Source organism: Staurois parvus, unplaced genomic scaffold (genome assembly GCF_062004578.1).
Source record: "Staurois parvus isolate SC_StPar_1 unplaced genomic scaffold, SC_StPar_1.0 ptg000818l, whole genome shotgun sequence".
NCBI lineage: Eukaryota > Metazoa > Chordata > Amphibia > Anura > Ranidae > Staurois > Staurois parvus.
The window spans coordinates 5660182-5804360 of record NW_028318614.1 but is presented as its reverse complement, the minus strand read 5'-3'; the positions used below and the strand labels follow the sequence as shown (position 1 = coordinate 5804360).

The window sequence follows — 144179 nt, the reverse complement described above, 5'->3', positions numbered from 1 at the left end:
CCTGACACATATCTTGAAACATTGTCCTAAGGACTCAATATTACACACTGTGCAAACATAGCAAACTTCTCAATTGTTGAGCAAAACTGAGCTAAAAAAAACACCAAAAATCAGACATGTTCAATATTTGAACTTTGGAGCTTTTAGATATTGCTTTACAGGTTTGGAAACAATCCGTATAATGGAGCCTCCACAATCCTGTCATGTGCATCATAAAAATATGATGTTTTCAAATACATCTAGTGTAAAAACTGAATCTGTATTTATTTATTTATTTTTAATCCCCTACACAGCTGTTCTCTGAGAAAAAGAGGCAGTATTCTGTCCTAAGGCTTGGTTCACACTGCTGAAACCTGATTGCTATGCAATTTCCAGTGCGACTATGCAGTGCGACTTGCTTGCAAATTTCATGCGACTTGAGGAGTCTATAGCATTCAAGCTTCAAGAAAGTTGCATCAAAGTGGTGCAGAAACCTTTTTAAAAATCGTTGCAACTTGAGTGGCTTTGATTGGAATGGCTGCATATGAAATTAATGTGTTTTCAATTGTTCTGTGACTTTATGTGTCGCAAGTTACGTGCAAAGTCACAGCAGTGTGAACTGGGGCTAAATATACTTCCTAGAACCCAGTCAATAAAGGCAGTATGTAAACTTGTTGACTCAGCAAGATCACTAGAATGCAATGTAGTTTAACCCAGCCTAGCACATCACAGGGGAAATTTCCTTGTTTTCTGAAAAGACATTCCTATCTCAAAGCCTCTTCACTCAGTAAATGTGAAAAAAATAGTTTTTAAAGACAGAAGGTTTCTTACCTTTCTTACCTTCTCTGTGCAGCATCCTCCCCAGCCCCCCAAACACTCGCCTAAGCCCCCTCTTGATCCAGTGATGTGCACTGGAGTCTTGACTATCTCGGGACTCCCTCTCCTCATTGGCTGAGAGAGCAGCGGGAGTCATTGGCTCCCGCTTCTGTCAATCACAGCCAGTGAACCAATGAGAAGAGAGAGGAGGCGGGTCCGAGCTGTGGCTCCGTGTGTGAATGGACAATGGTCACTTTATTTGTGCATGACATAAAGAAAGTTGTTAAAGAACAATAGTCATTTTATCAGTGCATGACATAGTTACATGGTTACATAGTCTGGCGGAAAAAAGACAAAAGTCCTTCCAGTTCAAACAATAAAAAAAAAAGTTATAATCCTATACCCACAGTTGATCCAGAGGAAGGCAAAAAAAAAACCCAGCAAAGAATGATCCAACTTGTCCTGCAGTGGAAAAAAAATCCTTTCTGATCCCCCAAGAGGCAATCAGATATTTCCTGGATCAACTTTACCTATAAATAGTAAACAGTTATATTCTGTGTATCCAAGAAAGAATCCAGGCCTTTTTTAAAGCAATCCACTGAGCTGGCCAGAACCAACTCTTGAGGGAGTCTATTCCACATTTTCACAGCTCTTACTGTGAAGAAACCTTTCTGTGTTTGGAGATTAAATTTCTTTTCCTCCAGACGTAAAGAGTGCCCCCTTGTCCTCTGTGATGACCTCAGGGTGAATAGCTCTAAAACATGGTCAGTGCAATTTGGGGGATTGGGGCTTCACCTTCCTCAGGGTTTTAGTAGGGTTAGATCTGTTGGTCTTGGAAACTGCAGTCTGTGTCCTAATATGATAAAGGTGATCCAGAGAGTCCACCATGCATGTAGTGTTTTGTTTTGCCACTACAGACACTTCAGAACATTATTATCAACAATGAACTGCATGCGTTCTGGTTACAGCAGTCATTCAAATTAAAATCCAAATAGACTTCAAACATACAGTATTCTTCCCTACAACCCTGTTCCACCCTTGGTAACTAGTCAAATGTCACAGACCTTCTGGTGAGGTCCTGGGATGCTCAGCATTTCCAGTATCTTGCTGAAAGACCTAGGACATCCTTGCCAAACCATAGAAAGAACACAGTATGTAAGATAAGTATATATTTTGAGATTTTCTCCTAATGTACATTTTTTGCATGCAACATTTTTAAATAGGGGGTAGCAGGGTGTGACTAATAAGCAGACCTTGCTTTTTGAAACATAAATCATAAAAGATCTATTTTAAACTCTCTCGATCAATATTAACTATTTTTAATCCTTATGCTGCTAGCCTTGGTAAATGGATGGGAAGCTATTATATTTTCTGGCTTTAACTTTTTTCTTTTTTACTTCTGTTGCTTCCTTATTTCTGGTCTGGGCCAAAATGATATCATACATCCCAGGAGACTTCATGGGTATTCTTTTTTGTTCACCTGGAGAAGGGGCTTTCTCAGCTAAGCATATCCTCTGCATGCATGCTTGAGCTAAGGGCAGATGGATTCCAGGAAGTAACCACCACAATTAATTATCTGCCTTTACTAAAGATGGCCACAGATATAAATGCTACAGGGGTGTTTTTCAAGAGGAGACATGAATGGATGGGTGAGTTTGCTTTAAATATTAAAAATGAATTATTATTATTATAAAGGATTTATATCGCGCCAACAGTTTGTGCAGCGCTTTACAAAATAAGTAAGACAGTACAATTACAATATATTTCAGTACAAAAGGAATAGGAGGGCCCTGCTCTTTTTCAGTTTGTGGTGCTGAGATACAATTTAGTTCTGCTTCAAGAGACAATAAAACTCTTGTGTTACCCGAGAGGACATTACAGCCTAAGGCCCCTTCGTATGAAGAGTCTGATTCAGGCAGACCTGATTCACCCCTATGGACTGGCAGTGTAAACACCTGCCTACCTCTAATCAGGCCTGCTAAAAAAAAATGGAAGGAGGTCCATCCTCCTCTATTTAGGAAGATTGGATTTGAGGGCTGTTGGGTTTAAATGGATAGCAGAGTCCATTTACACCTGCCGGTCCATAGATCAGTGTCCAGGTCCGCTCTGCATAAATTGAGCAGACATGGGTCTGTCATTCGCCTGCTCTGCTCCGTTCAGCAGGGGATCAGCGGACAGATCCCTTGCTGATCATAACGGACTCCGCAGCGTGTGAAAGGGGCCTTAGCCATAGCCATCAATGCAAATGTGTACCTAGCGTGTAGTTACTGTATCTTGATACTTTTGGCTTAAAAAGAGCATGTTATGAACTATCTTCCTCTTGCATATAGGATACGAGATGAACAAACTCTGTGTCCTTCCCATGTACTGTGACCCCTGAAATCATATCCTTGTTTGTGCCGCTGCCTTTTGGCTAGGAAGCAGAGAGAAAACACATCTGCTAAACGTTTGAGTCCCTCATGACTGTTATTCTGTTTGTGTGCTGTCACTGCCATCCAAATCAAATAAAGGTAAAGTGCAAGAAGGCAAAGGGAACTAATAACTCCCTGAGACATAATATAATGTGCTACCTGAGAAAATATGCTTCATCATGACAGATACTAGCATCCCTCTAACCAGATGGTGAAGGTGATTTCCAGCAAAAAATATAGTTTGTGTTAAAATCATATTATGAATCGAAAAAAAAACAACAAAATGTCTTTCATTGGACATGTCTGAAATGTAAATTGGGCAATCTCAGTGGTAGCTGTAGCCTACTATTTGTAATAATGGGCTTTTATATTAGGATTTCTGATTAAAGAATTGTCTCAGTCTGTACTGAACATTGCAAATAATAGAATATTAATATCATTACCTCAAGTTCTGTATAGAAGAACAAAACCATTAAACTAGTTAGTTGCTATGGACATCTAAAGAAAACATGTTTTCTCAGACATTTTGTTATAGGAGGTTTAAAGAAGAATTTTAGGTATGGAATTGTTACATAGTTACATTGGTCCATCTTCGACCAATGTAACTACACATATACCATACTTGTGGGATCCTTCTAGTAGCTGGAAATCACTGTAGTAAACACAGCTACTCCAGTGATCTCTACTAGAATCTCGAAGCATGCAAAGTGTTCTCTGATTGGATAAGATGGAGAGGTGGTAATGTCACACTTTCCACCTCATCCACTCACAGAACACTTTGCTTTCATTGAGAAAGTGCAAAGCATTCACTGAATACCATCCGTGCCGAGCGGCCAAAATCCTGTGTTCAGAATACAGCAGGGCAGTTGCTCGGTATAGACCCCAGTAGCTGTTGGAGATCGCTGGGGTAGTGTTGCCTACTACAGGGTTTCCAGCTTCTAGAGCAGCATTTTTCAACATTTCCAACACAGAGGAATCCTTGAAATAACTATCAAATCTCATGGAATCCCTGAAATTTTTTTTTATATCTATAACTCATGATACATTAGTGTGATGGTCAGTGGGAAGAATGCTTCTTACACTTGTAGTCATTGGGAAGAATTCCCTCTTTACAGATTGCTAATAGGATCAATGGTGTCAGTAGGAACATATCTGAGAGGCAGAAATTGCTGAATGCTCATGGAACCCTTAGCCACCTTTGGAGGAACCCTGGTTGAGAAACCCTGTTCTAGAGGGATCCCATGGGTATGGTTTATGTATAGTACCATTGGTCCAAGTTGGACCAAAGTAGCTATGTATAAAATGCCACACCTGGAATTCTTCTTTGAGATTGCAACTTGGTGCATACTCTTTAGCCCTGGTTCACACCAGTGCAGCTTTGAAATTGTGCTACTTCAGTGTGATTCTTCTTCTGATTTCACTGCGGCTTGTGACCTTATTTAACAGAAGTCAATGCAACTCGCAATGAGATCAGATAAAATGAGTGCAGGAGCGTTTTTTAAAGTCACTGCGACGTGACTCCCGGCAATTTGAACGGTTCCATTGCCAGCCATGGGAGGCGACTTGTCATGCAATTTGGAACTGTCAAATCGCATGACAAACTGCATCGGTGTGAACCAGGGCTTAGACCAGTTTCTGTGCAACACAGAGGGACTTATTGATAAAAAACTGAAACAAAAGCAGTCTTTTCCCATGGTCATTAGCAATTACATCGGTCACTCACTGCTATAGGCAACAGCTCAGTCTTTGCTCCTACTTTATGCTTAGGTTTTCATGAATCATCATGCTCTGGTTTTCATGAATCATCATGCTCTGGTTTTCATGAATACAGCCTTTCTATTAGCATAAGATGTATTAGGCTCTAAAAGAATAAGTGAGAAATTCCACATGGAGCAGTTAATATACAAATCTCAATTGATGCTATTAAACTATCAATCTCTAAACCATTAATCCAAATAGGAGAACAGGAGATTAACAGCATCTATGAAGTTCTGCTAAATATGGGTTTATTGGCTGATATATTCAGGACTGGATTAACCATTAGGGAACATAAGCATGTGCTTAGGACACCAAGGGAAGGGGACCCCACAGAGTCGTCGTCCCCCCCCCCCAGCTATCAGGGTTTTAGAGGATAAATGCACTTTAAACCAAAGTGCACATACTTTTTCTCATTTGCCCTTAGCTTACCGATCCCATCCTTCCCCCACAGATGTATACTTACTGAGATCCAACTGCCATGCCCCCCATTTTTTAAACCCTTTATCCCATCAGAACTGTGCGACAAAGCGGGCTGGACGCTATCACTCTGCTATGTATAGAAGATTTGTTATGCCAAATTAGTTTGAAGGATTTGATCAATTAATAAAATATAGAAGAAACTCTTCAAAGTTTAATTACATCTTAAGGTATAAGTAAATATTAAACTTACAAGGTTTTCAAAGTTCAAAATGAAAAATTTCTCACATCAAAGTGGGATTTCTTTTTATAAAATGGTTTTGAATTAATTTTTCATCTTTGTTAACATCAAAGTATGAATTTGTGAACAGCAAAGTGAAGATTGAAGGGTGAAGGGTGAAAACAAATATACAGTAAAAATAACACTGTTCAACAGGTAAAAAGTTTTGGGCATAAAATTAGCTAATCTTACATAATTTTGGGGTGCTGAAAACGAAAATGACCCTAAAAAATGTTGATTGGCTCTAGTTTCCATGATATATTCACCCATCTAATGACGTAAGCCATTCAAAATTATGATGCAACTTCAGCTGCATATTGTGCAATTGATACTGGTGACCAATAGAAAATTGCATGTATACTGAGATGATGCAATATTAGCCTTTAATTGCATCACTTCACTGCATAAAAGCTGCAGTATCTGTAGCTGATTGTAGTTCGACAGCGTCTTTACATTTCGTTTTATGCTTATATAGGCTACTCAGTAATGCCTCGAACTTGTGTGAGTAAAGCAGATAATTTCTGCTATATCTGCGGTGAAATAACTTTTATCTCACAAAAAAGGAGGATAACAGGAATGATTAAGAAAGCCTACAACTTGTATTTTGGCTGCAAGATAGGAGACCAGGACAAGAGCTGGGCACCACATATATGCTGCAATTCTTGTGGGACGGCACTGGAGCAATGGTTGAATGGAAAAAAGGCATCTATGCCTTTCGCTGTGCCAATGATTTGGAGAGAGCCAACAGATCATGTTAGTAATTGTTACTTTTGTATGGTGCCTCCAATTGTAAAAGGGCTAAATAAGAAGAAAAAGTTATCTGTGCATTATCCAAATATTCCATCGGCAATACGTCCAGTTCCTCATGGAGAGGGGCTACCAATTCCTAAAGCACCAGAATCCTTCGTGGTTGAGTCAAGTGAGGAAGAACCTGAAGCGTGTAGTCACGTGCAGTTGTAAGAGATAGCCCTTTCCTCGAATACAAGAGAAAAGCCAAGAGAAGCAAAACCGACACAAACTGAAGACAAAACTAGTGAGAATCCTAAGTATTAAAATGATTCAACTTAGCTTATGGCTATAATTTTTCTTGGTAATCCTATGCAATATATTATGCCATTTAGGCTTTGTTATGTAGTCAATATCACTTGCTTTATATTTGTGGAAAGACTTCTATCTATATAATTATTGTGCATTATGTAGTCATTACGCCTATAGTAGAAAACTTTCCGTTTACAGAAAAACTAGAGCCAGTTGACAAATTTCATTGTTATATTTGAACTCAGAATGTGAAATTCATTAAGAAATGGATCCTTTTGTTTCCAAAACTGGCAAAAAATAAAAATTTGTTGAACAGTGTAATTAATTTTAAAGGCGAAGTATGTGATTTTTAAAAAACAACACACATACTCACCTCCCTGCTGCAGTAATGATGTGATGCTGCAGCTGTGCTCCTCTGGCTCTAAAGCCTGGTACACAGGGGCCAAATATTGGATGGTATCGGCCAGTTCAACAGAAATCGGCCAACATTTGGTCCGTGTGTACAGCAGCTTGTGTGACAGAAGCTGGACGAACGTCTGGCTTCTGTAGATCGTGCATGCTGGAAAAACATCTGCTGATCATCATCGGATCAGCGCTGGGAGGGGCAGTCCCCCTGTCAGAACACAGCAGCTCAGCAGGGAGAGCACTGTACTAACATCACATAGTTAGTACAGGGACCTCCTTGCTAGCTCCTAAGCAGGCTGAACGAAAAAAAAAAAAAAACAGGCATAAGCCTGAGATCTGAGCAATCACTTCTGTCTGCTCTGCTCCTCCAGCACCCCCCCACCCCCTTGTGATATCATCACCCTATTTAAGAACTGACTTTGTGATGCAGCTGTCAGATGGCGGGAGCCAGCGTCAAGGGCGGAGCGGATTTCTTTTTTTGGGTCAGCTGTGGCGGCAGGCATCGTGATTGACAGGGGACATTTTTTACATTTTTATTTTTAATAAAGGACTTGTCAGTGATTGTTTCCTGTCTTTATTACACTATACTTTTTTTTTCGTGAATGGGTAACAGTACCATATACCGCATACTCATTCACATGGGGGGGCTGGGATCTGGGAGCCCCCTTGTTAAAGGGGGTTTCCAGATTCCGATAAGCCCCCCTGCCCGCATCCACCGGCCAGGGTTGCGGGGAAGAGGCCCTTGTCCCCATCAACATGGGGAAAATGTACTTTGGGGGGGAGCCCCCTTGCCTCAAAATACCCTCCCATGTTGAGGGTATGTGGCCTGGTATGGTTCAGGAGGGGGGGGGGTGCTCACTTGTCTCCCCCCTTTCCTGACCTGCTGGACTGCATGCTCGGATAAGGGTCTGGTATGGTTTTTGGGGGGACCCCCACGCCATTTTTGAAAAAAGTTTGGCTTGGGGGTTTCCCTCAAAATCCATACCAGGCCCGAATGGCTTGGTATGGATGGGAGGGAGGACCCTATGCTGTTTTTAAAAAAAAATGTTTAATTGTCAGGCAATGCCAACAATTCTTTTGACATTCAGCTGTCAGCTGTAACATGAATGAATGTTTCACTAGTAAAATACCGTATGACTTAATAATATATCTTGCGCTGTATTTTAGTAACTTAGTGGTATCTTACGCCATACTCATATGCGGTAAGATACTGCTCAGTAAATTGTCCCTGCTCGACGTTCCTGGTCGAACCTTTGGTAGTATGTTCGACCGCAAACAGAACATGGGGGTGTTCAGCCCATCACTGCTCTCAAGAGGCTGAGCCAGCTGCCAGTCAGGCATCTGGGTCAAAGGCGTAACTAAAACCTTCAGGGTTTCAATGCAAGAAACCAGAAACGGCCCCCCTGACCCGTGGATGGGGCCCTTCCCTCTGAGCTTTGTGGCGGAACACCAGGATCTGGTCGCAAGTATGACCTTTGCCACATTGTAGTTCCGCCACTTGTGTCATTAGCTTTTTATTTTTGTTATTTTATTTTTTTATTATATTTTGTCATTTTATTTTTTTTTTTACAATTACTTTTACGATTTTTTTGGAACCCTGTTAGAGACTTTGGTGAAATATCAGAGGTCTAAACAGACTGATATTCCACCTTTAAGACAAAGAAAGGAGATTTAGCACACAGCCATCAATATCTTTCTCTGCAGCCTCAGCCACACAAAATGATTGGACAGGAGGAGCTCTGTACAGAGCTTCACGTTCATTCACAAGCTGAAGCATAGTAAACCCAGTTTACTATGCTTTAGTTATGAATGAATATAGTCAATGATAGGTACTGTATCAGTATCATATTCATTTAGACAAGGAAGGGGACGGCAAATGGCAAATTTAATGGCCCTTTTCCCCCTCTCCAACATGACACATCCTCCACAGCAGCTGGTGGAAGTGCTGCATGGAGGGGGGAATGAGGGGATCCCACAGGGGCCCAGGGCAGCAGAAAAAAAGTGGATGCTGGATAGGAAGGGTGGCATAAAGAAGAACGATCCCCTCCATTTTCTTCCTGCAGCCACAGAATGCCTGCAGGAGAGAGAGGAGGAGAAGTGGGCTTTCAGTAGCTGCAGGAGGAAAATGGAGGGGGGGTTTATATGCTGCCCTGTGCCCCCCTATCCAGAAGCATAGGGCTGGGTTGCAATTGGGACTCCTGTGACCCCTGCAGTTATGCCCCTGATCTGGGTGGATCCTTCTAGAGCCTGGACCAGCTTTGTAAAGTCAGCTGATAATGGGCTTCAGCCTGCTGTTGGATGATTCCGGGTCACAGGGGAGCACAAGTAAATGCACTCCTGTGACCCAAAAGAGAAGTATGGCCAAAAGGGGTGCATGCATGCTTAGCATATCACAGAACAGGGTTCAACAGATGAGAGAAGATTGAGAAGATGCAGTATACATGTGTAATGTGCAGTGAAGCTACTTAGAGGAGGCTATCTTACCATTTTCAAGGACTACAGTACTCCTGTCGAGTGCATAAGCAGCCAGCTAGTTGGGAAGCAGGTGATGGAGGGCCCTGGTAGTAAAGGAGCTTGTGTGTTTAGGCACCCTCTCTAGCGATCATTACCCCAATATGGGACCAACATCGTGGCACAAGACATCCTAGGGACCCAGCCTGTGTGTCACAGGTGGTGTGAGGCCTCGGAGGAGAAAAAGCATGGGTTGTGTTCAAGTCAAGCTTCCAAGTATACAAGTGAGACATGCCGTACAAATCAGTGTCACTGGGAGTGGAATGACAGGTGACTGGGCTGATGGAGTCCATTACAGGCTCAGTGGTACCAGCTCAGAAATACCCTGCGATACAGTAAGAAGAGTTATGTAGGTATTGAGTAACTATTATCCATAGTGTACAGAATGTAATGTGTTAAAGAACTGTACAAAGACTACAAGGAGTTAATTATGTCTGATTGAGAAGCATCGCTTTTCAGTTAGAAGTCTTCCTTAATCCCAGTTTTGTGTTAAATAGCAGCCTCAGCCTACCTCTGGGGACACGGTAAGTACCACCTATAGGCAGCCTTATATAAAGTTTGTTAGTAATGTTGCTAATGTTTCTACAAATGTAAAATTTCAGAAAGGATGACATGCCAATATAAATCCTGGAATTTAGCATGTGCGTACAGTAACTTAGTAGCATCCCTAGAGACAAAGATCACTCTATGCTGAAAAGTATGATGTTTGCAGTTTTTGTGCTTATGCAAATTTAAAGGGTCAGTACACACTAAATGGAAATATTCGATTTTGGTAGATGGTGACAAGAGGTAATATCTGCTTGAATCCATGAGAGTCATAGAAGTCATGAGAAGCCTGCTTTAACCACTTGAACCAAATGAAATATCATTTTGAGCTAAACGGACCTTTTAAAAATAGAGCTACTTTTGGAACAAATGTGAATTTATTGTGGCAATTTTTGACAACTCTGATAAGTTTCTAAATGCAAGAACTTCCTGCGCTAGAAATGGGGCCCTATTTACCAAGCTGCTGACACGAAACTCCTTACCAACACGAGTGAATGAATAAATAAATATAAAGTGCAGCGCTATCCCTAAATAAACTCAATATACAGTTGCAAGAAAAAGTATGTGAACCCCCTGGGATTACGTGGAGTTTTTCATGAATTGGGCATAAAATGTGCTCTGAACGTCATCTAAGTCACAACAATAGAAGAACACAGTCTGCTGAACATAATACTACACAAACATTAGATGTTGCCATGGTTTAATTGCACATAACATGTAAACATTCACAGTGCAGGGAGGAAAAAGTATGTGAGGCCCTAGCTTAATGACTTCTCCCAGAGCTAATTGGAGCCAGGAGTGAGCCAACCTTGACTCCAATCAGTGTGATGATATTGGATGTGTTGCTGACAGCTGTCCTGCCCTTAAAAAACACACACCTGTGTTGGGTTTACTGGTTTCAAGAAGCACTGTCTGATGTGAACCATGCCTCGCAGAAAAGAGCTCTCAGAAGACCTATGATCAAGAATTGTTGACTTGCATGAAGCTGGAAAGGGTTACAAAAGTATCTCCAAAACCTTGATGTTCATGTGTCCATGGTAAGACAGACTGTCTACAAATGGAGAAAGTTTAGCACTGTTGCTACTCTCCCTAGGCGTGGTCGTCCTGTAAAAATGACTGCAAGAGCACAGCGCAGAATGCTGCATGAGGTAAAGAAGAATCCCAGAGTGTCAGCTAAAGACCCACTGAAATCTCTGGCACATGCTAACATTTTTATTGACACATCTACAATAAGGAAAACATTAAACAAGAATGGAGTACATGGGAGGACACCACGGAGGAAGCCATTGCTGTCCAAAAAAGAATATTGCAGCACGTTTGAAGTTTGCAAAAGAGCACCTGGATGTTCCACAGCACTACTGGCAAAATATACTGTGGACAGATGAAACCAAGATTGAGTTGTTTGGGAAGAACACACAACACTATGTGTGGAGAAAAAAAGGCACAGCACACCAACATCAAAACCTCATCCCCACTGTAAAACATGGCGGAGGGAGCATCATGGTTTGGGGCTGCTTTGCTGCCTCAGGGCCTGGACGGATTGTTGTCATTGATGGGAAAATGAATTCCAGAGTTTATCAAGACATTTTGCAGGAAAACGTACGACCATCTGTCTGCCAACTGAAGCTCCGCAGAGGATGGGTGATGCAACAGGACAATGACCCAAAGCATGCAAGTAATTCAACAAAACAATGGCTGCAACAGCACAGAATACGCCTTCTGGAGTGGCCCAGTCAGAGTCCTGACCTCAACCCAATTGAAATGCTGTGGCATGACCTTAAGAGAGCGATTCACACCAGACATCCCAAGAATATTGCTACACAGAAACAGTTTTGTGAAGAGGAGTGGTCCAAAATTACTCCAGATCGTTGTGCAGGTCTGATCTGCAACTACAGGAAACGTTTGGTTGAGGTTATTGCTGCCAAAGGAGGGTCAACCAGTTATTAAGTCCAAAGGTTCACATACTTTTTGCTCCCTGCACTGTGAATGTTTACATGTTATGTGCAATTAAACCATGGCAACATCTAATGTTTGTGTAGTATTATGTTCAGTAGACTGTGTTCTTCTATTGTTGTGACTTAGATGACGTTCAGAGCACATTTTATGTCCAATTCATGCAAAACTCCACGTAATCCCAAGGGGTTCACATACTTTTTCTTGCAACTGTACATATAAATATAAAGTGCACACTGACTATTCAAAGTGCTCTAAATAATACCATAAGGTATTAAACTTATGTGCAAAATAGTGCATATACAAAAATTGTGCAACCCGTGTATTAAAATTGAGAATAAAGTGCAATTTGTGACAATCAAAATCACTACAACCATCTATTATACATAATAATAAGTCCAAAAAAGAATTAAAGTGTCCAAATGCAACAAGCAAGCCTTTAATCTTCATGCATGTGTCACACGTGTCCACACTGTGTGAATCCATACTTTAGCCGTAATGGCCCCTCACCTCCTTGCCAAGACCCCACAGGGTCAGCTCGCCTTAAAACAGGACACCACTTTGATAGCTCACCAGGACCTCCCCCGCCTCTTATACTCTATCAGCAGTCTCCTCCACGATTCATATACAAGCAAAAAAGACTCACATAGTGTAATCCTGTTTATTTTGTAAAATAATTATAGAATAAAATTGCCCACTCACATTTGGGTTCATCTCCTCACAAGCCTTCAATACCCCATGCTATGAATCTCCTGCATGGGTATTTAGATAGAGGGATTTCAAATATGGTCGCCACGCCGGAAATGACGTCACCGCGCTCCCAGAATCCTCCTCGCGTTCCTGTTGTCACGAATTGCACTTTATTCTCAATTTTAATACACGGGGTTGCACAATTTTTGTATATGCACTATTTTGCACATAAGTTTAGTACCTTATGGTATTATTTAGAGCACTTTGAATAGTCAGTGTGCACTTTATATTTATATGTATATTGAGTTTATTTAGGGATAGCGCTGCACTTTATATTTATTAACTCTGATAAGTTTATGTGCTTTAGTAATGATTTTTTGTATGGATGAAGTGATAGGACCTCTGTTTTGAGCTAGCTCAACCTCAGAAGTAATACACAAGAATAACTCAAATTCGTCTCCTATGGTTATTTATCTACTGTCTTTGGTCATTTTCTAAACAGTGAAAATGTTTTTTTTTTTCAGTTAGTTATTAATTTTGAGGTATCTGAGTGTAGCCCCTCCTAGAAAGGTTGCTAGAAACGTCAGGTAAATTTAGTTTTTTTGGGGCTCAGTCAGTGGAGCATTGTGTGATTATTTTGGGCTGTTCTAGGTTTTACTGGCTGCATGCCAACCTGCTTCCCCCTGCCATCTAGTGGATTCTAAAATGTAGTGGGCTAGAGGAGGAAGACCCACAGCCTGAATATTTATGTGGTTCTGGTCAATTCCTGAGGGAGGATGCCCAGTAGATGGCTGGGGAGTGCTTAAATAGTCTGAGGCCTGGAGCAGGGTTCGTGTCCAGAAGGATAAGTTCCCATCCTGAAGGGCTACTGCCCTTCTGGGCAGTAGAGCTGAAGTTTCATTAAGGTCCCAGCTCAGCCAGAGCTGGGGGGCTGTTCTAGTGATCATCAGGGTCCCAGCTGAGTTACAGCTGGGCGGCCTGTTCTACTGGACCTTGCTGGAACTGATTGAGGGTTTATACACTGAAGACCTTAGTGTAGGGTGTAGGATCCTAGTGACTGTGTGCTGCTACTATCCTTTATTCATCAGTGCTAGAGCTTGCTTAAAATGGGACATTTCCTATGGTGTCTCTGTGTCACTCTGTCCTTTAGCTGTTGCTGGAGGAACTGTACAAAGAAGTTTTGAGAAAGTGAGAATTGTCCTTGTGTGTTTTTCATAGTGTTACTGGAGTATCCCACAGACTCTCTGCATCCTATCCAAGTTCAACCTACAATAAAGCTTCAAAAAGATACATCTAGACCAGTGGTTCTTAACCTGGGTTCGATCGAACCCCAGGGGTTCGGTGAGTCAGTCTCGGGGGTTCGGCGGAGGTGACCCACACCCGACTCATATGATTTGTGATGACATGCCCCGCTTGTCCATCATTGGCTGCAGGTGGTCACGCAACATCGCTTAGCCCAGTGGTCGGCAAGCCGCGGCTCTTGTGTGCCGGGCGCCCGCTCCCCTCCCTCCTCTCGGGCGGCAGGGACTCAAATGCAATGATTGGCCAGTCTCGCTGCCACTCACATCCTGATAGCCAGTGATTGGCTGTCAGGATGTGTGTAGGCGGGGCAGCGTGACGAACGTGAGAGGAGCTAGGCTCCTCTCACAGTCCGCCCTGAAGACCGGAACGGCGCGGGAATACAGCGAGAGGAACGCGCGGAGCAAAGGTAAGTGAATTGACACAGGGGGGACTTGGGGACTTAATATGGGGGATGAATTAATATGGGGAATGAATTACTATAGGGGGGATGAATTACTATATGGGGGATGAATTACTATATGGGGGATGAATTATTATATGGGGGATGAATTACTATATGGGGGATGTATTACTATATGGGGGATGTATTACTATATGGGGGATGAATTACTATATGGGGGATGAATTACTATATGGGGGATGTATTACTATGGGGGATGAATTACTATACGGGGGATGAATTATTATATGGGGGATGAATTACTATATGGGGGATGTATTACTATATGGGGGATGTATTACTATATGGGGAAGGAATTACTATAGGGGGGATGAATTACTATATGGGGGATGAATTACTATATGGGGGGATGAATTACTATGGGGGATGAATTACTATATGGGGGATGAATTACTATATGGGGGATGAATTACTATGAGGGATGAATTACTATGGGGGATGAATTACTATATGGAGGATGAATTACTATATGGGGGATGAATTACTATATGAGGGATGAATTACTATGGGGGATGAATTACTATATGGGGGATGAATTACTATATGGGGGATGAATTACTATGGGGGATGAATTACTATATGGGGGATGAATTACTATATGGGGGATGAATTACTATGGGGGATGAATTTTCATACTGTTTGTTACAACATATCTTTGCGAGCAATCCTTTTCGAGGATGATGGACATAAAGACGAAGAAAAGGAACAGACTTTGTTGCGAAAATGACATGAGAGTGGCACTTGCCAAGGTAATGCCGCGCATTTCTGAACTGGCCTCTGAAAGACAACAGCAGAAGTCACACTGATTTGCGGTAAATATTCATTATTTTGTTTTTGTGTGAAAATCATGTTTTAATGGTTTTGTTCTTTGTTCTTAATGGTTTTGTTCATTTTGTGCACCTATGTATAAATATATACCTATGTTTTGAATTTTAAAAATCATATTTTATTTTTCCAATTAAGAAGGGTTCGGTGAATGCGCATATGAAACTGGTGGGGTTCAGTACCTCCAAAAAGGTTAAGAACCACTGATCTAGACTGTTCATTGAGCCAGATGCATGACAGTTACTGTGTGCCTGGCTGCTACTACATTAGTGTGGGAAAAGAACCTGGGACAACATCAGCAGGCCCTTTTGGGGGTGAGCACTACACGAGTCTTCTGAGCAAACCATAAGTGAAGCTGCCGTGGCCCCTGCCATTAACCCATCCAGAACCAAAGTATATGCAGAGTATGTATGTAATAAATAAACAGGAGCTGTACAGCCAACACACTCATTAGGTTACTGTTGGTTCTTCCTTAATAGGGCCCAAAGAAGGCTTTTGTTGAAGATAGGGATCTTACACCTGTGTACCCTTGTCTCCACACCTCATAATGACCCTGTGGGGATATACCAATTTTGCTAAATACTCTTTTACACTTCTGTATTTCTGCACAGTCTGTTATTTTCTTCTGCCAAATGCTGTTGCGTGTTCTCCAGCACCCTGTGTATAGAGGGTTAACAACCTGCATTAAGAATGTTTAACAACCCAGCTAATCATCTTGGCTCTTAGAACTAGAGGTGTGTGGTGAGAAGGTAAGAAATGTTTGGGACACTCCCTACTATTTAGTTGAGTCTCCTGGGCTTAGGCCCTAGGAGGATGGTGCTGTGAGTTGTTTCTCTTACCTGGGCTCAGACCAGCAGAAGAGAGGTGGTGGGAGACTTGCTGAGTCACAAGTCCAAAATTGAACTGTTTCAGCTCTTCGACTTTGGAAAAACTATGATGAAGACCCTACTAGAACCTCAGTTTCAAAGGGACCCAAGCTTTGTGTGTGTATTCCAGCCAGCTTATCCTGTAAGGACATGGAGACAAGATAGACTATCTCTTTGTGAACCTGAAAGAAGTCAAAGATAAGGCCTGCATTGCAGCTGACTCTCTTACTAAGCCTGTATACAACCACCTATTCCCCCAGGAACCAGAGTTTTAAAGTAGAATTCCAGGCTAAACCTAACTATTCTTAAAACTGCCCTCTCCTAAGGATTGATTCACACCTATGCATTTTTTTTTGGTCTTTTTTGCAGAAATGCACCACAGTCCACTTAACATGATTTCCTATGGGACACTTTCAAATCTATGTTTTCTTACAGTTGCTGTGTTTTTGTAAAGGGTCAGGAACTTTTTTAAATGCAAAAAGGTGCATTTTTTTTTTTGTTCAAAATACTTCAATGGATATGCTGCATAAAAGCTTGCAGTGCATTTTGATGCATTTTTGAATCTACCCAACAACAAATAGACCAAAAAAGCATAATAAAATGCATCAAACGTGCAAAAAGCGTCAAAATTACTTGTGCAAAAAAATACTGCAGAAATGCAAACTGCATAAGTGTGAACCAAGCCTTACACCTATGCTGACTAACCTGTGTGAGAAATCTGTATATACTTATTTTCAACCCGCTCTGGTTCGGTCATGTGATCTTCTGTGCCAGGCAGTGGCTGCTGCAGGGGAGAAGATAGAGCACTTAACAATGGCCAGGAATGCCTGGAACGGTGACATCACCTACTGGATCCTATGGCCCATCTGTTGTTGGTGCTCCATCCTCTCCTCTGCAGCTGCTGCCTGACACATGGGAGTCGATCACGTAGCTGGACTGGAGCATGCTGAAAATAGGCAAGTATGTACATCTTTCTTACACAGGTTAGTCAGCATAGGTGTTGGGAGGGAGGATAGAGCATTTAAACATTAGTTGGGTTTTTTCCCAGAATTCCAGTTTAAACTAAGCCTTCATGTGCCTTCATTCACAGAATGATCTCCCCCTGGAGCAATGTTACAAATGATTTGTTACTGAGCTAACAATATTGCATTCTCACACTGATGCATTGTTTTATTTTCACTTACTGGCAATGCAGAGTTCCCGGATTGTTATTTTCTACATTCCTAACATTTCCACTGCTCATACCATGAGATAAATAACATTGTTTTTTTCTTTATTGCTGAACTGACTTTAAAGTCATATTAAACCCTCAGCTTTTTAAGCACTTTCAGCTGCTGACTTGGAGTCGGTTTACATATATGCGGATTGGATGCGGTTTGAACCACATCTAATCCATATGACATGTGAAATAACATTGCTTCCTATGGTGCCTGTTCACATACAAAGAGAGTATTAGGGAGCGCTACCTCCAAAAATAGCTGCTGGAACAAAGGTAACCAAAATAACCTTCCAATACAAACAACAGAAAAGGGGGGCTACAGCATCCAGACATCACGCCACCACTGGTGGCCATCCTGAACATTTATAGTCAGTGCTTTTACTTTTCATACTACCTATTTTCTGGAGAAATAAAGTCATCTCTTATGCAGTATCACACTATGTGGTGTCCTTCATTGGGCTCTCCTTGTGAGCGCCGTCATTTGCAGAGCCCACTTTAGAGATGACCCAACGCGATGATACATACTAACGGACCCCAGAGAATCTTACACAGACGTGACCAGACGCTGTGACACCTGCCTAAGGACCCTTAAGGTGTATTGGAACCTGGCCGAACCTGGGAGCAGAAGACCTGATTATACCTGATGAGACAGGATAAGATCTCAAATGTGTGTTTTTTGCGCACTTCTGGTGAGTGCGCATTTTGCTTATTCAGTCACTTCATCTGGCACCCCTGGATCAGTTACCTATACACGTTGATTGTGATCTTGAAGAGATCCTCACGTCATTATTTTGAGACAATATATCACCATTTATTATCACCTTGTTGTGATATACCTTACACATTACTATTATTTATTTGATTATTTAGTCAAGTGGTTATGATTTAAATATTGGGGATCACTCTGCACTTTATTATGCATATTATCTTGTTTTAGTGCTGCACCTTTTTTCTGTTGCCTGTTCACATACATCCAGTGCACTGGCAGTACAGATCGAAAAAGAGTCCTGTACGATTTCTGAGCAGTCCGGTTCAGATGTGGATTACAGGTTCACTGACTTCTATGGGAACCGCTTCTGAATCGCACATATCATGAGTTTGTGAACATGATTTCAGTCCGGTTTTCTCTCCTGATTCTGATGCAAATGTGGCCTGATCCTGATCTAAGCCTGACCTGAACCGCTGAACACCTACTGTGTCAATTTGCTGTGAAAACAGAGCTTCAATTCTCACCGCACATGTGTGAATCCACAGTTAGGCTTAGTTCAGGGAGTGATTTACTAAAGGCAAATAGACTGTGCACTTTGCAAGCGCAGTTGCTCCAGAGTTTAGTAAATGAGGGGAAGTTCTGCTGACTTTCATCATCCAATCATGGGCAATCAAAATGCTGTTTTTCTTTAATCTTTTCTTTGCATGTGATTGGGTATTATTTCTAAAATGAAGCTTCATCACATTTGCTAGACTCTGGAGCAACTGCATTTGAAAAGTACACAGCTATTTGCCTTTAGTTAATCATATACTTAGAATTGCATCTAAATTGCCATACCTCTGAAAAGCAATCTGCCTTTGGATTCCTTTTTAGAACCACTGTGTGGGTTGGGATTGCACATGATTCCTGACTGGAACTAGTGTTAACCTAGCCTTGCTGAGTTGGAAGCTTCCTCCTCCTTTAATACATGCCTATGTTCTTGATTTGATGAGGGACTCATGTATAGGGGGCTCTGATGTGATGACTCCGTCCTGGGGGGGACTCTAATGTGATGGGGGAGGGTGGGGGACTCTGGTGTAAGGGTGGACTCTAATGTAAAGAGGAAATCTGATGTAAAGGGTGGACTCTGATTTAAAGGGGGGGCCTCTGATGTAAAATGGGAGCTTTGATGTAAAGGGGCGACTCCTGATGTACACATGTTTGATTCGTTTCATTCCAAGTCAAAATTCTGTCAATTTTCGTTATTTGGATGTATCTGAATTTCCAATATACAATAGTAACACATTTTAAACGAATCCGAACCCCCGTGTTCGCTTTGCAGACAAACATTCGAACCCAATGAAAGTTTGACCACGAACTTCGACTATGGGACTTGAACTTGTAAATTCAAGTGCCCATTCTGAAGGCTTATATGCAAGGTATTGGCCATAAAAGGGGTATGGGGACTCGGGTACTGCCCTGAGGGACATGAATCAGTGACAAAAAAAATGTCAAAGTACTGTTTTTAAAGGGGTCGTCTTCCAAAATTTGAATTAAAAAAAAAAAAAAAAAAATAGCATAGATATAAAAGAATGGAATACAAAAGAATATAGCTGTCTTTTGAAATTTGAAAACAATAGAACAGAATAGAAATGAGTAGAAAATAAATAGAATAGAAGGAAATAGAATAGCATATAAAAAATAGAATAGATGTTAACAGAAGAGAATAAAATAGAATATAGCCATCTTCCAAAATTGGAAAAGAACAAAATAGAATAAAAGAATAGAAACAAATAGATTTTAATATAGAATACAAAAGTCTTCCGACATTTGAAAAAATTAGAGAAAAACAGAACATAGAATAGAAAATAAGAAAATGGAATAGGAAATAAAGGAATAGAAAAGAATTGCAGAGTAAAACAGATCAGAAAAGACTAAAAAACAGAATAGAAAATAAAAGAATAGATTTGATTAGAATTGAAACAATGTAGCCATCTTCCAAAATTTGAAAAGAATCGAATCGATTTGAATAGAATTGAAAATGAAAGTCTAAAATAGAATAGAAAATGAATGGAAAAGAATAGAAAAGAAAAAAAGACAATATAACTGTCTTTTGAAATTCATATTTCCAGTAGAATAGAAGCAGCTATTTTAGATCAATTTGATTCGAATGGGGGGGGCGCTGTTGATCAGCCGAGTGTGATGGCCACTCCCTAGCCAGGCTCTTCACCTTTCAGGCACACTTCAGCCTTTATCCTGGCCAGAGACGAGCCCAATCACTGAGGTCCTCCTCCCTATACCATCTAGAAGCCTCTGGAACCGGCTGGATTGAGCGGGGAGCAGTGAGTACGGAGCTACCCGCTTCAATTCCTGAAGGAGCCGCGCCATCCTGGTCCCATAGAGAAGCAGCTGCTGCCATCATCCTGTGGACAGCGTCCGCCCCTCAACCTGGAGCTCAGCCGAACACACTGGCCCCAACATCCTGCCTCACTGGATTTTGACCCTTGCTGCTGCCCACTGCAATCGGCTGGATCCCCACGGATGGCCCCTGTTCCACCAGCCGGATGTATGCCCTGCTCAAGCTCCACAGCAACCAGAGCCTGTACAGAATGAAGAACCTACAGATGCGGCACTCCGTGACTCAGCTCTACTTGAAAAATTCAAACTCTTGCTTCAAAAGGAACTGAACACAGCCACGGAACAACTTGGCACCAAGATAACATGTGAAATCAGGGACATAGGCTCCCAAATTGATCATCTCAAACACAAAATGGATGATGCCATCCTTGTAATTGACAACCATGAACAAGATCTTGATACGATGAAACTAGACCTCTCCTCCGCTTTGCAAAAACCTGAAGATTTAGAGAATCGCAATGGAAGAGGCAATTTTTTAATCAGAGGCCTCCCGGAATCCATAGAGGACTTAAACTCTACAGTTACGGCGCTGCTGCAGGAACTCATCCAACTGAATGATTAGAATTTGGTAGGATCCACAGAGCCCTGGGCCCTAAAAATAAAAAAAAACCTGAGGGTCCTCCCCTGAAATATCATTATCAAACCCACATTGTAAAAAACTAAGGCTGTTATGCAAGCTGCCTAGTCTAAGAGACTTGACTTGACTTTTCAATCCCACAAATACCAAATATACTCTGCAAAAGCTTCAGAGGCGCAGAGATTTGAAGCCCTTTGTTCAGGTTCTACAAAATCAACGCATCAAATACCGATGGAGCTTCCCATTCAAATTAACTTTCTCCTTCCAAGGTTGTCCCTACGCCTTTTCCTCGCCTGTCCAGGATGTCCTCACCAACCTACAACTTATGCTCTCAATTGCTACTGGTCCACAGGCTTCGCAGACCTCGCCCCGCAAGTCTCCTCGCCTTACTCCTCTCTGGCAGCCACTTCCTCGCAGAAGACAACCGGCACCTAGGCAGTCCAAGCAGGCTCTTCGACCAGAGATCCTGGAAGAGGACTGCTCCCTCCCAGGAGCATCTCAAGCTCGAGAAGTCTTGTTAGACCAAGAACCAAAACATCCCTAGTAGGAATGTTTCCAACCGAACCTCTGAACTCAAACATACTAATTTTTTCGATTGCCTCTTAGGACCTCTTATTCCTTCTTCCCTCTAGATGTGAATAGGGGCCCAACGCCGCTATCCTGATCTGGGTGCAGCCTGGAGGATTTCCAGTGACCCCCAACCATGGCAGTTAATATGACTGCTGCCTTCAATTGTTTATACATTCCTCTGTTTGGCATGCCTGTGCTTGAGCCCCCTGTCTTACCCCACTGTTACCTCTTTCTTAACTTTCCTTTTTTTTTTTTTTTTCTTCTCAGGACATCAAAACACCTACCCATATTGTACTTAACACAAGATGGTTCCTAGCTGGGTTCCCTAGCCTTTTCCCCTCCATCCCTCCATGATGGCTACCTCCAGTTTCACTGTAGTTTCACACAACATGCAAGGCTTTAATTTCCCCTGGAAACTTAAGTGTGCCTTTTACTTATTACACTTCCCTTCGAGCTCACATGAAAGGGCTTCAGGAAACTAGATTTTCCACCTCCTCCTACCCAAAATATTTCCACAAAAATTATCCTCAGGTGTACCAGACGGCATTTGAGTTGAAACGGAGAGGCGTCCTTATGGCATTTCATAGAAACACTCCCTTCACATGCTCTCTTCAAATTGCAGACCCTATGGGTCAATATTTACTATTACAGGGGTTACTCTTCAACATTGAAGTGACTATGTAAATTATTATGGTCCTAACGCCTACCAATCCCGCTTCTTCTCCCATCTCTGGAGGGTAGTTTCTTCCCATAGGAAGGGCACCCTGATCATGATGGGTGACAGTAATATGGTGCTGGATAGACAGTTGGACCGCTCCCCTCCAACTCATCCCAACCGGGACTCTACTGAAGCTACCTCGCAATTGAAGAAATTTGCGGACCTTTTATCTGAACACATTTTAGTGGATGCTTGGAGGGCATTTAATCCACGTGTACGGGATTTTACCTATTATTCAGCATCCCACAACTGTCATACACCATTTTCTTATTCCCGATGTTCTTAACAGTAAGATTTTGTCTATCCTGTGATCTGACCACTCACTTCTCTTGCTTACCTGTAGAACACTGGCCTCCACCCCCCAAACAATACTCTTGGCGTCTTAACAAATCCACATTGTTATTTGATGAGGTGCTGGGGACCTTACTAGACTCCACCTCCAACTACTTTTAACGGTAATCTCACTGCAGCTTCAACTCCTACAATTCTATGGGAAGCCCATAAAGCCACACTTAGAGGGAAATTAATACAAATTGCCTCCCAGAGAAAGAAAGGAAGTCCAAAGTATCATTCCTCTCGTCGCATCTGGCGCAATTAGAAGCTCAATTTAAACAATCCTGCACTATCTTCCTGCGTAAACTAGAAGCTACTAAGGTTAAACTTAATCTTCTCGATGATCAGGCTAAAAAACAACTCCAATGGTCCAGACACAAATTTTATACTTGCGCTAACAAACTGGGGCCAATGCTGGCTAACCTCCTCAAGGTTTGCACTTGTAATACCAACCCAATTAGACTATGCCTTCCTAACAAAATCACCACAGCTAACCCTTCCAGAATTGTAGACCCCCTTTGCCACAATCCTGTCCAAGTTATACCAATCCCCGCAGCCTCTTTGCAGAGAGTTGGTGGAGGACCTCTTTCAAGATGTCCACCTCCCCAAATTATCCACCCCTATGGTAGATGTGCTGAAAGCTGATATTATTGTTCCAGAGGTCCTTGCTACAATTAAGATGCTCAAGATGTAAAAAACTCCTGGACCTGATGTTTTTTTGGGGCTCTACTATAAAAAGTTTGCTGATTCCCTAGCTCTTCATTTACCTTCCTTTTTTAACTGTCTATGCTCCCATTCAGACCTTCATCCATCATCCACTACAGGCAAAATAGTCATGCTTCCAAAACCTGTAAAGGACCCTCATGACCCCCATAAGTTTAGTCCAATCTCACTATTAAATGTCTATTGAAATTTTTAGCAAAATTACTAGCCACTTGCATTATCTCCTTCTTGCATCATCTCATCCACAAAGACCAAGTCCCCTTCCAACAGGCTTTGGATAACACCCCCAAAGTTATCCACTTATTCCATTTGCTGCAACAATACAAATCGCCAGGCATGATTCTGAGCCTTGACATACACAAACCATTTGACTCCCTTTCTTGGAAATATATGTATTATAACTTAGGAAAATGGGGCTTCCCGCCTACTTTCATATCCTGGGTACAGGCTCTCTATCATGGACCCTCTTCCACAGTCAGCTACCTCTCCAGACAATCCACCCCCTTTCCTATCCAAAGAGGAACACGTCAGGGATGTCCTCTCTCCGCAATACTTTGTCTTGGCCCTGGAGCCCCTGCTTTGCCTCATCAGAACCAACCCAGATGTGAAAGGAGTCACATTCGCCCATCAATTGTTTAAAGTTGGCGTATTTGCAGATTACGTAATTTTGACACTGATCAACCAAGCACCTCCCTACCCACACTCTTTTCCATCCTAATTAAATTTTCTGCCATATCGGGTTTAATAGTAAATGAAGGCAAATCTTCAGCACTCAACCTTTCTCTTCCTGCAGCTGACATGAATTTGTTGAAACAAAACTACAATTTTGCCTGGCCCTCTAAACATATGGAATATTTGGGGATTAATCTCACAAACTCCTATTACACACTCTGAGGCCAATTATATCCCAATGTTCTGCTCCCTGAAAACTCTGCTTGCAACCTGGTCGCACCAACCTAATGGATAGGTAGAATGAATGCGGTGAAAATGAATATATTCTTCCCAAATTTACTTTTATACTTTTTCCGCACCCTTCCTGTCCCAGTTCCCTCTTATGCCTTGAAATCCTTTCAAACTCATGTTCTATGTTTTATATGGGCTAACAAAAGATCACGGGTTACCAAATAAACTATGCTTGCGCATCAAAAACAGGGAGGCCTGGGAGTTCCTAACTTCTCTAAGTACTACAGTGGGGCAAGAAAGTATTTAGTCAGCCACCAATTGTGCAAGTTCTCCCACTTAAAAAGATGAGAGAGGCCTGTAATTGGCATCATAGGTAGACCTCAACTATGAAAGACAAAATGAGAAAAAAAAAATCTAGACAATCACATTGACTGATTTGGAAAGAATTTATTTGCAAATTATGGTGGAAAATAAGTATTTGATCACCTACAAACAAGCAAGATTTCTGGCTCTCACAGACCTGTACCTTCTTCTTTAAGAGGCTCCTCTGTCCTGTATCAATGGCACCTGTTTGAACTTGTTATCAGTATAAAAGACACCTGTCCACAACCTCAAACAGTCACACTCCAAACTCCACTATGGTGAAGGCCAAAGAACTGTCGAAGGACACCAGAAACAAAATTGTAGACCTGCACCAGGCTGGGAAGACTGAATCTGCAATAGGCAAGCAGCTTGGTGTGAAAAAATCAACTGTGGAAGTAATAATTAGAAAATGGAAGACATACAAGACCACTGATAATCTCTCTTGATCTGGGGCTACACGCAAGATCTTACCCCGTGGGGTCAAAATGATCACAAGAACGGTGAGCAAAAATCCCAGGACCACACGGGGGGACTTAGTGAATGACCTGCAGAGAGCTGGGACCAACGTAACAAAGGCTACCATCAGTAACACACTACGCCGCCAGGGACTCAGATCCTGCAGTGCCAGACGTGTCCCCCTGCTTAAGCCAGTACATGTCCGGGCCCGTCTGAAGTTTGCTAGAGAGCATTTGGATGATCCAGAAGAGGATTGGGAGAATGTCAGATGAAACTAAAATAGAACTGTTTGGTAGAAACACAACTTGTCGTGTTTGGAGGAGAGAGAATGCTGAGTTGCATCCAAAGAACACCATACCTACTGTGAAGCATGGGGGTGGCAACATCATGCTTTGGGGCTGTTTCTCCGCAAAGGGACCAGGACGACTGATCCATGTACAGGACAGAATGAATGGGGCCATGTATTGTGAGATTTTGAGTGCAAACCTCCTTTCATCAGCAAGGGCATTGAAGATGAAACGTGGCTGGGTCTTCCAACATGACAATGATCCCAAACATACCGCCCGGGCAATGAAGGAGTGGCTTCGTAAGAAGCATTTCAAGGTCATGGAGTGGCCTAGCCAGTCTCCAGATCTCAACCCCATAGAAAACCTTTGGAGGGAGTTGAAAGTCCGTGTTGCCCAGCGACAGCCCCAAAACATCACTGCTCTAGAGGAGATCTGCATGGAGGAATGGGCCAACATACCAGCAACAGTGTGTGCCAACCTTGTGAAGACTTACAGGAAACGTTTGACCTCTGTCATTGCCAGCAAAGGATATATAACAAAGTATTGAGATGAACTTTTGATATTGACCAAATACTTATTTTCCACCATAATTTGCAAATAAATTCTTTCCAAATCAGCCAATGTGATTGTCTGTCTGGATTTTTTTTCTCATTTTGTCTCTCATAGTTGAGGTCTACCTATGATGCCAATTACAGGCCTCTCTCATCTTTTTAAGTGGGAGAACTTGCACAATTGGTGGCTGACTAAATACTTTTTTGCCCCACTGTATATGGCGGCTCAAATAACTCAGCACAATTAGCCCCCATATGGGTCACTCTAGAAGCACTCTTCCCACCCGATCCCCCTTACTTTTGCGGCTGCCCCGAAATCCAGACCCAACTCTCAGTCCTCTTCATGGCCCATTCATTGCGAATATTGGACTCCACAAAATACACCAGCAACATAATTTCTACTCACTCACCACCCTTCCACTTGTGGGTAATCCCATGTTCCCTTCTGGTCTCCAATCTCCTGCTGCATTTCAGTGGTGGATCTCATAATTTTCACTGTATCCATTCGTTCCTTACAGGTTGCTCGGTTTACACTTGGGCAGAATTATGGGATAAACATCAAGTCCTTTACCCCCGAACTGTTCTGATACTTACAGATAAAACATTGGGTAACTTCAATCCTTACTGACAAAGACCCGACCACACAATTATCTCTATTCGTACACATCTGCCACCAGACGCCTCTTTCTCCTAAACTTATCTCCAACCTGTACTTACAATTAACCAACCTACAGACTCCTAAAAAATCACGCTTGTGTCTCTAGATGGGAAAAAGACTTTATTAGCAATGTTGGTCGCAGATTTGGTCAACCCTGACCTCATGCTCAATGTCCTCACCGTGGAATTGGCATTTAAAACGGTCACACGGTGGTACCTTGTCCCATGCCGCTTAGTATTTTTACACCCATCAGCCCCTAATATCTGTTTCTGAGGGTGTAACACACTGTGTGATGTTCTACACATATGGTGGACATGCCCAATGCTTTCCCGGTTCTGGTCCAGGGTTCTCAAGCTACTTCAAACACTACTCGTGCCCCTTTCCAAGGGACCCGTTATACTCTCTTACACTAAAACCCCCGGGCTTGTCTAAACATCAATTCAAACTTGCCACCCATGTTTTACTGGCAGCTAAACAAACCATAGGGAAAGCATGGAAACAGCAATCTGTGTCTGCTACAGAAGTCCACTGTCATCTTGATTTCTTCTTGATCAATGAGAAACTGTCTAGTATCCTTTTAGATACCTACGAAAGATTCCTTAAAATTTGGACTCCATGGACCCAACATGCTCCCCCCGAGATTTCAGGGGTTAGTTTAACCACGCTATAGCCGTATTAACCCTTACATTTTGAACCTAGATGTTTCAGATATCCACCTCCCACCCCTTCTTTTTCCCTCTGCTGTTCTTTTCTTTCTAGACATTTCCCCCCTTTTTTTTTTTTTTTCTGGCTCTTCCACAGGGATGCCGCACATACCATGAGGTGTTTTATACACCTCCCGTTTGGAAAACGATTGGCGTATCCTCAATAATATCACTTTCTGCAAACGTTACCTATAGAATCTCACATACGTGGTATCATTTGTGTATCAGCTGACATTTCTGGTCATGTGACTAGCTGTTTATGATGTTAACGTTTCTAGTTTTGCACTCGTATACGACCGCCGTCATCCGTTGTCTACTGTTGTAACCTTGAATATTTGTACTAGCATGCGCTCATGTTTGTACTTTGTATTTAAACTTACTTAAAAACCTAAAAAAATGTATTGAAAATAAAAATTTGATTTGAATACTTTGAATCCACTGTAAAAAAGATTGAATCTGGTTTGGGTTGAAAACAAATAAATGAAATGAGTAACTTAAATCATTTTTTTTCATTCTGCACAGGGGAACTCTAGTGTGAGGAGGAACATGAGGGGGGAACTCTGGTGTGAGGAGGAACATGAGGGGGGAACTCTGGTGTGAGGAGGAACATGAGGGGGGAACTCTGGTGTGAGGAGGAACATGAGGGGGGAACTCTGGTGTGAGGAGGAACATGAGGGGGGAACTCTGGTGTGAGGGGGAACTCTGGTGTGAAGGGGAACGTGAGGGAGGAACTCTGATGTGAGGGGGGAATGTGAGGGAGAACTCTAGTGTGAGGGCAAATTCTAGTGTGAGGGGGAACTCAAATGTGAGGGGGAAATTTGGCGGGGGGGGGGGGAATTCCTGGCCCGAGGGAGAACTCTAGTTTGAGGAGGAGTGTGAAGGAGAATTCTGGTGTGAGAGGGGAACTCTGGTGTGAGGAGGAGTGTGAGGGGGGAACTCTGGTGTGAGGGGGACTGTGAGGGAGAATTCTGGCGTTAGGGGGAATGTGAGGGGGGGAACTCTGGTGTGAGGGGGGAACGTAAGGGGGGAACTCTGGTGTGAAGGAGAACATGAGGGAGAACTCTGGTGTGAGGGGGAATGTGAGGGAGAACTCTGGTGTGAAGGAGAACGTGAGGGAGAGCTCTGGTGTGAGGAGGGAATTCTGGTGTGAGGGGGGAACTCTGGTGTGATAGGGAACGTGAGGGAGAACTCTGGCGTGAGGAGGGAACTTCTGGCAGGAGGGGGGAACTCCTGGCTGGAGGGGGAACCCGAGGGAGAACTCAAGGGAGAACTCGAGGGAGAACTCTGGTGTGAGGAGGAGTGTGAGAGAGAACTCTGGTGTGAAGGGGAACGTGATGGAGGAATGCTGATGTGAGGGGGGAATGTGAGGGAGAACTCTGGTGTGAGGGGGGAACTCTAGCGTGAAGGGGAATGTAAGGGAGAAGTCTGGTGTGAGGGGAGAACTTCTGGCAGGAGGGGGGAACTTTGGCGGGAGGGGGAACCCGAGGGAGAACTCTGGTGTGAGGAGGATTGTGAGGGAGAACTCTGGTGTGAGGGAGAACTCTGGTGTGAGGAGGAATGTGAGGGAGAACTCTGGTGTGAGGGGGACCATGAGGGAGAATTCTGGCGTGAGGGGGGAACTCTGATGTGAGGGGGAATGTGAGGAAGAACTCTGGTGTGAGGGGGGAACTCTGGTGTGAGGGGGAATGTGAGGAAGAACTCTGGTGTGAGGGGGGAACTCTGGTGTGAAGGGGAACGTGAGGGAGAACTCTGGTGTGAGGGGAAATGTGAGGGAGGAATGCTGATGTCAGGGGAGGGTGTGAGGGGGAATGTGAGGGAGAACTCTGGTGTGAGGGAGAACTCTGGTGTGAGGAGGATTGTGAGGGAGAACTCTGGTGTGAGGGAGAACTCTGGTGTGAGGAGGAATGTGAGGGAGAACTCTGGTGTGAGGAGGAGTGTGAGGGAGAACTCTGGTGTGAGGGGGACCGTGAGGGAGAATTCTGGCGTGAGGGAGAATGTGAGGGGGGAACTCTGATGTGAGGGGGAATGTGAGGAAGAACTCTGGTGTGAGGGGGGAACTCTGGTGTGAAGGGGAACGTGAGGGAGAACTCTGGTGTGAGGGAGGAATGCTGATGTCAGGGGAGGGTGTGAGGGGGAATGTGAGGGAGAACTCTGGTGTGAGGGGGGAACTCTGGTGTGAAGGGGAACGTGAGGGAGAACTCTGGTGTGAGGGAGGAATGCTGATGTGAGGGGGGAATGTGAGGGAGAACTCTGGTGTGAGGGGGGAACTCTGGCGTGAAGGGAAATGTGAGGGAGAAGTCTGGTGTGATGGGGAACTCTGGTGTGTGGAGGGAATTCTGGTGTGAGGGGGAACTCCGGTGTGATGGGGGAATGTGAGGGAGAACTCTGGCGTGAGGAGGGAATTCTGGCGGGAAGGGGGAACTCTGGCGTGAGGGGGAACTCTGGCGTGAGGGGGAACTCTGGTGTGAAGGGGGAACTCTGGTGTGTGGAGGGAATTCTGGTGTGAGGGGGAACTCCGGTGTGATGGGGGAATGTGAGGGAGAACTCTGGCGTGAGGAGGGAATTCTGGCGGGAAGGGGGAACTCCTGGCTGGAGGGGGAACCCGAGGGAGAACTCTGGTGTGAGGGGGACTGTGAGGGAGAATTCTGGCGTTGGGGGGAACTCTGGCGTGAGGGGGAACTCTGGTGTGAAGGGGAATATGAGGGGAAACGTGAGGGGGGGAACTCTGGTGTGAAAGGGAACATGAGGGAGAACTCTGGTGTGAGGAGGGAATTCTGGTGTGAGGGGGAACTCTGGTGTGAGGAGGGAACCTCTGGCGGGAGGGGGGAACTTTGGCGGGAGGGGGAACTCGAGGGAGAACTCTGGTGTGAGGGAGAACTCTGGTGTGAGGGGGGAACTTTGGCGGAAGGGGGAACTCTGGTGTGAGGAGTAAGAGGGAGAACTCTAGTGTGCGGAGGAGTGTGAGGGAGAACTCCTGGTGTGAGGGGGGAACTCCTGGTGTGAGGGGGGAACTTCTGGCGGGAGGGGGGAACTCCTGGCTGGAGGGGGAACCCGAGGGAGAACTCGAGGGAGAACTCTGGTGTGAGGAGGAGTGTGAGGGAGAACTCTGGTGTGAGGAGGAGTGTGAGGGAGAACTCTGGTGTGAAGGGGAACGTGAAGGAGGAATGCTGATGTGAGGGGGGAACTCTAGCGTGAAGGGGAATGTAAGGGAGAAGTCTGGTGTGAGGGGAGAACTTCTGGCAGGAGGGGGGAACTTTGGCGGGAGGGGGAACCCGAGGGAGAACTCTGGTGTGAGGAGGATTGTGAGGGAGAACTCTGGTGTGAGGAGGAATGTGAGGGAGAACTCTGGTGTGAGGGGGAACGTGAGGGGGGAACTCTGATGTGAGGGGGAATGTGAGGAAGAACTCTGGTGTGAGGGGGGAACTCTGGTGTGAGGGAGGAATGCTGATGTGAGGGAGAACTCTGGTGTGAGGGAGGAATGCTGATGTGAGGGGGGAACTCTGGTGTGAGGGGGGAACTCTGGCGTGAAGGGGGAACTCTGGCGTGAAGGGAAATGTGAGGGAGAACTCTGGTGTGATGGGGAACTCTGGTGTGTGGAGGGAATTCTGGTGTGAGGGGGAACTCCGGTGTGATGGGGGAATGTGAGGGAGAACTCTGGCGTGAGGAGGGAATTCTGGCGGGAAGGGGGAACTCCTGGCTGGAGGGGGAACCCGAGGGAGAACTCTGGTGTGAGGGGGACTGTGAGGGAGAATTCTGGCGTTGGGGGGAACTCTGGCGTGAGGGGGAACTCTGGTGTGAAGGGGAATATGAGGGGGAACGTGGGGGGGGGGAACTCTGGTGTGAAAGGGAACATGAGGGGGAACTTTGACGGGAGGGGGAACTCTGGTGTGAGGAGTGTGAGGGAGAACTCTGGTGTGCGGAGGAGTGTGAGGGAGAACTCCTGGTGTGAGGGGGGAACTCCTGGACCGAGGGAGAACTCTGGTGTGCAGAGGAGTGTGAAGGAGAACTCTGGTGTGCGGAGGGGTGTGAGGGAGAACTTGAGGGGGAACTCTGATGTGAGGGGGAACTTGAGGGGGAACTCTGATGTAGTCGCACTCAGGTTTCCCATTGATGTTTACATTCATATCGGGGTTCCTCTGCTGCAGGGGTGCTGAGACTGCACTATAAGATGGATGAACCCTGGAATGAGCTGCTCACCCTGATCCCGGGTACCAGTACTGGGGGGTGAGTGGATCTGCCATTGAATGTGATGTGAATTCGGGCAGCAGCCCTTCTTGGGGGGCAGTATATGGCCCCATGTAAATGAGCGACTTCTCAGGTCTGTATATGTATACCGGGCCTCGGGCTCCCTGTGCACCTGACACACACCATTGGACGGACTGTATTATCTCAGTGGCCGCCCTCCTACCACCATCCGCTCCCACAGAACTGAACTGTTCACAGACTGGATTCAGCACCGCGGACAGAGCATGCGTGACAACCTCAGCCGCGCCTGGCGTGATCCCCAGTCTCCTCCCCATGGCAACGGCTGAGCCGCCTTGTCCAGCCGGCTGTCAGAGCGCCCGACGTCACCGGGTCACGTGCCCATCCCGGCCCACGTGGTCTGGGGAAAGCGTGCGCCCCGCGCTCCGCCCTCTCCCCCCCGGTCAGTAGTGGGAGAGTTCGGAGCTGCTGGCGGTGTACATGAGCCCGGCGGGGACCTGCTGAACCATGCTACGCCATGAGGGTAGAAAGGTGGCCCGGAAGTCCTCCCTGGACGGACAGTGCTGGGAGGAAGCGGAGACCCGGGGCAGGCTGTTCGCCAGTAAGTCTCTGTACAGAGGGGAGAGCTCCCGGAGAAGCACCGAGTCTGAGGTCTATGATGATGGGACCAACACTTTCTTCTGGTGAGCCGCCTCACAGCGCCCGTCCTGACCATTACCCTCCCCGGACACCCCGTACCTCCGCCTAGTGTAGAGCTGCTGTAGTACTACAAGCCCCAGCATGGGGACACACTACAAATACACCTGGGGCTGTAGTCCCTAGCAACCTTAGCCCTGAAAACAATAGTCCCTAGCAACAGTAGTCCTGAAAACAATGGCTCCTAGCAACCAGTCAGCTGTCTTCCCTCCACTCAGAGTGGTTGCTAGGGCTCCAGGCTTTGTTCAGGGTCTGTACATCACCCAGTACCGCTTTTTCTTTCCCTTGACATGGAGACTGTTGTGGTTCAGCCAATCATTAATCGCCAGAAAAAAACCAAATGGCCGGGTTGGATCTGTGCACACTGTTGATTCTTTATAAGAAGACCAGCCCCAGTGATCCTGAACACATAAAACATGTACCTTCTTATATGTATGGATCTCATAAACATGTACACTTGGCCTATAAGAGTGTGCACGTTTATATGGGGGTATCTGGTGGATACAGGAACAAGTATGCTTGGCCTATAATGTTGTGTTTTTTTTTTTATTATATAGGGTGGTAGCTGATGAGGGTATACACTTGGCATATAAAGATTTGTATGTTTTTATATTAGGCATCTAATGAGAGTATAAACATGTACACTTGGCCTGTAAGAGTATGCATGCTTATATAGGGATATCTGATGGCTGCAGGAACACGAATGCTTGGCTTATAAGGGTTTTTTGTTTGTAGGGAGGTAGCCAACGAGGGCATAAACATATATACACTTGGCCTATAAGGATATACATATTTATTTTAGACATCTGATGAGAGCATAAACATGTACACTTGGCCTGGAAGAGTATGCCTGTTTATATAGGGTTATCTGGTGGGTGCAGGAACATGTCCACTTGGCTTATTAATGTATGTTTAGATAGGGCATTCTGATGAGCACATAAACATATATGCTTAGCCTATAAGGGTGTGCTTTTTTTTTGAGAGGTAGCTGATGAGGGCATAAACATGCTCACTTGGCCTGTAAATGAATGCATGTTTTCTATGCAGGTTTCTGGTAAGCATATAAACACTTGCCCAATAAAGGAATACTTGTTTATATAGCAGTATGTAATGAGAGTTTAAACATGTACAGTTGACCCATAAGAGTATGCATGTTTATAAATAGGTATTTGATGAGAGCATAGACATGTACAGTTGGCCTAAAGGAGTAAGCATGTTTATATAGTGTATCTGATGAGAGCATAAACATGTACAGTCGGCCTATAAGAATAAGCATGTTTATATAGAGGTATCTGATGAGAGCATAGACATGTACAGTCGGTCTATAAGAGTAAGCATGTTTATATAGAGGTATCTGATGAGAGCATAGACATGTACAGTCGGCCTATAAGAGTAAGCATGTTTATATAGTGGTATCTGATGAGAGCATAAACATGTACAGTCGGCCTATAAGTAAGCATGTTTATATAGCGTATCTGATGAGAGCATAAACATGTACAGTCGGCCTATAAGAGTAAGCATGTTTATATAGAGGTATCTGATGAGAGCATAAACATGTACAGTCGGCCTATAGGAGTAAGCATGTTTATATAGAGGTATCTGATCAGGCAAATTTTATCCCCTTAATGAAATAAAGAGAGTTGGGGAGACTTTCAAAAAGAGGAGCTTCCTGGATAGGTCGCATAAATTTGGTAAAGATGGTGATCGTCCCAAAGATTCTTTCTAGGTGTCACAAGCTGCCAATACACTTGCCAGGGTCCTTCGGGGTAATAAAGAAGTTGATACTCAGGTTTATATGGGCAAATAATAAACCAAGAATCTGTTACGATGTACTGTGTAGGGTAAAAAGGATTGTGGGATTGGGGTTGCCTCATTTTAGGAAATATTACTTAGCGGTGTTGTTATCATGAATAGTAGACTGGACATTTCATTCACAAGGGAAGGGTAACTATGGAAGGAACACGAAGTAAAGCACAGCTAGGGAAGGTTGTATGGGCACCACATACATTTCATATATTAGATGAGAATACTAGTCCTTTAAAAAAAAAAAGTGTTAGGTGTGTGGGATGGAATTTATACGCAGAAAGGATGGAAATCTAACTCTGGTTTGACTCCTTTAGTGGGTACGGAATATTGTCCCCCCTGCGAAGGATACAATTTCTGGATTAAAGATAAAAGTGCACATTTGAAGGATATTTTGCATACAGGGTAGTTGCATACCAAGAGTTATGGAGAGAAAATGATTTATTTTTTTACATTAGATGAGTGGCGATATGGGCAATTGGGACGTTTTGTTTCATCGCTCCCTCAGACACTGGGGGCCTCGGAGGATATTCACCCACATGAAAAACTGTTGAATGTTAATACAGTAACAAAACAAGCCACTTCCAGGATATATAAGATCCTGATAGATGTGGAGGGAACTGATCCTCCTGGGTTCTTGGGAAAATGGGAAAAGGAGTTTGGAACAGAATTAAATGAACAACAAAGGAATAAAATATTTAAATTAACACATGGGGTGACAAACATGATCACAGTAGAAATGAATTATAAATGTTTGACAAGATGGTATATCACACTGTGTGTGGCACATAAACAACAAATAGATGTTTCACCTTTATGTTGGAGAGGCTGTGGGGGAAAAAAAAAAAAAAAAAGAGTACAATGGCACATATATGGTGGGATTGCCTGAAAATACAGGATTTTTGGAAATAAATAATTGTACCCAGGAAATCAGTGGGATTACTATACAAATGGACCCATGGACATGTCTATTTTATTTAGAGCCTGTAGGCAAACGGTATAAAAACAGGATATTATATCATTTAATCAGGGTGCCTAAGGGCTTGATTCCCAGGTTTAGGCGAGCCCTGGAGCCACCAAGAATAAATGATTGGCTAAATAGAGTGGAAAATATTTTTAGGATGGGTTAACTGTGTCATATGGAGGTGGATAAAATGGAAGAATTGAGGAAAATATGGAGTAGTCGGTTGGACTTTAAAACATCGAGAAGATATTCAGAACTGGTATGGAGTTTAGAGGGGAAAGGTTCGTGGAAAACTGATGGGAAACCTGAAAGAATGAGAGGTTGTGAGAAGGATGGGTACATAGATATTGATAGATAAGATGAGTAAGGATTTAATTAAGATCTGGACAGGGGTTTTAATATGGGGGGCTTTGGGGGAGTGTGGGAAGTAGGGAGGGGTAGGGGATAAGATGTTGTAAAAGATATCTTTTGAACTTGTGAATGTGATGTATATTGGGTTGTTAAATGTTTATTTTTATTTTTGTATTGAAAAACTAAATAAAGATATAATAAAAAAATATATGTAGAGGTATCTGATAAGAGCATAAATATGTACAGTCGGCCTATAAGCGTTAGCATGTTTATATAGAGGTATCTGATGAGAGCATAGACATGTATAGTTGGCCTAAAGGAGTATACATGTTTATATAGAGGTATCTGATGCGTGTAAACATGTACGCTTGACCCATAAGAGTGTGCTTGTTTATTTAGGGGTATCTATTGAGCACAAAAACATGCACACTTGGCTAATAAGGGTATGCATGTTTATATGGAGGTATCCGGTAAGTATATAAACATGCACACTTGACCAAAGCGGTATACTTGTTTATACAGAGGTATCTGATGAGAGCATAAACATGTACAGTCAGCCTATAAGAGTATGTATGTTTTTATAGTGGTATCTGATGAGCACTAAAAACATGTACACTTGGCTAATAAGGATTGCATGTTTATATGGAGATTACTGATGACATAAACGTGCACTTAGCCAGTAATGATATGCATGTTTCTATAGGGGTATCTGATGAGAGCATCAACTTACACTTGACCTGTAAGAGTATGCATGTTTATATGAAGGTATCTGAGTACATAAACATGCGCACTTGACCTAGAATGGAATGCTTGTTTATACATTTGTCTGCTTAATATAAGCCAAATTTTAATTTGTTGATTTGGTTGGACATGCATGATCCATCCGCTGCTTAGCATCCATCACTGACTCTGTTATATAGACCTTTGACAGCACAGGAGCCCCATCCAGATATGTGATGTTTACCACTAAGCATAAAGATTTTTGGGGGGGGGGTGGAGGGGATTTAATGTAATTCTAAAGCCTACGCATTCCCTGCTTTAAGGTAAAAAATGAACACTGTTTAGGTAACCGTCTCACTCATCCCAATACATATACACTCACTTAATCTGGCACTGTGCCTGTCTGTAGTGGCGCTCCCCACTCTCACAGGCTTTGCTGAGGCAGCAAGAGTCATTGCTGCTGTCAGTCCAATTCAGTGATAATATGGCAGGGCCGAGATAAGCTGTCTGTGTCTGTGGAAGCACGCAGCGCAGCTTGGCATCAAGCCCGTCGGTGTGCCACGAAAAAGTTTAGAAATCACTTCCATAATCCCCGTTACCGGCTAACCTAGGTTATTAGAGATGCAAGCTTTCAGGATTCTTTACATGCCATCATTAGGCTTTATAAATCCTGACGAAGGGATCTAAGGAATCGGGAAAGCTTGCATCGCTAACAACTGAAGTTGGCTAATAAAACGGGATCATTTAAAAACCAAACTTTGTGGAATGTTATTCAGCGAGGTTTGAGATAAGGTACTGAGAGAACTTCCTGATGGCTTCAGACAAAGGTAATTTAGAACTCCATGTGGCTCACGAGCTATTGGTGGATGAGAGCAATCTTATACAACCCCAAGCTGTGGAGTGTGGTGGTATTATTTTTAGTAAGCTGGGGCTTGATGCTCAGACATACTTAGAGCCCCCATGCTGCAGACTTTTGACATAGATCCCCAACCCACTGTCACAAGGAGGTGGCCTTTTCCATAGATCCACTATGGTTTTGCCATAGTGTACTCGCGGTTTGGGTGCGGATTACTGCGCTTTGTCTTAAACTTCCATCCGATTGGGTGGCTGTGGTGCATTTTCTGAAAGTGCACCAATTGTCCTGCATACGGGACCTGCACAAAATCTGTGGGTACATTGCGCTTCACCTGTACTGCCAGAAAACCCCAACTGATCAGCATGAAAGGAGCCGAATACCTCACGCCTTGCTTTTGCAGGCTCTTCCATCTGTGTGGCTATTTCCCTGCAGCCACTTCTCTAAGGGTCTGACCTGCAGTTGCACACTTACCTCTTCACATACAATGCCAGAATAAATGGGACTGCCCACAACCCAAGGAGTCAGAAGAGAACACCAGAATGAGGAATACAGTAAGTCATATTTGACCTTTTCTTCTGTTCTCTGGAGTTGACTAGCATGTAATCCTTCCATCAGAGAGCTGGACAGTGTGCAATTGGGTCCGCACACCTGCACCCACATGGGTGTCAAATTGGGAGCAGCGGCTGTGTTTCAATTGACATGAATGAGACTGCCTGCATGAGGATACATGAAACACCTGTGCATCCCTGTACAGGTAAGCCCCCGGTCACATCAAAGCCGAATTTGAAATCGTGCGACTTGCAGTGAAGTTGCACGATTTCAAAATCTGGTGACCTGCCAATTGCAGTTGCAATTTGCAAGACATCTGACACCGATGTCTATGCAAATTGCTACAAAAGTAGTGCACGCGCTGCTTTAGAAATCGGTGCGGCTCTGACCAAGTCGGAACCGCACCGATATGACCGCTCTAGTAACAGACAATAGGGTGCGACTTGGCATACTATTTGCAAGTAGCCTGGCATGCAAATTGCATGCCAAGTCGCACCCGATGTGACTGGCGTGTAAATGTGGTCCTTGCACGGGTGTATGCTGTGGTACACCCCAGTGAGTGAGGCATTTTGGTAAAGTGCAACTATTGCCTGCAGCAGAAAGTTATGTTTATTTTGTAGCAAGTTGCTGTTGGTTAAACTTGAAAGACTTGTCCCCCCTTAAAAAAAAAAAAAAAAAGGAAAAAAATCTCAGGAATGCAAAACAACCCCCCATTCTACCTGGCTTTTTATGCACTCACAAGGTTAGGGTGCTGTCACTGGGAAAGTTGTAGGGTCCCACATCCAGGCTTAGGAATGTCTTTGACAGCTTGCAGGAGGCTGCTGGGAGTTGGGCTGCAAGGCAGGTACTTGTTTTGCTTCAATGTTTGATTGCTCTTTTGCTTCTGCTTGTGTTTTATTCTGTGGTTGGGGACTGCAGTACAAAAACTAATCTATCTTCACTCAAGAACCATTTTTAGATAGGTGCCCTAGTTCAACCCGTTTTCTGGAACTTCCTGGGACAGTACTTGGTTTTTATTATCTGCATGTTGAATATATTTCTTATGTTCTGTGAGCTTTTTTAAGCTGATATAAGAGTAGTTTAAAACAGAAGATTCCAATATCTTGAACATTTTCGATCTAGTTGGAGGTCCTTTCAGTCATTCTTGTACATGACCAGCTTAGTAACACTAGGTGACATTGGCCCTATGAGCTGGCAAGTATACGAAGTTCTAGTTCTTGCTGACCTCTGGTGAAGGTCAGGGTTTAACTTGCAGAATCCCGTGCTAGCCAGACATTATGCAGCTTTAAAAGCTGAACTCCGGGATACTTGTTAACTAGTACTATACTGTTAGATATGTACAGTACAAACATCATTTTTATTATAAAACTTTCTAGTTTGGGATAAAAATACCATTTTGGAGTCTGACATCATACAGTTAATTGAGAAAGTTCAGCTATGGCTGGGCACTTTGAGGAGGTATCAGGGAGGCGATGATGTGACTCCCACTTACGTTGCGATGCTGGTAGGACAAACTGCATGCACAATTATTTAGTGGAAATTGTAGTTGGGAATGTGGACAGGACTGTGGGTTGGTATGTCTAAACTTTTCTGGGCAGGGCAGACTAGGAGTCTCTTGTCCTGTCAATCAAACGAATCAATGTTAGCGGGCAGGTCAGACGAGGAGTACGATACACCTGAGTCCTCCCACTGCACTAAGCTGCAATGTAGTTACTTTGCTACTTCTAAATGAACTCCATATGAGATGTTACAAGACCGATGGCCTGGAGAAAGCTAGTATAGGGGGTGCTGGCCTTACAGAACGGGAAATGATCTTTTATCATGCAGGATTAAACTGGGCATTTCTCTGTGGGTAAGTGGCTGCTTAAAGACTTGATTATATTGATTTAAAGGTAATATCTGACCTATCCAAATATGTGATAACATTTCTGATACAGTTTTAGCATTAAAGAGGGACTTCATCTTACCTAGTCAAACTACAAGTCCCATCAGGCCTCTGCCTTTGGGAGTCAATCTTGTAATTGTCAGCCTTGCAATGCTCATGGGATTTGTATTTCCACAACAGCTGGAGGGCCACTGTTTGACACCCCTAACCTAGAGCGATCAACAGTGGCCTAGTAGTTCAGTGAGAAGCAAGGGCTGTTGGGACTTGTAGTTTTCCTATTCACAGAACACTGTGACTGAATGACAGTCGGGAGGGCAGAGCCCCACATGGTCAGTTTTTTTTTTAGTTTGTGACAGCTAGCTGGGGGTGAGGGGGGAGAAGATCCCCCACTAGCTGTCAGAGCAAGGACTGGGGGGTGCGGTGGCTGGTGCATTTGTAAGATGTTACACATGGAATAGAGGTGTAACCTGTTACATAAAGTGAACTTATCCCTTAAAATCCCTAACACTTGTTCTTATATGGGGGGAAAAAAAGTACTAGTCCATAGAGTCCAGTGTTGTGTTGCTCCTTGTGCCCACTGCTCCTGTGCTGCCATCTTTAAATGAGAAGAAAAACATATAATCTGTGGATCTCTGGGACCTGGCAGATACTAACTGCATGGCTGCGCATGCGTGAAATCTTGCAGGATGCCTCCTGGGATGTGTGGAACTGACATCCCAGGAGAAAGTGGGTGGCCAGATATAGTAAAACTATAAAAAGTATTAAAATGCATGCAATTATGTAAGAGGGAGGGGGAAGAGGCAGGAGAGAGGATGTTTAAACGGGTGAGGGTGACAGTTTTGTGTGTGGCATGATATGGTGATCGAGCATGGAGTATCATTGAATCAGACCAGTGTCCTGACACAAACCTTTAATGTATTATTCCTAGCTAAAAATGCTGAATGAGAGTTTGCATTAACAAGGTACATGTGACTGCTTTTATTCTGGAACAGTGTTTTCAACTGTAATCCTTTGGGACAGCAAGCAGAACACGATCTTTGTATGACAATACATGTATTCAGTATTGTATGTTAGTATCATGACTGTTTGTGATTTTGTTGGTGATAATAACTTTATAGGGGACCCTGTAAGATTTATTTGGCTCTTAACCTCAGTGGTTCCTAAGGTCTGTGGTTTGAATCCCTGCGGAAGAAGATCTTGTATTATTGTGTGAGTGAGTTTTGATTCAGAGGAGTTTTAATTTGTCTCCAGAGATCCGGTACAATCATCGAGCATATGGGGTTCCCCAGGGTTTTATTAATTGTCAACAAAATGATCCCAAGCACTTACTTGCAAGGATTTAAAAACTGTTCTGCATGTTTATCATAAGCAGTGTGAACTCTGGAATATAATTTACATCAGTGACTGATATAGGTTAGTAAGAGCCCATCATGAAAATTAGATTTTCAAGCCCCAGCTTGTTCCTATAGCCAAATGCTGTGCATTTATAGATTGGACTGTAGGAGGAGTTGCTTATTATTATTATTATTATTATTATTATACAGTATTTATAAAGCGCCAATAGTTTGCTCAGCGCTGTACATTACAAAGGGGACAGAACGTGACAGAACAATACCAATACAATGCAAAACATGAGGGGATTGAGGGCCCTGCTCTTTCAAGCTTACTTAACTATAATTCATTTTTATGAAAGTAGTTAGCAAGGGTTACTAGTTGTATCCCCCTTTTTATTCTGTTACTTGTATATGCTAAATCTGCTGATCGTCGGGTACATTGATTAACGGGCTCCTAATAAATGCACATTTTTTTACCTGCAAAAAGATGTGCATTTATTTATTTTACAAAGGTGAACTTACCTTTTAAGGGCTAGTTCACATTAGATGCAGTCCAGAGCGTTTTTTGTCTGCATCAAAAATGCTCTGTTTTCCAGGTATTCCAATGGCCCTAGTTCACACCAGTGCAGTCAGTTCCAGTCAGTTTCCGGTGCAGAAAAAAATAAGTAGAACATCTTGCATTTTTTTGTTGCATAGAACTATACTGGAACATGGAAAACTGCATCAAAACTGTACAAAAACTGAGTGCAGTGTGAACTGTAAGCAAAAACGTATCCAGAATGCATCCGTAGTGCTTTTTTTGTGGTGTGAACTGGCCCTAAAGGATAACTCCACTTTCATGGGATTAACAAAACAAAATATAGCATGTATAATTGTGACACAAGTCATATTGTAATTGAATATGATTAAAAATGACCTTTCTTTTTCAATCTGTAGTACTGTAATCAACATGTGGTTCACTGCGAACGCTGCTTTGAAATTGCGCTACTATAGCACGATTTCAGAGTCGCTGATCAGTGTGACTTGATGTGCGCCTTGTCGACATCTGTGCGACCTCATGCACAGATGTCAATGCAAGTCGCACATGAAATCATTGAAATTAGTGCAGGAACATTTTTCAATGTCTGTGCAAATTGTATTCTCACCTATTTGACAGTTTCATAGCTGGCAATAGGGTGCAGCTTTAATCTGTCAAGTCACCTGACAAGTCACACCGGTGTGAACCAGGGCTAAATTGAAATGCAATATGGCAGCCTGGAGGCCTACTGTACACAGATGGTGTTCAGGAACCCCCCCCCCCCCCCCCCCCCAGCAATTTCATTTTCTTATGGTGTTATTGGCTTATTGATTTTTGCAAAAGTCTGCACTGAGATAGCAGTCAGATTTTTAGCATCTGCTGCAACAAAAATATCCTTTTTGGTGAATTACTCCTAAAGGGAAATCCCCTCTAAGGCTAGGTTCACACCTATGCAGTGTGCGTTTTGAGCCATTGCTTTTTGCACTTACATTTTTTATGCCTTTTTTTTTGTTGTTTTTTTTTTTTTTTTTTCTTGTTGCTAGGCAGATTTAAAACTCATCAATAACACGGCAAAAACACACTACATGCTTTTCTGCAGCGTCCCCTTTGAAGTCTGTACAGTCAAAAACGCAACTTTTTGCGTTAAAAAAAAAAAAGTCCCTGACCCTTTTCCAAAAAACGCTGAGATGTGAATGTGTCCCATAGGAAATCAAGCTAAATGGACTGTATGGAGTTTCTGTAAAATGCTGCGGAAAACACTTGGGTGGGAACCTAGGGTAAAAGGGATGCAGACCCTGCACTTTCCTCAGAAGCCTACAGGTGCAGCAGCTGATTGATAGTTATGAAACCACTTCCATACAGAGTCACTCTGTACATGGACACAAACAATTTCTTCAGAATAACAAAAGCTAGAAATCTGCAACAAAGTTTGTTAAAATCCCTGCAATGTACATAGATCATCCAAAGGGGAGTTTTTTTTCCTTAAAGTTGGAGTTACTTTATGTCTTACCTCTGTCATTGATTCAAATGGCAGAACTTTAGTGAACACTAGAGACTCTACTGTTAATTGGTGAAAGACGAGCTTGAAAACTGGAACAAGTGAGCATGAAGCCCAGCGCTGATAAGTGACAACCCTCCCTTGCAGTGAGGCTGCAGGAACTCAGGAATTTTTAAAAGTATCAGAAGTACTTGCAGAAACATGGTACCTGCGCTTCAGCACCGTTACTGATCCGGTTCACTACAGGAAAGCACAAGCCTGTGCTAAAAGAATTCTATAAGCTGTCATTGCTGACCTTGCTAGTGCTAGTTGAGTTTATGGATATTATTTTGTGCGTAGTGACTGCTGGATAGTGTTAGCCTTGTAAAAAGGCTAGTCAGGCAAGTCCAACTTCACCTTCTTTTTATTTTAATAAGGGGAGAGGTGAAGAACTGTCTCTTGAATTTGTAGCTACAAAGCAAAGGTTTTGTGTATCTGTGTATTATAATAAGGTGCGGCATGGCTGCACAAAATAGAATACTTTAACCCCTGACTTGTATCAGACATATACACAGAGTACACACAGCTAAAAGGATGATCCCATCACACGATAAGGTGACAAGTGCTTGTGCGCACTGCAGAAAAACATCAGAACAGTCCTAAAGGCTAAGTTTACCTATCTGAAAAAAATATTAAATGCACATATTTTGCAGGTAAAATATGCAAATTTAGTTTCACAGGACTTTGCAGAGCATTGCACCTGCGATCAGTTGAATGTGGGTGCAATATCAGGCTCCTGCAGACACATCACCCAGCTTTCTTTCTCATACCTCTGTATGGGCTTTCTGTTTAAAAGCTGGAGGAAATGTCAATCTTTAAGGGCACTCATCAGCACCCTCGCAGTCCATTGAGATCTACAAGTTGTCTGCCACAGTGGAAGATGGGGCTTGTAGTTACTTCATAGTGGAAATATTTCACATCACAAACAGAAGAGTTGCAAGGTTTTGGAGCCGTGAAGGACCCTTTCGTCAAGTATGTGTTGTAGTTTCTTCATTCACAGATTCCTGTGAATAGATGATGTGGCTGTGCTGGCAGAGCCCTGCACAGCCACGCCGATTTTAATATGCGGCTGCAACTATCAAAATAAAAAAGGGGGAGGTAAGGTGAGGAGGGGGGTTCTGTCGTAAATGGTGTTTAACATGTTTAAAAGGTGAACCTATCCTTTAAATAGAGAGGCACTCGCAGGACGTTTGAAGAGGAGTCACAGCTTAGTAAAGCTGTTTTAAATGTGTCTATGACACCTCTTGGAAAAAAATACAGCAGAGCTGAGGAAAAGTGCATTTGGGAAGTTCAACTAACAGGTACAATATAAAATGAAATGTTTAGTGTATTGAAAGAACAGCATTAAATACACTAATGCAAAGACCACTTCCATTGTGATTTTAGTAGCAAGAGCCTTTTAAAAATGGGGTCGTGCATGCATGGGACTTCAGGCTATGGGGTCATGCATGTAGTAGTGGATGTTTCCTGCTTGCATGCGGCCCCTGCTTCTTCCTTTTTTTTTTTTTTTTAACCTAGATAGAATTTTCAAAATCCATTGAATACAAATCTCACTGCAGTGTGTTAAGTTGGTGCCTGGTCCCCCCTGCTTCCACTTCACCTTTTGCAGTTGATCTGGAATGTTGTCTTAGCCTAAGTTCACATTGTGAATTGAATGCGAATCGCACAGGAATCCCACTGCATTTCTGTGCAAACCACATTCAATGCGGTGCTATTTGAGCCCATTCAGTTTGGATGGCTCAGATTGTTCCGCATCAAAAACAAGCGGGCAGCTTTTTAACTTTCCATGGACACCCACAGCAGATTGCAGAACACAATGTGATTGCTATGCGGGGCTGGAGATGCACAGGAATCGCTGTGTTTCCCACACCATCAGCATGAGCCAGGGCTCAGGATGGATTCACACCAGCACACTTGGGTTTGACAGCAGCGTGATATTATCAGTGTTTTACACACAGTTCACATTGACTTAAGCACATCAAAGCAGCAGCATGCAGGACTTTGATACGAATTAATGAAAATGCTTGAAATAATACAGTGCTTCTCAATTATTTTCTGTCATGCCCCCCCTAGGAAGAAGAAAACATTTCGCGCCCCCCGCGTGACTGTAAATGACACTTGCTGACCCCTGTTGCAGTATGGTGCTGCCGCAGCCAGCATATGTGGTTGCAGCAGCACCTCTGCACTGCACACTTACCAGCTTTTCCCTCACTCGATTTTCGCGGGTCCGCTCGGCTCCGCCTCCTCGCCCATGATTGGCCGCCTGTGTACCTTTCCTGAGCTACAGTTCTGGCGGCCAATCACCGGTGAGGAGGCGGAGCCAAGCGGCAGGAGTGAGGGAGTGGCCGGAGTGACGGAAGGAGCAGCACTTCCTGGGTGGATCATCGTGGGACCCAGGTAAGAGACAGCAGCCCTCTGCCCACCCCTGTACTTAGTGTCCCTTCTGTCGGAAAGGGGGGAGGGACGGCCGGAAAATACGGTATGTTCCCCGAGGTCAAACGAGGTCAAAGCCTCGCGCCCCCCCGGGGGGCGCGCCCCACTATTTGAGAAGCACTGGAATAATAGAAGTCAGTGTGTGTAAAACGCTGATAAATCACGCTGTGCATTGTTGCACCAATTGCCAGGTGCTGAAGGCAGATTCTTGAGGTGCAGCTGAGGCTAATACCAACTTGCCTGGCTCCTGGGCTCTCCTTTTCTTAATACTGGAATATTTTAAAACTTTGATCAATCAAGCCAAAATAGTGCTGACTTATTTGAAATGGATCCAAGTTAACGTGATACTAAAGATTCATTTTTTTTGTCTTTTTTTATATATAGATAACAAACATGTCATACTTACCTTCTCTGTGCAGTGGTTTTGCACAGAGCAGCCCCGATCCTCCTCTTCTTTGGTCTCCTGCTGATGCTCTTTGGCTCCTTCCCCCTGCTGAGTGCCCCCAGAGCAATCTGCTTATGCATGCTAGCTCCAGAGCCGCCTCTGTGTGTCCATAAGACACTGCCCCCTATTCCCTCCTCAGTGGTTGTGACTGACAGCAGTGGAAACCAATAGCTCCCGCTGTTGTGTCTCAGCCAATGTGGAAGAAGAGCAGCTGCTCCCCTGCACATCACTGGATCGAGATCAGGCTCAGGTAAGTATTGGGGAGGCTGGTGGGGGGAGCTGCACACTCTGCTGCCTTCAGCCCTTACAACCACATTAATTTAAATAAACAGATCATTTTAACCACTTGCCTACCAGGCACTTATACCCCCTTATTTACCAGGCCAATTTTCAGCTTTCAGCGCTGCCGCACTTTGACAATTGCGCGGTCATGCAACATTGTACCCATATGAAATTTTGATCTTTTTTTCTCACAAATAGAGCTTTCTTTTGGTGGTATTTAATCGCCACTGGGCGCTTTACTTTTTGCGCTATAAATAAAAAAAAGTGCAAAAAATTTGAAAAAAAAAAGTTTCTTTGTTTCTCTTATAAAATTTTTCAAACAGGTAATTTTTCTCCTTCACTGATGTGCGTTGATGAGGCAGCACTGATGGGCACTGATAGGCGGCACTGATAGGCAGCACTAAAGGGCACTGATAGGCAGTACTAATGAGGTGGCACGGATAGACGGCACTGATAGACAGCACTAATGAGGTGTCACGGACAGGCGGCACTGATAGGTGACACTGATGATGGGTACTGATAGACGGCACTGACTGGCATCACTGCTGGGCACTGACTGGCACAACCGCTGGGCACTGACTGGTGGCACTGCTGGGCTGTCCTGGTGGGTGGGCACAGGTGGGTGGCACTTCTGGGCACAGGTGGGTGGCACTTCTGGGCACAGGTGTGTGACACTGCAGAGTGGCACAGGTGGGTGCACTGCTGGGCATAGGTGGGCGGAGCTAGTGGGCGCACTGCTGGGCACAGGTGGGCGGAACTTGCGGGTGGCACTGCTGGGCACCGATCATCAGGGCACTGATCATCAGTGGCCTGATGATCTGTGCCGATCCCCGCTCTGACAATTGCCGGTTCTCGGCAGTACTTTCCTCACGATCTGACAGCGTGAGGAAAGTGCAGCCGAGAACCGGCACTTGCATTTCCCTCTGATCAGCGTGTCATTGGACACCGCTGATCACGTGGTAAAAGGCCACTGTGATTGGCCTTTTACCACATCACGTGATCAGCTGTGTCCGTAGGACACAGCGATCATGGAGATCGCTGGATGCGCACCCCCTGGGGCGCGCAGGAGAGCGCGTTCTGGGAGGATGTCATATGACGACCACCCAGAACTGGCCGGCCGCAGTGCAGCCGTCATTAGGCTATCTGTGGTCGGCAACTAGTTAAAAACAGTCTGAAAATGAATAAATCAGTGTTGCTTTGGTAAGCATATCATCAATAATAAACTCCTGTCTTTTTGCATATCTTCTGTTAAATGTAAATATGTCAAGGTAAATAATTTTAATTTAGTATTTTCTTTTTTTAATTTCACTTTCAGTGTGAAAGTAAGTAATGTTACTGTTTGTCATTGATAAATAACATAGTCGACGTTGATACGTGAGTAAATCTGACAACTTGCTGAAATTCATTATACTGCAGTAGTTTGCCAAGAAGAAATTATCCTTGGAGAGAAAAGTTGACTGACAGCATGACAGACTTGGCCCGCAGAAATGAACTCCGTAAGTTGGTAGTCAGACCCAGCATTTCACAGCAATGGAAGCTTCCTGTCTCTACATTGTGGAATCTATTGTTTAGTTGCATTGTTATAGAAGCATGTCAAATACAAATGAAACCGATCTGAATTGTGTGGCAGCCCTATTAAAGTGGCATTAAAAGTCGAAGTACTGTGTGAATGAATGCACCATAGAAAAAAAAGCCACGTATTAAAATAAAATGCTTGTTTTTACTTTTTTTTTTTTTTTTTTTTATAATTCAAATATCCTAGTCCTGCAGATCTGTAGCTGCTGTAAATCCACTTCCAGTCTGCATGCATGCAGTTCAGCAATGGGTGCATGATACTTCTCAGAGTGACTTTTTCATGGTGACAACAGGGGATCATGCTTTCGTAATGGGAGTTGAAATAGCCGATTAAAGCTTTCATTTGCGTTTTCATATACTTTGAACCTCTCCCTTTGCGCATTCCTTCCTAAAGCTCCCTGCCACCCTGTTTGCAAGATGGAACTCTTCACAATCGTATCCTTTTGTTTACTCCCCTGGTGATCCAGTCTGTGCCTGGAGCTGAAGGAAATGCCTGGTACTACCAAAAAGTTGTTAAAGTGGTTGTAAAGGCTCAAGATTTTTTACCTTCATGCATGCTATTCATAAAGGTAAAAAAACCTGTGTGGAGCAGCTTCCCCAGACATCCCCCCCCCCCCACTTATCTGAGCCCTATCGCGATCCAGCAATGTGAAGGAAAACCTCTGCTTTCTGGGGACTTTCCCACATTGGCTAAGACAGCAGCGGGAGCCATTGGCTCCCACTGCTGTCAATCACAGCCAGTGAGCCAATGAGGAGGGGGGGGAGGTGGGCAAGCTACGGCTCTGCTTATGAATAGACATGCAGAGCAGTGGCTTGGGAGTGAACCTGCTTGAGTACCCCCATAGCAAGCTGCGTGCTCTGGGGGCACTAGGCAGGAGGGAAGGGCCCAGATGACGTCACTCCCATGCATGGGCACCAGAATCACAATCATGGCACAGCCCTCTGAAATGGTGGCAAGCTCGGTGTGCCTTCAATGCAGAGTGCTCTGCACATGCACCGGTAATGTCACCGGATGCTGAAATTGTGAATATCTCCTAAATTGTGAACATTTAGCAGATATTCATTGTATCTACAGGGAATCCTTTTTGTAAGCTTACCTGTAGGTACAAGTTTAAAGCCAGATTAAACCAAAAGTACATTTTAAATTATATTGCAGTTTACTAATTTTTAGATGTGGTGGCTGCATTCATCTTCTTTTCTTCTTTTTTTTTTTTTTTTTTAAGGTTTTCTTTCTTCTATTTTCATCTGGTGATCTGGCCTGTAAGTCCTTCTTTTTTTTTTTTTTTTTTTTTCAGAAGAACAGTATCAGTTGCATCTACACTAGTATATCGAACACTTCCCTCTCCCCACACTGACAATGGTGCTGTCCAAAGGAAAACCCTGTTCCCCCTTCACCCAGAGGGGCACTCAAATTCAGGAGGTGTTTTACTGGAGAGACCACCAGGTGAAAATAGATGGAAAGACCAAAAATATAATGATGTAGCCACCACATCTGACTGACAAGCTGCATGATGTTAAATTTACTACTGCTTTAACCACTTGCCTACTGGGCACTTTTACCCCCTTCGTGCCCAGGCCAATTTTCAGCTTTCTGCGCTGTCACACTTTGACAATTGCGCGGTCATGCAACACTGTACCCGTGTGAAATTTTATCATTTTCTTTTGCACGAATAGAGCTTTCTTTTGGTGGTATTTAATTGCCACTGGGTGTTTTATCTTTTGCACTATAAACAAAAAGCAAAAAAAAACATTTTTTTTCTTTCTTTATATGTTAAAATTTTGCAAACAGGTAATTTTTCACCTTCACTGATGTGCTTTTGATGAGGTGGCACTAATGGGCATTGAGGAGGCACTGATAATGCTGCACTGCTGGGCGACACTGCAGGATCTGCTCTGTGGCGGTTATCAGCAGTACTTCACGTTGTGAGGAAAGTGCTGCCGATGACAGTCAACTGTATTTACTCCGTGATCTGTGTCATTGGACACAGCTGATCACATGGTAAAAGGCTGCTGTGATTGGCCTTTTACCTCATCAGGTGACCAGCTGTGTCCGTAGGACACATTGATCACGGAGATCTCTGGGGGCGTGCTGGAGGGTGCGTTCTGGGAGGATGTTCTATGATGCCCTCCCAGAACTGGACAACCGTGCTGTAGCAGTCATTTGGCTATAGCGCGGTTAGAAAGTGGTTAATGTGTACAATCTGGAGGAAAGGGGAGACATGATTTGGAACTCATGAAGGGTGTAAATAAGTTGCAGGATGACAGTATTTTCAATATGACGCTAAGACCAAGAACACCAGGACATGACCTCAAACTAACCTTTAGAAGGTATTTTACCAAAAGTGTGGTTGGTGCTTGGAATAGACATCTTGTAGCGATAGCGAGTCAGTCAACAGTAAGTGAGTTTCAAACATGCTTGGGGCAAACCTAGATCTATTCCCAGACAAAAAAATAGAAAATAAAAATTAATAAAGTTGCATACTCCATGGGCCACTTGCTTTCTGTTGTTACTCCTCTTTGTTTTTACCATTGCACTGCAGTGATGTTCACTTGAAATCGGAAACACGTGCAGGGCTTTTTTTTTTGCAGCGTGTTTTGACACACTACACAGCATCGCAACATGCCACAGTGCGTTAGCCTGGGTTCACACTGATTGTGGTGCGGAATTCACAGCATTTTCTGTGCAATCGCACCCCGTTAATGTGAACCGCTGCGGGTTTGCATGTTAACACCCTGAAATCGGTCCGCAAAACATGGTGCGATGTGCAGAATCTGATCACATAGGTGTGACTACCCATGTGATCCGATTCTAGTATGGAGCAAAAAAGGGTCCTGCACCTTTTTGTTGCAGATGTGGTGTGATACAAAATGTATGGCTCCAATCGCACCACCCACAATTTGCATGTGATTTGCACAGTGTGCGAATCACATGCAATATACCGCACCTCAAAAGTGTGAACCCAGCCTAAAGCTTCATGAAATATAATTTTGATGTTTCACTAAAGTTGTAAAATAAAAAAAGTAAACAGTGCTGTATATTGTAATTGGAAAAACAGCCCCCCCCCAAAAAAAAAATAGCCTTGGCATGTCTTCCTAAAAAGGTGGATATCCCAAAAAAGATTCCCTATAAGGTGTTCTGTGATATAGTAGGGTGATGACACAAGTTGTAGAAAATAGTTGAAAGTAGCTGAATGTCGGGTTACAATTCAACAGCGTATTAATACCTGAAAGTCTAGATTGTGGGGGCAGTGTCCTTTTGACTCTTCTGTGGTAGACCGCTCAAAAGGTTTCCTGTTTGTGGTGTAACTGATTGCTGCATTAAACGTGTACGTAAACCTTACATGTGATGCGCTTTTAGCACAATAGCTCCCATAATAAAAATAAAGAATTGATATAGACATAAAATATTTCTGGCAGAAGACTTTTATATTTGAACTTCAGAGCTAGGTTACAGTCTATTTAAAGTGGAACTTTGGCCCCCTGTTAAAAAAAAAAAAAAAAAAAAAAAAAAAAAAAAATACTGCAGCACTTAAAACCATTATAAAGGCTTTTTTTTCTAAAAATAACAAACCTGTTATATTTACCTACTCTCTGCAATGGTATTGTACAGATTGGCCCAGAACTTCCTGTTCAAGGGGTCCCCCTTTGGAGCCCTCAGCTTTTCTTCAGTGTCTGCCACCATAGCAAGCTGCTTGTCTTGGGGGCAGATGCGCAAGCTCGCTCCCAAGCTGGGCTGTGTCCCCCCATAGATGCACACAACTCGACTCCACCCCCTGCTCACAAGATTTGAGTGACAGCAGCAGGATCCAATGGCTCCTCCTGCTGCCTCTTTTTCCTTTGCAGGGAGAGAGGAGAGCGTCACTACAGACTGCCGCAGCACTGGATCAAGTAAATATTTAGGGGCATGAGGTGATTACTACTGCCACTGGGACATTTTTTTATCTTAATGCATGGAATGCGTTAAGGTAACAGTGTCCTGGCTTTAGGCTCCATGCACACTGAGCGTTCTACTAACGCTGGTAATGTTAGCTGTGTAAAGTCGCGTTAAAAACATGAGTGGTTTTTTTAGCGATTTTGTGTTTAGCGTTTAGCCACGTTTTTTCGTGTTTGCATTTTTAGGTTTCATTTTAGTCAAAGTCCAAAAACACTGGTTTGCCACGTTTTTCAACGTTGGGAGCATTTTTACAGCTAAAAAACTCTAGAAAACCACTAGTCCTGGGTATTTTTCTTTCAGCCAAAAAAAGTCCCTGGCAAAAAACGCTGTTTACAGTCTGTGTGTGCATGGACTTCATGGTTTCCACTTTGGCTATCCTTCAGTAATAGAAATAGTTTGCTTTGGACAGCTTGGCCTAAACAATCAAGTCATACTAAACTTAGTGCTCTACTTTAAAGAATGAGGAATGTGGCTTTAACTCATAGCAGACACTCTTACTAGAAATTACAATTACAGACTTATTCCATAATAGTAGAGACTGTAGTTTTTATTTATTACAAGTACTTCTATAGAACCATCAATATATGCAGCACTTTACATATATATTGTAAATTCACATCAGTCCCTAACCCTCAAGGTGCGTACAATATAAAGTTCCTAACCTACATTCATACATACACATACTAGACCCAACTTAGATAGGAGCCAATTAACCTACCAGCATGTCTTTGGAGTGTGGGAGGAAACCAGAGTACCCGAAGGAAACCCACGCAGGCACAGGGAGAACATGCGAAGTCCAGGCAGGTGGCCCTATGGTTGAGATTTGAACTGATGACTAGTACTGCCAGGTGGAAGTGCTAACCGTTTAGCTACTGTGCTGCAAGTAAATAGATTTTCTTTTCATGTTATAATTGTACTTTGCACTGGTATTTTATAGGTCCTGTTGAATTTAATAGTTTGATCAGCAGCCGCTTTACAGTGATTTGCCAACATTTTTCTTTCTAATCCTATACCAGCCATTCAGTAGGTCAGATGTTTCACTAAATTATCTTTACTGGATTATTTTTTGTACTTTCTAGAGTGACAGATTCATGATGTTTTGTAGGTGGCAAAATTGCATTAGTCATCCCTTTGCCATTCCTGTGTAAACATAAACTTGACTTCTTTGCCCTGAATGGCTTGAATCTCAAATTGCCATACGTGAGCGGTTATTTCAAGCACCGCAAGGATTAGTCAGCACCAAAGTACATTATTTTCTTGAACTGAGAAGTCTAAGCAGGAAGCTCTGAAACTGGATTAAAAAGTGTGAATATTGTCAAGTTCCCTTCCCCTAGTAATGTTCTGCTGTGCATAATTATAGCTGTACAATGTCTACCCAAGTGCCTTACTTAGTTTAGAAAAATACAAATCTCGAACCTCTAAATTAGCACTGTCTCTAACAATTTTAGCTTGCCGTGAGAGCTTCAGGCTTTCAAAATTCGGTTGTGTGCTCTGCCGAGCTGATCTTTTCTGAGCATTGTAATTGTATTTCATTTTCTAAATGTGGTCCAGCTTCCCACTTTGTAATTCCATGTAGAGGAAGTGGCATTTCTGTGACTAAGGGGTTTATGTATCTGTGTCTCTAAGGCAGGTCATAGATGAGTCAAAAACCAAATGTTCTGTCGATTGAAAAATGAAAACTGTGCTTACGTTTTCTTCATAGTAAGAGATGTGAAAATATGGAATAGATTCCTTCAAGAGTTCGTTCTGGCCAGCAGTAGATTGCTTTAAAAAAAAAAAAAACCTTGATTCTTCCTGGATACACATAATATAACTGGATACTAATATTTATAGATAAATGGAATATCCGTTTGCACATATTTTTGCTTGTGAATGAAATATAAGTGCACTCATCCATGTCCTCATTGTAAATGGAGAATTACAAGCCATCTGCCATGGTGGCAGATGGGACTTGTAGTTCTCTCATTCACAGATTACAGGCGGAGTCTAAACATGTGTAAATTGTAACATGCTCCAGATGGCGAGCCTATCCTTTAAGCCCCTTTCCCCCTGCATTGGTGCTTACTGGCACTGCTGTTTACTCCTTCCCACCTTCATCTTCATTGTTGGTCAGTGGCAATGTTAACCTCTCCCTGCATTAGTGGTTAGTGGCAGGGTCATTTAACCCCACACAGTGTTTATTTACCTGATCACATGCTCTCTCTTTGTCTCTGTTCACATCGGGCCAGGGTAGTATGTACACCTTTTGGATGGAGATCACTCTGCTGGACAGTATTGGCTTCATTATAGTGCCAGGTACGGGAACGCAGAGAATGTCCAAGCACTCTGTGTTCTGTTACTATCCTGCTGCATTATAGTGCTGGGTGTGGAAATGCAGTGTGTCCTGATGCCACTTTGCTTCATTTTGGAGCTGAGTACTGAAATGGAGAAAGCATCCACAGGTTGCTTGTTGGTCCCCAAGGACTTTTTATTGCTTTTTGAAGATTTCCCCTCAGTTCCTGTCTTTGCAACAGGTGCCAGAACAAACCGAGAGAGAAATGTCCTCTATAGTGAAATGGCATTTAAAAATCTGAAAAAAGTTCTAACCTTTCCAAAACAAAAGTAAAATGTTTTTTGTCTTTTGAGCTTTTACTGAGATTCTAAAGACCAAAATATAGTCAGATATCTGAGCTGCTTATGATTAGATCCATAGGTATAAACTTCTCATTTGCTGGCACCGAGAATGCCTACTGCATCTGTACGATGTCATAGATCATTTTAATTTTTAGGGGCAGGTTGAGAAAGAATGACTTAAAACTGAAATATTAATTTTTAAAAATCGCATTAGTATTTCATGATCATCCACAGGTTTTCTTGCTTTAGGTTTTACAAGGCTGTTGAGGCATTGTCTTATGTGAGAAACACGTACACTATATTGTCAAAAGTATTGGGACACCTGCCTTTACATACACATGAACTTTAATGGCATCCCAGCCTTAGTCCGTAGGGTTCATTATTGAGTTGGCCCACCCTTTGCAACTATAACAGCTTCATCACTTCTGGGAAGGCTATCCACAATGTTTGGGAGTGTTTATGGGAATGTTTGACCATTCTTCCAGAAGCGCATTTTTGAGGTCAGGCACTAATGTTGGTCGAGAAGGCCTGGCTCGCAGTCTGCGCTCTAATTCATCCCAAAGGTGTTCTTTCGGGTTGAGAGTCAGGACTCTGTGCAGGCCAGTCAAGCTCCTCCACCCCAATCGCATTCAACCCTGTCTTCATGGATCTTGCTTTGTGCACTGGTGTGCAGTTATGTTGGAACAGAAAGGGGGCCATCTTCAAACTGTTCCCACAAAGTTGGGCGCATGAATTTGTCCAAAATGTCTTGGTATGCTGACTCCTTAGGAGTTCCCTTCACTGGAACTAAGTAGCCAAGACCAACCCATGAAAGACAACCCCACACCATAATCCCCCCTCCACCAAACTTTACACTTGGCATAGTGCAGTCAGGAAAGTACCGGTCTCTTGGCAGCCGCCAAACCCAGACATGTCCATTGGATTTCCAGACAGAAGCGTGATTCGTCACTCCAGAGAACACGTCTCCACTGCTCTAGAGTCCAGTGGTGGCGTGCTTTACACCACTGCATTCTATGCTTTGCATTGTATTTGGTCATGTAAGGCTTGGATGCAGCTGCTTGGCAATGGAAAACCATTCCATGAGGCTCTCTATGCAGTGTTGTGCTAATCTGAAGGCCACACGAAATTTGGATGTCTTTAGCTATCGACTCTGCAAACAGTTGGTGTCTTCTGTGCACTTCAGCATTTGCTGACCCCACTCTGTCATTTTATGTGGCATACCACTTCATGGTGGAGTTGCTGTTCCTAGGTGCTTCCACTTTTCACATTTCATGGATAGACGTATTGCACAGGTGGCAGCTATCACGGTACCACGCTTGAATTCACTGAGCTCCTGAGAGCGACCCATTCTTTCACAAATGTTTGTAGAAGCAGTCTGCATGCCTAGGTGCTTGAATTTATACACCTGTGGCCATGGAGGTGATTGGAACACCTGAATCCAATGATTTGGAGGGGTGTCCCAATACTTTTGGCAATATAGTGTATTCTTGTAAAGAAGTAGTTTGAGCGCAGAAACTTGAATAGCCTGGATAAAGTGGCTTGAATTAAATGTATTGGATAAACAACATCATTTTAACATGATGCACCCTGCTGAGCCTCAGCAGTGTTAAATGTGGTTCATAACTTCCTTTTGTAATATAAGCTTTTCTGCTTTGAAACATATACAATCTCCAATGCACTGGTATAAACCGTTTGTTTTATTTGTGTTATGTACTTGTAGCATATTAGCTTTTTTACATTAACATCTATTTGGGAATATGTTTAGTGCTTAGCATGGTTGGGTTTTGTTTTTTCATTGAAATTTTGATAGAAGTAAGGTCCCCAATCTCTTATATGTAAAGGATACGTTCACTATGCCCACCATTTTTGCCCAGCTCTTCCATTCATAGAAGCAAACTACAGCTTTTAACTACTTGAATACTGGGCACTTCACCCCCTTCCTGCCTGATAAAGGGCCTTTGTGACTGGCCTTTTACCCCTATCTGTGATCAGCTGTTTCCAAAGAACACCGCATTCAGAGTGCACCCGATGCATACCTCAGGGGCACACGGGGGGGGGGGGGGGTTCTTTGAGGACATCTATAGACACCCTCCCAGAACTAGACGACTACATTGTAGCCATCTTTCAACTATAGTGTGGTCAGCAATTGTCTAAGAAAGAAATGTGTTCTATGGATGGAGGACAGGTAGATGATTGAAAGGCTTGCCCCCTCCATTCATACAGTGCCTTGAAAAAGTATTCATACCCCTTGAAATTTTACACATTTTGTCATGTTACAACCAAAAATGAAAATGTAATTCATTGGAATTTTATGACATAGACTAACACAAAGTGGCACTTAATTGTGAAGTGGAAGGAAAATGATCAATAGTTTTCCAAATTTTCCACAAATATCTGAAAAGTGTGGCGTGCATTTGTATTCAGCCCCCCTGAGTCAATACTTTGTAGAACCATCTTTCGCTGCAATTACAGCTGCAAGTCTTTTTGGGGATGTCTGTACAAGCTTTGCACATTTAGAGCATGACATTTTTGCCCATTCTTCTTTGCAAAATCGCTCAAGCTATGTCAGATCGAATGGAGAGCGTCTGAACAGCAAATTTCAAGTCTTGCCACAGATTCTCAATTGGATTTAGGTCTGGACCTTGACTGGGCCATTCTAACACATGAATATGCCTTGATATAAACCATTCCATTGTAGCTCTGGTTGTATGTTTCGGGTCGTTGTCCTGCTGGAAGGTGAACCTCCTCCCAGTCTCAAATCTTTTGCAGATTCTAACAGGTTTTCTTCTAAGATTGCCCTGTATTTGGCTCCATCCATCTTCCCATCAACTCTGACCAGCTTCCCTGTCCCTGCTGAAGAAAAGCATCCCCACAGCATGATGCTGCCCCCACCATGTTCTACAATGGGGATGGTGTGTTCAGGGTGATGTGTAGTGTTAGTTTTCTGCCACACATCATTTTGCTTTTAGGCCAAATGGTTCATGTTTTTGGTCTCATCTGACCAGTATACCTTCTTCCACATGTTTGCTGTGTCCCCCACATGGCTTCCTGCAAATGGGACTTCTTATGGCTTTCTTTCAACAGTGGCTTTCTTCATGCCACTCTTCCATAAAGGCCAAATTTGTGGAGTGCACGACTAATAGTTGTCTCCCACCTGAACTGTGGATCTCTGCAGCTCCTCCAGACTTTACCATGGGCCTCTTGGCTGCTTCTCTAAATAATGCTCTCCTTGCCCGGTCTGTCAGTTTAGGTGGACGGCTAGATGTCTTGGTAGGTTTTCAGTTGTATCATACTCTTTCCATTTTCCCCTCCCTCCTAGATTGTAAGCTCCAAGGAGCAGGGCCCTCGAACCCCTCGTGTATCGCATTGTATTGTTATTGTACTGTCGCATGTATTGTCTCCCATTGTATTGTACAGCGCTGAGCGAACTGTTGGCGCTTTATAAATACTGTATAATAATAATTTTCGGAGGATGGATTGAACAGTGCTCTGTGAGATGTTCAAAACTTGAGATTTTTTTTTTTTTTTTTCTATATAACCTAACCCTGCTTTAAACGTCTCCACAACTTTATCCCTGACCTGTCTGGTGTGTTCCTTGGCCTTCATGATGCTGTTTGTTCACTAATGCCTCTGAAGGCTTCACAGAACTGCTGTATTTCTACTGAGATTAAATTACAAACAGGTAGACGTTATTTACTAATTAGGTGACTTCTGAAGGCAATCGGTTCCACTACATTTTAGTTAGGGATATCAGAGTAAAGGGGGCTGAATACAAATGCACGCCACACTTTTCAGATATTTGTAGTAAGATATTGAAAACCATTTATCGTTTTCCTTCCACTTCACAATTTTGTGCCACTTTGTGTTGGCCTATCACATAAAATCCTAATAAAATACATTTACGTTTTAATTGTAACATGGCAAAATATGGAAAATTTCAAGGGGTATGAATACTTTTTCAAGGCACTGTAGATCCTGTTTCATTCAAAGATTCGTAGTATGACTTCTACGAATGAAGATGGGCAAAAGGGGTGGGGCGTCAGAGGACAGATTTCTACTGAGTTAAAAGACAACAGCACAAGGCACACATCTCACTGAAGGTAAGTAATGCCTTTTATGCTTTTTGCCTGTGTGTTTTTTTTCAGTAGGTAAACTTTAGTCTTTTAAGCAAGCTCACCATTAGAATGTCTTGTTTTTCCAAGAGGCGGGAGGTCTTTTTACTGCTATATTCCCCCCTATTGTACAGCGCTGAGCAAACCCTTTGGCGCTATATAAACTCGTAGTAATAATAATAATAATATTCCAGTCAAACAGCTAAATACACAGATTAAATCTAAGGGATCCATTTTACCTGCCAAAGGATGTGTACTTATGTTCATCTAGTTTTGAAATTTACACAGCTCTGCTACACAACAAAGGCCTGTCTGACCAGTCAGGAAACCATAATTTTCCTCTACTGCCGTTAAAGCGGAGTTCCACCCAAAAGGGGACGTTCCACTTTGAAGATTGGTCCCCCGCTCCCCATTAAGGATTGGCACCTTTGGGGAGCAACAGGTACCTGAATTTGACAGGTTCCCACTTCGCTGCAATCGCCTAGGCAATCGGAAATGGAAGTTGTCCTCCTACCCTCCCTCCCCGAAGTCTTGTGGGACACATGACAAGTCCCAAAAGATGACGGGGCCATTCAGAAAGTGCAGCGCTACTCGCACATGCGCAGTGGGCACCCGGCTATGAAGCCGCAAGCTGTCACAGTTGGGTACTCACACTGAAGATGCCGGCTCCTAGAATACAGGACGGCTGGTGAAACGGGCTGCAACGCGAGATCGTGGGACAGGCGCGTGGCTGTTTTTTTTTTTTTTTTTTTTTTTTTTTTTTCTTTTTTTTCAAAGTCAGCAGCTACAGTTTTTGTAGCTGCTGACTTTTATTTTTTTTTTACAGAGTGAGTGGAACTCCGCTTTAAGGAACAGTCTTGCCCTCCAAGCAGTCTGTGTTTGGACAGTGAAAGGAAAAGCAGCAGACTGATGAGATCATGTCACTCTTTGCCTCTTTCAGCATGTTTCCATTTAGTACATCAGCACTGCATTTAAACAAAGTTGTTCTATGTGCTGCTTCTCCTTCCAGGTTTGAGCTCTGCAGCACAGTGGTCTACAAGAGGCTGATACCAAATAAATGTATTTAGCACTTCTTGTGCTAAAAGAAAAAATGATGTATTAATAAATACAGAGCAGGCTTCATGTGTGTGTATTTTGTATCTGTCTGGTGAATCCCTTAATCAGTCATTTCAGCAGATCATCGTTTAATAAGACAGACAGCAGTGCAAGTAACTCTTGCAACCAGATTGCATCCACCCACTGATCCTTTGTAAGTAAAATCAGATTGCAAAGTTACTGCATTTGGGAAATGTTAGTTTTTCACTTGGCTATGAACTAAGCCTACGTAGGTTTATAATAGGTTTTGTAAGCCTTTACCAGTAAAATTTTTAAGTGTAGGTCTAGTCAAAACTTTTTTTGTTTTTCATTTTGGTTAGAACAAGAGACTAGAACTTCTGTGTATTTACTGGTTTTAGGGGTTCTGGTAGAGCGAGTTCCCGTTACTCTAATTGGCAACTTTCTAAAAAGTAATTTTAAAAATTGTCATCTTTTTGCTATAAAACATATCCAATAAAAAAATTAAAACAAATTTCTCCATAAATTTAGGCCAAAATGTATTCTGCTACAAGTCTTTTGCTAAAAAAAAAATTCCAATATGTGTAAATTTAATTGGTTTACGTGAAAGCTATAGCGTCTACAAATGGCGCAATATATACTGAAATTTGTATATATTTTTTTTTTTTTATACTAGTAATAGCAGTGATCAGCGACTTATAGCGGGACTGTGGCGAGCATTCTGACACTGGGGGGGGGAACTGACTTTGTGTCACTGACTTCCCCAGTGACACCAATACAGTGATCAGTGTTGTTAAAACGCACTGACACTATACTAATGACACTAGACAGGAAGGGGTTAACATCTGGGACGATCAAAGGGTTAACTGTGTGGTGTGTGTGTGTGTGTTTTACTACGGAGACATGCTGCTTTGTATTTCTCTGCTGTGCAGAGAGATACAAAACAGCATGTCCATGCTGACAGCAGAGAGACCTGTGTTTACACACAGGTTTCTCCCTCCCCTGTCAGCTTTCCCCGACGCTCCCCGAGTGCCGGCCAGGATCTGGTGATTGATATCTCAAGCCACCAATAGTGGCGCGGGTAGGACTGCACGCGTTCCCCCGCACCCAGAAATGCAAGTCACGTATATGTATGTGATTTTGTTCAGCCCTGCCACCCCGCAGCAGTATTTCTTCTATAGGGCGGAGGGCAAGTGGTTAAAGGAACAGATTGCCTTAATGCAACACTTTACACATTGCAATGTTTTTGTCATGTGGACACAGGCATATCATTTCCAAGTGATTTACCCTGTTGGGTTTTATACTCCTAATAAATCTCCCATGTCTTTGTCCTTGAGTCACAGTAACTTATAAATATCGTAACCTTTTAAGCCATCTTAATTTCTGGCCTCCTGGCAGCATGCTGATATTTTACATGGATGGGAACCAGACAGCTAGTGAAGAGAAGAATTGTGTTAAGCGAAGTGCCCTGTCATAGCCTGGAGCTAATCTCAGCAAATGTCTTCCATTTATGTGTATAATAGAATTGTGCAAAGAGCAACCATTGCATTAACCAATCACACTGGGTGCACTTATCTTTTCTTTCCCCACCCCCCCACCCCTGCACACTGACAATAGCATATACTTATTACAATGCTGTTGTAAGGAAATCTTCACACTGTCTAGTTTTTAATCCAATCTGTCATGCCAGTAAAATCTGACTAATGGCCTTTCCATTTGGATTGAACGACTGGTTCAATTGAAGGACTGGAGTATTGTGAAGCTTTCATGTTGCAGAAGAGGGTTAGAAAAGGAGACTTGTATATGATCAAGTGTAAGTGGGTTAATGGGCTGCCGTGCCTGCGTTTCCCGCAGAAACTTTTGCACCATGCAATTTCCCTGTGGTACCCGCAAACACTGAGGTTTGAGATGCATGGGGTTGCCATTAAGAATGAGTGGCAGCCCTGCGCATTTTTAAAGAGCAACACGTTTTGACTGTGGGTGCGGCAATCACTGCAATTCCCCCACCGGCAATAGTGTGAACCATTGCAAATGGTTGCGGGTGCTAGAATCGCAGTGATTCCCATAGCTGCAACCACCTGCAGTCAAAATGCACTTTCTTAATGGCACCCCAACGCATCTGAAACCACAGCACATTTGTGGGCTGCTGAGTTTTGAAAAAGGTGCATGCACCTATTTTCTGCGGGAAACTGAGGCACAGCATTCAAATGAAAAGGCTGCCATGCCCGCCCAAATGTGGGCCACAAATCCACTAAGATGTGAAGCTAAGGTAAAGGAATAGCTAGACCAGGGCTTGACAAATTTGCTTTGAATTTTGGAACCAGTTTTTTATGTTTTTATTTCTCTGCGTAGCATGGCTTGTCAGTGCCTGGGGCAAGTGCAACATTTGGACAATAATCTTCACACAATGTGATTTTGTCATGTGACAATCACAGCAAAATTTGCACCGTGTTTTAGGTGCCATTGCAAATAATGCGGTGCCATTATATAAGGGGGCCTGTGCATGTTTGTAGCGCTCGGTTCCAGACTCGCAAGTGATAGCATTGAGTGGTATGCGGAGAAAACTGTTCACATAGTTTTTGCATTGACGTTTATGGGACGCGATATTGCATTGAAGTCTGTGGTAGGCAAGGTGTGAACCCAGGCAACAGGATGCAATTTCTAGTCGACCTGGGGCCTGAGGTTTGTCGAGTCCTGAGCTAGGCATTCCTTGGGGGGTTGGGCTGTAAAGATTTTAAACATAGGGTATTATTACATCCAATGGAAAAAAAATCCAGACAATCTGGAATGGAGTGATGATGTATCAAACTCAGACTGCATTTAAAATTAAAAAATTATTAAGGGGAGACTTTTGAGGAAGCTACAGAAACTTTTTTTTTTTTTTTTTTGTCAGGATGCACAAGCTTGCTGGTATGTTTTATAGATCATTTATACCTACACATGTTCCTGGATTACACCATCTCTCGCTTTTATATGTTTTAGATTTTATGGGTAGGGTTTTGTATTTTGTACTTTTGGTTTCCAGGTCTTAAAGGATAAGTTCACCTTTGGTAACATGTTACATGTTCCACCTGCTATTAGGGTGCAACATGTAACATATTCCCACCACTGCAGCCTCTCCCCCCGCCTCTAGTGATCTTTTCCCTGCACTATCTGTCACAATTTAAAAAAAAAAAAAAAAACCTTGGCCGTGCGGGGCTCCACCCGCCTGGCTGCATCATTCATTCAGAGTTCTGTGAATGGGAAAACTACCTTTTTGTGACTGATGGCTTGTAGTTTTCAGTGAACTACCAGAGCACTGATGAGCACTCTAGGTAATTCATTGATGGTTTGTCATTGTGTAACTGCCTACCAGTACTAGCAGACCGCTTACACTGACGGTCTGCAGGAGCCCTGCATGTGCAATCAAGGGTGCACAGTGATCTACTGTTCATGGGTGCAATGCTTTACAGGCTTCTAATAAAAGTAATAATAAATGCACATTTTTTTTTTTAAAAGGTGAACTTATCCTTTAAAAACTAAATGTAGGAAAATTGGCTTCAGTTACAAATCTGTCCAGAGAGTTCCCTTTTGTATTTAATTGAATATTTTGGTAGCTTTTTAATATTACCAAAAAAAAAACCCCTCAATCCATTTGATATATTTGTACTTGGACGCTTTCTAACACATTGGCATAAATAACTGACATACTGTCATCCAGGTGTTATTCCTGCAGACTATTTTACACATATGAAACAGTTGTGCTGTTTTGTCTGATAAGTAATCCATTTGTTCAGTGCACTGGGCAACACCCGGCTAAGACTTGGTGAAGCTGCACGGTTCTTGTGCTTATTAAATACTATGATTTAGTTGTGAAATCTGAATTAAGCAAGACCAGGGTTTGAGAGCTACCTATAGATGAAAAGCTTGGTTACCAGCATTACAATGCTGTAATGAAAACTTATTGGAATCTTAATGACATTTATTCACTTGCAAGTTACATCCAGTGTGTAAAAATCTTAGGCCAGCCTTCCTCGATTTTTTTTTTTTTCTTTTTCTTTTTTTTTTGCATGGAAAAACCCTTCAAATAACTTTCTGGCCTCAGAGAACTTCTGCTAATAATTTATCTCCAGATCAAGGTACGTTAGCATGGTGGTTGGTCATTGGGAGAATGCTTCCCTTGCAGACAGCTGGAAAGATCATGTGTGTTAGTGGCTACTTATCAGAGGGTTAGTAATTGCTCAAGGAAAATCTGGGAATGGAACTCTGGTTGAGAGGTTGTCCTTGGCCCGGGGTGCTCAACCTTTTGAAGCTCGAGGCCTGCTTAAGTGATTTGGTAACTGGTCGTGGGCCACAATGAAATGAAATGGTTTAGAATTTAAAATGTTTTGTTTTGAGTAGCATAATGAAGATTTTAAACAATCAGGATCATCATTTTCCATGGGACCAATGGATGTTTACCCACTATTAGGCCTCTTGCACAGGGGCATTCCGTATGTCCGTTTTTTTCATCTGTCCGTTTTATGGATGAAAAATGGACACCCATGTATTTCTATGGACTAGTGGATGTAAATGGATGATCATCCGTTAATGTCCGTATCCGTTAACATCTGGTTTTTTGGACAGAAGAAAACCCTGTTTTTCTTTTGTTTAAAAAAAAAAAAAAAAAAAGACAGTAATTGGCTGAAAAAACGGATGCAAACTGATCCGTTTTTTGTCTTTTGAAAAAACATGACTGAAATAATGAAAAAAAAAACGGAATGCCCATGTAAAAGGACCCTTACATCTTGCGGATGTGGTGTACTTTCTGAAAGTGCACCAAACCTGCAGATATAATAGAAGTCTATGGCTCAGTGTAGCTAACCCTCAGTAAAGTCACAGGTTCGCTGCACTGCACCCGCAGATCAGTGTGAAAGCAGCCTAATAGTTCCCTTTTTTAATTGTTTTGCTTTTACTCTTGAAACTGCTGCTGGCATCTTTCTCCAGGCTGATAGGATTAGAGGTGGAGTGCTCTTGGTATCATTCTGCCTGGGGTAGGTGCTACAGAGGAAGCATCAAATTATGCTGCTCCCTCTGCTGTCAGCACTGGCTCACTGCATTCTGATTCTCTGAGATGGTGGGGCGGCTTGCCAACTCCCAGGCATGTGCTTCTCTGGTTTGAGGTTGCAGACCACAGGTTGAGCACCCCTGCCCTAGGCACATGATATAAGAAATCGCTCATCAGAATACTTGTATGCAGTTTCATATACCCTTCTTTTTTGTATCTGTATGCATTGTTCAAAAGAAGTACAATAGCGAGTAATGTAACCAGCCTTGAACGCTGGCCCATGGCTTTTGAGTTTGATTTTCATCTTGGCAGAAACCTGTGTGTACATAGGTATAAGCCTGCCATTGGTTATTAAGCTCCCCTTTAAAACTTGAAACGTCTGGTATATTTTAGGTATCGTAAGAAGCCAGATCTTACCTGAAAATTCACTGGAATCCTCTTCAAAGTGCTGCCTGAGATTCTGGGGGTTCCTGTGCAAATACCAACTCTCTAAATTTCCTTAGGCACCCTTACACCCCGTGGGGTGAGGGAGAGCTTCCTATGCCGTTCATTCCCAAAAAGAGGTGATAGCATAGTTGTCCCCAAAAGGGTATTGAAGAGGATCCCAGTGAAGCTGCAGGTAGGCTCCAGTACTTTATGGTGCCTACAGCACACGTTTTGCTTATCATTTTAATAAATCTTGGGCCAAAACCGTTACTTTGAGAAGTGGTGTAGCTGCAAATGGCTGCAAAATATGTTACAGACTCTCATAAGAGTTGGTGAAAGATGAAATCTGCAGCCCTAGGCATCCGTCCAGTTTTCTGTAATGCGTAAAGTCCTTGGCTGAGCTGTTTGACCTTTATTGACATTACTAGACAAGGTTACTCTGAGCCAATGCATCAAATTATAAAACTTTGTAAATAGTATTTTTTACCTGTTTGTTCCTTAATGTGCTTGTAAAATGTCTATTGTGTCCATTGTGAAGAAGCAGCGTCCACAATGAGGTGAACTCCATTTTAGAATCTTGGAATACTTACCGATTTTTGTGTACTATTTTGGATTGGCATTTGGTCCTCCAACATTTGTACATTTTGGCTTTGGGTGGGTATTGCATGTGAAACATAGGCATTGATTGACTGCTTACGAAGAGGCAGCTAGTTGGTACCTCACACAGAACTTTCCCTTGTTCTCAACATTGATGGGAGCTCTGGCTTTACTGGTGAATGCTTGTTTGGGGTTAGTGACTCAATGGTGGCCATGTACTTGATATTTTCATAAGAACAGCAGCAATGGAAGCCCCTGTGTTTCAGTGCAGGTTTCCAAAAAAAAGTTGGTTGCCAGGTGCAGCTTCCTTGCTTGTCCTGTTTTTCCTTTAGTAAACCCCTCATTTTAAACAATTTAACAACAAAATGTTGCTAAAACAAAATGCCGAAACAAGGTCCCCTGGAAAGAAGATTGTAAACTCCTTTCCCATTGCCCATGCCACAGTAATGAGAGACCTCTACCCTAGACTGCAGGACTTCCTGGAAATGTCAGATTCCTGGTTCCACCCTCAAGTCTGGGGTTCCTCCTGCAAATGCTTATGTCACAATGGGGTTACAGTGGATTGAATCATTTAGTGCAACAGGGGACCAGAAAATCAACATTCCCAGAAGAGTCGGAAGCCTGAAGTTTCTTCAGGTGGTTGGTTGTCCTCATAGCAGTGTAATAGGTGAGTGTTTACCAATTCCTTTCTATGGAATTCTTGTTTTAGCAGTTTTATTTTAGTGACCCTTGATTTTACGCTTTGATTCATGTCTGTGAAGCTACTACTGGAGAGTTGTTCTCCCTTTCGTAGATCTGAATAGAAATCCTGCAGCTGTAAAGCATTGCATTCATTTTTTTTTAAATAGAATTTAATTTCTTAGACTAGCATCATAGTACGCATAACCATAGGATGGATTGGATTTTCTGTTCTAAGCCATAAATTTTACAACGGCATAATAAAATAGGTGTGAAGAGTTCTTATCAGATAACAAGTTATTTGCTGTGTATATAATATTGATTTATTGTCATTACTTATCTAAAGGAAATAAACTTTTCCTTTTGTGAGCGCTGTGTGTATGTGCGTGTTCTTTATCACTCAAATTAACATGAAGTATCCAACATTACAAGACAGCACCTATACCTATTGTATTCTGGTCATGTACTTTTATATATGTTGAGCCAGCAATAATGCTGCCTTTGACCTAAAAATATATATCTGGATGTAGCCATATTTATACTGCTGAATTAAAGTGATACTAAAGGTTCAAATTGTATGTGTTTAAAATGAACAAACATGTTATACTTACCTGCTCTGTGTAATGGTTTTGCACAGAGCAGCCCTGATCCTACTCTTCTCGAATCCACCACTGATGCTCCTGGCTTCTCCCTCCCTGCTGAATGATCCCATAGCAAACCGCTTGCCAGGGGGGCACTCGTGCATGCTCTCTCCTGATCCTCGCTCTTTGTGTCCATAAGACACAACGTTGCTCAGCCCGCCTCCCACTCCTCCTGGCTGTGATTTGCAGGAGCCAATGGCTTCCACTGCTGTGTCTGAGCCAATAAAGTGGTAGAGAGCTGGGAGAGCCTCTGCTCTTGTGCACAATGCTAGATCGGCATTGGGATCTGGTAAGCAGTGTGTGTGTGTGTGCTAAGGAGGGAGCTGCACACTATCACATCAATATCCTTAATGCTTCTGCCTAGTCAATTCTTTTAGGCCATTTACTGCTAGAGTTAAAGCAGAGCTCCATCCAAAAAGGGAAGTTTTGCTTTAAGCCTTTGTCCCCCGCTCCCCATTAAGGATTGGCACCTTTGGGGAGCAGGTACCCGAATTTGTCAGGTACCCGCTCCCACTTTCGCTGCAATTGCCTATGGCAATCGGAAGCGGAAGTTGTCCTCCTAACCTCCCCTCTCCGTAGTCTTTTGGGACATGTGACAGGTCCCAGAGGACTACGGGGCCATTTACAAAGCGTCGCACTTCTCACGCATGCGCAGTGGGCATCCGGCTGTGAGGCTGCAAGCTATCACAACCAGGTGCCCACACTGAAGATGCCGGTGCCAGGGAGAGAAGACGGCCTGTGAAACCAGCCGTTGTGAGGACACCTGCTGGACCGAGGGACAGATAAAGTGTCTATTTTAAAAGTCAGCAGCTACAGTTTTTGTAGCTGCTGACTTTTTTTATTTTACTTTTTTTCAGCTGGAACTTGGCTTTAAAGTAGAACTAGAGGCATTTTTTTTTCCATTTTGAATAGAGAAGGGAGTGTTATAACCCCTGTCAATTTTTGTTTCGCCTTTCTGTCCTATTGCGGAGATTTTACTTCACTTCCTGTCCTATAGCCAAAACAGTAAGTGAGCGGAAATCCCTGCAAAATTAAGGGAATCCCTTGGGGACCCCCAGGTCGCCAGAACTAGTTTCCCCATTGGAAGTTTTCCAGGGACAACCCAAAATTTCGGGTTTTCTTTACTTTCCCTTTCAATGATAATTGTAAGCAGGACAAATAGAGAGGGTGAATCTTCCTAATGGGGACACAGACTGCAATACAAAACTGACAGGTGTTCAAATCTCTCTCCATAACATCCAAAACTTAAAAAGAAAAAAAAAAAAGGTTTTCCTTTAGTTATACTTTAACAAAAGCCCTCCCCTTCCTTTTATTTTGTTTTTATGTTATGTTCCCCTCCTTTTATTTTACTTTTATGCTATGTTGCAATGGACAACAGTTGCTTTTGCTTAAATGTTTGCTACATTTGTTAAAGGTAGACAGAGAAATGCAGAACTCAGGAACCAGTCATTCCAATTTGGAATCTAGCAGTTTGTTTTAGGGGCCTAGTGTATGTATTCCTCCACTTAAAACAATAGGTTGGATGCTAACCACAATTTGTAGGCTCCATGCACACTAGTGTTTTTAATCTCAAACTCTGGAAAAACCGCTGATAATAGCATTTTTAGGAGCGTTAGCATTTCTTTGGCATTTTTGCAGTACATGTAGGGATACAAAAAGCTGTTAGGAGCATTTTAGCAGTGCTTAGGAACATTTCACGTTTTTTCTACTGAAAAAACACTACAAAAACAATTCCTTTTTTTTTTTTTTCTGCTGCTAGATGCTGAAGATCAAAAAATGCTAATGGTCTATGTTTCCATGCACACTACTTTAGACTAACACTATTTAGCTTCTAGGGGCAGAAAAAAAATGCTAATACCAGCTTCTAGTAGCTTAAAAAAACCACTAGTGTACATGGAGCCTTAAGGTAGTTTGTCCCCCTGGGATTCGCCTAATCCAGAAAATAAAATCATGTTCGCATCAAGATTTGAGAATTTTTGTCCTTCATTTGCACTGGGTTTGGTTTTTCTAGTGTTGGGTTTCTTCACATCTATTCTCCAAAAGCTGTAACTTGTCCTTTTATTCCACATAATGCTGAGCTTATCATGGCATCTTTGACAATTGTCTGCCTAGCTGATGCAAGATATAACTATAAGGGCCCAGATAACAGAGGCTTTTCTGTTTGCGGATATATTGCTGACATGTAATAGCTGTCACCCTACGCTCATGCTTTGGAAAATCGAATTGGAAATTCAGAAAATGCTTTACTGTTCTTAGAAGGACATTCATATTTAATATGGAGCAGCTCGTGTCTAATTATCCTTTCCTTTCACAAGAGGTTTTTGTGTGGACTGCTCCATGCTGAAAGTAGCAATTGCACACAGGAAAGCTCTAGGCATAAATATTTTCATTATCCTTACTGACATTATTACGATTTTCCTTTTTTTATTTATTTTCTTACATTGCAAAGTTTTTTTGCATTTGAAATGGCAGAGTAAGTTATTTAGAAAAAATGTATTTTATTTTTTTTTTCAAAATTAATAGACCTTTTTTGGTCAGCTTTGTGAGGGCTATGTGAGATAAAGCAACCAGGTTGTTATGTTAGCTTAAAATTCATCTAGATCCAAGTTTACTAGTCCTTGCATTTTTTTCCCCTTTTTTACTGCTAGTAAGGCTACATGTACACTGGAACGTTTGTTCTACTGGCAGCAGAAACCCGCTATATGCAGTAAAAATGCATGTAAACATGGTACTGCGTTTAGCCCCATTTATTGCTTGGACATTTTACTCATTTCATTGACCAGAATACTTGCCAATCAAATGAATTACCATACACCTTACCAACCAATCAGTGACTGCTGCCCCTCTCTGCCAATCCTTTCATTGGCTTCCACTAACCCAACGTATAAAATTCAAGATACTAACCACAGCTTACAAAGCCATCCACAACACTGCCCCTAGCTACATCACCAACCTCATCCGCAGATATCGCCCAAATCCCCCACTCCGATCCTCCCAAGATATCCTCCTCTCTAGCTCCCTCATCACCTCCTCTCACGCTCGCCTCCAGGACTTCCCCAGATCCTCTGCCATCCTCTGCAACTCGCTACCATAGTATGTCTGGTCAGCCCCCACCCTGTCTGCCTTTAGGCGATCTTTGAAAACTCACTTATCCAGAGAAGCCTACACCACCTCCACCTAAGAACTGTTCTTGAATCACCTCCACCAGATCATCCCCCGCAGCTATCACCTTTTGTAACACCTCCCCCTTCCTTTAGATTGTAAGCTCCATGAGCAAGGCCCTCCTATTCCTTCTGTACTAAAATGTATTGTAATACATAATCGTTAAACCAAAACCTTCCTCTTCTGAATGCGATTTATTCTGTCCTCAGGCGAGGGACGTTTCACTGCCCCTAAACTCTGCTGCTGCTGAACTCTGATAAAAGCCTATTTGTGCATGGACACATAGGGGTTTATTTACTAAAGCTGGAGAGGGCAAAATCAGGCTCACTTCTGCATAGAACCCAATCAGCTTCCAGGTTTTTTTGCCAAAGCTTAATTGAACAAGCTGAAGTTAGAAGCTGATTGGTTTCCATGCAGAAGTGAGCCTGGTTTTGCCCTCTCCAGCTTTAGTAAATAAACCCCATAGGCTTTTCTTAAGTTGAGTTCAGGGGCTTTGGCAAAAAAACAACAAAAGCTCCTAAACTCATGTTTTAGAGGTAATGATAAAAAGGCGCACAGCGGTACCTGTTCTTAGAAGAGCTGATGCTATTAGAACTGGCAAAAAGGTTGTCTGTCTCACTTTTTCTGTGTTGCCTCAGATCCTGTAATGAAGTGAGTGCTTGAACTAGTCCATTGTGCATTTAAAGTGGAACTAAAGACAAAACTTTTTTTTTTTCTTTTAATTTTAAGTAAGGGGAGGGATATAACCCCTGTAAGGTTTATTTTGCCATATGTATCCCATTGGGCAGATTTCCCTTCACTTCCTGTCCTATATAGCTAAAACAGGAAGTGAAAGAAAATCCCTCTAAATTGAGGGAATCCCTGGTTGTCATCAGAACTAGTGTCCCTACTGGAAGATAACCCCACAATTCCTGTTCTGAGGAAAACCCAAGATTTTGGATTTTCTCTTACTTTCAGTTTTGGTGATAAGGGTAAACAGGACAAATAGACAATGAGAATCTCCCTAACAGAGGCACAGACAGACGGCAGTCAAAACCTGACAGAGGTTCTAATTCTTCTCCACTCTATCCAAAATTTAAAAAAAAAGTTTTGCCTTTAGTTACACTTTACAATCGCATATATATATATATATATATATAAAAATATAAAAATTTCAATAATAAACGTCATAGTTACGTGCTCTGTGCAGTGTTTTTGCACAGTGCAGCCTTGATTCTCGTCTTCTGGGGTCCCCTTGCTGGCACTCCTGGCTCCTCCTCTTCTCAGTGTGCCACCATAGGAAGCCACTTCCTATAGTGGCACACCTGCTGGCTTGATCCCAAGCTTGCTGCCTGTGTCCATAGGCACAGACTGTGTGGCTCGGCCCCACCCCCGCTCCATCGTCACATGATTTGATTGACAGTAGCAGGAGCCAATGCATGAAACCTGTCTTTAAAACCATTTTAACTGTGCTGTCACGCTGTATGATGTAGTGACAGAGAGTGGCATCAGGTACCTGAGAGTGGTTGGCCCCAGAGTACCTGTTTGTTTAATAACCATACTTGATCTCTCCTGTATATTTATTTTGCATCGCCATATAGTCCCCGATGTCAGAATACAAAGACACAGAGAAATTCTTGCATCAACATTGCTTGTATTAATGCAAAGATCTATAATTTTGGTTTTATTTTTTTATTTTTTGTGTGTGTGTTCAGCCATGAGTATTTTCTGCTTTATTCTTCCCTATGCGAAAAAGAAGGGAGGGGTCAGGCTGGTTCAAGGTAAGGAAGGGGGGCAATTAATATAACATAATAGAGCATTTGGGAGTGAAGACGGCGTGATTTTTTTCGTGTGTTTTTTTTATTTTTTTTGTTTTTTTTTTTGTTTTTTTTTAACACTTGTTTTTAGCACTGATGGCATTCCATACAAATGTCCAGTGTCAGGTTTCCATTGCTGAAAACTAGCCTACTCTGGAAAAGCTGAACACAAGGTTAATCCCAGATATTATATAGAAGATTAGTGCAAAGCACCAGACGTATGGCTAACGATGAGATTTTCTAATGAATTCTGATTAGCTGGGGTGGGTTGCTACACTTTGTTCTGTATATAGAGTTGACTTGTCCTTTCTTTGTTCCACTAAGACTACCTATTACAATGATGGTGAGTGGGAGAGTGGGATCAGGATTTGGGGCTCCAAAGGTGATCAGAACACTTAAAGACCTGTGCCTTCTTGATTGTCATGATGTTATATGGCTTCAGTACCTAGTGAGATATTGACCTGAAAAAGGCATAGGGCTTAAAAAAAAAAAAAAAAACACAGTTGGCAGATTCTCAGAACAATTAAGTGGCAAGTGGGTTGCCTCTATTTTGACACATGCACTGCTGTAACCGTGTGTAGTGTCGTTGCCACTTTCCCCTTAGATCACATTGCATGCTGATATTGGTGTGGTTAGTAGGAGCTTACAATTTATAGGAGAAACACTATGCAACCAAAGCTCATTTGGCTGTACTTTTCCTGTGGATCACATGCACGCAGCTCGTTCTGCACTCCTGCAACTCATTTGGTTGGGATCCACCCAGGAGCCTGGACCTACACCTTTCTCAGCCTCTCAACAATTCACTGAGAGCCTGCCCCATTCACAGCCCAGCGCTCCAGTGAGAACAGTATAGTCCACGTCACTACCTGCACGGAGTTTGTATGTTTTCCCTCTGCGTGGCTTTCCTCCAGGTACTCTGGTTTCCTCCCTAAATTGGCCCTAATATATGTATATATGAATGTGAGTTGGGAACCTTCGATTGTAAGCTCCTTGAGGGTTAGGCACTGATGTGCCATGTAAATATATATGTGTGTGTGTAAATTGACGGCACTATGTAAGTACCTGTAATAATTATCTAAAATATCATATCATTCCTAGGGTTACTTTATAACCAATTTTCTGCTTATGATGTTCAGAATTCAATATCTTTAGTGTAAACTAGTTCGACCCGTAAACATTTCTCCAAGCTGTTCTTGCCATACACATGCACTCTTTAATCTTCTTATGTCCTCGCAGGGGAATTATAGGAATAGGAAGCTGTTTGGCAAAAGAAAAGCACAAATTGTGAAAACCATTGCTGAGAAAGCAGAAAGCTTGAGGATACAGACTCAGAAGAGGGTTTTAAAAAGGAAGAATGAAAAAAACAGATTAAAGGATATATGTCAGAACGTTGCAGGATCCTGGAAGATTATGCACACTTTCAATCTGAGCGCAAAACTAACACTGCACTTAAAACTCTTAAAAACTGCTGGCCTTAGAAAAAGCCTCAGTAGGTCCATGTAAGCAGCGATTATTACAAGGGCAGTCCATCAAAACTAGGATAGGGGGGGGGGGGGCTTGAATCTTTTTTGAGTGGGTGCTGATGTGTTACTTTCCCCACCTGCTTATATTTCTCAGGCACTTACTTGCTTAGGCCAGGGAAGAAAAAGTGAAATCCATTGAAATTGAAGCTCATAATCCTGGCAGGACCATTATGATGTCACCTGTAACCAAATTATCGTTTTTTGGCAAATCCACGCCACAGCACTCCTTGACAAATGTTTTCAGCCAGACTTGACACTGCCACTCCATATTAGATGGGAAGATCATTGTACTTTCTGGGTTTGCCGATACAGATTCTTGAGTCATCTGTCTGCTCCTTGGACACAGGTGATTATACTGATTCATTGTGCAGACTGATTGAGGAGTGGAGACACAAGAAGCTGTGAAGCTAAACCAAGAAATAAAGTTGTCACCTGCCTGGTGTTACATTGTGACAAGGGTGGCACTTACAGGACTGGCTGCTGAATTAAAAAAAAAATGCATACCTTTAGGCAGCTAAGGGTTAACAATGTATTTAGCTGCTTGCCTGGAGTGCCACTGCTTACTTTTTGCCCTCCCTTGTTCATCCTTTCCCCCCCATCAACATGCAACTTACATTTTTACATTTTCTTTATATACCTTATTTTAGATGCAATGACATCATCACTGGGTCCCTGTGCTTAGCTGTATAATGCAGGAAGATCATGGCAGGTGGAAGGGCTGGTAGAGTGGTGTACATATCTTCCTGAAAACATCACAACACCCTTCCTAAGGCCCGATGCAGTCAGTGGGCTGGCTGTTGGGAGGAGCTACATAAATATCAGTGCTTTGATGAGTGGATATCCGTCTATAGGGGCGTCCCTAGGCAGGCTGCATTTACATGCAAACTGTCCTAGGTATTGCCATGTGTGATGATGACCCAGCATGACTGAAGTAACATAAATCCAATGAATGAATAGTAAAAAAGGGGAAGAGGGCAGTAAGGTTGGGGCGAAAAGTGCTAGATGATGCTGGACATTCTCCAGGAGATAAAAAGCAGTCTATGACTTGTTGCAGCTTCGAATGTACGCTACAAGAGGCTTACATTGTGCAGTTAAACCAGAGTAAGCAATTTCAGTACAGGAGAGGAGCCTAGACCAGGGGTGGGAAACTGTGGCCCTCCAGCTGTTGGTGAACTACAAGTCCCATCATGTCTCTGCCTTTGGGAGTCATGCTTGTAACTGTCAGTTTTGCAGTACCTCATGGGACTTGTAGTTCTACAACAGCTGGAGGGCCACAGTTGCCCACCCCTGGCGTAGACCTATTTACTGCTGTAAATTCACCAGTGCCAAAGCTGCATGGGTCAGTACTATAGTGTGTCTGGCCCTGCACAGTGCGCAAACTCTTCTTTCTTTTTTTTTTTTTGGAAGGGGGGGGGGGGACGCTCACCCCCATTGTATGTGCATTACAGCTGGCGTTCACTGTTGAAATTTTTAGAGGTTACTGGGCACCCTCGCGGTCTCTGAAAATGCGATACTTTCCACCATGCCCAGCTCTTTGTCTCTGTGACCAGAATAACACGGAGCAGACATGTCCCCTTCTCCCTGGTCTGATGTTCATGATTATTAGGCTTCTGCAATTTCTTCTATATAAATATTTAAAGTGTGAATTTCAGATCCAGGCTGTGTACTAGGTGATTATCTCTTTTGGTTTCTAGTTGCACCTGCCTGATCTAGGTTACATTCACCTTTTCTTCCACTTTATCACTTTCAACTGAATTTGACAAGCCTCTAGTTCAATAGTTAGTAGACCCGCTTCACAGTGCCTTCCTTTGTCTTTTGACCTCCGTGTGTCGCAGCCACAAACCAGTCAGACTACATGTGTGCTGTACGTTATGTTCGTTGTCGAATTCATGTTTCAAGGGCACCTTCTAGCACAGTGGATGATGCAGGCGGGAAAAAGTTTGAAGGACAGTTTATAGCACAAAAAATAGACAGGTGTAAAAACTGAAGGTATGGAGCTGTAGCCCAGAACAACCAGGGGGTTTTCAACAGTCGTACCTGGGGAATAGAAAACAGTGGCTGCTGTGGCCAACAGCTTCTTTCATGGCCCAAACAGCAATATTTTTTTAAATGATGATAATTAAGAATCTGCTTGCGCTCCTATGTAAAATACAATTGGTAAACGTGTGAAGCTGCTAACATCTGATCCAATACCCCAAGATCAAAACAATGCAGAAGAAATACAAATGATGTAGCGCTAAAACACCCAGTTAAAGCGTCAGTGCCTTAGGACATGCAGCATGATGTTAAAATCCTATATGAACATAATACATATATGTGCGTGATGATACTGACAAAATGGAAAACAGATGTGCAACCCCTACACACAGTGCACATATATGAATATAAAGTCCAGTGATCCTGTATCAATATTTGCACTCAAACAGAGTCCTTGGACTGTATGTGGGCCCGCACACCACCACGTGCAATCCGAAATCAGCTGAAGTGGCCTCTCACCTCCTCCCTGCGACCCTGCAGGGCCACAGAGCTTTATCAGATCCCCACTGAGTCAAGGTATGCTTCCTCTTGAGTGGATGGTTGGTATATCCCCAGTATACAGCTTCCACCTCTCCTGTGGTATCCTCCGAGGTGAGCTGAGCAGGATGCACCCCAGCTCAAGCCCCCATGGGATAAAGGAAGCAAAAGACATCCTCCATAGTGTAAAACCGTTTAATAAATGCCGGAAAATAAATGTATAATACACTCACATTTGCCAAATAACATACAAGCTGTTTCCCATAGCATGGGTGTATGCGTGTCGAAGTCCTGAGGAAGTCACGGGGTCACGTGACGCAACGCGTCGACGGCAATACGTGGTGACGCACTTCCGGCGCGGCGCCATCTTGGTACACCCTCAGCCACACGCATACACCCATGCTATGGGAAACAGCTTGTATGTTATTTGGCAAATGTGAGTGTATTATACATTTATTTTCCGGCATTTATTAAACGGTTTTACACTATGGAGGATGTCTTTTGCTTCCTTTATCCCATGGGGGCTTGAGCTGGGGTGCATCCTGCTCAGCTCACCTCGGAGGATATCATAGGAGAGGTGGAAGCTGTATACTGGGGATATACCAACCATCCACTCGAGGAAGCATACCTTGACTCAGTGGGGATCTGATAAAGCTCTGTGGCCCTGCAGGGTCGCAGGGAGGAGGTGAGAGGCCACTTCAGCTGATTTCGGATTGCACGTGGTGGTGTGCGGGCCCACATACAGTCCAAGGACTCTGTTTGAGTGCAAATATTGATACAGGATCACTGGACTTTATATTCATATATGTGCACTGTGTGTAGGGGTTGCACATCTGTTTTCCATTTTGTCAGTATCATCACGCACATATATGTATTATGTTCATATAGGATTTTAACATCATGCTGCATGTCCTAAGGCACTGACGCTTTAACTGGGTGTTTTAGCGCTACATCATTTGTATTTCTTCTGCATTTTTTTAAATACATTTATTCTAAAAAAAAAAAAAATCATACCATTTGCCTTTGTGTTTTTTTTTTTTTTTTGTTTCCCATTGTTTTCTGACTTTTTTTTTCCCAGTGCATTTTCCCTATGCTCCACTAATGCACCTTGCTGCTACAACAGTGCTGTTATTTCTGGTCACATGCCCCACTCTATGCATACTTCAATTTTTATAGAGAGTGTGTCAGCAGGTAGATGTGTAGTCTTTGTGGCTACATTCAAAGTCACAAGGTACATTATAGTTATATTTAACCACTACAAATCCGGACACTTTTACCCTCTTCCTGTCCAGGCCAATTTTCAGCTTTCAGCGCTATCACACTTTGAATGACAATTGCACGGTCATGCAACACTGTACCCATATGAATTTTTTAGCATTTTTTTGAGACCGATAAATTTTATTTTGGTCCAAGTCCAAAGTCCAAGTCCAAAAATTAAAAAAAAGTGTTTTTCTTTATACAATTTTGCAAATAATCTTTCTTCATAAATCTTGGTCAAATTTTATTCAGTTATCTCCAAAAAAAATATAACCCAAATTAGTTTATAAGCAAAAATTATCATTTAAAAACTTTTTTTTTTACATTTTTTTTTTTTATATTGTTTTTTTTCATTACATACTGTCACCCTAGCAGTACAGTGTTACCATATTGACACTGTACTACTCGTGGGGGGTGATGAGGAATTTTTTTTTTTTTACACTGATTGCTTTTACACCCATAAAGGCTGTAAAAGCAATAATTTCTCCTTCTCTCTGGCTGCATTCTTGCAGCCATTGAGAAATACTGTGAGAGCTGTGATTGGTCACAGCTTGTCACATGGTACAAGTCTGTTGTGAATAGCCTTGTACCGTGTGATTTCTGTGATCATTCACAGATTTCACAAGTAGTAAGCAATGATGTCAGAAGTGACCCCTTGCTTACTACTATTCATTTGATCACTGATTGGCCAATCGGTGATCACATGATCAGGACCTCACATAGAGGTCCCCGTACAGTGATCGGTGTTTCCCTGTGTCACAACCTGAAAATGAGGGCGCCGTTTATGAATGGCAACCTGCTCCTGCACTGCTCCCGTCTGGCCATTTATGTACATGGGCCAGACGGGAAGTGATTAAACACATTGCATTCATTTTAGTTTATACAAAACATGGAGATAGTATCACTTTAAAGGATTAGATGGTTTGCTGACATAGCCGGGTTATTTACTAAAGCTGGAGAGTGCAAAATCTGGTGCAGTTCTGCACAGAAACCAATCAGCTTCCAGGTTTTGTGCCAAAGCTTAATTGAACAAGCTGAAGTTAGAGGCTGATTGGTTACTATGCACAGCTGCACCAGTTTTAGTAAATTCCCCCCACAGGGACAACTCCCTTTTTATAATTGGGCTCCTCTAGTTTCCTTACCACTGATGACAATTGGCATTACTCCTTTTAGCTATATGTAAGGGGACATCCTTTCCCTCTGACCACCTATGTATGGAAGGAGAATTCTTTCCAATGACCACCATTGTAATGTAGCCCCCACCCCCCCCCCCCCCCATAGACAATGTAAAATGGGTTTTCCCACCAGTGTACTGAAGTATTTTTCTGGTGACCGGTGTAGGGGTACACTATTGAAAATAATTGTTGTGTAGTGTGGGCGTTAAATACGCAAAGAATGCCTTTTTTTTTATTCCTATTATAAACGTATTGTTTATGCTAATTTACCGTGAGCTGTAGACTTAACAATTATCTGCACGATTTCCCAAGTCATAAGAAGTTATTTACAAGGGTTTCTCTGTGTTAGAAAGATCGAAAAAGGCTGTTCTGCAGTTTAGCCAGTATTTCTTGCAAAGAAAGTACTCATCGGGGAAGAGCCACCAAAAAGTGACCCTTTCCTTGAACACTGTTTAATCTAGATTTTCTTTTCTCCCCCCTATGTGTTACCAATTAATCCCATTATGCTGCCATTACTAGGAACAGAGAGTGGAAAATATAAAACTCATAGGTAAGCCTTTTAAAGCCATATAAAATTAGATTTATGCTACTTTAGATGCCAGAGGCTAAGTATAAGCTGCGGCAAAGGGCGCCCTGTAGTAAAAAGCTTTAGTGCTTGTGGTGTGTATGGGAGTGCCTTTTTATGGTAGCAAAATGTCTGTTCTTTTGACAAGAGTTTAAATGGGACAATCCTCTTGTTTCTTTCTTCATAGAACATAGTTCTAAACCAGTTTTTGGTGTGGCGTTTTGTAAATGCTAGAAAGCTTGCACGTTTTCCGATTTTTACGAGGGTGTGTGCTGAGAATATGTTTAACTTGTAATTGTGATCTTTGCATCAAAAAATAAGAACGTTGGCTCGTATGTGTGCTATGCTGCATTTCTCCTAGTTTTCAGAAGGCTCATGCTATTCCTTAGAATGGATAATTGGGGTTTGCATTTATTTTGTATAAGGCACGAGTTTGCATTTGATAGGAATTGCACTTTATGGAATAGACTGTAGCCAGCTTTGCAGTACAATTTGTTTGTCTTATTGATCGTAATTGAATTTTATTGTTGTCTAAAAGATAATGTTTGACTTTTCTGGGATATTGTACTTTAAAGATTGTTTTTAACTTTAAAGTAACTCTGTCCTAATTGTTTACAAAAATATTTGCATGGCCAATCGCCGTTCCCCATTTCCCCTCCACCCCAACCCAAGATTGGTTTGCAAGGGGGAATGTAACATGAGGTCTGTAGGGTAACCATGGGTATTAGAGAAGTCTACCTGAAGTCACCTGGATTTGGCAGTGATACTCTTCTTTATCTTCCCTTGATGAAGTTAGCCTATAGGGATTTTCTTTAAAAGTGCTGCTGATAATGCTTTAAGAAATAGAAGTGTTAATAGGTTTGTTGTTTTTTTCATCAATTAACAAAATAGAAAGTAAATGAGCAGATGCAAAATCCAAATCAAATGAATATTTGGTTTAACCACCCTTTGCCTTCAAAGCAGCACCACTTGCACACAGTTTTTAAAGGAACTCGGCAGGTAGGTTGTTTCAAACATCTTGGAGAACTAACCAGAAATGTTCTGTGGATGTAGGCTGCCTTAAATCCTTCTGTCTGTTTCAAATCCTTCTGCCTTTATGGATTCTTCCATGAACACTATTTCAGGCTAGACTTCTCCAGACAGTAGATGGATGTACCTGGGTCCTACTGGTTTCTGTCAGTTCTGAGCCGATGGCACTTTCGATGTCTGGGGAAGTAAGCATGATGTGTCTTTCACTCACTACATTAAGTTTCCTTGGCCGACCAATGAGTCTATGTCCTCAACATTGCCTGTTTCTTTGTGCTTGTTCAAATAAGTTTGAACAACACATTTTGAAATCCCAGTCTGCTTTGAAATCTTTGCTGGGCAGAGACCTTGCTGGTGCAGTATAACCACCTCGAGTCTTGTTTCCTTACCTTAGTAGCAGAGTTTGGCTGTTCTTCGCCCAGTTCAAAGCCTCCTATGCAGCTGTTTCAATTAATGACTGTTTCAACCATTATATAAAGTAGATGATCATTAGCACCTGCTTGGTATAATTAATCATACACCTGGCTCTAAACCTACAAAATCAAAGACATTAGCTTCAAACAAGCATCAGTTCTTATACTTGCACAAAGGGTTGTCACACCAAATATTGATTTTATTCACATTTTTCTTCTGTACGTTCACTTTGTATTTTGTAAATTGATCAAAATAAACCATTTTTGAACGCATTCTTACTTTACAGTCTTTGCTTCACACCTGCCTAAAACTTTTGCACAGTACTGTGTAACAGAAATTTAGTATGCGTGCAACAGTCTGCCAAAGTTTTTACATGGTCTGGTGAGAATATCTGCTTGAACTAGACAGTTCAAAGGCTTGGCTTGTCCACTTTAATGTGGGGAATGATGTATCTCATGGGTAGAACCCTGACTAAGGGATAATGAATCTTGTGGGTGGAGCCGTGACTTATGGTTAGGACAATCGTTAAGGAAATGTATAGCTTATGTTTATAAAGTTTTATGCTTTATCTTCTGAATACGTTAACTGCTGGAATGTTGTGACATAGGAGACACTCTAGCAACCATTGTATAGCTTTGTGTTGGTTAATGCAAACAGAATAATTGGTCTATTCGTCACACTTTTATAATACAACCACTGTTTGTTGTTTTTTTTTTTCTTTTTCTTTTTTTTTTTCTTTTTAGGAGAGCTCACACATTAACAGTGCTATTCATCCTGACGTGCTCCTTGGTATATGTTACATTACTTGAAGAAACTCCCCAAGACACAGCCTATAATACAAAAAGGTATACTTTCCTTTTTTTTTTTTTTTTTTTTTTTTTTTACCGTTCTCTTCTACAAAATAATTCTTACAGTTGGTGTTTGAAAATCTCAAGCTTTGTGTGCTTGAAGTTTTTGCTGAACGTGAAGAAAAGGCTAACTACAGTTTTGTATTAACACTTGATATGTGCAAATCATTTTCTACAATCTGCCCAGTTCTTGAACCTAAAGTGGTAGTAAAGGCTACCTCCTAGCTTTTCTTAAAAATACTGCCCCCCAACACTCACACACGCGCACGCTCACCCACACGCGCACGCTCACCCACACGCCCACACATGCACCTATCCTTCATTTAAAAAAAAAATCTGTGTACTTACCTTTTTTTAAACAATTGAGTTTTGTGATTCAGCAGCTCCTGCTCCCCTTTATAAGCAGCGCTTGTCATCGGTTGAGAATTCCCAGATCCATTATCTCATCTCTAGCTTGTCATGGCCCAGCCGTTGTCACTCCCTTATCTCCCCTGCAGCAGCTGCTCTCTGACACTGGGAATCCAAAACTGCTATATTCTGTGACTAGACCAGATTAAAAATAGGCAAGTACACAGATTTTTTTTTTTTTATGCAAGATAGGTAGGAGGAAGAGGGAGAGAACCTTTTAAAGAAAAGTTAGCCTTTTCTCCCATTTTAAGGCATCTCGGCAGTGGTAATATGAAAATGATACCTAATGAATCCTAGAACAAGAACCATCACTCTTCTAGGTGGTGAAGTTAAAATAGTTTAATTGCATCTCTAGTGAATATTGTTTTTTGGAAGCTGTGCCCAAAAAACAATCAAGCGTGCTAGCCACCACTATTGCCTGTTGTCTCCCTGCAGCTGATATTTTCACCATTGCTGACTTACCATGCCTTGTAGCACACTGTGTCTTTGTGAAGGTGGACATCTTAGTAGAGGATTGTATTAAAACCAGCACTAAAAATTTGATTGTTTTCACAGGTTAATTCCTAAATGTCCTTTCAAAGAAATCTTTGAAACCTTCGTGTTTGATAAAGAACATTCGTTGCATAACAGTCTCCCTTCTTTTTTGTTGAGTTTCCGATGAAAAGTCACTCTACCGAGCAACCAATCTAAAAAAACCCAAAAAGAAAAACTATATAGTGTAGCACACTTAACTTCATGTGTATTGAAAATATTCATATAATGTGCTCACATTAAAATATGTGTAAGCCTTTTTGTATACTACTCTGGAGTCGTCCTCTCCATTCTTTATGTTTTGTGTCCTTCCTTTGAAAGATCCTCACCCCTCGCTTCCAGGTAATTGTTATTGCTGGTTTTAATAAATGCCTACCTTACTATTTTATCCGCTAGTTGGAAAATCTAGACTTCACTGATATAAGTTCCTGTAATGCACATAACCAGTCTTTGACATACCAGGTATAGATCATTTCATAATCTCCATTTTGTCTGGGAGCTAGGAGAAATGTGTCCCAAGGGTATTAACCGTTGTAGGATATTAGCATAGAGCTCAGGGATTACCTTTCTGTAACCTGTCAGGATAATTAAGCAATGACTTTGTATCCTGCTTTACCTAACAAAGCTAGCACATGAAACAAAGACTTTAGAGCGGATGTTTACTATATATTTGCATTATTGTGCATGGTCTATAATATGCAGCCTCTCTGTTGCCTTTATGGATTCTTTCATTAAGTCCTTAAATAATTGAAGCACTTTTGATTGACAGGAAAACTAGAGTGCCTTTTGGTGAAATGTATATTTTTTAGTTTATATATTTTTATACATATTATATGTTTTGTATTGTAACACACACACACTTCATATAAAAAAAATGTTGGTCTCCAATTCTCTAAATGAAATAGTCTCCATAAAGAGCTGTCTGTTCACAGCAGAATGGAGGATAATGGGTAATTGTTCGTTTCTATGGTGGGGAAAAAGGGGTTTTTGGTTGTTACTTTTAACTACAATATACTTCCTGGTCTTTGGAGGTGCTGGCGATGTAACTAGGGCCTCACAGATGCCTTCCTGGGAAGTTTTATGTGCACATTGTGAGATTTCAGGTAGGAGATTTTTTTTTTTCCCCCCATTACTCTAATTGATATCTAGATTCATGGGCAAGGGGAGCGGTTAGAACTCCAGGAATAGGAGGAATTGAATCCTCTTTCCTTTTTTTAAATTGGTCACTGGGAGTAGTGTGCTGGACAGAATAAAAGTGAGAAAATCCATGTAAAGAAAAGTCTACAAGGAAGAGTAAATCTTTTTTCACAACCTTTTGCCATGGTGACTTCACTTTCTTTGTGACAGTCCTGGGAAAGATCTACTTTAAAGTGTATGTGAAACTGAAGGTGGTCTGGAGACTATTCTTAAACTTTAGATTTCCCATCACTTTCTGTACTGAACCAATTGTCACTAGGACAAAGAGAGGGTCAATCTTTCCAGCTGGTAATACATCAATAAAAACCTGACTGGGTGTCTAGCCCCCACTCATCTTTCTATAAAAAACAAAAGTTTAGGCTTTACATATACAGCACTTAGTAAATATAACTTTTTTTAAACAAATATATTTTTTAATTTGAATTAAATGCATGCATATTTCCTCAGAAGGTGCTGTTCTACCATAAAATTCAGTTGAACCCTCTTAAAATGGAACTTCACCCAACTATCCAAAAAGTAACAGCAGTTACAAGTACTGTAATTGCTTACTAAAACAAAAAACACACAAGACGTTCAGTCTTCCTAGAACCTGAAGTCTTTCCCATTGTTTTGTTCCCATGCTACCATCTTGTATTTGGGAGACAGCTGTGGCTTTAGCAGGCTTCCTTGGGTATGTACAATAGGAAGTAGGAGGGTTATGATTATGTAGTGTCTTAAAGTATTTCTAAAGTATACATTTTTTTTAACCGCAATCCATATTCTGCATTAAAGTAAAAAAATGCCACACTACTTATCCTACCCATCCCCATCCCTAAACACTTACCTGACTCCTTATATTGCTCCAGCGCTGTCTTGGCTGCAGCACTGCTCTTCTCAATTCCTAGTCTCACAGAAGACCCTGAGGGCAGCAGAGTCGTAGGCTCCTGCTGCTCTCAGTCAAGAGGAGGAGGGATCGGGGGTGTGACTTACCGGTGCTGTCTGTGTCTACGGATGCACACAACACGGCATGGAAGCATATGTACACACATGCCTCCTTAGCACCTGACTTGCTGAGCAGGCACCTGCAGGTGAGAGGAGCGGACAGCGTCTGTGGGGGACTGACAAAACGGATGTGTGGAACTGCAGTATCACTACACAATCTGGTAAATATAACTTTAACAACAAAAAAATCCTTTATTATCACTTTAAATGTTAGTGAAGGTCTGCTTTAATGTATCACAGCAATGAAATGAGGCTGTGCATATACAGTATAGAAACAAAAAAAAACACCTTTTCTTAAAATTTACTTTATCTAGCCAAGTGCAGCAGCAAAGGTTAAAAAAAAAAAATACCTGTTGGAAGAGTTGGACTGCAATATTTTATTTTCCCACACAAGCGGCACCCAGTCGTCTTGCAGACTGACACATCCCACTGAACACTGCTCTAATCCTGCTTTTGATTAGAGAGAGTTGGGCTGCTCCTTGTGTGTGACGACAGCGGCCTGCTCTCCTATGTGCTGCCAGTACAGGGTTACAGATCAGATTTATTACTGTATATGCAGCCTGGCTGTATTACAGTAATTGAGGGTACATTTGGGCTTTAAAATTGCCTGCTTGCTCCTGGATTGGTTCTTGAATTCTTATTTAGAGTGAGGGAAAAAAACAAAAATAGTGTCTGCTCATCCGGCTTTTATGTCTTAATTTAAGAGCAGATGTTTCCATCTTGGCAAGGGTAAAGACATCCAGATATAAGAATTATTAATAACCAGATCAGGTTTTAACCACACACACACACACACACACACACACACACACACACACACACGTGACATTTTGTTTCTGAATCCTCACAAGTTTAATCCTAGATTTCCTGTTTGCTCCTTGTTTTCTGAGAGCACAAGGAAGTTTACTAGTGGCTGTCCTCTATCAGCCCTTCCTGTCCTGCTGCACTTAGTGCTTGTGTTCAAGCTTCCTTAATACTTCAGATTGAAGGGGTTTTTTTCGTTTTGTTTTTCCCTTTTTCTTTCATATGAACGCAGCAAGAAGGGTGAGTCGGTCAAATCTTTCATTGGAAAAAGAATGACTGCCACATTTTTTTTTTTTTCGTTTTTTTTTTTTCCCCCCCATGTAGTAAAGTGAGTGGCAAAATAGATTTTAAACATTTTTTTTTTTAAACTTGGAAGATAATGGCAACAAATGTTAAACAGGATAGCCCCTTACCCACATTTCGTACAATTTTGTAATCTCTGAACGGCCATTTGGTCAACACTTCGTATTTACTTGCACTTAAAGATTGTGTAAATCTACTTTCTGGAGACATTCTTAGGACTGATGGCTCCACCTGCAAGATTTTGTCCTTGGTTACCTTTGGAACATGGAAAGCGATCCCTTCCTTGACATTGAACTGGTCACTCTTGAACCTTACTTCTGTTTGTTTAATGCAAAACACTTAAGTGCCCATTGTATGGATATTGCACTGGAACTTCCAAGTATTGGCAAGAATCAAGTACAGCCATGCAAGAGATTACCTTTATTTAAATTCTTTACTCCAGCATGATAATCACTATTGGTGGGAAACATATTGAATCGGCTACAATGGTTTCTCTCCCTTTGAGATGATGATGAGACTTTACCTGTAACTGGTTGTTCTCACTTTTTTCATTCAGAGCCCGCACCGTACTGCACCAAACGTTGTGCATGCGCTATTTTTGAAAACTGACTACAACTTCATTGCATGGTACTTTTGTACCATGCAGTCCAGGGCGGGCAAACGCTGGGTGTTTGCTACCTGCGCTTGGGATTTCATTATTGATACCTGCTGCAGATTGCAACCGCAGTGTTTGGAATGCGGTGCAGGAAATGTACATGGAGCGTGAGTTTCCCGCACCGCATTTTGGTGTGAACTGGCCCTCAACCCCCATAACAATAGTCTTGTGGAACTGAAAGATGATGTAAATAAATAATCTGAGAATAAAAAAAGCTCTTCGGGACTTCGGGGTGGACTCCGGCCTGATCAGCAGGAAACCTGCTCACAGATTGGAACAGAGCAGGCAGGTGACTGACTCAGTTTCTGCAAAGCAGACATGGACAGATCCCGCTTTGCTGTATGGGCAGCTTGGTGTAAACGGACTAAGCTGTCTGATTTGCACCCGACTACCCTTCAATTCATTTCACCTAAACGAAAGAGGATGGATCTCCTGTTTTTTTTTTTCTTTTGCACAGACCAGATCAGGCCTGGAAATAGGTGAGTGTAAACGGACACAAGTCCATTTACACCTGCCTGTCCATAGGGGTGAATGGACCATATGATCTGGTTCCGCCTGAAAAACTGACAGGCGGACCTGATCAGACCTGCTGTGTAAAAGGAGCCCAATTCTGAGTGTCTTGCGTTTTATGTGACCAGCTGTTGGCAAGCTTCAATGTTGCATAATGCAGCTATCGCATGTCGCAAAGTTGTTACCTGTGAGCTTCAGTCTATGCAGCACCACGCTGTGAATGCAGGCTGCGTTGTGACCTTGAGCTCCAGGGGTTTTTCCATAACCGCCCAGGTTCACAGGAAGAGATTGGATGATGCTGGACATCATTCAACCTACAAGTGGCTGTGCAGAGACTGAGCCAGGAGGATGCAGAAAGTATCTTTTATTCTCTTGTGTTTATACAGAGTCTTGAAATGACTATTGTGCGCAAGAGATCATGTCGGATTTACTTGCTGTCTTGTGAGAACTGTGGATTATTGCATCTGTTGACAATAATACATTGTCAACTGTAGAATGAATATTTTCCCAGCCTGCCAAGTGACATAAAACTTGTAAGGAGGAATCGTACTTTAACTGTGCTCTTTTAGAATCCTTTGGCTATCTGAGCGTGACACTTTGCCTACTTTTCATTGTTCTGTTAGCGACTGTCACTTATGAGTCTCATGAATGCACATACTTGGGGAAGGTCACAATGTACCGTTGCCTAGCACAAAGAAACAAGTTTTAATAGTCACTTGTATTTCCAGTTTGTCTGCATCTCTAGCTAACAATTTGGTTATTTGAAAATGTTTATTGCCTCTGCAAGGTCTGTTAGGTCTAAAGCCTACACATTTTTAACCATAACGCATTCCTTGCATTAAGGTGAAAAATGTTAGGTAGCAGTAGAGCCCTCATTTTATCCAGCACTGTGCCTGTTTGCATTGGCTCTCTCCTCTCACTTCCTGGTTTCACAGGCTTTGCTGAGGCAGTGGGAGCCATTGGCTCCTGCTGCTGTCAATAGAAGACAGTGATGCGGCAGGTGGGACCAGGCCCCTCTGTGTCAAGAGACATTGGCATTGGGGCTTGGGAGTGAGCCCACACAAATACCCCCATAGCTTCCTATGGGGGCACTCGCCAGTGGGGGGGAGGGGGACCAGAAGCGCCTGCAGGGTGACCAAGAGGTTCGGGGGTGCACTGTGCAATTCCATTGCATAGAGCAGGTAAGTATAAACCCATTTATTTTTATAAAAGCACATTTTTGCTTTTACATTCACTTTACAGTGCCTTGAAAAAGTATTCATACCCCTTGAAATTTTTCATATTTTGTCATGTTACAACCAAAAACGTACATGTATTTTATTGGGATTTTATGTGATAGACCAACACAAAGTGGCACATAATTGTGAAGTGGAAGGAAAATGAGAAATGGTTTTCAAAATGTTTTTCAAATATCTGAAAAGCGTGGCGTGCATTTGTATTGAGCCCTCCGGAGTCAATAGTTTGTAGAACCACCTTTTGCTGCAATTACAGCTGAAAGTCTTTTTGGGGATGTCTCTACTAGCTTTGCACATCTAGAGAGGGACATTTTTGCCCATTCTTCTTTGCAAAATAGCTCAAGCTCTGTACGATTGGATGGAGAGCATCTGGGAACAGCAATTTTTAAGTCTTGCCACAGATTCTCAATTGGATTTAGGTCTGGACTTTGACTGGGCCATTCTAACACATGAATATGCTTTGATCTAAACCATTCTATTGTAGCTCTGGCTGTATGTTTAGGGTCGTGGTCCTGCTGGAAGGTGAACCTCCGCCAAAGTCTCAAGTCTTTTGCAGATTCTAACAGGTTTTCTTCTAAGATTGCCCTGTATTTGGCTCCATCCCTCTACCCATCAACTCTGACCAGCTTCCCTGTCCCTGCTGAAGAAAAGCATCCCCACTGCATGATGCTGCCACCACTATGTTTTACAGTGGGGATGGTGTGTTCAGGGTGATGTGTAGTGTGAGTTTTCCATCACACATAGCATTTTAGGCCAAAAAGTAAAATTTTGGTCTCTGACCAGAGCACCTTCTTCCACGTTTGCTGTGTCCCCCACATGGCTTCTTGCAAACTTCTGATGACTCTTTCATCAATGGCTTTCTTCACTCCATAAAGGCCAGATTTGTGGCGTGTATTACTAATAGTTGCCCTGTGGACAGGTTCTCCCACCTGAGCTGTGGACCTCTGGAGCTCCTCCAAGGTTACCATGGGTCTCTTGGCTGCTTCTCTGATTTAATGCTCTCCTTGCCCAGCCTGTCAGTTTAGGTGGACGGCCATGTCTTGGTAGGTTTGCAGTTGTACCATACTCTTTACATTTTCGGATAATGGATTGAACAGTGCTCCGCTCAAAACTTTTTTTTTTTTGTTTATAACCTAACCCTGCTTTACTACTGTATTTATACTGAGATTAAATTACACACAGGTGGACTCTATTTACTAATTAGGTGACTTCTAAAGGCAATTGATTCCACTAGATTTTAGCTAGGATTATCAGAGTAAAGGGGGCTGAATACAAATGCACGCCACACTTTTCAGATACTTGTTTGTAGAAAATGTTTAAAACCATTTATAATATTCCTTCTGCTTCACAATGATGTGCCACTTTGTGTTGGTCTATCACATAAAATCCCAGTAAAATACATTTAAGTTTTTGGTTGTAACATGACAAAATGTGGAACATTTCAAAGGGTATGAATGCTTTTTCAAGGCACTGTAAATGTAGTATATGCTCTAGTCAGCCCACCTAAAGCTGGCCATAGATGGTTGTAATCTCGGCCAGTTCAGTAGGGACTGGCCAAGGTTCCATTCATCTATGGTCAAGCTGATTGTACTCAAATCGATTGTTGTACGACTTCGGTAAAACCAGCCTATCAGATTTTTCATTTGATTATTTCAAGCGACTTTAGCTGCTAGCAATAATCAGTGTTCTCCCGGCAGGGACGGTGCTCCCAGAACACAATAGCTCTCTAGGAGTGATTCCCCCATCAACACGGATTGTGTTAATGGGGAAATCAAGCAATTTTCTTATGGACTGGTTATGGCATGGTGTGGCTGCTTCTCAAATATATTAAGATATTTCAAACCTGAACTCCGATGCAGGTACAGTTGTTTATGCCTTACACCCCAACTGTCAAGGGGGCAGTCATTATTGTTCAGCTTTTGGACACTTCTATATCATTTTTCAGGAGCGAGGGGTCTATCGCAAGACCAAGAACATTAGGGGCTGACTCTGCCACCAGCTTCCACCTTTGACTAAAATATCATTATTTGTGTTTATTTTTTTTTTTTTTTAGAGGAATAGTGGCCAGCATATTGGTGTTTCTATGCTTTGGTGTCACACAAGCTAAAGATGGCCCATTTTCAAGACCTCACCCAGGTATTTCCTTTGTATTTGTATTAATTATGTGTTTAATAGCTTGCAATGTTCTCTTGCTAAAGTAAAGAGCTGGACAATTTCCAAGCACCTATATTATTATAAAAGTGGTTGCTGGCTCCTAGATTGGACTGCTTTTGGCTTTTTGTTTTAACTTGTTCACCATCGCTTTAGCACAGAGCTATAATTGAATTAGAATGTACCAAGTTAGAGAGCTGTCAGAGGATCAGTGAAATATTTATTTTGGGCCCTTCCAGGTTACCCAAAACTCCAAAACTATACAACAATAGTGCAACGCAAAACACGTATTTCCATATTTATACAGAAAACAAAGGAAAAACATTATCTAATATTTACCAGTCTGGGAGCCTCAGCCCATAGCTTCAATATCTTTTCAAATTTACTCCCACATCCCCTTCTTACATAAGTAAGCTTTTTTCTTATGAACACATTGTTAATTTCTCTCAACCAGTCTACATGAGAAGGTGGAAGAGGGGCCATCCATTTCTGGGCGATGAATTTTCTGTCCTAATAAAGACACCATAGCACTACAATCTGTGTTGATGAAGGGATCGCTTGATACTCCATATATCCCAACACACATAGTCTAGGCTGCACCAAAAGAGTTACTCCCAAAGACCGAGCTTATTGTATCAACCACCTCCTCCCAGTATCTATATGGTTTAGGGCAGGGGTGTCAAACTCCATTTCATCGCGGGCCGTATCAGCATTATGGTTCCAAGGGCTGGTTGTATCTGTAAGACTAGATGTCCAGAGTACCCCACCCCCATTACGTCAGATGTCAAGAATCCCACACCCTCCCTAACATCACCGTCCACCCCCTTTGGGGGCAGAGCTGGAAAGCAGAAAGTGCAGGGTCTAGAGGAGGAGTGGAGTCAGTTACCAGAGTCTGCTAAATGCTGAGACCAGGGGAGGCAGAGATGAGGGGGTGCTGCAGCTGCACTGAAAGGTGCAGGATTTGGCAGAGGAGTTCTATTCTCCTTTCTGCTGCCGACTGCTGAGACAACGTGGGGGTGGAGACAATGGGGTACCTGCAGGAGAGCTGCAAGGGCCACATGAAATGACCTGGTGGGCCAGTTTCGGCCCGCAGGCCTTGTGTTTGACACCTGTGGTTTAGGGCATCTCCAGAACATATGAATGAAACTTCTGGGCGGATCCCCACACCTGGGACATGGTGCATCTGGGCATCCCCCAAACACAAATTTGTTTTTTTTAGTGTATAATATTCCCCATGTATAATAAACGATCTGTCAATTTTTGTGATGAGAAGGATATTAAGTCTACAGATTTTAGAATACTATTCCACTGATCATCCAATAACTTTCCCACATCTTCTTTCCCACCTTACTTTACATGGGAGATCCAAGTCCTTTTCCAGTGCTAGTAGATGTATATTAGTATACATCTTTGATATGAGCCCCTTAGTGGAGGTGGCTCCCATTTTTTGGTTAACGGATAAATAAGATTTGAAGGGAGACCCCAGGTGAAAAAGTAAATTCCGATACGTAAATGAACTGAGCCAATAAATCCACAAATAGGACCAGTAGCGCTATATACCTGGTGGACTAGTAATAATAGCCCCCACCACACTGTGCTGCTAGCAGTCCACTGGAGAAATGGAAATAAAACACAAGTCTATATGCTGTGCACTGGTTGGAACACGGGTGTCCAAAGATACAGCATAATAATGGAGATCTTGTTTCCAGACAAATGCATAAAGCATAATGGGTGCAGTAGGGAAGCGTTATAACCTCTTCCAGGGTTTTGTTTTTGCAATCCTATGATTATTATTATACAGGATTTATATAGTGGCAACAGTTTGTGCAGCGCTTTAAAATATAGAGCCTGTACAATTACAATACATTTCAGTACAGAAGGAATAGGAGGGCCCTGCTCCTGAAGCTTACAATCTTAAAGGAAGGGGGAGGTGGTACAAAAGCTGCAGGGGATGAACTGATGGTGGTTCAAGTACAGTTCTTAGGTGGAGGTTGGGTAGGCTTCCCTGAATAAGTTTTCAAAGATCATCTAAAGGCAGACAGGGTGGGGGCTGACCGGACATACTGAGATAGGGAGTTCCAGAGGATGGGAGAGGCTCTAGAGAAGTCCTGGAGGCGAGCGTGGGAGGAGGTGAGGAGGGAGCTAGAGAGCAAGTTGTCTTGGCAGGAGCAAATTTGGACGATATCTGCAGATGATGTTGGTGATGTAGCTAGGGGTGGTGTTGCGGGTGGCTCTATATGTTGTGGTTAGTATTTTTTAAAATTTTATACGTTGGGTTAGTGGAAGACAAAAACAAAAATATTGCATGAGTGGGTACAGGCCATCCCATGAGACAAGTGGTTAATAAGACAGCAGACAAGGCTTGTATCAGACTTTGGAGAATTAAATGTGTAATGTTGCCTTCAGATCTCGAGGTGGAGCGTGATCCCCTACGTCTTGATCTACTTTTGTCCTCGTCTGGTTGTTAAATCAAAAATATATATTGTATGCATATAGAATTTGTGAAGCTGTAAACTACAATTATAAACGTCAGTTCATCACACCCAAAGGGTCGAGCTTTTACAAAATCATATACATATACTATACATGACGTCCACACGTCCACATTGACATTGGTTTTAACTGTATTTTTGTATGTTTACTTGTTAGTTGTGGTCACTGAGCACTGTGTGGTATTCTGTGGTTATAGCGCAAATGATATGCTCTAATTGAATAAATATTTAATTCTCCGAAGTCTGATACAAGCCTTGATTGCTGTCTTATTAACCTTCACTTGTCTCAAGGGATTGGTATGCCCACTTGTGATATTTTTGTATAGTTTTATGGTTTTGACAGCAACACTTTAAAATTGAAGAGGCACTCGGTGGTGTTCTACATTACCCTCTAATCTTTGTTGTTTATTTGGTTAGTGGAAGCCAGTGAAGGGATTGGCAGTGAGGGGCAGCAGTCGCTGATCGCTTGGTAAGGTGTACGAGTCTACCAGCAGCATTCATAAGAGACTAAAGGGATAACCTGTGTAACGGTAGACCAGTGAGAAGGGAGTATTATTATGGTACACCCCCCCCCCCCCCCCCACCTATTGCTGTTCTAGTGGCAAGGTTAATGACATTTCTCTAATGTGGACATACCCGCAATAAATGTTTTACCCTTCCCTCACCACAACATCCAAAAAAAAAAAGTTTGGAGCCCCACATTAAAGTCTTGGGTTTTTTTTTCTGTAACCTGCAATTAACTTCTGATTTGGTAAGGGAAGAGCAGTGCCACAATTGTGGGTTTGTCATTACTGCCCTTCCCCACTCCTATGCTGCATAACGCGGTAAAGAAATAGACCGATTTCTTGTGCCTATAACAGCAGTTTTTACACATCGCAGTCACGTTAAAATATTTGATGGAAACCCCAGTAAGCTTTCAGGATAGTGTGAGTTGAAAATACATCTAAAATGCAAACACACTGATTTCAGTAAGTGTAGTGTTGCCCTGACATATAATGGTGATCAATATTGGTTATCGATAGAATAAAGAGGTGGCTACAGAGCGACTCAAATTTACAGAGAGTTGAAGTTTGCAAATAACTTGAAGTGAATCTGTGCTTTGCAGGACAGAGTAGATATCCACAGACATGTATATAGGTTTTGACAGTATAGACACACATTTACCTTCCTTTCAATCCTTCGCCTGTCTATTCATACAGCGAGAGTGAAGGCAAAGCTCCGCATAAGCAATAAGTCATCAGACTCCTAGCTCACTTCTGTCTGGGTACACCCTATGACAGTTGTGATGATGCCATCTTCTTCCATACCTGGAAGTACCTGGTACATTTTGCCCCCAGCGCTGAATGAGGGAAAAGCAAAACTGTAAGTATAAACTGCTATGGATAAGGGAATAAAGCAGACCTGTTGCTTGACCCTAAATGGCCAAACCACAAATGTTCTCTAAGCTGCCACTGTCTCTTGGCTTCCTTGACGGTAGTATCATCTGCTTTTTTTTATCAGGTTGAAATGCCTGAATGTGCAGAACAGCTATTCAAATTTATTTGCTTTTAATTTATATTTTCTTTTAATAACACTTATATGATCATTTTGGAGACCAGTAATCCCTGTAATTAAGCCTAATAAACTGAATTGCTTTTTTTTTTTCAGCTTACTGGAGGTTCTGGCTCTGTGTAAGTGTGGTGTATGAGCTTTTTCTCATCTTCATTCTTTTTCAGGTGAGGAATATGGTTTGAACTTTGGCTGATATTACTCTCTTGTAATAGTTTGTTTTGTAGTTGAAGTTTAACTGTAATTTAACTTTCTCCAGGATACAGTGACCATTATGTAAAAAATACTTACTGCATTTGTGACCTAAGACTGTACACTGCACACTGTGAGCTTCTCACACTATGCTTTAGAAGCTGCAGGAAGTCAGAGCCCACTTCATTTCCAGGCAGATGAATGTCCAGCATCATCTAGTTTATTCCTCCCAAGCCTGACTGCCCCTGGCCTGCTGCTTTTAGAGCTCTTGCACATGGCCGTACAGAATAAAATATGCTTGTTGTGGCGGGGGGAACACAGCCGCCGCATGTTTTTGCCCACCAAGCTGCAGTACAGAAAATGTAGTGCACAGCTATATGCACTTAACTGTCAGTACTCACGTTTTACATGCCAGGTGATTCACTGTATTCAACATAACTTATATAATGAAAATGTTTTAGTTGAAATTGAATTAGTACATTAATTGAAGTGGGGGTTGGAGGGGAGGAACCAGGAAGGACAAAATATAAGCAGGTTAAACCTCCGCTTTAAAATGCTATGTTCACAAGCTGTCTAAGGTTTCTTCTTTAGCTGTTTGTTTTCTGTTATGTCTCATTCTTTATTAATCACAAATGTTGCCTATAGAAAGCATTTTACTATATCCATGGGGACCACTGATCTTGTATTATATAGGCTTTTGTGTCTCCATACACATAATAGAGGCTTCCGTGGTTACATTTAGATAACCTAATCCCCCTATTGATCATTTTGATGGGTGGAAATAATGGGAAATACAGCCTTATGCTATCATGCCTTGTAGCTGTATGGTTTGTATTTGTCTTGCATGTTGTTAGGCAGACAGCTTAAGTGATTGTAAAGCTACACACATTCTTTATATTTACCTGCTCTGCAATGGTTTTGCACAGAGCGGCCCCAAACCTCCTCCTCTTTTCGGGTCCCCGCTGTCACACTTCGCTTCTGCTCTTCCTCTCTGATGGCCGCTTCCTATGGGGTATGCTTGCTCTCTCTACTCACAGAATTTTGTTGACCACAGCAGAAGCCAATGACTCCTGCTGCCGCCTCTGTGAGCAGAGAGGAGCGAGCTGCTCACAGGCACAGTGCTGTATGGAGAAAGGACTGGGGTAAGTATAAAGGGGGATGAAGGGGAGATGGACACTGGGACATTTTTTACCCTAATGCAGGGAATGCAAATTTTTTTGCTACCAATATGCAATATCTGCATATTTATGTGGCACTGATGGGCACTGGCAGGTGGCACTGATGGGCATTGACAGGTGGCATTGCTGGGGCTACAATGATCATCAGGGCACACTGATTATCACTGCCTCTGATGATCAGTGTACATATCCACTCTGAGTAATGCCGATTACCAGCTCTCCTCTCCTCAAGAGCTGTCAGCGTGACAGCTCGTGAGGAGAGAAATGCCGATAACCGGCATTTCCTTATTTACATGTAATCGGCTGTGATTGGACACAGCTGATCACGACAGAGCCAACATCTTCGGCTCTTTCCATTGATCAGTGATCCGCTGCATCCCAGGGACATAGCGCACCACCGATCGGTCATATGACGTCCTCCCAGAACGAGAGAACTGCCTTGCACCGTCATTTCCTTATATGGCGGGCAGGAGGCGGTTAAAGTGGTAGTAAGCTCTTTGAAAACAAACAAAAAAAGTTTCCCCCAGCAAGGCAAAGACATAATGTGCTAGTATGCATTGTATACTAGCACATTACAAAGCCCTTCAGTGGAATTCTGCCACCACTGTAGAGGCTTTCATCTTCACCCAGTTTTCCTTCCAGGTTCGTGGGCTGTGGCCGCTTGAATGACCAATCCCATGCATGCACTCAGGAGTCTCAACTGCGGCACATAGTTCTGAAAGAACGGCACAGGTATGATATTCCTTCACAGCGCTTGTGCCAGTAGCATCACCGGCTGCTGCTCAATAGAATATCTCCTAAACAGTGCACGTTTAAGAGATATATTCATTTTACCTACAGGTAAGCTTTTATTATAAAGTTACCTGTAAGAAAAATAAACAGAGTTTACTACCACTTTAATTCTTTGTTTAGGACACACAAAACTTGGGAAGCCAGAATCTGGAGCACTTGTGCATGGCAACTAATCAGCTTTTGGGTTTCATTTTCAAAGCTTAACTGAACAAGCTGAAGATAGAAGCTGATTGTTGTCATTCACAGCCACTCCAGATTTTTTTTTCTGGATAAAATTCATTATATTTCTAATGCAGTTTAATTACTGTACAGCGGATAAAGACAAGGCTGCTTTTGTGGCTGTCTGTAGTTTTGGGTGTGATAGGCATGCTTTCAGCAATACAGCTTGGGTAGGCCAGTATAAGATACATGTAAATGAATGTGCACAAAACGTTTTTCATAAACCTGCTTTAAGCTGGGTCACAAAGGTGATTGTTGCTTGGTACGCCGAGTTCATAAAAGTGCGATTATACACAATTGTTAGTGATTGAAAGCAAATGGGGGGGGGGGGTGACAAAGATCAATGGCCATGCATCCTGTTTCTCACTAAAGGAAATATAGCTTTGCACTGTTATTTATGTTTTCAGTATCTTGAAAAAGGTGGGTTTTTTTGGCATTGAGCAATCTCTATTCTATTATTATTAGGACATTATGGCCTATTTAAAGTAATAGACAAACTTTTCTTTTAATGGCCATATTTGTTCAAGGTCTGTGCCTGAAAAAGATATTTTAAAGTCTAACTCCACCTTGTAGACCATGTTAATTTTACACCCACATTTACCTAAACATTGTGACTTTAAGCTGAGTACACACTGTTTTTTTTTTTTTGGTTTTTTTTTTTCTTTTGTCGTTTAACCAGTAGGTTGAATGAAACAAAACTGGTGGATCCCTGCATCAACACGGGCAATGTTGATGTCGCAATCTCTCTCCCTGTGTCTTTGTATTCTATTGGCTGATCAGATGCTGGTTTTCCAGCACATCCCTTTGACAAAAGTCGTTCATTAGACTGGCTTCTATCAGACAGCTGTACACACTGACCAAAAGTCTCCAGCTGATTTGTGGCCAGTGGGTACCCAGCTTTATTCACAATAGAACATATTGGAGCATGTGCTCCTGCCTTGCGGTCAGTTTTGTAATCATGTGACTAAGAATACGCAGGAGCTTGCTTTCATTACCTGTCATGTAGTCCAGTGGAGTTTATAGGTTGGTTATGGTACATATAATCAATCACCTTTGTGCACCTCTCTCTAGCAATATTTTTTTATAATTTTCTGCTGGAGTGGAATTTCTCAGCTGCTAGCCTCTTGTTCTTAGTAGATCTTGAAGACCTGAATCTTTCACTAGTCAGGTTGTCCCTTAGTCTTTGAACTATATAATAGCTGACTTAATGGGTTTAAATATTTAAATGAGTAAAGTAGTTAGGCTTTAGTGAGAGTCATTAAACGTTTATTGTGTCACTGGCTGTCCTATTTATTGCTTTCCTTGTTCTTAGACTTGAAATGGTGTCTATTTTATTTTGATAACTGCAATAAACTGACAGTAAATGACGTACAAAACAGAAAAGGGTTGGTCTGTAACAGTTTTTTGGTTTTTTTTTTGGTTAGAGAAGTTGATTTAGACTAGCATGTTTTAGTTATTGGGCAGAATGGGAAATAATTGTGCACATGTAGAGGCCATTCACCACCTCCTATGGTGTCATTCCATAACTGGTCAGACCAGAAAGATGTTGCTCTGTCTCCTTGGCAGTTTGAGGGTGACGTCCATTAGAAAAAGTGACAGTTGAACCTCTGACCTGGTGTTGCTGGCAAGGTGTCACCAGTAGCAGAATTGTCCACATGACATGGCCCCAGTTTGTTAGCAATTTAGCCTTTCATCTTTGGGGTCCCTGGGTTATATTCCCTGTAGTTTATATGTTTCCCTGTGCCTGCTTGTGTTTTTTCCTTTTGCTGCTTTGGCAGGTTAGTGACATACTGGTTGGTTAAAGGATAGGCTCAGCTTTAGCAACATGTTATATGTTACACTCATATTTAGGGTGTATAACATATAATATGTTAATATGCAGCAGCCCCCCTCACCCCTTGAGTTCCTCCATGTGATAGCGGGCAGGGGTTCTTCTGCGCCCACACAACTGCACCATTCATTCACAGAGATCTGTGACTGAAACTACTACAAGTCCCAGGTGACACCACAGCAGATGGCTTGTCATTCTTAATGGACTAAGAGTGCACTGATCAGCATACTCATAGTGCATTGACACTTCTCCAGCTTTTAAACTGAAAGTCTGTACATAGGTACAGGCAGAAAGCTGGATTGGGTGTCTGCAGGAGCCTGACATTGCACCCCCAATCCACTAGTCATGTGTGCAATGCTTTGCAGGGTCCTGTGTAAAAATACATAAATGCACATTTTACCTCCAAAAACGTGCATTTATTTTACAAAGGTGAACTTATCCTTTAATGAGGTTTCCTCCCAAATTGACTCCAGTGTATATGTGAGTTGGAATAGACAATATATTGTGAGCTGTTTCAGGGACGTTGATGTAATTCAATCTATATACTATGTTGGTGCTATATAAAATTAAACAATAAATGGTGGATGCCTGCATTTTGATTCATACACTCCACTTTGAAAATAAAATATACTCAATTTTTGCTCCTGCAGACTGTACATGATGGGAGACAGTTCATGAAGTATATTGACCCCAAATTGGGTGTTCCTCTCCCAGAAAGAGATTATGGCGGAAATTGCCTTATCTATGACCCTGGCAATAAGACTGACCCTTATCACAACCTATGGGTAAGTTTATCCTTACTATGCTGTGTGCGTTTTAATTACTACTGTGTTTTATGATATAGGTTTGTAACTTTATTTTCTCACTTATTCTATTTAGTGATTTGGCTATATTTACCTTTCATTGTTAGGCCTCCCATACACAGACCTTGTTCAGTCTTTGCTGGTAGTGCATCAGCTTCAATCAAGATTGAGCAAATATCAGATATCTTTTATCTTGAACCTCTGGCTTCATTGCTCTCTGAATCACTGCTCTGGAACCAGTGGGCAGATTGGGAATTCTGAATTCACTGCTTGATATACCGGTTCTAGATTAGTGATTGAGATTGTTGAAGACAAAGATGGCCAAGCAACTAGAGGTCAGAAGTACATTAATGTCTTTTAGGAAAGGCTTCCTAAACCACCCTTGCTCATTAGTCTGGGAGAGTTGGATAGTATTAAATAGTGTTACAAATTAAGTTATGTACAGTATCTAAACCCAAGAGGAATTTACCTTGAGATCCTTCCAGTAACAGACTTTCTGTACTAGGTTGATATCACTCATTCCCTGTGCTGTACCTGTGAAGCAGCAGAATTGTTGGACTACAAAACAACTCCTGCTTCATAACAGGGGAGGAGATGTTCTCTAGTTCGCACAGATGACCAGGTCAGGACTGATAACACTGCTTGGGATTTCAGTGCAGCAGAGTGTGTAATAAGTTTCGAGCTCCCTTGATTTGTGGTAGGATCAATGGTATTTTTTTTGCACTTATCGAGCATATATTTTATTGGTATATTTAACCAATCAAAAGGGAGCAAACTAGAACATTTTGTTAGGGTTTTCAAACACTTTAAGTGTAACTGCCCTGTTGGATTCATTATTACTGGTTTCCCCAACCTCTGAAAACATGCCAGTATATGATGGGTTGCCTTTTTTGTATATTATGTAAAATGTTTAGTACACCTAGGGGACTATTTAACACCACCTGCCTGCTGCAGCCATCACAGGGTCTTAAATTGGAGCTAAACCCTCCTATCCTTTACACCTTTACAACCACGAAAGCTGGCATTTTACCCTCTGATTTGCAGTTGCCCTGGTGCTGCATGCGTGATCAGCTATGACATCAGCCATTTGATAACTTGACAGTTCAATTGAGAGTACAAGCATCGGCATGTCTTGAATGTAACTGCTGTAGCTTTGAGAAGGGAAGGACTGGACTTCTGCAAGGGAGAATGTCACCAGCACACCGAGGATCACCAATATGGGTCCAAAAGTTTTAATAAACGATCATATAGTTACAGCAAGGCAATGTTTGGGAGTCTCGCAGGACCCCTTCATCAGGCATGTAACAAATTGTGACAGAAACTGGAGAACTATTTAAGAAAACCATCCACCAATCAGAGTGAAGTGAAATGAGCCTAGTCCCGCCCCATGATGTCACGTTTCCTCCAGAAATGCATTCCGATCAATGTTGGAGGGAACATGACAGTTTTTGAAATACTCAGACCAGACTGTTGTCAGGGCAGGGCTGTGGAACGGACAGGTAGGCCTAGTGGCAGGGTAACGCACTGGCTGACGACAACCACCACCAACAGACTGAAGTCCCTCAGGGCGCGGAGTCTAAGTCCCAGGCTGCCCTTCACCAGGGCCCCTGATGGTGGGGATGGACTTGACGCAACCAGGAACCAGGTCACGGCCCCCGAGACACCCCAGCTGCGGTAATGGCCGCCGCCAATGGCGCGTAGCTGGTGAGAATGACAATAGCGTAGTCAGACAAGCCGGGTCAATAACAACGGGACAAAACAGTACAGAACAGTAGACAGAGAATCACAGGTCACGGGCCGGGTTCAGCAACGGAAGGTCAGATCAAAGGGAAACACAGAGAATGGTCTTAGTACAAGCCGAGTCAGAATACCAGAAGAGTCACGAGCGTATACAGAGAGCTGTAGCAAGACAAAGACACAAGACACAAGTGCAAAGAGCATGTGCAGATCCCAGGCTTATATGTACTCAGCCACACCCCTCTGGGGGATGGACCTCAGAGGCCTGAAGGCATAAAAGATTCCCATCATGCTCAGCAGAAATCCAAGATGGATGCTAGCACATGGAGTAACAAAACCTCTGGGAAAAGGTAGGACCTTGACAACCGTCTATCACAGACAACCGTGTCACGTTCAAAGTCACTTAAATCCAGTTTCCTCCCAATTCTGATGCTTGGTTTGAACTTCAGCATGTCTAGATACCCTAAATGCATTGAGTTGCTGCCACGTGATTGGCTAGTTAGCAGTTTGTGTAACCAAGCAATTGAACAGGTATACCTAATAAAGTGGCCAGTGAATGTAGAGCCATCTTCCAGCATGCATACAGATGTTTCAGGTTTGTTTACTTTGCTCTTAAATGTCAGTGCTATAAACCAGCCACAAAAGCATGCATGTGTGTTTTTGCTGAATCAGTTTTTTTTTTAAGCGGATCTAAACCCTCCTATCCTTTTTCAGCCAAGGAAGCCGCCATCTTGACCTTTGTTTGATCTGCAACTGCCATGGTGCTATACATGTGATCATTTATAACACCAGTCATTTGATGGTTTGTCAGTTTGGTTGAGAAAAAAAAGGAAATGTGACAGCATTCCAGGCATGCCAGGAATGTAACTGTTTCATAAAACCGTTAAAGCGAAGGGTTTAGTTCCCCTTTAAATGGCACTATTGTCAAAATAGGAACTCCCTATCTCCCCATTATTTAAAAAAAAAAAAAACTTTTTCTCAAGGTTGACTACACATTTAAAAACCTAAGTGCTTATTGGTGGTATAAGTGGTGGGGTGGAAGTTCAACCTGTGCTCATGTGCCCCAGCTTTTGCATACGTGCCCAGCACTCAGAAGGTGTTTAAAGTAGCATTTTCTCTGGAAATAGTAAGCAAAGCGAAGTTGCTCGCATTTAGTGTTTTTTTTTTTCTGCTGGGAAACCGCTTCCAAAAACTCTACAAAAAAAAATATTTTTTTCTGCTCTGAAATGCTGAAGCTTGAAAAACGATTCTAGTATAAAATACACCAAAAAGGTTAGTGCTTGCTATACTGTACATGAACATACTTTTTAGTAAGCCAACCTTACTGTACTAAAAAAATTTTTTTTTTTTGTTCACTTATCTTATATTCCATTTTTGGGGTTTTCACTAGCTGTAAGCCATAATCATGGAAATTAACAAAAATAAATTCTTGAAATATATCACTCTGTGTGTAATGAATCTATATATAATATATGAGCTTAACTTTTTGAATTGAATTACTGAAATAAATTAACTATTTGATGATATTCTAATTTATTGGGATGCACCTGTAGTGTGCATGGATACCTAGGATAACACGTCACATCTAGGGGCTTGAACAGACATTAGTGTGCATGGAGCCTAAAGCCATTGTTTACAGGTAACTGATGAGCTGTAGAGGTGTTGCAGGCACAAGCAGATTTGGGGCCTGACATATTTAGGTATCTATTTACTTGACACAGTCTCCTCTTTTATACTTTACAAAACATTTGGAGATCTTATTGTGTTTTAATGTAGTAAAAAACAATTTTTGTGTAGTATTTTACTGATGATAATACAGGTCTGATAAACATGTAGACTGGTTGTAAAGGCTCAGGGTTTTTTTTATCTTCATGCATTCTTGCTCCTTTCTCAGCCCCTCAAATACTTTTCTTGAGTCCCATCGCAGTCCAGTGATGTGCACGAGACCCACTGCTCTCCAGGGGCTCTCTTTTCTCATTGGCTGAGACAGCAGCAGGACCCATTGGCTCCTGCTGCTGTCGATAGCAGCTAGTGAGCCAATGACAGAGAAGGGGCAGGGCCAAGCTGCAGCTCTGTGTGTTAATGATCTCTCAGAGCAGCAGCTCGGGAGCAAACCTGCTTGGGTATCCCCATTGCAAGCGGGGGGGGGGGGGCCATTTAGCAGACCAAAAAAGAGGAGGTTCGGGGTTGCTCTGTGCAAAACCACTGCACAGAATAGGTAAATGACACATTTTCGGGTTTTTTGGGTTTAAGCTTACATTTTACTATTGCTTTAAGCAAATATTGTGCAACATAATATTTTTCAGCTACCATGTTTTTGTTCTTCAAGTGTTCTGCTTTCTGAAAATGTGCACATTAGAATGTGTTTAAAAATAAAAAAAAGTCAGGCAGCGAAAGAGGGCAGAGCAGGGTACTAATTTTCTTATCAACCCTTGTTGTGTGATACTAGCAGTTAAATGGTTAATACCTTCTGTTTTGAATAAAGATATTCTCTCATAATATAGAAGCAGAATCAAGCAGTCACCCATTTCAAGTGATTTTTAGCATGCGGGAATTGAATAGTTTATCACAATTTTTTGGCAGTGCCATTAAATGACCTTTCGACTCATTGTCTGCAGTACATACCCTATGCCACTTTAGATTCACTGGCAATCTGCAGGGTTCAAGTGTGACATTCCACATCTGGAACGCATTGCAGACAGTCCAAGCTTGGATTAGAAAGGATTGCAAAGGATTTGTGTCATCTCTATACTCTTGTAACAAAATGACAAGCAAAAGATAAGTAGTTTAAGCAAGTACATAATGTGTTAACCTAACTGTGGTTGTGAAAGTGTGAATTGCTCGTTTCCCAAAAGCCACAGCTTCCAGATACGCCTTCTTTATTTTTAGAACCTTCCGGAAAGAAAGGATGAACCTGAAATTAAAAGCATAAATTTATATCTGGCCGGTATAGATGCTTATAAAATGATGCTGATGGGCTTATAAAATAAGCTTCATTGTGCTGCATAAAGTAGTTAATTAAAAAATCTGCTTTTGCAGGTCTGCTGTCACAGATTATTGCTTACACAATGTCTGAGATTAAAATGTTTTTCATTTGTAATGCGTTTTAAAAAAGGATCAGACTAATGTGTTTTTAAATCTCATAACATGTCAAAACACTGAATAGATTTGTAATACCCATTTAACATGGAGATTTTACATTTTTCATTTGATCTCTTAGGTCTTGCTATCTACAAATTCGTTGTTCCTTGTTCTTAGTTCCCTGTAACAGATGGTCCTTCTTTGGGGGATCATACTTTGAGCCGGGTTCCTGACCTGGGCACCTTTGGGCATTACTTAGGTGTTGTAGGACCTTCACGTCTGGGAAGGTTTGGTAGTTCTCCCCACGACAGGACCAATGGCCTGGTCACTATGCTGAACAGCACTGAGAGCAATACTCTCTACCATGCTGCCGTTCTTGGAGACTGCATTACCAGCTATGGTTTTCCTCAGTCAGTACTCTACACACAGAAGGGAGAGTTTTGCACACCTCATTTCCTGCATGTTAGGAAGAGCTCATTGCTGGATGGTTCTGCTCCTCTGGGTTGTTGACAGGCAGAACTTGCTGGGGTCTCAATGCAAGTACACCATGTTGGTGATAGAGTACATCCAAAGGTCTTTATGAAACTTGATCTCCTGGAGATAGGTCCTTCTTCCATGCCTGATCTACAGCCTCTTGAGAATTTCCTCCAGATCTTTTATCAGTTTTGTCCTAATTCAGGGAACTGTTCACAGGCTAAGGTTCTTGCTCCTCACTCTATGGCTGTGGATAGTTTTGTGCATCAGAGCAGGTCAGATGATTTTAAGAACCATGTTTTGAATCAAGGTTAGACAGATTGTACAGAATTACTCTGTTGGGCCCAAGAGACACTTCTGTGTGTTTAAGTAGATGGGCCTTTGCTCGTCCTCTTCTTGTTGACCTGCACAAGTCAGGGGATGCAGTATATCTTCATCCCTGCCTGCCCTTGTAAGGATTTTTCACACACCCTACTCCCCTTCTTTAGCCACGCTAACTTCATGGTAGGTACCACTGGACCTTCTATCAGTCTTAAGGTGTTTCTAAACCCAGGCCTCAACAACATTTTAAAAGCTGGACTGTCTGTCACCATTCTCTGCTCCCCCCCCCCCCCCGCACTCACTGGAGCACTGGGCTGTGGAGGGAGAAGCTGGCTCAGGCTCTCAGGGCCTTGCCAAAAGGCTGAGTCAGGTGCCGCTCCAGACTCTGGGGTGGATCCAGACTTTACAGTCGGGATCTTTCCCCAGTCTGGACTGGCTGAGTGATGTTAGCTGACAGAGGGCTTCAGCCTGCCCTTAGCTGAAAATGGGTCACAGAAGTGCAGAACAAACTGTACACCTGTGGTACACAGGAGAAGTACATCAAAAAGAGCTTTGGCTGTACTTCTCCTTTAAAGTAGAACTTTAGTCAGAAAATTAACTCCTGCTAGATCACTTCAGGCTGGCCCATTATGCAGTTATATCTATGTAAAACATTAAAAATAAGTGCATATACAGTAATACACTGTCTCACCCTTCTCTGCACATGCTCAGTTGCGCTGTGCCGAACATTTAGAGGCTGATTTGTTAACAGCCTAAAGATTTACTGCTGCTCAGGAGCTCTTGGCTTTAGCAAAATGGCAGCCTCCATCAAGAAAAAAAAAGGAACTGCGCTAGAATAAATTTACAACACACACTAATTTTGGTAACATAAATATTAATGTGGAATGTATGTTTCTTGCTAATAAACATTATTCTTTATCAAGTTGTTATGGGTAAAGTTCTATTTTAAACACATTTACTTTGGAATGTACGACATAACTGGCAAAAGCTTGTCCTTGGTTTGCCAGATATGAGGGCAGGAACTCTTATGAAACAGGGTTGTATGTAGGTCTTGTTAATCATTGCTGTTAGTTTGAAATACCCCAGCATATCTGACACCCTATATTCTCAAATAGTACTTTTTGTGTTTATGAAAGGTAAAGCTATTTGACAGCTTATGCTTCCGCAGAGCTAGCAGAATTGAAATTTGCCGTAGTTCACACTATTTTAATTTGCAGTTTACATTACAATTTGTTTTTGCTGTTTTTCAGGATAAGATGGATGGCTTTGTACCTGCACACTTTCTTGGTTGGTACATAAAAGTAAGTGGCTAGATGCACTTATTGGGGGTACTCTTTGAAAAGCAATACATACTGTATATAAGATAAATGTATATTTTTTTTTTACTTTAATTTATTTTGTGTAATCATATGGGATGGATATGTTTGTACAGAAAATAAAAGAAGGAAGAGGGGCACTGGACTAAGTGCAGCATTAAATTAACAGTTTTATTGGTAAAAACGACAATTGGCAACTCACAGGAAGGAAAATTAAAAAGAGCATATCACCAAACGTAATCGAGGCTCCCGGGAGGCAGCAGAGGGCAAGTGGTGTCCATGCATCCGATGTGGACAGGGAGGGTATCCTGAAGGGGCCGGCCGCTGCAAGGAACCAGAGTGGACCGCAAATAGCGCCGGGGCGGATGTGACTTAAGCGAAGGAACGTGATGACGTGGGTGGGCGGTAACGCATTTCGAAGCTGCAGCTTCTTCCTCAGACCTTCCGCTTGCCCTCCGCTTCCTCCCAGGAGCCTGGACTACGTTTGGTGATATGCTTTTTTTAATTTTCCTTCCTGTGAGTTGCCAATTATCGTTTTTACCAATAAAACTGTTAATTTAATCCTGCACTTAATCGGGCGCCCCTCTTACTTTTTTTTTTTTTTTTTTTTTTTTCCATGTACAGAGTTCAGCTTTGCTGTAAGGTAGCTGCTGCTGATTCCGCTTTTTGCTTATGTACTCTCATTGTGAATGCTAATGTTCTCTCACATGGACTTTTATTGGACTTTATGGACTTTTATGTAGTTACATTATACCCCTCCAGTGGCAAATTTCTAGTACAGAAAAAAGAAACTGTATCCAAATTCATACAAATAGCATTTCCGATGGGAATTTGAACAAAGGAACCTAGAAGTGAAAAACACTTGCCACCATGGCATTAGATCTGTAATACACAGGAAAGGAGGACGTTTTACTAAAGAAGTTGAGAATCTTCACTCCATAAATTTGCTTCAGATATTCAGTCCTGTGAAAAGCATGATTGGGTGTTCAAAGTGGCCAGAAATGTGTTTTTCACGTAATTGGAAAATTAAAGTAAACCACCTAATTTTTGGGCGAAGATTCTCAACTTCTTTACTAAATTAGTCAGTTATTGTGTTGAGCACTGCAGCCCAGAAACTCAATTCTTCTTTATAGGAAGCAGTGACCTGCCATAGATGTGAGCAGTCTCCCAGTGCTGTAGGTGTATCTGTTACTAGTATGTGTTGGAAGGTCTTCAGGCATTCAAAGTAGAGGAAGGTTGAGAGTTTCACTTGCACAGTACTGTCATTTCGAATCATTTATGTAGTAAAGTCCTCATTGCTGGTGCCAGTGTGTGAATAGAAGTACTAACCATCTTGAAATAGTGCCTGAACTGACATGTCTATTTCTTGTCCACTCTTAGACACTAATGATAAGAGACTGGTGGATGTGTATGATAATCAGCATAATGTTTGAGTTCCTGGAATACAGCCTGGAGCACCAGTTGCCCAATTTCAGTGAATGCTGGTGGGATCATGTAAGTGGGAATGATTCAGCCATTTTTTCCCTCACCTACATACTGCTCTGTTTAGTATATTTGAAAATGTTTGTTTCATTGAACCTGTATATTTAATGATCCATAAGCCAAAAAAAAAAAACATTCATTTTACTGGTGGGTTTTTGTGTGCTGCCATTTTCAGTGGCACACAATGTACTGTTTTTGAGCTCCTTTTCACATCTCAAGACTATTGCTAGCCATACACGGAGTGAATTGCGTCTGGTTCCTGATTAACTGAAAATAATTTGCTCCATGTATTGCCATGCCAGCTTTATCCCTCAATTTAAAAATGCAAAGGAGCCAGGTGGTAAGTTGTCAGCCAAATATCACCTGCATTCAGTAAGATGCAGGCACTGTTTTAGTATACTGACAGCTGGCAGGGCAGAATGCCAAAATACAATAGTCGCAGTGAGAGATTCATTCATCCACACTTTGTAAGTCAATGGGGAAAGTGTTTTTTTTTTTTTCCTTCATTAGTCCTTAAATCTATGTGTAAATGTGTATGCCCCGCTTTATGACCTGACACACTCATTAAAATAAAATGCACTTTCCTATGTGGTTGGTATCTTAATGGTTTTTAAACTGTGAGGTGGTGCAATGATAGTTGCAAATCTACGAATCGTTACCTACTATTGTACAGTAACAAGCACAGCAACAACTTAACATTTGTCTCCACTAACAATTTGTATTTAATTTCCCTCTAAGATACCGCCAGCAGTCCTTTAGGAGTGGTTCACACTAGGAGTGCAGTTCTGTGTGGTGCAGCTTCATTCTGAATGGGCTGAAATTGTACTGCACCGCACCAAAAGTAGTGTACGCACTACATTTGGAAACACTACAACCGTATCTCATGGGCAGAAGCACTGTGTGTGTGTGTGTGTGTGTGTGTGTGTGTGTGTGTCCTGCGTTTTGTGTGTTGTTACCTTGCACTGATCCCCGTTGGAGATCACGAGGGCAGTGCGTTTGCATGCGGTGCGGGACACCCGCATGGGACGTGGGTTTTCCTACACCAAGTTCTAGTGTGAACGGGCACTTAAAGGATACTTGAATGCTTATATTGTTACTTCGTAAATAGATTTGCTTTAAAGTGGGTAGCTCACTAAAATGCTTCACATGAAGGAACAGCACAATTGTCCAGATTATCAAATCACATTACTTTTCATTACAAAAAACATCTCTGAGGTCTAAATTTAGTAAAGAAATTAGTGTCAGCCTAAGCCGACTAGGTCACATGGCTCCTGTCTGCCAATCACTAGCAGCAAGTGTTTTCTGATAAAAGTATCAAAATGATAAATTCATGTACTTGGATAATTACAAACCGTACACTGAGACAATGTTTTTGCACATTAACTCAAGTGAAAGGATGAGTTTACCTTTTGTTACAGGTTACACCCATACTCGGGATGTAACGTAACATGTTACTGTAGCACTGGCCTCCGCAACAACCTCTTCGCGAATGAGGCCTGGCTGCGTCATTCATTAAGAGTTGTGTGAATGGGAAACTGCAAGTACCAAGGGCCTTTGCGGCGCTGTTGAGTGCTGTGGGAGTTCATTGATTCTTCCTGTCAATGTGAAACTGCTTGCCCGTAAGATGTACAAGCAGACATATTACACTGATAGTTTGCAGGAGTCCTGCATGGCACCAGCAATCTGATGATCGCTGGTGCAATGCTTTCAAGGCTCCTAAAAGAAATATAATAAATGCACATTTCTTTAACCTGCAGAAAAAAGTGCATTTATTAATTTTTTTTCTTTTAAAGTGAACTTCTTTAATCTAAAATGTCGTATATAGGCGGGCGCTAGAAGTAAATACGGAGCAGCTAGCACACAGGTAAAGGTAACCACTCCTTATAAAAATGTGGTATAAAGTGCAGCGCTAAATTAAATTATTATTAAATAATGAATGCATAAAGATAACTTCTTATAAAAAAAAAATGGGGTATAAAGTGCAGCGTTAAATAAAAAATTAATATAATATTGTGAAACAGTCAAGGGCAGCGTATAAGGTGAAAATCAATATAGTCCATATATAACAATGAATGATGTCCGTGGGGCTGTGTTGCTGCATCCTGATATCTCGGAGCCTCTATCCTGCTCGCCAAGTACCCTGACTGAAAACAGGAATGGTGAGCTATATTCCTATGAGAGATCCTATCTTCAGTTTGCCTGTGGCGGAGCAGTCTATGCTAGAGGCTTCTGGTTGTTTTCCATCCCCTGATGTGATAAACATGCTATTTTACCAGTAGCTTTCTGGTGAGTGTACATCTGGCAAAGGCGGTGGATTCCCTCACTGGATCATTTCACAGTTTATCCTTCACTGTGGTTGCTGTGCCTTGTAGTCCCACGGACATCATTCATTGTTATATATGGATTATATTGATTTTCACCTTATACGCTGCACTTGACTGTTTCACAATATTATATTAATTATTTATTTAGCGCTGCATTTTATACCACATTTTTATAAGGAGTTGTTACCTTTTATCTTTGTGCATTATTTATTATTAATTATTTATTTAGCGCTGCACTTTATCCTTTAATCTGTTGTGTGTTTCTGAAAGAAATTGAATCAAGATTACAGTTTTTTCTTTAACCATCAAACAAATACTTGAGTGAAATCACCTCCCCTTTTTCTTCTTATGTCTAGGTCTGTGAAATTTATAGTGATTTTAATATGTTTTATGTGTAAACTGAAATATAAAGGCACTTTTCATTTTGTGTTCCCTTAAAGTGGATAATGGACGTTCTGGTTTGTAATGGATTTGGAATTTACTGTGGTATGAAGACCCTTAAGTGGCTGTCTATGAAACCTTATAAATGGCAGGGCCTGTGGAACATTCCAACATACAGGTTTGTGATTTCATGTATATTTGAAGTTTTCAGATACAGAACACAGAGTTCCCTGTATTAAGCTAGAGCAGTGATGGCGAACCGTTTTGAGCCCGAGTGCCCAAAACTGCAACACAAACCAACTTTTTTATTTCAAAGTGCCAACACTGCAATTAACCACTTGCCTACCTGGACGCATTGACAGACGGCACTGATCGGTGGCACTGCTGGGCAGCGCTGACGGGCGGCACTGCTGGGCAGCGCTGACGGGCGGCACTGCTGGGCAGCGCTGACGGGCGGCACTGCTGGGCAGCGCTGACGGGCGGCACTGCTGGGCAGCGCTGACGGGCGGCACTGCTGGGCAGCGCTGACGGGCGGCACTGCTGGGCACTGATGGATGACACTGCAAGCAATCTCACCTCTGGCAGCGTCGGTGTGGCTTCCAACCCAGCAGCTCATTCGCATCCACGCTGAACACGTTGCCCCTGGCCCCGGAGCAGTGTGGGAGCCTCTTCCTCTCTTCCGCGCCCATCCCCAGGGTACATCACCCCTGGTGCCAGAGCCGCATTGGAGCCGTTTCCTCTCGTCCACGCCCACCCTGGCCCCAGAGACATGTGGGAAATGTAGTTTGATGGGGATCCAGTGTGGACGAGATCTGGATGGCCGGTCCATGCGCGCTCATCATCCTCTTCTTCCTGGCGTGCCCACTGAGATGGCTTTGCGTGCCATAGGTTCGCCATCACTGAGCTAGAGGGAAGAAAACATGGGTGTTCTCCATCTAGAGTCCAGTGAAATGGCAGTTAACATAATCTTACATGCTAGAATGACCGCTAAAGTCTGTTTGATTAAGAAACTCTTTTCCTTTTCTTCAGTAGACTGTAGTGCGAACAACTTCTCTTGTTTTTTATTTTTAAAACTAAAAGATCTCCCTTACAATGGAGCCGCCCTCACACTGTGCAGTTTGACTGCTCGTTTATGTCTAGGGGAGGGAAAAAGCACTTTTACTTACTTGGCCTCCCCTCCCACCATTTAATGGTGCTTTCCCTTATACTTTGGCAGTCGACTGTCCCTCAGCATTCTCATGTCCAATGCAGGGCTATGGTCCCTACATCGGTCTTGATGGTATAGGACCACCAGAGGTGGAGAGAAGAGGCTGCTTGGTCTGGTCTAGCAGTGCGAGGAAGCCTATGGTAGTGAAAGATCAGGTAATAAAAAGTGAGTTGCCTGATCCCCTAGACATAAACAAGCATTAAACCCTTAGGGTTTGCTGATACTAGCTTCAAAACAAGGCATTGGACACTTTTTTTTTTTTTTTTTTTTAGCACTCTGAACGCCAGTCAACGCACTTGCCACTAAATAAAATGTTTCGCTTACAGTCCTGTTTACATGTTGCGTTTGCTTTTCCTTGCTTTGCCTTGCTTCAAAAATTATACCCCATGTCGCTTTAGTGGTTCATCAAAGCCTCCATAGAAGTCTATGACAATGCTCTCTTACGGCATTTGCAATTTTGAGAGGCTTTTGTTTAGCTTTGGCATTGCTTTGTTTTGGAGGTATTGCAGGTATGATATATCAATACACACACAAGGCATCTGCCAAGCTTCATTTTTAAAGCTTAAAAAAATCACCACTGAAGCGTCATCAAAGCATCAAAAACACATTATAAAAGTATGTTTAAAGTCGAAGCGAGTGTAAACGAGCCCTTGGAGTTCAGGTGTTGCCCCATTGCAAAGGAAGAATTTCACTTTGGCTTTAAAGGCCAACTCCGGACAGATAAAAATGATCCCTTTGCAGTGGAGCTGTGCCTGCATTGCTAAGGTTAATTGCCTGTTTTGTCTAGGGGGAGAGGAGAAACATGTTTTTGCTCCCACACAAGCTGGTCCATTGGCGTCCTCCCATCCAGCATAGGGCTATGGACCCTGCTCTGGCCTTGGATGACTTCAGGACCCCACAGCAGTGGTGTGTAGGGGCGCAGAAACTGTGGGGAGAATTGGGCAAGTATATCTCCTGTTATTGTTCCTTAGGCATAAACGAGCAATTATTATTATTTATTATTTCAGGTACTTATATAGTACCGTCAATTTACGCAGCGCTTTACATATATATTGTACCTTCACATCAGTCCCTAACCCTCAAGGGGTGTACAATCTAAGGTCCCTAACATTCATACATACACATACAAGGGACAATTTAGACAGGATCCAATTCACCTACCAGCATGTCTTTGGAGTGTGGGCGGAAACCAGAGTACCCGGGGGAAAACCCACGCAGGCACAGGGAGAACATGCAAGCTCCAGGCAGGTGGTGCCGTGGTTGGGATTCGAACCAACAACCCTAGTACTAACCATTTAGCCACTGTGCTGCCCATATCCCTTGCAGTGTGGGCACAGCCCCACTACAAGGGATGTTTTATTGGTCCGGAGTTGAGTTGTAACCCCTTGACGCTGACCGTACGCAACTATGGGGCCTCTTGGCAGCTGGGCCTTGACGCCGAGCGGCCGCATATTTCCTTACCATTTTAAAACACACATATGCTGAGAGTACACGCCCTGCGCGTTCCCAGCACATAGTGTCTCACGGAAAGGTCCCGATCCCCCCTTGCGATCGGGACCTTTTCCGTTCATGTGACAGGGACTCACAGCAGTCACATGACCCTAAAACCCCCACCCTGCCTCCCAACTCCCGGCGTCTGAAACCCCTGAAAGGACCGGGAGGTTCCGACGTGAAGAGGTTAAGTGTCTGCCAAGGAGGGGTATATTAATGCAACAAAAGAATGCACTTGGTTCTCAGTTAAAGTGTAATTAAACCCAGGATCTATTTTTCAGTATGTTTCTGGTACAATCATTTTTATTGAGAAGTTTACAAAGCAAAAATAAACAGTGGAGACCCACGTATGGGGACTAAGGCTCAAATGATAGATTCAATTACAAACCTATCACAGTTAAAAAAAAAAAAAAAAAAAAATTTCAGTACAACGGAAAACAAATAGCAACCAGCAGCCTGTGCTGGAAATGGCAGCATATTTATTGGTACAGGAACCCAGGGTGTGGTAGCTTGGAAGGGTGGGTTGTTCCAACCCTAGGTGGAGGAGGGGCGGGGTAATTGGGGTGGGGTAGGACTGTAAAGCAAGGGGGGACAGAGAGAGAAAGGAGCAGAAGCAGGGGAGAACCGAAGAGTGTGTGCTAGTCAGGCAGCATCCCTCAATGGTTTTTTCAGTATGTTTGGAATCATGCCTCACTGTATATGTTTCTTAGCAAATAGTTTATTTTATTAACCTGTTACAAAAATGATTTGGGAGCCTGCCAGTAACAGCACTTTTAGTGCAGGCTGAGGAAGCTAACCCGCTGCCTCACAATTAGAAACAGTGTTAGGCTCCATGCACACTAGCTTCTTTTTATGCTCCTAGAAGCTGCTGTTAGCATTTTTTTTCCCTCCTCCTAGAAGCTAAATAGTGTTATCCTATGTGTCCATGCACACTATTTTAGGCCTTTAGCATTTTTTGAGCTTCAGTGTCTAGAAGCAGAAAAAAATTGTTTTTGTAGAGTTTTTTTTTGAGCAGAAAAAAACGTTGTTAAAATGCTCCTAACAACAGCTTTTTTTTTTCCAGCTTTTTTTATTTTGGGTTTTTTTGTGTTCCCTCTACATGTACTGTAAAAATGCTAATAAAACGCTAACACTCCTAAACGCTTCTGAATGCTACTTAAACACTACTAAAATGCAATTACCTGCGTTTTTTATCCAGCCTTTTTTGAGCCAGTGTACATGGAGCCTTCGCCTGCTATGCAAACTCCATCAGTTGGCTGTAGTGCTGTTTATCAGATCTATCAGATAGGCAGCCCAACTACCAACTGAAGGAGCTCACGAGGCAGGCTGACAAACACTGGCCTTACCGATAAGCTGCTGATTTGCAGTTATCAGTTCTACTACTTGCAGGATCTCTAGATAGGGAATTTTGGTATCTTGTCCCACTGTGTATAGTTTTCTTAAGAAAATGAATATTCTTGTTGCAGGCAAACTGACAAAGAATTTGGGTTAACATACCTTAAGAACCTGTTTTTTTAAAATTTTCTGTATTGATATAGAATGTGTTTCTCTCATGCTTGTTGGTTGTGATCCAGATTTAACTTTATCCAAAATATTCGTTCAACTGCTGCAGCTAAAGGTGCCATGGATGGGGAGATTCTGGGATTAGCATGATGAGATGCGGGATTTGAAGATTGGAGGAGGTTCCAAATATATCAAGTGACTGCTGAAATGTAGCAGATCTCTGCTTCCTGTTGGAGAGCCCAAGGAACCTTAGAAAAATAGCTTGTATGGAGTGAAAGGAGGAAAGTGCCAAGCTGTGATAATTGGACCAGATATAACATTTTCATCAGGCTGTCAACTCTTAATTTTTATTGTGACACATAAAAATGTATGTCTGGACCAATTCTTAAGGCTAATGCAGGCCATAGACTGGTCGAAAACCGGCCGTTTTTTTTAAAAAAAAATAACGTACAATTGGTCGTTCAACAGGCCGACGTTACCACCAACGGTAAAAAAAAATCGGCCACTTTTGTCCTGTCTATGGCCGGCATTTAATTACTTCTGTTCCTGCAGAGAGCTCTGCTATTATATTTGACATGAAAAAGTATTGCGGTTGCAACAATGTATCCATTTCAGATACAGATGGTTTTATTTGGATACAAATAGATACATTGTTGCAACCACAATACTTTTTCATGTCAAACATAATAGCGGACTGGAATTCTTATTTTTCTTCTTCTTCTTGCAGGCCATAGCTCATGCGCAGATTTTTTATTGGTAAAAAGATCAGCCAATTTGCCCGTCATTGCCGGGAAAATCGTCCGATTGGCAAAATCGGCCGATTTTTTTTTTTTTTTTTCCTCCCCAACTTTACCGATTAAAAAAAAAAAAGTGTCAAAACACCGAAAAACGGCCGGCCGATTAACCCATTAACGGTGCAAAAATCGGCCAAATTTTTTTTTTTCTGTCTGAAAAATCATCCGATTTTCGACCCGTCTATGGCCTGCATTAGTGCTCTCATCCTCCCTGCCAGACCACACAAAAAGTAGTGTTTGCACCACTCTTGAAAAACACCTTGTATCAAATCACATGGTACTATGGTACCATGCAATCCGGTGTCCAAAACACACACTGCATTTGCCATCTGAATAACATAATGCATTTGCCGTGTGAATAGCCTATCTTGTTACAATGGCACTTGAAAGTCGGTGGGTAATATTAGGCAGCAAGTGAACATGATGCCCCTGAAGTTGATCTGCTGAAAGCAGAAAAAAGTATTGCCATTGTAATTTGTTGCGTATGGGGCTGCACAGCTGCATAGTCCTGCTTGGTCCATGTGGCGGTTACTTGATGTACCACCTACCTAAACATGGTTTCTGAACAGGTTCATCCCTTCATGGAAATGGTAATCCTTGATGGTAGTGGCCTCTTTCAGCAGGATAATGCACCCTGCCATACTGCAAAAGCAGTTCAAGAACGGCTGGAGAAACACAACAATGAGTTTGAGGTGTTGATATGGCCTCTAAATTCTCCAGATCTCAATCCAGTAGAGCATCTGTGGGATGTGCTGGAAAAACAACTACTATCCATGGAGGCCCCACCTTGCAACTTACAGTATTTAAAGACTCATTTACTGACGTTGAGGTGTCAGATACCAGAGCATGCCTTCAGAGGTCTAGTGGAGTCCATGTATTGATGAGTCAGGAATGTTTTGTTAGCAAAACGGGGCCAACTCAATATAAGTTGGGTGGTCCTAATGTTATGGCTGATTTGGTGTATGCCTAATATACAGAAAAATTGATTGATATAGCAAGAAGGACTTTTAGGTGTCATTTATTTATTATCCCAAGAAAGAGGCAAGTATGAATATGAATACATGGAAACACACACACACTCTATTGCCAAAAGTATCGGAGTGCCTGCCTATACATGCACGTGATCTTTAATGGTTTTCAATTTACTGAGCTCTTGAGAGCGACCCATTCTTTTACAAATGTTTGTAGAAGTAGTCTGCATTCCTAGGTGCTTGATTTTACACATCTGTGGTTATGGAGGTGATTGGAACACCTGAATCCAATGAATTGGAGGGGTGTCCCAATACGTTTGGCAATATAATGTGTGTGTATATCGCAAGGGCAAATGCACAAGATAATATAGAGGGTCTCTACGTGTTTTTCTATCAAATAGCTTCATTGGGAGACCCTAATGTGTTATAAGGAGTAAACCATGGTTAGTGTATAGTATATTTTATCAACAATAAGAATCACTCTAGGGTTATATACTCAAAAATCCACAATCCAATATAATGTGTATAGCTCTGCATCTGATATTGGTGTACGTCCAATAGTGAAGCAAAGAATATAAAAAGAATAAAAAAAATAAAAAAGAAAAGTTGTAGCTTTTGTCATGACTTTTTGGTAGTGCTGAGTCCTTGTACTTAAGAGAAAATCCAGGTATGGGTTGAGACCAACTATGTATATACCATACCTGGCCAATGTCCCTGGAAGCTGGAAATCACTGAAGTAGACATTGCTGTTCCAGTGATTTCCACTTGCTTTGGGGTCCCGTGTGGCGTGGCTGGCCTGATGCATTCTCAACACAAGAGATTGGCCACTCAGGGAAACTATTCACAGAATGCACTGCATTTTCTGAATGAATGCAAAGTGTTCTCTGATTAGACAAAGTGAAGAGGCAGGGTAGCGATGTCACACAGTATTGTGAAGGAGGAGGTATATGCTGCCCTGAGTTTGGTGAATAATTTTTATAACGTTACAGTAAATTTAATATTTTTTTAAATACAAATACACCATTCCAGTTTATTTCAGGTACTTATATAGCGCTGTCAATTTACGCAGCGCTTTACATACATATTGAACATTCACATCAGTCCCTAACCCTCAAGGGGTGTACAATCTAAGGTCCCTAACTTACATTCATACATTCACATATTCGTTCCAAATTAGACAGGATCCAATTAACCTACCAGCATGTCTTTGGAGTGTGGGAGGAAACCAGAGCACCCGGAGGAAACCCACGCAAGCACAGGGAAAACATGCAAACTCCATGCAGGAGGCGCCATGGTAGGGAATCGAACCCATGACCCATTTACTGCAAGGCAGACGTGCTAACCACTAAGCCACTGTGCCGTCCCGTTTAAGTTTTAGCAATGTACTGAAAGACTGAATGGCTGGCTACATATTCTTCACTAGATGTTTCTTTTTAGGACAACTGTATGTCTGTTAAATATTTGAACGCACAAGTGATGTATGAACATTTTATTCATGGCTGATAAGGTAGAGATTCCTATTAAACGCTCTATTTTTTTATTTTAGAGGCAAAATGAAGAGAATTGCCTTCCAGTTCACACCCTATAGCTGGGTAAAGTTTGAATGGAAGCCGGCTTCAAACCTGCGAAGATGGTTGGCAGTCTGCGGCATTATATTTGTAGTGAGTACAAATTTAGAAATGCTTAACCAAGACAAACATTTGATGGGACAATTTTTGATAACCATACAATCACTGGCAAGTATTGAAAAGCAAATTCCGATATTTGCCCAGCATTTCTCAGTAGCAGAGCTAGCAGAGTTGACACCAATACAAAAATCCAAGCAGTGGTGTACAGTTGTGAAAGCCAACTATACCTGTGACGGAAGCGTAGGCAAGACAGAACACACAAAGAAGATGGAGAACACACAAAGCTTTATTGAACTATGAAAGACACTCCATCAGGATAATTCATGGCACTCCGCGACATGCGGCTTGTAGGGACACTCACGGGGACCCAACGGGACTTTGACTGTGGAGTCTGGCCTCAACACAGCATACTAGGGACAACATCAGGCTCACGGGGATTCAATGGGACTCTGGCTGTGGAGGCTGCCCTCAACACAGCTCCCACACAGCATACTAGGGGCAACATCAGGCTCACGGAGATTCAACGGGTGGTCTGTGCACACCATAGGGACAGTTCATGGCACAGGAGGTCTGTGCACACACTAGGGATAGTTCATGGCACGGGTGGGTGGTCTGTGCGCACACTAGGGACAGTTCAGGCAAAACAGATAATAAAACAATATAAATAACCGATAATAAAAACAAATTAAAGCTTTAAAATAACAAGCGAGAATTCATTTTTAACTAATCAGACACCATTTAGGTGTTAAAGTAATTGCTCAACATTATTGTGCTTTAGAATAATTATTTGTAACCTCGGAAATACTTTCATTTATTTGTTTTAGACTGCAGACTCCTCCTATTGATAGATGTAACATAACAAGATTCAGTAAATAATTATGAAAAGGGTTTACGGAATTGTGAAAAGTAAATACTGATTTTTGTCTGCTGAAAAAAAAATGGACTTTTCCTTGTCCAGGAAGCCACAAAATCTATGCCTTGTCATGAGCACTAGATGGAGCTCATGTTCTAGTCATCTGTGGACCTTTTTACTGTTGAGAACAGAGTTGGAGGATTTTCACCGTACCTAGGCAAAACTACATTCTATCTCTCTAATAATCTTCCCTCTATGATAAGAAAAAGGAAATATTAGTCCAATTTTTTACCTTTTTTTTTGTCTGAATGTAGATCTAGGTTTGTCCCAAGCAAATCTGAATTCACTTAATGTTGATTGACTCACTACCTCTGCTGGAAGTCTATTCCAATCATTAACCACTCTTTCCGTAATATAATACTTTCTAAGTTGAGTTTCAAACTCCCCTCCTGCTAGTTTGAGGTCATATACCCGTGTTCTTGCTCTTGGCTTCATTGAAAATGCTACCCTCCTGAAACTTACAGCTTTTAAAGTGGTTGTAAACCTCAGACATAAAGTATGAACAAAGCATATCCCTCTTTAGTGTGTATGTGTCTCAATTAAGAGCACTAAGTGTCATTTCTGTCAGCAGCTCCACTCCTTTGCTGTCAGCATGAATCACTTCTGACAGCTTTTCATGACACCAAGAGAAAATAGGTGGCAGGGGATGGAGCTCCAGCACACAGCCTGTGATTTGACAGTCTTAGCTTTGTTCCTGTGTGTTGTGTGAAGGGGCGGGAGCTGTCCCTCTCCTCCAGTCAGCTCTCAGATCTCTCCTTTTTTGAGATTTGGAGTGTATAATTTCAGCTCTCCACCCCTTGTTTTCTGAAATCTCAGAAAAGTTAAACCGCAAGCACACCAAGTAAACATATACTTACGTTCTAAAATCTTGATTAACAGCATACAGGAGCCGAGGCAAGAATGAAGGCATCAGATGGATGACAAATGAGTGCAGCCAAGCAGGACCTGCAGCAGTGTAAACATCTAGCACAGCCAGGGATTGGCGAACAAGCCGGCGGCAGTACGACTGCAATAAGAGAGAGTGCAGCTGTAAAGCCATCCTGTGATGATGGAGATGGGTGGGGCTGATATGCGTTTCAGGGGCTCCATCCCCTTTAAAAAAACAACCCATTCATAGGGAAACAACCACCATATATAAAGTGCCAACCGGGGAAAAAAGGTGGCAAGGGGCAGGACCAATTGGAACTACCTCATGTGCACCGCTGTGGGTGCACATCATTAGTTCCAATTGGTCCTGCCCCTTGCCACTGTCTTCCCTGGCCAGCGATGTATAAATGCCGGCTGTTTGTCTCTGCAGTGCTTGCTTACAAAGGGGATGAAGCTCCTGAATTGCTTATGGGCCGACAGGTTGGAGTTGACAGCTGCACGCTCTCTCTCATTGCCGCTGCACGCTCTCTCTCATTGCCGCTGCACGCTCTCTCTCATTGCCGCTGCACGCTCTCTCTCATTGCCGCTGCACGCTCTCTCTCATTGCCGCTGCTGGCTTGCCCGCCAATCCCTGGCTGTGCTAGATGTGCACCCTGTTCACACTACTGCAGGTCCTGCTTGGCTGGAAGTTAGTATATAAACAATATCGTGGGACAAGGGTGAACATGCAGGAAAGTCCCGCCCAAAACGGGACTGTTGGGAGGTATGTATGTGCACTGTGAGATCCAGTTTGTACACAGACATATTCTTGTAGGTCTGTGCAATGTATTTGGATCTGGCAGAAACCTGTGGCATGTCTTTTGCATGTGGTGGGGCGATTCCTGTAGGATCCTCGCCTAGGCAAGGAATTTTGAACTGGAGGGCCGCACACTTTATCTAAAATATTCAAATTGTCTTTGCGTATGTAAGATGAATATTGGAGGAAGCATATGAGAGAAAGTTAAATCAAAGTAAAACTATCAACTTTCCCCCCCCCCCCCTATTTTAAATAGAGCAAGGGGGGGTTATAACCCGTGTCAGATTTATTGTTCGCTATCTGTGTACAATTGCTGAGATTTCCCTTCTCTTTCTGTCCCATAGCCCAACAGGAAGTTAGAGGAAATCCCTGCAAATTTAATTCCTTGGGGACTTGCAGGTCACCAGAACTAGTGTCCCCATTGTAAGATTTCCCCCTTTTTTTTTTTTTTTTTTTTTTTTTTTTTATGGAGACAACCGAAAATTTGGATCTTCATTTACTTTCAAACTTAACAGGGGCACAGATAGCAATAAAATCTGACAGGGGTTCTAATCCTTCTTTAGTTGTACTTTAGTGGCTGAAGGTCAGCTTTAGGTTTTTATCATTTTAATCCAACATGAAATGAAACTGAAATGTGAGGAAACACCTGCTTTAAAAAAAACTGTTGACTGAACATCATGCTCCAAGTGGGTACATTATTAACATGTTTCCTTTCATGCAAGGCCAAGTGTATATTTCAAAGTTCTTGTAACTGCACCGTGACTTGGAGTCCTCTTACGACTGCTCATACATTCTGAGTTTGTAGAGATCTGCCATGGTGGTTGATTGTGCTCCATATCTGAAAGGACTAGTAGTTCTGGCATAGACTTTTATGTATGAGCAGGTTTATAGATTAATATGCTCTTTAGCAAACGTTAAAGTGGGATTATTCATTTTTGATCTAACCCTGATCATGATTCTCTAAATAACCAATTTACTTTTTTTTTGGGGGGGGGGGGGTTTAGAAGACCGAAAATACAGATGCCTTTTAGGGTGCCATCACATATATAAAATATACACCAAAATTAAAACTCTGTATATTTTTATTCCTATAAAACTTTGATCTCAAGATCTATTAGCCCCCCTTTCGTACTGATGCGACTTGTCATGCGATTTGACCATTCAAATTGCATGTAATGATAACCAATGGAACTGTTCTAAAAGTAGTTCCTGCAGTTCCTGGTTTGGGGTGCAACATGCGTAGACATCTGTGCATGAAGTCACACAGATGTCTATAAAGTCAGCCCCGAAGTCAAACTGCCATCTGACTTTGAAATTGTGCGGCTTCAGTTTAAGTGGTACGATTTCAAAGTCAGCTTCAGTGTGAACCAGGGCTTAAAATACATGTAATTCTGGCCACAAATAGCCCGTTTATAAATACATAACAAATACATAAAATACAGTAGATGGTTCACAATTAACCGTTGTCACCCCACCTTTTAGCATAGTGCAGATTTGTTTCTTTTGTAAACAAGGCATTTCCCAAAGTACTGCATAGTAATAGGATGGGGGAAGGGGAGTCCGCAATAAATACGATGCAGTTTGTGGGTTTTGGAGAGCCACTTTGAGGTAATGTGAAACATTCAAACCTCTGACAGTATCACATTTAAATAAATGGACAATTTCTTTCATTCTGCTAACACAAGCCTGTTAGTCACCAGTGAGCTGCGCTCAATCCCTCGGAGGGAAAAGACTTTTTGAGATTCTATCAAGACCCTATAATATCCAACCAGTTAGCATGTCACTGTACAGTGGATATAAACAGTCTACACACCCCTGTTAAAATGTCAGGTTTCTGTGATGTAAAAAAATGAGACAAAGATAAATAATTTTAGAACTTTTTCCACCTTTAATGTGACCTATAAACTGTACAACTCAATTGAAAAACAAACTGAAATCTTTTATGGGGGGAGAGGGGGTAAACATAAAAAAAACTAAAATAATGTGGCTGCATAAGTGTGCACACCCTCTTATAACTGGGGATGTAGCTGTGTTCAGAATTAAGCAATCACATTCAAAATCATGTTAAATAGGAGTCAGTACACACCAGCCATCATTTTAAAGTGCCTCTGATTAACCCCAAATAAAGTTCAGCTGTTCTAGTAGGTCTTTCCTGACATTTTCTTAGTCGCATCCTACAGCAAAAACCATGGTCTGCAGAGAGCTTCCAAAGCATCAGAGGGATCTCATTGTTAAAAGGTATCAGTCAGGAGAAGGGTACAAACGAATTTCCAAAGGTATTAGATATACCATGGAACACATTGAAGACAGTCATCAAGTGGAGAAAATATGGCACAAAAGTGACATTACCAAGAACTGGACGTTCCTCCAAAATTTATGAAAAGAAGTCTGGTCTGGCAGGCTGCCAAGAGGCCCTACAGCAACATTAAAGGAGCAGCAGGAATATCTGGCAAGTACTGGCTGCGTGGTACATGTGACAACAATCTCCATATCTTCATATGTCTGGGCTATGGGGTAGAGTGGCAAGACGGAAGCCTTTTCTTACGAAGAAAAACATCCAAGCCCGGCTAAATTTTGCAAAAACACATCTGACGTCTCCCAAAAGCATGTGGGAAAATGAGTTATGGTCTGATGAAACCAAGGTTGAATTTCTGGCCATAATTCCAAAAGATATGTTTGGTGCAAAAACACTGCACATCACCATAAGAACACCATACCCACAGTGAAGCATGGTGGTGGCAGTATCATGCTTTGGGGCTGTTTTTCTTCAGCTGGAACTGGGGCCTTAGTCATGGTAGAGGGAATTTTGAACCGTTCCAAATACCGATCAATTTTGGCACAAAAACTTCAGGCTTGTTCTAGAAAGCTGAACATGAAGAGGAACTTCATCTTCCAGCATGACAACGACCCAAAGCATACATTCAAATCAACAAAGGAATGACTTTACCAGAAGATTAAAGTTTTGGAATGGCCCAGACCTGAATCTGATGGAAAATCTGTGGGGTGATCTGAAGAGGGCTGTGCACAGGAGATGCCTTCGCAATCTGACAGATTTGGAATGTTTTTGCAAGGAAGAGTGGGCAAATATTGCCAAGTCAAGATGTGCCATGCTGATAGACTCCTACCCATAGCCACTTATATGTGATCTTACATTTTTTCCATTTTTAAGCTTGTAGACCAGTTAATAGAGTAGCTAATTTAAATTGGAAACGCAGAAGTTACTCAACCCTGCTTTAGGATCATAAGACATCAGTTGGAGCCATGCTTTACCTCTGCTCCCTGAAAAGTAAAGGTGTACTCCATAAACAGTGCAAAGTGTAGTAATACATACGGTAGTAGAAAGAAGTCGCCTTACTACAGGATGAATCCCGTTTGTGCCAGCTTTTCTGTTTGCACTTGGTGCCTTGTTCCATTTTATTAGATAATCTCAGGTGTTTTATTTATTCTGTGATTGCATTTTGGTTATGTAATTGCAGTTTAGTTATGTGCACTTTAAAATTAATGGTGCTTAGAGAAGTCCTTTGGGCCCCTTTCACACCAAGGGTCCGATCAGGACTGCCTGTCAGTTTTTCAGAAGGTCCTAATCAGATAGTCCATTGACCCATAGGGATCGGCGGGTGTAGACAGACTTATGAACTTTTACACCCACCTACCTCCAGTCTGATTTGGTTCTCATTAACTGCTTCCTGTCCGCCCTATAGCAGAAATACTGCTACAGGGCGGCACCGGTGTGCAAAATCACATGTATATATATTTGCGGCCGTGGCTGTCAGTCACTGGGTCCTGGCCGATAATTACTCGCTGGCGCCCGGTGATTTCTAAAGATTTCCGACGGGGAGGAGAACTGTTTTGTTTACTAATCCGTTCTACCTGTCAGCCCGGGCACACTGCTCTGGACAGCCATCCAGAGCAGTGTGATTACAGTGAAGTAAACACTCCCTGCACACAGTCAACTCTTTGATCGCCCCTCATGTTAACCCCTACCTGCCCACTGACAGTTCAGTATCAGTACTTTTTTTTTTTTTAGCACTGGGGATGTCAGTGACACCAAGTCAGTTCCCCCCAGTGTCAGAATATCCGCTGCAGTCCTGCTATAAGTCACTGATCGCCGCCATTACGTAAAAATAAAAAAAAATCCCAGTATATATACCACCATTTGTGAACGCTATAACTTTAAACCAATTAATTAAACCAATTAATTTACACGTATTGGGATTTTTTTTTTTTTAGCAAAGCTGTAGCATAATACATTTTGGCCTAAAATTATGACAAAATTTTTTTTTTTTTTTTTTTTACTAAACCTGTTTAATAGCAAAAAGTCAAAAATATTATTTTTTTTACTCAAAATTGTCGGGATTTTTTTGTTTTGTTTTTTTTAATAGCACGCAAAAAATAAAAACCTCACAGACTATCAAATACCACAGAAAAAAAGCTCAATTTGTGGGAAAAAAGGACGTAGATTTCATTTGGGTGCAGCGTTGCATGACCGTGCAATTTTTTGTTAAAGTAACACAGTGCCGGTCAGGAAGGGGGGTAAATCCTCAGGAAGGCATGTGGTTAAACAAAAAAAAAAACACAAAAGGGAATCCATTCTGCATCCAATTGGATCAAAGAATAATTGGGTATAAATGGACAGCGGAGTCTGTTTACTCCTAACCGCCCATAGAGCAGAGTGGACTGTATCTTTGTCCGCCCTGCATAAACTAAGCGGACACTGATTTGTCATCCGTGCGCTCTGCTCTGATCTCAACTGAGTCTGCCCTGTGGAAAAGGGGCCTTAGGGTGACACTGTCATTGCCCCCCCAAAATCTTAACAGTTCCTTGCAAAAGAAGAGGTATTATACTTACAGGCTGCAGTTCTCCACTTTGTTGAATGCTGAAGCTCCATACAGAGTCTGTTGGTGCTTCAACACTTCTGAGACTGTCAGATGCCTGCATAGTGTGGTCCCTACATCCTCACAGGAAGACAGCAACCACAGCACAATAGGAGATGGACATCCAAAACTCATGGTCCACTGGAGATATTTAAGACCTGGGGGGGGACATTGTTTTAAGGTCTAAATACTCTACTTTAATTGTTGATATAAGTTTAATAAGGTGCATATATTTCTTAAGCTCAGTAGATAAAATTTCTGTATCTTTGTTTTCTGTTGCTTACAATGTTAAACCACGGGTAGTAACAGTATTATTTTTTCCTTCTAGTTTTTACTGGCAGAATTAAATACATTTTACCTCAAGTTCGTCCTATGGATGCCACCAGAACACTATCTAGTCTTGTTGCGGCTGGTCTTTTTTGTGAACGTCGGAGGTGTGGCTATGAGGGAGATCTATGACTTCATGGATGACTTGTAAGTTTGTTTTGTTTGCAAATGTTGCACTTTTCGGTTTTCTACCCATAGACTAATGTGGTTCTCACTGTTATTTGTATGATCCTCAGTGTCTGAAATCTCTGCACTAGGTTTAATACACAGTAAGATAAGTCAATAACATTTGCATATGAAAAAGCACACCTTGCATTGCCATCTTAAGTCTGTGCATTCAACCTAAAGTAATTTAAACTGAACGTCAAACTAGGATCCAGGGTTCAGCAACCTTTTCCACACTGTATCATGTTTAGAAGCACTAGACCACCAGTGTGCCAGTGAACAATATTGTTTGTAGTCTTAGTTTGGGTTCAATATTATAATTGAGTTTAAAGTGTTACTAAACGCAGGAGCCTGCATTCACTATATCTGGTCTCCCACAGTACACAGAACATGGAAGTGCAATTATTTTAGTAAATATAAACCGCTAAATACCATTTCTCACCAGCAGTTAGAGCAGGCTTGTGACTTCTATCAGTGTTCAGCAGAGCACATGTTAAAGCTTGTAGGAGGAGTTTTCATTCTGGTATAGGAGGATGCATAACCCCTGACCTCTGTCTGGACAGTGCTGATTGGCCCTGCACTGATCACACGCACTCTCCCAAGAAAATAAAAACTCTGTAGGAATAAAGACTAAACTGAGCATGTGCAGAATGGCTACGGTTCAGTCTGTCTTATCAGGACATAAGACGTGGACATTTGAACAAGAGGAAGAGCAGAGAAATCACAATCAAAAGGCCTTTTTACACAATGCAGAGGATTAACCCCCTAGGTTCCACAGTGGGTATAACAAGCATGCTTTACGGCATATACAGACTGATTTTTACTGTTGTAATCACTTTAACTCGTCATTAGCAGTACAGCTGTGAGTGCAAATAAAATGACTAACTGGTGCATACACAGAATATGTTCAGTCCCAATGCATGCACTTCAGACCTATGATCAGCCACAATACATATAATTCAGACCATATATCAGCCTCTGTGCAAAAACTTGAACCTGGTGGGCAGGCTTCTTCTGCTGATGTCTTTAACTGCTCATTAGCCTTCAGTGACATCAGGAAGGTGGTTGGGTCAGGCTTTGTAATTGACAGCCTAGTGTGAGTTGTCAATTCTAGTCCGCCTAAGCACACTTGCTGGGGGTTGTTGGCACCTGATATAAACCATGAATACTTCCTTCCCATATCCCTAAGCACAAATAAACATATAGCATGTTTTCCAAAATTCCCTCACCACGTCTGCAAAAAATATTCTTCTCACAAGCGCTTCTGCTTTAGGCAGCTCTAGACTTCTTGCACCAAGGTAGTTTTATTCCACAGGCATCTCAGGAGATTTTTTTTTAACATATTGAGCAGACCTGCACGGACTCAGACACTCAGTTGTAATCTTGCAAACATTTAGTTGTTTTACATGAAAAACCATACCCATTATCAGCTGTATTTATATAGTTCAGCATTTTGCATGTAATGCAATGCTTCCTGAAAACCCAGTCACCATTACCAGTCTGTCCACCGTAAACAAATGAAGCTACAACTACTGTACATGTGCAAAGTTGTTGAATCACCTGCAAATTGTACACATTGCAGGGGTGACATAGCTTGATGATTTATGAGGTTGTTTCAGTACTATGGTATTGTGTGCACAGGATGGCAATGCACTAAGACAAAGAGGACATCCTGGGGACTTCTCTAGCATGTCTTTCTTTTAGATGACTTCACGTGTCTGAAAGAATCCAGATTCCAACAAAATAACTTAAACTGTGGCACACGCACAAAGCGAAAGTTCACAGATGTCAAATTGGTGTGCACAGCATGAATGCATTCAAGGAATAATCGATGGTTCAAATTATGATTGTTTGCAATCACTGTTTTCATTTAATTTATCATTTTTACCATACTTTTGGTCTACTTTACACTAGTCATGCATCTATAAAACCATGTATAACTGGACACAAAACCATGTATTAAATGGGCACATAACTACACCTGGGTTGGGTACAAGTGTAAAACTAATAAATATATAGTAACATCATGCTACTATGTTACTATTTAGTGTCCATAAATACCTTCAAAATATATGTTGTGCACCTTAACCACTTCTCGTCCGGCCCATGTATATAAACGGCTGGATGGTGGCAGTGCAGGGGTGGGTTGCCGTTCATAATAACCATTTTGGACTGTGCGCACTCCCTGGGAGCGTGCAGCACCGCAATCCAGAATGCTGATCACTGTACGGGACCTCTGTGTCAGTCGGCCACTGATTGGCCAATCAGTGATCACATGAATAGGAGTAAGCAAGATGTCACTTCTGACATTGCTTACTTCGTGTGAAATCTGTGAATGATCACAGAGATCACATGGTACAAGGCTATTCACAACAGCCTTGTACCATGTGACAAGCTGTGACCAAGCACAGCTCACACAGTATTTCTCAATGGCTGCAAGAATGCAGCCAGACAGAAGGAGAAATGACTGCTTTTATAGCCTGTATGTGTGTAAAAGCAATCAGTGTAAAAAAAAAAAAAATCATCACCCCCCACTGTACTGCTAGGGTGACTGTATGTTAAAAAAAAAACATAAATAATAATATAAAAATGTAAAAACATTTTTTAGAAAAATTTATAATTTTTGGTTATATACTAATTTGGGTTTATTTATTTTTTTACTAAAAAGATAACGAATAAATTTTGGCAAAGATTTATGAAGAAAGATTATTTATTTGCAAAATTTGATAAGAAAAACACTTTTTCAATATTTTTGGACTTTTTCATTTATATAGCAAGAAAAAATTAAAAATCCCAGTGGTGAATAAATACCACCAAAATAAAGTTTTATCTGTCTCAAAAAAATGCTAAAAAAATTCATATGGGTACAGTGTTGCAGGACCGCGCAATTGTCATTCAAAGTGTGACAGCGCTGAAAGCTGAAAATTGGCCTGGACAGGAAGGGGGTAAAAGTGTCCAGATATGAAGTGGTTAACAAGATATTCAAATTACCAAAAAAATCAGCACACAACATATATCAGTCAAGCAAAATAAAGCAATAATTCATATCTACTTTTGCAGTCTAGAATAGTCAATAAATCCAATGATGTGTAACACTCACAACTCCAGGTGTGATCCCACCACCTACTGGAGTGGAGCTCATTGCATCAGAATGACCACTTTTGTTTCCTAATCTCTCTTGCAGAATCAAACTTGCTTCCTTCTATGGTCTTTAACTCCATATAAATGGATATCCCATGGGAAAATCCACATGTTTTTGTATCATCATTGTGTGCAATGCTAAAGAAAGAGAAAAAGTTGTCTTGTAGTGTTGTCGGAACTATTCTGTGCTCACAGACTTAAACTGGAAAGCCTGAACGTATAATGTAACATTGGAATGCTGGAAGCCATTTTGTTCTTTATATTCTGTTTTCATGGTTTCTGAACAAAGACGTTAACATCAGACATTCTCAGTTTCTTACAGCATACTTTCCCAGGTTGTAAACTTGGGGGAGTATGGTTACGAGATAAGGACCGACCACGGTAGCAATTTGCAAGATTAATTGAGGAGTCCATGTCTCGGGTTTAACAAAGGACAAAGAGCTGTTCACAGTGATTTTTTTTTTTTTTCCGTTAACATCGGGAAAATGTACTTTGTATATGGTAGTGTTATTATTTGACAGTATTATTTTGACCACCTGCCCTCCTGAGGATTTACTCCCTTCCTGACCAGGCGATTTTTTTGCGTTCCTTTAACTGACAATTGCGCAGTCATGCGGCGCTGCACCCAAATGAAATTTCCATCCTTTTTTTTTTCCCCCTCAAATTGAGATTTCTTTCGGTGATATTTGATCCCTTGTTTATTTTTTTTTAATGTCTGCGCTCTTAAAAAAAAAAAAAGACAACTTTGAGTGCTGTGCACAGCCATCCAAAGCAGTGTGCCCGAGCTGACAGGGTGGAGAACTGTTAGTAAACAAAACAGTCCTCCCTGTTGGAGATGCTCGGTTATCGCCGGCCGCGACCCGGTGAGTGACAGACGGAGCCGCGAATGGCAGCACGGGTAGGGCGCACATGTGGCTTGGCTGTGCCCGCTACTCGGCAATGCAAAATCACGTATATATACATGGATTTGCACACCCCTGCCGCCCTGTAGCAGTATATCTGCTATAGGGCGGCGGGAAAGCGGTTAATAAAAAGTCAATTGTATTACTATTATTGCATGAGGTAAATACTTGCCTAATTAAGTAATTTGGGGTTTTATATTACTATATTCAAAAAAAATAAGAATATAAACACACACACTATATTGGCTTCAGCAATTAATACATATTAGTATATATTATGAATACATGTTGGTATAAACTTTGGATGTTTTCTACATTATAAATATTTCGAGTTTATTATATTACGTCTGTATACAACGGAAGAATTTAGATAATTAAGAAATCTCAGTACAAATGACCTCAGCGAATGTCTGTAAGAACATTTTTTCGTATTAAGTGACTGGTCCCAGTTTGCTAACCAGTTCTGTCGTGAGTGACTACCTTCTAGGTTTATAGCCTTATAACAAGCTGGAAGTCGGATATTAGAGGTCAACTCTTGGAGTTGTAGGAAAAATCCAGGGGATCATTTAGGAAAGAAAATGAGACTCGCACTGACCTAGAGCTGACATCACTGATACCATAAAATCTATTTTGGTAACGTATAACTTGATTTCTCTGTAGGCAGTTTGTGTTCGCCTTACATCTCCAGCTAAACCGTTTAGTCTGATAACGTTTATGGTTGGCACGGAGTTGATTTAAAATAATTTTAACTGCAGTATAAATTATCTTCATTTCAATTCTTGGAGGCGGGGAGAGCACTCTCTTTGGAATATTCTCTAAGCTGATTTCAGCCTCTAGTCAATGGTTTAGTTGGTTATATATAACAAAATAGACAACTTAGTGGAAAATTGATTCTTGACTTCAGATTCTAAGCTTATGGATCGATCCTGTGTATGGTATTCTAAATTAGTTCATGTGCTGTGTAAACTTTGAGCTTTGAATATCTGGGATCAGGGAGAGATCACATGGTCAATTTGCATATCTTTTGTCATACTTTGCTGAGTTATTGATAGTTTCCTATGCTGCATTTTTTAGACAGTTGCTCCAATTTCATTCATATTTGATAATATTTGCTGGTTTGAATTTTTAGCCATTATTTTTGATTAGATAATTGAATTGCTATTTTGATTTATTATTTATCATTACCAATTATATTTTTCATTGCTATTTGCACTGTGGTGCACCGAAATGAAACTTCTGGTGCCGAAACCGAAAATTCAAAATGCACTTGGTCAAAAACCGAAATGCGCAGTTTTTAAAAATGAATATATATTTTTTTGGAAAAAAAAATACACTTTGATTAAAATATTTGCTGGTTTGAATTTATATATATATATATATATATATATATATATATATATATATATATATACCCCAATTTTTTTGTAAAATATGAAATAGGATGTTACGGCGAGTAAATAGGTACCCAATATGTCACACTTTAAAATTGCACGCTCTTGTGGAATGGTGAGAAACTGCTGTACTTAAAAATCTCTATGGGTGATGCTTTAAAACAGGTTAGCAGTGTAAAGTTAAAGAGACGGTCTAGTGCGAGAATTATTACTCTTGCTCTGACTTTCGTGGCGATACCTCACGTGTGGTTTGAATACCATTTACATATGTGGGCATGGCCTATGTATGCGTTCACTACTATGTGCGAGCACGGGGGCACTTTTTTTATTTAATGGCTTTTTTTTTTTGCACTGTCCCTTTTAGAAAATATTTTGAATCCCCTTTTATTATCACAAGAAATGTCTGCATCCCTTGTGATAGAAGTAATTAGTGACAGGTCCTCTTTATGGAGAGATATGGGGTCAATAAGACCCTGCATCTCTTCTGTGCAGCGTAAAGCATTGGGTCAAAAAAAAGCATTGATCTAGTGCTTTTAACCACTTCCAGTCCAGATGACTGGATGATTCCAGATGATTTTTTTTTTTCTTTTACACTGATTGCTTTTACACCCATATAGGATGTAAAAGCAATAATTTCTCTTTCTCTCTGTCTGCATTCTTGCAGTCATTGAGAACTACTGAGTGAGCTGTGATTGGTCACAGCTTGTCACATGGTACAAGGCTGTTGTGAATAGCCTTGTACCATGTGACCTCTGTGATCATTCACAGATTTCACACGCAGTAAGCAATGATATCACAAGTGACATCTTGCTTACTACTTTGCATGTGATCACTGATTGGCCAATCAGTGATCACATGATCGGGACCTCGTACAGAGGTCCTGTCCGATCAGTGTTTCACTGTGGGCACCGGATCGGGGTTCTGCACTCTCCTGGGTAGCACGCACAAGCAGGGTGCAGGGAGGCTGTTTATAAACGGCCACCAAACCCTGCAGTGCCGCCGTCCGGCCGTTTATATACAACGGCCAGTCGGGAAGTGATTAAAATTAAAAAAAAGAAAATGGCCGGAAACCAGAAGTGATATCGCTCCGGTTCTCCCAGGGCATAGAGATGAGTGGAGGCCATCTTTCCTTCACTAATCTCTATCCCCAGTGCCACGATTGTTCGATGGTTTCTCAGGTATGGCTGAGAACTACTGAGCAGAGGCGGCAGCGACCGGCAGGGATTTTTCGGCACCTGTATCTGTGCTTTTTTTCATATCGGCCGACGGCTGAAAGGGATGTTTTCGTCCGAACCGTTTCGGTCACCGGAATTTCTGTGCATCCCTAATCTGCACTGATTTTTATTATTAATAAATATATATATTTTTGCACATTATTTCTTATTTCATCATCAAATTAGCGCAAATAAAGAACTCGAGTTATCAGTTAATTTGTGAATATTAGTAGGGATTTTTTCAGAGCTAAAGTTCTATCAGTTTAGTAGGTTCATGTACATTTTGTCACCTGAACTTCATCAGAGCTGCCACTGATGAAGTCTAGATAATGAAACATGTCGCAAGGGGCTGTAGACATGTTTGTGCAAGTCTGATTCCGAATGAGTCATCGAAGATCAGGATTGTAGCTGTGATCTGTTTGAAAAGTTCTGTATACACATGGGATTGTAAATGCTGTTTTAGGCTTGGTTTTTATAATTACGTTGTTAGATTATTTTCTCTTTCCTGACCATTGCACAATGATATGCTGGTATAAGAACATGCTGATTTGTCAGTGGGTTATTCATCTTCTGTACAGATTTCATAGATGGATGCAAGTTTGATTCCATAGAAGATTATGAAGTGCACTTACACTTGCCTTTACAGGTGGTTATTCTGATGCAATGAGCTCCAGTAGGTGATGAATTGTACCTGGAGTAGTAAGTGATATTGTGGATGGCATTTATTGGTTATACAATCTAATTTTTGCACATTTCTGTGTGCGCTGCCAATTTAGATTTTTGTCATTTCAGTTTCCTTGAATACCTATTGTTGCTTTGTCCAAATATCAGTTTCTGTATGGTCATAAGTTTTACTTTTTTAATCTTTTGATTTCAGGAAGTTCCACAAAAAGTTAGGCCAGCAGGCGTGGATGGTGGCTGCTATCACCGTCACAGAATTCCTCATAGTGGTAAAATACGATCCATACACCATAACACTACCCTTACCATTCTACGTAACGCAGTGTTGGATTCTGGGTATAGTTCTTGTTCTCCTGTGGACGGCATGGCGTTTTTTTATCAGGTAAGGAAATCGGCCTCTAATTTCACACATGGAAAATGCATACATGATTGATGAGGATTTTATTATTCTGTGTTAGAAGCATTATACACATTCCCCTTCCCCTAGACTTTCCCCTTCTAGTTGCTTAATCTGTGGTCTGAAATAAAGATGTTGCAAAGGATGTTTGTACTTGTAGTTCATTCACTCACAGAACTCTGTTAATGAATGACACGGCCATGTGGGTGGAACACCGCATGTCCCTGATCTTTTCAAAAAGTGACAGCTGGTATGGGGAACTTCTCCCCATACTGCTGTCACACCATCTGCTCGGATCCCTGAGCAACTGCAGGAGGAGTCACATGTTACGTGTTCCACCCTAAAAAGGATGGAACATGTAACATGTTCCCGAAAGTGAACTCGTCCTTGTAATTTTTCAATACTTATCTGCTCTGTGCAATAGTTTAGCACAGAGCTGCCCCAATCCTCCTTTTTATAGGGTATACCATCAGCATTCTCAGGTCCTCCTCTTCTCCGTGTGCCATCATAGGAAGCCACTTCTTGTGGTGGCACATGTTCTGACTTGATCCCGAGCCATGCTGTATTGAAACACACGGTGCAGCTCGGCTCGCCCCCACTCCCTCCTAATTGGATTTGACAGCAGCAGATGCCAATGGCTGTCGCTGCTGCCCCAAGCTAAGTGAGGAGAAAGAAGCAGCGTTGCTCTTACAGGCACAGCACTGGATCGAGATCAGGCTCAGGTAAGTAGGAAGGGCTGGGGGAAGCTGAACATGGGGGGGGGGGGGGGGGTTGCAGATAAAGCATTAAGGAAAAGAAAACTTAAGGCTTTACAACCACTTTAAAATACAGAGGAGCAGTTGTTTAATAAACTGGTGCAGTATTTCTGGCCACAAGTGAGTGGAATTGACAATAGATGCATGAACCTGACAATTTTCATAGGATGTTGCAGGATAGAATATTTGATCATACAGAACTTACAACATAGACCATTCACAGGATGATTGAGCTGTGCACATTAAAATCTGCCGATGTGTCACAAGAGGAAATATGTTTTCTTTGGATACCTAAAATTTTTGTTTGTGACAAAAAATATATATAATACATACAGTATCTCACAGAAGTGAGTTCACCCCTCACATTTTTGTAAATATTGTATTTTATCTTTTCAAGTGACAACACTGAAGAAATGACACTTTGCTACAATGTAAAGTAGTGAGTGTACAGCTTCTATAACAGTGTGTGCTATCCCCTCAAAATAACTCAACAGACCGCCATTAATGTCTAAACCGCTGGCAACAAAAGTGAGCACACCTCTAAGTGAAAATGTCCAAATTTGGCCCAAAGTATCAATATTTTGTGTGGCCACCATTATTTTCCAGCACTGCCTTAACCCTCTTGGGCATGGAGTTCACCAGAGCTTTACAGGTTACCACTGGAGTCCTCTTCCACTCCTCCATGACGACATCACAGAGCTGGTGGATGTTAGAGACCTTGCGCTCCTCCACCTTCCGTTTAAGGATGCCCCACAGATGTTCAATAGGGTTTAGGTCTGGAGACATGCTGGGCCAGTCCATCACCTTTACCCTCAGCTTCTTTAGCAAGGCAATGGTCGTCTTGGAGGTGTGTTTGGAGTCGTTATGTTGGAATAATGCCCTGCGGCCCAGTCTCTGAAGGGAGGGGATCATGCTCTACTTCAGTATATCACAGTACATGTTAGCATTCATGGTTCCCTCAATGAACTGTAGCTCCCCAGTGCCGCAGCACTCATGCAGCCCAGACCATGACACTCCCCCCACCATGCTTGACTGTATGCAAGACACACTTGTCTTTGTACTCCTCACCTGGTTGCCACCACACACGCTTGACACCATCTGAACCAAATAAGTTTCTCTTGGTCTCATCAGACCACAGGACATGGTTCCAGTAATCCATGTCCTTAGTCTGCTTGTCTTCAGCAAACTGATTGCGGGCTTTCTTGTGCATCATCTTTAGAAGAGGCTTCCTTCTGGGAAGACGGCCATGCAGACCAATTTGATGCAGTGTGTGGCGTATGGTCTGAGCACTGACAGGCTGACCCCCCACCTCTTCAACCTCTGCAGCAATGCTGGCAGCACTCGTATGTCTAGTTCCCAAAGACAACCTCTAGATATGACGCTGAGCAGGTGCACTCAACTTCTTTTTTGGTTGACCATGGCAAGGTCTGTTCTGAGTGGAACCTGTCTTTTTAAACCACTGTATGGTCTTGGCCACCATGCTGCAGCTCAGTTTCAGGGTCTTGGCAATCTTCTTATAGCCTAGGCCATCTTTATGTAGAGCAACAATTCTTTTTTTCAGATCCTCAGAGTTCTTTTCCATGAAGTACCTTGTTGAACTTCCAGTGACCAGTATGAGAGAGTGAGAACAGTAACACCAAATTTAACACACCTGCTCCCGATTCACACCTGAGACCTTGTAACACTAACGAGTCACATGACACCGGGGAGGGAAAATGGCTAATTGGGCCCAATTTGGACATTTTCACATAGGGGTGTACTCACTTTTGTTGCCAGCGGTTTAGATATTAATGGCTGTGTGATGAGTTATTTTTAGGGGACAGCAAATTTACACTGTTCTACAAGCTGTACACTCACTACTTTATATTGTAGCAAACTGTCATTTCTTCAGTGTTGTCACATGAAAAGATAGAATGAAATATTTACAAAAATTAAGGGTGTACTCACTTCTGTGAGATACTGTATATTTACACAAAGATATATAGATGTATGACAAGCAATATAATTATGTATAATACATAGTAAAAAAATGATCATTTATCATAAGTCACCAGTTACACCGCTGCGATTTGTGCGTGATTTCTGAAGGCTTTATTGCGACTTGTGAAGATTTTAAAAATTTCTTGCAATTTGCAGTGCGATTTCAATTGTATTCTATGTATGTGAAATCGCAACAAAACTGCAGAAAAAGTAATGCAAGAACTACTTTCGAAATCGCACTGCAGCAAATCACACATATTAAGACACTGACGTTCACATTCATTAGATGCGATTTCAGTTCGCAAATCGCACCGGCATGAGGGGCACTAAAGCTTCAAATTACCCATTTTATTTATGTGGCACAGCAATTCCTAACATTTATTTGTAATTGTTTCAAAAACTTATCAGAACTGAAGCTTCAATCTTTGGTTCTGGAGCAGTGCTTTCAGTTGGTCTTGCATGATTAGATGGGGCTGCTTAATTTTTCTGCTGCAGACTGCTTGGTGTGCAACAAGTTAGTGTGTACATGGCTTGTACACACTGAACACTCAGATTATGTGAAAGAAGACTGAGAATTGCATGTTTTAGCAGAACTAAACTCCCAAACACACTCTCCTTTACTTTCCAGTGATGTGGCGGTTAGATCCCTCACCAGCCATTGTCATCTCTTCCTCTGGTGCAGGCTTTTCAGCCTCTTGATTAACCAGTCAGAGATATCGTCATGCTATGCAAGTGTACAGGAGTCGGTCATTCTGGCACATCTGGAGTGTGCTGGGAATACACAATGAGCTGAGCATGCACAGCATAGTTGCATTCAGTAAAAAACAGTGAGCAGGCAGGTCAGTGGTCAGCTAGACACTCAGCGCAGCCATCCACAATACAGGCAAAGTACAGAGAGGTCTGCAGACTTGCAATTAAAGTGAGCTGCAACTACGCAGACTTGAGAGATGTTCAGCACACTGTAACGTGTAGAGACACCTATTCAAAGTGAATGCTGAAGTGGTGGGTAAATGGAATGGCACCTTACTCATACATTCCAGAGTATACAAGTGTCACTTACACACCCGAAATACCCAACAAAAGACCATCTATTTTGCCACAGGAGAAAATGCTATGTTTTAGGCTGCACAAGGGATCCCTTCATTGTCTGTATTGCCTAGATCAGGGGTCTCCAAACTATGGCCCTCCAGGTGTTGAGGAACTGCAAGTCCCATGAGGCCTTGCAAGACTCTGACAGCCACAGGCAAGACTATCAGAAGCACGATGGGATTTGTAGTACTTCAACAGCTGGAGGGCCATAGTTTGGAGACCCCTGCCCTAGATGAAATGTTCCCACCTTGGCCTCAAAACATTCTCTTGTCCCCAAATCATTACATTTTCCCATGTGACAGAATAAATGCACCTTTATTGAGGGATTGCAGTGTGCTGGTGACACTTGTATAGTTTAAGTGACCTTCACATGCAAAAAACAAAGCCCTTCTACACACGAAATAAAGGTTATTTATGTATTTGGGTGGAGGTCTCTTTTTTCAAGTGTTGTCATTATTACGGTTTCTTTTCATTTGCAGAGACATTACACTACGCTACAAAGAAATCCGTCGGCAGAGACAAGAGTACAGAGTGGAGGATGATGCGTTACAGAGGAACGGTGATGCAAATACCGAAAGGAACTTGCCTAAACCGAAAAACCAATGAGTTTTACCACACCAACTACCCCACGCTGTGTCTTTCCACCCTACCCACCGTTACTGAACATGAATTGTACTTTTTATATTTTAATGTATTGGATACTTCTGCTATTTAAAAATGAAACCTGTAAACCTCGTGCTTTGCTCGTTCATTTTTTTTTTCTATTGTCCGTTTGGAATGGAAACTGGAACTTGAAGGTCAAGCCTGCCTATCTGCACCGTGCTGACCACGAGCCTGCATACTCTGACTTGCCGCTTTTGTACAGTAACTGATGAACTAAACATTTTACATTTGGCAAATAATTTAAATAATCCGTAACAAGTGGAGTTGTGTATTTTTGTTATATTTATGGAAGATGGTGATATTTTTTTGAATTTTTTTAATGGGAATTCCATTTCATTTATTGAGACATTTCTTAATTTAATAATTAATTGAAGGTGAAACTGCTAAACTAAACAAAATATTTGAGTTTTTAGTGTTTGTCAGTTTTTGGGCTTTTAATGTGTTTGAATATGATTCCTAGCAGCCATTTTGTAGCTGAATATTTATTTTATACTTGCTAATCCACCAGGAAGCAGATTATTATGAATAATAACTGATAGTCCATTGGTTCTTGTGGAATTGTTAAAGTCCACTTCTAACCTAACACTGTTTTAAAATGTTCACTGCTACCTAACCTGTGTAAAATAAATTAAAAAAGGGGTATACTTACCTATTTCTAGTGCTGTGGTCTGGTCACATGATCTGCAGCCTCATCTTCCCTATGTCAATCAGCAGCTGCTGCAGGAGAGAGGAGGGTGCGCTGACAATGGCGGAAACATAGGAGCTTATGAGTGACGCAATGGCTCTTGGAATTCCCAGCCATTGTCGAGTGCTCCTTTCTCTCCCCTGCAGCAGCCACTCACCAACACGGGATCATGTGATTGGACCAGAATGGCCTAAATAAGTATATATTTTTTTTTTATACAAGTTAAGTAGCAGAGGGGAGGAGGGGACTTTTTAAACTGTTGGACAGGAATTACAATTTAAGAACATTTTTGACTTACAAATGTGGCTGCTACTAACTATGGTGGTGAAAGGTGCTCTTTTAGTGTAATGTGATTTTTTTTTTTTTTTTTTTTTTTTTTTTTCTTTTTAAATGGGTTGTATTTTATTGCAGGTATGTGTAGCCTTAACGTTATGCCCCTTGTTGGATGTATACACATGTGAACTCAGTTTAAAATGAACCCAGCTCAGTCATTGTAAAGTTTTAAAAGTAAAAGTCCCAGCCGTGATCAGACACAAGGTGTCTGCTCTTACTTTAACTCTGTTACTGGAGACTTTCCTGATTTTGGAGTCAAGTCCCACCCTGTAACCTGCAGCTTGTCATAGACGCACCCTTATTGGCCACTAAAATGCTCTTTTGGTACAGTTAAATGACAGCTGCTATTGCTGAGCCTAAAAGGCAGGGCAATTAAGCCTCTAGTAGTAAAGTGAAGCTGAAACTCAGATGCACAGAGTCAAATTTTCTAAACAAATAATTTTCGGTGAGCATATATTTTGAGTAATATTGCAGTGCTTACCATGCAGTAACGTTTTGTTTTCTTACATTTTATGTGCTTGCTTCTCAGTATTTTTGTTGGTATGGGTAAATGAATGTGTAGGAGTGCCAGAATGCAAATATTTGAGTCCAGGCCATTCCAATTGCTTTTAATTGGTAAGTGTATGTGAAATTGATAAAAAGGCTAGGTGCACACTTGTGTGACCCATGTTTTGCGGGTAGGACAGCCCATTTTTTCAATGGGCTGCTTTACTCTCAGAAACTGGGTAAAGAAGTCGTAAACCCCCTTTTTTTTTTTTTTTTTTTAAATCGTGCCACAAATCACTGCATGGTGCTGCAGCACCATGCAGTTTTGAGCATGTGAAAGCACAGGCATTTTGCCGACGTGATGGGGTGCCATTAAGTAGTGTCACCCCCACATGTCTGCTAAAGATCCTGCTTGCAGGTCAGGAACTAGCACAATTTTGTGAGCGTTCCTAACCTGCACAAGTGTGAACCTTGCCTTAAGTTGGATCACACTTGGAGAAGCAGTTGGCTTGCTGTAGGTCCTAGACATATAGCAAGTCACCAGACTGCCTCACCGAGGGTGAACCAGTTTGAGCAGTGTCCACAATCATGCTGACCTTAACATACAGTGTCTTGAAAAAGTATTCATACCCATTGAAATTTTCCACATTTTCTCATGTTACAACCAAAAACATAAATGTATTTTATTGGGATTTTATGTGATAGACCAACACAAAGTGGCACATAACTGTGAAGTGGAAGGAAAATGATCAATGGTTTTCAAAATTTTTACAAATATCTGAAAAGTATGGCGTGCATTTGTATTCAGGCCCCCTGAGCCAATACTTTGTAGAACCACCTTTCACTGCAATTACAGCTGCAAGTCTTTTTGGGGATGTCTCTACTAGCTTTGCACATCTAGAGAGTGAAAATTTTGCCCATTCTTCTTTGCAAAATAGCTCAAGCTCTGTACGATTGGATGGAGAGCGTCTGTGAACAGCAATCTTAAAGTGTTGCCACAGATTCTCAATTGGATTTAGGTCTGGACTTTGGGCCATTCTAACACATGAATATGCTTTGATCTAAACCAGGGGTGTCAAACTGGTGGCCCTCCAACTGTTGTGAAACTACAAGTCCCATCATGCCTCTGCCTTTGGGAGTCATGCTTGTAACTGTCAATCTTGCAATGCCTCATGGGACTTGTAGTTTGGCAACAGCTGGAGGGCCACCAGTTTGACACCCGTAATCTAAACTATTCCATTGTAGCTCTGGCTGTATGTTTAGGGTCAATGTCCTGCTGAAAGGTGAACCTCCTCCCCAGTCTCAAGTCTTTTGCAGACTCTAACAGGCTTTCTTTTAAGATTGCCCTGTATTTGGCTCCATCCATCTTCCCATCACCTCTGACCAGCTTCCCTGTCCCTGCTGAAGAAAAGCATCCCCACAACATGATGCTGCCACCACCATGTTTCATGGTGGGGATGGTGTGTTCAGGGTGATGTGCAGTGTTAGTTTTCCACCACACATAGCGTTTTGCTTTTAGGCCAAACGTTCAATATTGGTCTCATCTCACCAGAGCACCTTCTTCCACGTTTGCTGTGTCCTCCACATGGCTTCTCGCAAACTGCAAACAGAACTTCTTATGGTTTTCTTTTAACAATGGCTTTCTTCTTGCCACTCTTCCATAAAGGCCAGATTTGTGGAGTGCAAGACTAGTAGTTGTCCTGTGGACAGGTTCTCTCACCTGAGCTGTAGATCTCTGCAGCTTCTTAAGAGTTACCATGGCCCTCTTGGTTGCTTCTCTGAATAATGCTGTCCTTGCCCGGCCTGTCAGTTTAGGTGGACTGCCTTGTCTTGGTAGATTTGCAGAGCCAGACTTTCATTTGTAGATGATGGATAGAACAGTGCTCTGTGAGATGTTCAAAGCTTGGGATATTTTATATAACTTAACCCCGCTTTTAGCTTCTCCACAACTCTATCCCTGACCTGTCTGGTGTGTTCTTTGGTCTTCATGATGCTGTTTGTTCACTAATGTTCTTTAACAAACCTCTGAGGGCTTCACAGAACAGCTGTATTTATACTGGGATTAAATTACACACAGGTGGACTCTATTTGCTAATTAGGTGACTTCTGAAGGCAATTGGTTCCACTAGATTTTAGTTAGGGGTATTAGAGTAAAGGGGGCTGAACACAAATGCACCCCACACTTTTCACATATTTATTTGTAAGAAAATTTTTCTTCCACTTCACAACTATGTGTCACTGTGTGTTGGTCTATCACATAAAATCCCAATAAAATACAGTTTATGTTTTTGGTTGTAGCATGACAAAATATGGAAAATTTCAAGGGGATATGAATACTTTTTCAAGGCACTGTATATTAGCAGTTTCTTCATCTGGCAGGTTGCCTGAGTTACAAAACCTGAAGGGGGCACACTAAGACCACTGAAAAATATCGACATGTTTTATGGATAATTGAGAAAATAAAAATTCAAATAGCTCTCTCCAGACCTGTGCATGTTGCCATTCCTACAGCTTCACTTACCAAATCACACCTTTTGAGGCTTTGCCTTGATCAAGACTTACCTAAACTTTAACAATGAAGTTCTCTTATTTGGTTCATTTTCATCTGGTAAATATACCATTGAATGTATTTTGTTTTCTGTTTGATACAATAAGTTAAAAAAAAATTGCAAAGTCTGAGGACTACATAACCACACCTTTCTATGTTATGGACAACAGGAGAGCGGTGGGATTCTACAGTTCTGTCTGCCTTCCATTGTCCTGATAGAGAAGGGTTAGTCGTCATCCTAGAACAGGAAGTATGTTTCTGGGAGCTTCACCAATTGAAATAAAAGAAAAAGCTTTAAAAAAAAAAAGCTAATGCAGCCATCTTTTTGTGTTTTTTAAATTCCTTAAATTTAATTAAAAAGGAATCCTACATAGCTTTTGTCACAAGCTGAGTGCCACTGCAACAACCACCAGAAATATTGATACTTTTGTTGTTTTACATAGAAAGATTGACAGATTTGTTGCTAATAGCTAGTTATATTAATATATCAGCAGTTAAGTAGAGAGGCTGTAGTAACTAAATCTATCTGTGACAAAAGGAGTGCATTCGTTCCAAGGCGTCAACCAACCTGCATAGATTAACCTTTTGAGAAGCTGTTGTGCAGGACAACCACTGTGTAGCAGGAAGCAGAGCCTTCATCTGTAATGAGTTAAAGCGGAATTTCAGTCAGTTTTGTGTTTATTAAAAGTAAGCCGCTACAAAAACTGTAGTTGCTGACTGTTAATAAACACACTCACCTGATCCAGTGATGTGCTCACCTGTGCCCCTTCTCTGCTGCTTCTTTCCCTGGCGCCAACATCTTAACTGTGGGCACCAGGCTGTGATAGCTTGCGACTTCACCACCGGGTGCCCACTGCTCATGTGCAAATTGCGCGGCACATTCTCATTGGTCTGGCTGTCTTCTGGGACCTATGAAGGTGCCCAGGAGACTGCAAGAGGAAGGAGGGGGCCGAACTGAGCTGGAAGTGGGAGCGGAGACCTCTCAAAAACAGGTATTGCCCCCCCCCCCCCCAAGGTGCTAAATATGGCAGTGGAGGCAAATAAACGGATCTTCTGCTTTTGAATGGAACTCTGCTTTAATAGAGCTGTATTTGCCTGTAACTACAATTTTTACATAGAATTGACATGCAGTAATACATTTCAGTTACATAAAGCATATATTTTTACATTAATAAGGTTATTTATATGAATATGGATTGAAGCTGTTTTCTTTTATATTGGCACAGATATAGAAAAATAATCTTTGAAAAGTTTATACATTCCCTTTCTGATTGGGTAAATAAAACATTGCATTAGAGTATTCTGTGTTTTATATGCAGCCAGCAGGTGGAGCTCTATGCTTCCTTTTCATGTGAAGACGGGCTGTTAACAGAGCTAAAGCTGAAAGGTAAATGGTTTGTTTTTAACCTTAAAGCTCCACCCAAAAGGGGAAGTTCTGCTTTAAGGACTGCTCCCCCGCTCCCCATTAAGGATTGGCACCTTTGGGGAGCGGGTACCCAAATTTGACAGGTACCCACTCCCACTTCCAGTCTGATTGGAAGCAGCAGGTGTCCTCCCTCCCTGTAGTCTTGTGGGACACGTGACAGGTCCCAGAAGACTACAGGACCATTCACGCAGCGCAGCGCTACTTGCGCATGTGCAGTGGGTGCCCAGCTGTGAAGCCACATGCTATCACAGCCGGGTGCCCACAGTGAAGATGCTGGCCTCCTGGAATCCAGGACGGCCAGTGAAACGAGCTGCAGGGGACACACCACAGGACCGAGGGACAAGTGGCTGTTTTTTTTTTTTTTTTTTTTAAAAGTCAGCAGCTACAGTTTTTGTAGCTGCTGACTTTTTTTTTTTATTTTATAGGTTGAGTGGAACTCTGCTTTAATGCATTCCTTGCATTAAGTGGAAAAAAATGCCCTCATTTGATCCAATGTTGTATCAGTCTGCAGCTCTTCTTTTCTCTCACTTTCTGGTCTCACAGGCTTTGCTTTTTCTAGTGGAACCTGCTGCTGTCAATCAAAGCCAGTAATGAGGGGGCAGGGTCCAGTCCTGCTGTCTTGGTCTATTGAGGCAGGCATTGAGGATTGGGAGGGAGCCCATAAGAGTGCTCTCATAGGCAGTAGCTTTCTATAGGGGCAGTCACTGGAGAGGAAGAGCTAAGAGTGCCAGTGGGGGACTGGAGAGGAGGAGGTTTCCGACCACTTTGTGCAATTCCACTGCACAGGTAAGTATAAACCTATTTTTTTTTTATTTAAAAAAAAAAAATTACGATTAAAAGTACTTGAACTTTATACATGCGAAACTAAAATCAGAGCAATGATGTTTCCCCCTCCCCCAGCATATTCAATGTAACAGGTACAGATTTTCAATAACTAAAAACAAACATAGCTTTTGCTATGTAATCTTAGCAACCTCGTAATGCTTTGAAGCCTGGATCATTGTACTCTGTATTAAATGTTTGTAAAACAAAATTTTGTATATTAAAAAAACAGCAACCTTAGCATGTAAT

The 144179-nt window shown here is 42.1% G+C and overlaps 1 protein-coding gene across 2 annotated transcripts; it reads left to right on the top strand.

The window, feature by feature from the left end:
• The first annotated feature begins 32016 nt into the window (after positions 1–32016).
• Positions 32017–141618, top strand: PTDSS2 (phosphatidylserine synthase 2). Of its 2 annotated transcripts, none has more exons than XM_089654972.1 (12): positions 32017–32311; positions 80831–80932; positions 89613–89695; positions 93850–93917; positions 98613–98747; positions 105629–105679; positions 107075–107188; positions 109941–110059; positions 117394–117508; positions 125254–125399; positions 132943–133128; positions 137447–141618. In XM_089654972.1, exons 1-12 carry the CDS (start codon positions 32136–32138, stop codon positions 137571–137573), a joined length of 1422 nt encoding a protein of 473 aa, XP_089511098.1. In that variant the 5' UTR covers positions 32017–32135; the 3' UTR covers positions 137574–141618. The 2 variants fall into 2 exon arrangements, with proteins under 2 accessions (XP_089511098.1, XP_089511099.1); XM_089654973.1 differs by lacking the exon at positions 32017–32311 and adding an exon at positions 39288–39419.
• The last annotated feature ends 2561 nt before the right edge of the window (positions 141619–144179 follow it).

Excerpts from the sequence above, each read along its gene's own strand:
- PTDSS2 (XM_089654972.1), top strand. The coding sequence starts at position 32,136 with ATGCTACGCCATGAGGGTAGAAAGGTGGCCCGGAAGTCCTCCCTGGAC. Across the intron at positions 80,933-89,612 it reads ACAGCCTATAATACAAAAAG|AGGAATAGTGGCCAGCATAT; the intron begins GTATACTTTCCT and ends TTTTTTTTTTAG. Across the intron at positions 107,189-109,940 it reads GTGAATGCTGGTGGGATCAT|TGGATAATGGACGTTCTGGT; the intron begins GTAAGTGGGAAT and ends GTTCCCTTAAAG.